At 47.1% G+C, this 122,999-nt stretch overlaps 3 protein-coding genes across 17 annotated transcripts; 1 reads left to right on the plus strand and 2 right to left on the minus strand.

Moving 5' to 3' along the window:
* The first annotated feature begins 4,277 nt into the window (after positions 1-4,277).
* GJC1 (gap junction protein gamma 1) lies at positions 4,278-37,011 on the plus strand. 9 transcript variants are annotated; one of them, XM_044938885.2, is made up of 4 exons: positions 5,264-5,659; positions 5,820-6,578; positions 30,366-30,441; positions 31,362-37,011. In XM_044938885.2, the coding sequence occupies exon 4, from the start codon at positions 31,382-31,384 to the stop codon at positions 32,570-32,572; it is 1,191 nt and encodes a 396-aa protein (XP_044794820.1). In that variant the 5' UTR covers positions 5,264-5,659; positions 5,820-6,578; positions 30,366-30,441; positions 31,362-31,381; the 3' UTR covers positions 32,573-37,011. The 9 variants fall into 9 exon arrangements, with proteins under 9 accessions (XP_006045632.1, XP_006045629.1, XP_044794820.1 ...); XM_006045565.3 differs by lacking the exons at positions 5,264-5,659; positions 5,820-6,578 and adding exons at positions 18,553-18,869; positions 21,706-21,926; XM_006045570.3 differs by lacking the exons at positions 5,264-5,659; positions 5,820-6,578 and adding an exon at positions 4,278-4,557.
* A 16,881-nt stretch (positions 37,012-53,892) lies between these two features.
* ADAM11 (ADAM metallopeptidase domain 11) lies at positions 53,893-74,495 on the minus strand. Of its 3 annotated transcripts, none has more exons than XM_025279959.2 (27): positions 74,352-74,495; positions 73,700-73,875; positions 64,679-64,755; positions 64,422-64,488; positions 63,380-63,465; positions 63,206-63,281; positions 62,732-62,798; positions 62,596-62,663; positions 62,179-62,253; positions 62,022-62,093; positions 61,694-61,860; positions 61,073-61,157; positions 60,861-60,951; positions 60,693-60,744; positions 60,107-60,206; positions 59,945-60,016; positions 59,749-59,841; positions 59,293-59,373; positions 58,757-58,807; positions 58,590-58,653; positions 58,273-58,372; positions 57,951-58,070; positions 57,691-57,859; positions 57,487-57,601; positions 57,309-57,399; positions 56,615-56,632; positions 53,893-56,087 (listed from the first exon to the last, which is right to left on the minus strand). In XM_025279959.2, the coding sequence occupies exons 1-27, from the start codon at positions 74,419-74,421 to the stop codon at positions 56,072-56,074; spliced, it is 2,319 nt and encodes a 772-aa protein (XP_025135744.1). In that variant the 5' UTR covers positions 74,422-74,495; the 3' UTR covers positions 53,893-56,071. The 3 variants fall into 3 exon arrangements, 2 of the variants coding, with proteins under 2 accessions (XP_025135744.1, XP_025135743.1); XR_006549426.1 differs by having other exon boundaries at positions 53,893-54,241; positions 55,282-56,632; XM_025279958.2 differs by having other exon boundaries at positions 53,893-56,632.
* Positions 74,496-79,292: 4,797 nt separating this feature from the next.
* Positions 79,293-112,329, minus strand: DBF4B (DBF4 zinc finger B). Of its 5 annotated transcripts, none has more exons than XR_006549427.2 (14): positions 110,739-112,329; positions 110,297-110,359; positions 100,088-100,242; positions 97,907-98,092; positions 96,909-96,959; positions 96,022-96,109; positions 94,829-94,902; positions 93,099-93,132; positions 91,618-91,663; positions 89,061-89,192; positions 84,037-84,145; positions 83,784-83,908; positions 81,035-82,926; positions 79,293-80,067 (listed from the first exon to the last, which is right to left on the minus strand). XR_006549427.2 is itself a non-coding variant. In XM_044938887.1 (13 exons), exons 2-13 carry the CDS (start codon positions 110,328-110,330, stop codon positions 81,927-81,929), a joined length of 2,034 nt encoding a protein of 677 aa, XP_044794822.1. In that variant the 5' UTR covers positions 110,331-110,359; positions 110,739-112,329; the 3' UTR covers positions 80,886-81,926. The 5 variants fall into 5 exon arrangements, 3 of the variants coding, with proteins under 3 accessions (XP_044794822.1, XP_025135747.1, XP_044794823.1); XR_006549428.2 differs by having other exon boundaries at positions 79,293-80,070; XM_044938887.1 differs by lacking the exon at positions 79,293-80,067 and having other exon boundaries at positions 80,886-82,926.
* Positions 112,330-122,999: the final 10,670 nt, after the last annotated feature.

The raw sequence follows: 122,999 nt of genomic DNA on the forward strand, positions 1-122,999 counted from the left end.
GCTAAAGTTCTGTGTTGGGTGCTTTTGAATACCCAAATTCCCCAAAGCACACTGTGAGAGGGGACTAATGTCTTGAGAGCCTACAAGATTTAGGTACTTCACATATTTAATCTTCACAACAGCCCCGACTGGTAGATATCATTATTCCCACTTTACAGATGAGGAAATCAAGGCTGAGAGAGGTTAAGTAACAATCATATCATACCACAGGTAAATGGCTCCGCTATCCAAGCAACAATGATAATCACTATAGACTACCTTACAATGAAAATTTAACATACGACAATGTGGTTTCCTGTACATTTCATCACATTCTCACACCATCTTAGGCAAAAATCAGGCAGCACAGTGGTAAAGAATCTGCGGGCTAATACAGGAAACACAGGAAATGCAGTTCAGTCCCGGGGTTTGAAAGATACTCTGGCGTAGGAAATGGTACCACTCCAGTACTCCTGTTTGGAAATTCCCATGAGCAGAGGAGCCTCAGGGGCTACAGTCCACGGGGTTGCAAAGAGTCGGACACAACTGAGCACATGAGCACTAAGCACTCACGCCATCTTAGAAATATATGTAAATGAGGGGCTTTCCTGGTAGTCCAGTGGTTAAGACTCTGCTTCCAATGCAAGGCACGCAGGTTGGATACCAGGTCTGAGAATTAAGATCCCACGTGCCAAGTGGCAAAAAAAAGAAAAAAAGAGAGAGAGAAAGGGGATACACATAAATGAATATAAACAGCTGGGCAGGACAGACCTCTGAACCCAGGGCCTCCAGACATTCAAGGACTCTCACCAAGGCAGGGTAGCTCGTGACCCAGCACACTGGGTTCTGGGTGTGTCCAAAAGTCCCTGTCTGGGTGGTACCAGAGGAGATCTCTTCATCTCCCATATCGTTCTCCCTATCCCCAACTCCTGAGCATATTTCACGCATCCAAGCATCCTTCATTTGCAAGTAAATTGACCTTAACTTGAAATCCAGCATTAATACTAAAAAAACTGCTAGCTGGGCTCTGGGAAACACTGGTAAGGAGTCATCTTACTGTTTCTTTTATATTACTTGTATTACCCATTCAAAAAATTCTTTGACAAAAAAAAAAAAATCTGCTTTAAACAAAACCCCTGTGGCAGGAAGGAGTGGTATAATGTATCTCTTGGACAGGATTTAGCAACAGAACAACAACTACAGGTTAACTGAGACTGCTGGGGATTATGGGGGGGTGGGTTGTGATAGTAACATGCCCCCTCCCAATAGCAGAAGAAATCAACAGCTTCTTATTCAGCTGGTCTGTGGCAAGGCAGGGCTTCCTATTGCCAACAGGGAGCTTTCCCAAATCCTACCTCTCTAGGCCTCTGGTCCCATCCCCCAGGACAGAAGAATGGGCTCTGAACCTACCAGCCAAGTGGAGACCCTGGAAAATGTGTAATGGAAATAATGACACACTGCAGCCTTCAAGTTGACCCTACAGTTCCCAAACCACAGAGCCCCAGGGTGACTCTCAAGTTCTCAAAATGGGTTTTGATCCTTTCCTGCCTGAGCCCCATGTGAATAAAAAGTGACGAGGTTCTCACAGCACCCGGCTCCCCTGCTCCCTGCCAGAGGCTGGAAACCAGACCCATTTCCCCATCATTTCCCCGTTTGAAACATGAGGATTTTTTTTTTCCCCTTCCCTCTGGTAGCCTTTTTGTATTAGCCCACAGTGGCGAGCCTTCCTTTACGCATTCACTCTGTATACAATTGCCAAGCACCTACTATGTGTTGGGCTGGGCTCTAGGAGCTGTGATATAGCTTCCCTGCCTCCAGAGAGCTCATATTCTAGCAGTTGCCCTGATTTGCTCGGACCCTGGTCAATGCCTGGACCGCTAGCTTAGGTTTCTGGCCTCAGCTCAGCTATAACTGGATTAAAGGATGTCTCTGCTGCTGCTGCTGCTGCTAAGTCACTTCAGTCGTGTCCGACTCTGTGTGACCCCATAGATGGCAGCCCACCAGGCTCCCCCGATCCTGGGATTCTCCAGGCAAGAACACTAGAGTGGGTTGCCATTTCCTTCTCCAATGCATGAAAGTGAAAAGTGAAAATGAAGTCGCTCAGTCGTGTCTGGCCCTCAGCGACCCCATGGACTGCAGCCTACCAGGCTCCTCTGTCCATGGGATTTTCCAGGCAGGAGAACTGGAGTGGGGTGCCATCGCCTTCTCCGAAGGATGTCTCTAGCATCCTTTAAAGGTGATAAGAGGAGAGGAAGGAGTCCTGACCAGGAGACAGAGTCTGACTACGTTTCTATTTTTTAAACAGTCTGCAAGTAAAACAGCTTAGCTTCCTTGGGTTTCATTTCCATCTTTAAAACGTTGCTTTAGGGAATTCCCTGGCGGTCCAGTGGTTAGAATTCTGAGCTTTCCCTGCTGAGGATGCAGGTTCAATCCCTACTGGGGGAACTGAGATCTTAAAAGCAGCGTGGCAAAAAACAAAAACCAAACAAACAAAAAACTGGTTGCTCTACCTAGATAGAGACAAACTGCATGCTTGAGAGTAAGATAACAAATATAGGAAGTGTTTGGTTCTCAATCTCCATGAAGAACGGGTAATGCTAAAAGATGGAGAGGCTTCCCAGGCATGTCCATCCATGAATTTATAGGAAAATAATACCTAATAAACATTTGAGTATATATATATAATTTACATGTATAATATATAATACATATTTGTTTATATATATACTTACATAACCAAATGTTTTAAAAGGTTATTAATTGGTCTTAACATACCAAAAGTAAACTACCCCTATTGAAAGAGAACAGCTCAAATGTGGCAACTAAACACACCTGTGTATCTTGTATTCGGCATTCAGATCAAGAAGAGAACACCCTCCCTTCTGGTAACTATCCTTTCCCTAGGATAACCACTATCCTTACTTCTAACAGTACAAATTAGTTTTGCCTGTTTTTGAACTTCATATAAATGGAAAGTTTTGGGAAATTAATCTATCTTAAAGCTGCCTGTAAAGATTGTTCATTCTCATTGTTGTATTGTGTGAATGTAACATTTTGTCTATCCTTGCTGTGGTTGATGGACATTTTGGATAGTTTCCAGTTTCTTGGCTGTTCCAAGTAGTGCTGCCATGAATATTCTAGAACAAGTATTTTGTACATATTTCTGTGGAATTTCAGTAGAACTACAGATTCATAGTGCATTCCTAGGTTCAGCTTTAGTAGACATTCATTGCCAAATAGTTTTCCAAAGTGATTTGCACCAATTTATACTTGTACTAGCAATTGTTGGGAGTTTTAATAATGTAGTCAGTTTTACAACGATGTTGTCTCCTGTGTTATCTGTACTTTATTCTTATTTTCACATATTTACAGGGTCTTCACACTTGTCATTTTAATTTTTAAATATTTTTATTTATTTAGCTGCACCGGGTCTTAGTTGCAGCATGTGGGATTGTTACTTGCAACATGCAGGATAATTTTAGTTGTGGCATGCAAATTCTTAGTTGCGGCATGTGGGATCTAGTTCCTTGAGCAGCGATGGAATCTGGGTTCCCTGAATTGGGAGCACAGAGTCTTAGCCACTGGACTACGAGGGAAGTCCCCACACTTGCAATTTTAAATACATTTGTAGAGAAGTAACAATGACAGTGGAGAGGGCATGTGGCTCTCAGGACACGGCAAGTATAGGGGGAAGATAATTTAAATACCGAGGCCAAGCAGCTAATGAAAATGACTCAAGATGCTGAGTGGAGAGGAGCCTGAGCCTGGTAGACAGATGCTACTCAGAAGTAACTGCCAGGGGAAAACAGAGGCTCAAAGTGAGTAAAACTTTTGACTTTTTAGAGAGAAGCCAGAAAGACAGATTTTTAAAATTTGGCAACTAATTGACAATTTTGGAAAACGTCCTACTGGCCAAACAAAACATCTGTCAGTGGGCCAGATGCTCAGCCCTCAAGTTTGTTTTCAACCTCTCGACTGGCCTTAAGGGCATGGCTTTCCGTCGGGGTGGGGGTGGGGGGAGGGATTTGACCTATACCAAGTCATCTCACTGGTTAAGAGTTTAATTTCCTCTGTGAACAAAAGGGTAAAATAAAAACCCATCCTTCAGTATGGTGATGGTCAATAAGATAATTTAGGAGCACTTCACAAAGTAAAGTACTCCCCCATCTCCTGAGTTCGACTTTCATTGTTATGCATGGACCCCTCCACTTCAAGCATTTGAGGAGTTTTCATATTCCTACGGTGCAGTTCAAGGTTCAAGTTACCTATTCATGCAAGTTTTTAAAGGATCCCTTTGAAAATGGGATCCTGCCGGGATGTAGAGGGTTAAGAGGAAATGGCCTATTAGGGTCTTGCTAATTCGAGAAGTCCAGGACCTCAAAAGTATCTAGAACAGTAAAAGCCAAGCCTCGGAAGAATTACGACCATTAACCCAACGAAGGCCAGTAGGATCTTCGAGTAACTGCAGAGCAGAACCTAGAACCGGGAATCAGCGTCCGGTGTTACATCCCCTGGCCTTGGCCGAGCGCAGCACAGAAGACAACTCCGGGGCTCAATGGACCAACCCAGGATACTCAGGTAAGGCGTGTCTTCACGGCGCCGTTAGATGCCCGCTCGAAGTGAGGCACGGCCGGCCGGGGGCGGTTCCTGTCCCGAGAAGTAAGCTTGAGGAATGACCTGCCCCGGAGGTGAAGTCTGCGCCCACCCGGGGTCTAGATTCCTAGCTGGTGGGTCGCTCCTACACGTGCCGCGTCAGGGACCGCTGGGGAGCGCGCAGACCCGACCGCGGAAAGTTGAACACTCGCGCGGCTGCCCGCGCGCTCCGGGCGCCCTCTCCCACCCCAGCCCCACTCGCAGCGCGCCCCCGGCTCCCAGGCCGCGGCGGGACGCCCCCGCCCCCATCGCAGCGCGCAGTGCGCAGGCGCCTCCCCGTGGCTCCGGGCGGCGGGAGCGGCTTCGGCCTCGGCCGGAGACTGAGGCGAAGGCAGCGGCGAAAGAGGTGGAGGAGGAGGGACGACGGTGGCGGCCAAGGCGATGGCGACGCGGGGCACATGAGGCGGCGGCCGGCGGGACGGGCCGAGGCCCGGCGGAGGAGGCGGCTCCGGGGGACCCCGCCGGCCGGTGAGGGGCGGCCGTAGCGCCGGCTGAGAGGCAGCGGGCCAGGGGCGGGGCCCGAGGGAAGGCGGGAGAACTTGTGAGGAGGCTGGAGAGGGGTCTGGGGCCCGGCGGAGAGTGCGGCGGGGGGCGAGGGGAGGGAGAGGACGCCACCGAGGGCTTCCCGCCGAGCCCCGAGGGGGCGTCGCGACCCGCTGTCCGCCGCTGCTCCCGGCGCGCCCTCCCCCCTTTGTCCCCAGACGCGCGGTTCCCAAATTGGGAGGGAAAACGGCTCGGGGGTGGGCCCGGGCCGCGGCGGTCGCGCCGGGTGGGGCGGGGAGCCCGGAGGACCTGGGCGCGCACTTCGGCGGTGCTCGCAACTCCTCGGGCGGTTAGGGGCGCAGGGCCGAGCCGGGGCGCTTCGCGGGCTGGTCTTTGTCTCCGGATGCTCGGCCCCTGACATCTCTCCAGGCGGCGTGCCGTTCGTCTGGCTCTTTCCTCGAACATCCCTGCCGGGACTCCTGTCTCCGTGAATGTTTGAGAGATGTAGTTCGCGGGCTTGGAAGTGAGGGGACCGGGGAATATGGTAATCGCCTCTCGGTTAACACGTTTTTGGTTTTTTTTTTTTTAAACTTAAAATGATTTTTTTTCCCGCTTGGTGAAACTTTGAATGACCAGGATGTTGTGTGTGTGTGTGTGTGTGTGTGTGTGTGTGTGTGTGTGTGTTTTCCCTCTTCTGTCTCCAGATTCAAAATTACGGGAAGGCGCTAACACTGTGATTGTGGCCAGTTGTGTGGTTGGCGGCTGCTGTTGGAGCTTTGAGTTGAAAACATTTACGTGATTGTATGGTTTAAAATTGTTTGTTCTTCTTTTCTTTTCTTTTCTTTTTTTTGCGAGTGTTTCTAAGATTGGGATTACTTTTTCTTTGGGAAATGGGCGGATTTGATTTACCATTTGAAGGAATTTTTTTGTTCATTGAGAACCTGCAGTAGTACAGATTTCATTGTGCTCGAGCTTTACTTTGTTAGCATGAAGACTACTTTGTGGGATCGAATAAAAAAAGTTACAATAAGTTCTGGATAAGCGTTATCTTGTATGCCTGATTAGTCTAAAAATTATCATACGTTCGTGTTGTATATATGTTCCAGTGAATATATGTGAAAGTGTGTAGAAATCAAACTGTATATGTGAAAAGGATTTTAATTGCCTTATCAACGGAGTACATTAACATCTGTAGAAGAAAAAGACAATATATTTAGGAATCAAATCCTTTACTCCAAAAGAGGGCTTTAGGTATCATTCAGAATAAGAATGCAGAAAAAGAAAACTTAATTCCTGAGCTCCTGACTAAAAGTACGTGCCTTGTGATTATGTTTGCCGCGTTTGTGTGTGTGTTTATTTTTTGAATTTTACCATAGTTTTGTGTATTGCAGTTGCTTTGGATTCCCTAAGTGCTGTGTAATGGCAGAATTAAAGAAACATGAACTAAGTCTTCTGGGTGAAAGGTAAAAAGCTCTGGTAAACAAGTCTGTGTCTTAGTTTTCACCAGATCATTGTGAGCAGAGTGTTGTAGGAAAAGGACATTTTGAAGAGAATATATGGTAGTTATATGAAATTCTCCTTTTATTATTTGTCCTGATTTATGAAGAATGGTTTGATACTATTTACTAATAAACTGTTGGGTCCTTTTCCCAAGCATTTCAGACATCCTTTCCAAATATCAATGTTCTTAACTTTTTAGGTTTGTGTGACTTTTGAATTGGTTTTCTTTTTTTATTTATTTAGCTGCACTGGTCTCCCTTGTGGCATGTGGGATCTAGTTCCCTGACCAGGTATCCAACCCAGGCCCCCTTCGTTGGGAGCTCAGAGTCTTAGCCACTGGACCACCAGGAAAGCCCCTTAAATTGGTCTTCTACTTGTGCTAGCAGCCACAATGCTCTTAAAAAGGAGCAAAGGACTGAGTAACTTTCTGTTCAGTCCCTGAAGGTAGAATTGAGTTTCAGCCTTTAATTGAAAAGGTTTAAGAAGTTAACATTTTTAGCATAATAATCTTATTTATAAATGCTGCTGTCCCTTACTAATTTTTATTATTTCATATCTGTATAAATTGGCCAAAGTGAAAGGATTCTGGGTAGGTCTCTAATTAGCTACTCCTTTCCTCACGGCCCCTTCAGGATTCACCTGTCAATTCATTAATTGGGATCCTAGACTACAAAATAGATAATTAAAATTCAGAGCATCTTTTTCTCAATAAATACCTAGTTCCATGATTTTATTCAGTGCAAAGTGATAAGTTCCAAAAAAGCTGGAAGTTTTTTTTTAAGTTCACATTTCAAAGTAAATGAAGTGTTTTCTTTTGTATTTTGTTTTTTAAATATTAATTTGCATAGTTGAGTGCAGCTGGAAGTATCGTTACTTCTGAACTTGTGCTTTTTTTGTGGCATAGAAGTATGTGTGGCTCCTATCCAAAACACCTAGCAAAAATTTAGGCAAAGATAGGATGGAGTTACTTTTTTTTTTCTTTTGGGGACCATTTCTTTGAGAATATATATAAGATAGGTTTTAGCTGATACCATTAACATGAAACTTACACATAGAAAACAGTTTTGAGCTGTTTTAATATCAGCAAAGTGTCAGTAGTTGTGTTTCAAGCATATTACTGCAGCTGATGAATTTAGTTTGTGTGAAAGTAAGGACCTATTAGGTTAAGTCTGAGCATCGCTATTTTCTACAGCTGTCAAGAATGAATGACCAGTCCTTCTGGCTGGCATATGGTAGAGAACACTTGGGTTTATCATTCAGGTCAATAAAGTGTTACCCAATGAGGGTTTTTTTTTTTTCCCCCTAAAGACAAGGATGAGATCTTTATTTCTGTAGAATGAGTGGAACTCTAAGTTAAAGCCTGTTCTGTGAGGCTGTATTGCTGTGACACTAGCAGAATTTGGACAAAAGTGTTCTGGTGCCCGTTTATTCAGTGAAATTCTCTTTTCAGTCGTGTACCTGTGGTAAGCATTGAACTAGATGCTGAAGATTCAAAGATGAATGTTGTGTGGATTTTGCTCTCAAAATGCTTAGAGTTTAACATGCCAAAAAGGTTTAGCAATCTGGAAATTATATAAAATCTTTAAACAAAAAATGTATAGGATTTCAGAGGTTTTGTTTTTCTCTATAGAGATGGAATCAACTTCACATCCTATTTTCATCTAAATTGTAGTTAAGTCTCAGTCATAAAAATTTTCAGCTACATCTTTGAGGGATTTATCAGGTTTGATGGAATTTATTGTTACTTAACCAAGTTACAGCATTCCTTTTGGGAATGTTCAGAGTGAAGTGGGTCTGGACTCTTGTCTATTTTTAGGGAATTCCCCTTTACTCATTCTTGGACCTTAGATACCTAATTGCCCATCTAGAGTAGGTGTTTATTTGGATTCAAAAATTTCCTTCCTGAAATAGTTTCTTCTCTTAGTTCTCTAATTTTCCTTCCCTGTTCTCTGGCTATTCCTGCAGGTCTCCTCCACCCCCACCCAGATCTTTAATTGATGGTCTCTTTCAAGTCTGGGTCCTTAGTCTGCCTCCCTTCTCTAATCTTAACCATTCTGTGCCTTCAGTTACCGCATATTTTTTTTAATAGTTATTTATTTTTCTTTATTTGGCTGTGCCAAGTCTTAGTTGTGGCACACAGAATCTTTTAGCTGCGGCATGGGAAACTCTCAGTTATGGCATGTGGGGTCTCGTTCCCTGACCAGGGATCAAACCTGGGCCCCCTGCATGGGGAGTGTGGAGTCTTAGCCACTGGACCACCAGGGAAGTCCCACCATATATTTTTAATACAACCAATTCTTTATCTATAGTTCAGACCCCTTTTCTGATCCCAGCTGTCTGCTCAGTCAGCATCTCCACTTAGATACTCAGGTAGTTTGAATTGAGTTGCCCAGAGTGAACTCTTGATCTTGGTTCCAAACCTACAGCTTCTTCACTGTACCCTGTTTCATTAAGTGGCTCTGTCAACAACTTACTGAAGCCAGATTCTTGCAGTTTTCTTTCCACCTCTAGTTTCCCCATCCTAGTCTTGACCATCTCTTCCTAAGACAATTATTATAGTCAATTTTAAATGGTCTTTCCTTGTTTTTTCAATCCTGTTTAAAAAAGTAAAAAATACAGTATTATCAGTATAGTTGAAGTCTGTTTCCTTACCTGATTGCACCTCCTCTCCCCTGACAACCACTGTTGTAGGCCTTCTAACCAGAGGTAATCACCAACCTGAATTTATTATTCTCTTGTGTTTCTTCATACTTGTACTATGTATGTATATACTCCTAAGCAGTAGACTCTAATCTACTCCTCTCATATCAGCTAAAGTTGTCTTTAAAAAGCAAATTTAATCGAGTCACTTATCTGAAAACTGTTGTTCTCCCTTTAAAGCCTTCAGTCTTCATTTTTAACAGGGTGTGATCTGGCCTTGCTACTTCTCCAGCATTATTTATTTTTACTTGCTTTCTTATTGTATATGGTCTAGCTATACTGATCTTTTTTCCCCCCATTCACTGAAGGTTCAGAGCTCACCCAACAGCCTTTCTACATGCTGTAGCTAATCTCTCTGTCTGGAAGGCAGCTCTTCATTCTTCAGAACTTGCTTAAATATCACTTCTGCAGAAAAGCTTTCACTGTGTGCTGTGCTGTGCTTAGTCGCTCAGTCATGTCCGACTCTCTGCGGCCCCATGGACACTAGCCCTCAGGGCTCCTCTGTCCATGGGGATTCTCCAGACAAGAATACTGGAATGGATTGCCATGACCTTCTCCAGGGGATCTTCCCAACCCAGGGATCGAACCCAGGTCTCCCGCATTGGAGGTGGATTCTTTACTGTCTGAGCCACCAGGGAAGCCCATATTAGATTAGGACTGTCTTATAGCACCTTGCACTTCCTTTGTGTAGGATAGATCACAATTTTAATTAGTTTAATTATTTGTATAGTACCTATTTCATCATTAGACTATACTTTTTTTGTCACACCTCCTGGCTTGAGGGATTTTAGTTCCTTGACCAGGAATTGAACTCAGGCCCCAGCAGTAAAAGTTCAGAGTCCTAATCACTGGACTGCCAGGGGGTTTATATGCCCCCTGTACTTTATATGCCATAGACTATACTTTATATGCCATAAAGTCAAGAGAAATGTCTGTCTTGGATGGCCGATATCCCTAACAGCTAGCTCATAGTTCATTTATGTATTCAACAGTTATTTGGATGTTTACTAATTTCTTTTTTGTTTGTAGTTACCAGTGGTAATTAAGTAACTTCTGTCAGAGTTTTTGTTTTCACTAGAAGTCTTATTATTGTATTATTTTTTTTGCATTTTTGGTCTTATTTGCCAATACAGTGCTAGGTTTTTAGTAAATACTTACTGATGTAAACTTACTTGTATCCATGGCCTGATCAGTCTTAAGCGGTTTTACTAAACCAAAATACTATGATCACCTATGATGTAATATGCATAGTGAAGACTCTTGCCTCCCAGGAAGATAATCACAGGCTTAGCCAGGTTGTCAGGTGGAATAAAGAAATTGAAAATTAGTTTTTTCTTTTTTTTAAACATATTTTATTTATTTATTAGACTGTACCAGGTCTTAGTTGCAGCGTGCAAGATCTTTATAGTTGCAGCACATGAGATCTAGTTCCCTCACCAGGGATGTAACCTGGCGCTTTATATTGGTAACTTGAAGTCCCAGCCACGAGGACCACCAAGGAAGTCCTGAAGATTAGTTGTTTTTTTTTGTTTGTTTGTTTGTTTGTTTTTACATATTTTGCCTAGTTCTGATTTTAATTTCTTCCTGTTTGCTGGACCAAGAGTAGGTATAAATAATGTCCTAAGAAACTTGGACATATTATGCAACTATACATTAAGGCTAGCATTGATAGTTTTGTACTTGGAGTATTTCATTTCACTGAATTCAAAAAATTTTTTTTAAATAGGTAATTACATAGTACAAAATCAAAGGTGTGAGAGGATTTACAGTGAAAAACAAGCCTTCCTCTGTTCTCTTCTCATTTACTCAGATTTCTTCTTTCTGCTAAAGCAATTACTGTTTGCTTTTTTTGTGTGTAAATTCTTTCAGAGATATCCATACACTCAGTATCCCCCCAAATAGCATACTCTACACACTATTCTATATCCTGCATTTTTCACTCATATATCTTAGTTTGTTTCTTATTATTACCGATACAGCTGACTGTTTTTGTTTTTTTCATTACTGCTGCTGCTGCTACTGCTAAGTCGCTTCAGTCGTGTCTGACTCTGTGCGACCCCATAGACGGCAGCTCACCAGGCTCCTCTGTCCCTGGGATTCTCCAGGCAAGAACAATTACTAGATGTGCTGTAATTTGTTTACGGAGTCTCTTACTGATAGCCTTTACATTGTTTCCAGCCTGTTACCAACAGTAGTGCAGTGAATATTCTTGTGCAATATTTTATATATCTGAACATTTCATTAGATAAATGTTGAGCACTGGAATTGCTTGCTGGATCAGAAAGTATGTGCATTTTCAATTTTGATGGATATTCTATCTCGTCTTTTATGGAAGCTTACCATTTTACCCCACTTCTAGTAAAGCACAAAGAATGCCTATTTATGGGCTTCTCTGGTGGCTCATTGGTAAAGAATCTGCCTACAATTCGGGACACCTGGGTTCGATCCCTGGGTTGGGAAGAACCCCTGGAGGAGGGCATGGCAACCCACTCCAGTGTTCTTGCCTGGAGAATCCCCATGGACAGAGGAGCCTGGCGAGCTACAGTCCATGGGGTCACAAAGAGTCAGACACAACTGAGCGACTAAGCACGCACACACCTTATCAGTGATCTGTTATCAATTTAAAATTTTTTTCCAATTGGACAAGTGAAAAGTAGTATATTGGTACAGTTTTAATTGTAAATCCTAATTACAAGTGATATTGAATATCTTTTCATGCCATATTATTAAAAGCCATTTACATTTCTTTGAGAATTGTCTCTTCATTGCAGGTTTTTTTTTTTTAAATTGAAGTGTAGTTGATTTACAATGTTGTGTTAGTTTCTAGTGTACAACAGAGTGATTCAGGTATATATATTTATGTGTGTTCTTTTTCAGATACTTTTCCATTATGGTTTATCATAGGATATTGAATACAGTTCCTTGTGCTGTACAGTAGGACCTTGCTGTTTATCTGTTGTATATATAGTAGTTAGCATCTGCTAATCCGAAACTCCTAATTTGTCTCCTCTCGCTTTTCCCCTTCAGTAGCATAAATTTGTTTTCTGTATCTGCATTGCATATTTCTATTGAGGTTGGTTTTTTGTTTGTTTGTTTTAAGTATCTGTTGGAGCTCTTTATGTGTCGGAGAACTTAGGCTTTTCTTTTAAGAACTACAAATAATTTTAAGCATTTAGTATATCTTTTGAATTCTGTATAGTATTTTCTACCGTTCTAGAATTTATATTTAATATAATTAAATTTGTCAATTCTTTCATTTGACGTCTAAGTAGTTTCATTTTAGAAAAGTCTTCACTACTTAGCTTATTACAAAAAAAATGTTCATTTCATCTAGCATATTGCTTTGCTTTTAATTTGAAATCTTTGATCTATTTGGAACCTAAAGATCAAACTTTTATGTTTAATTTTTTCTAGATAGCTACCCGTAGTAGTTCAATATCATTTATTGAATGTCCCATCTTTTTCCTGTTAGTTTGAAATGCCACGTGTATCATACATTTTCTCAGATGTCTTTAGGTCTTCTGAGCTTTATTCTGTTCCAGTCTTCTAATCATTTTGCCAATTCCACCTTTTAAAGTTATTATAACTTCATAATATATATCTAGAGAAGCTTGTGTGCCCTTTGTTTCTCTTTTTGAAATTTCCCAACCATTCTTACGATTTAATTTTACACATTAAATTTAGAATTAGTCTGGTTCCAGAGAAATTCTACTGGTATTTTTAGAAATCAAGATTGAATTACATTTAGATTAATTTAAGAACTAATATTTTTATGATTGCTTTTGTATCCAAGAACACGTAATGCTTTAAGTCTTTAAAGTATTTTGAGCATTTAAGTCTTTTTTGTTACTTGGTGGTATTCCTTGGTAGTATGTTTCTTGTGAAGCTCATTCCTCAGTATTTCATGTATCTGTTGCTATTTTAAATGGAATCTTTAGTTATATAACTTGTATATCACTGTCAGTTTTTTCAGTGACCTTCTGTTTGGTCTTAAAACTAAATACTCAATTCACATAGTATAGGAAAAAGATCATTAGGTCTTGAGTTGTGTTTTAGGCTTTACAGCTAATTTGTTTGGGTGATCTTAAGCAAGTCATTATGATCTTTAGTATTCTCTTTAGTAAAATATGGGTATTAATCTCATACTGTGGCTCTGGTGCCAGTGCAGAAGACATAAGAGTTGCGGGTTCGATTCCTGAGTGGAAAGATCCCCTGGAGGAGGGCATGGCAACCCACTCCAGTACTCTTGTTTGGAGAATCCCATGGACAGAGGAGCCTGGCAGGCTGAAGTCCATGGGATCGCAGAGAGTGGGAAGCAACTTAGCACACATGCACATTCTCATTATTCAGAGTGAAAGCTTTTTATTTATTATAGGTTGAGCAATTCAAGCAGATGTGCACTTCTCAGATTTACTTGGAAAGGAAAGCTTTTATTTTTGAGTTTGGAAAAATTAGTAGAAATTGGTGGAATGTCTCAGTTCTTACTGAATTGTGTGTCTGAAGCCATTGTCACCTATCATACTTGAGGGTGGGAAAGGAAAGTATGTTTATGATTTGAGGTATATCCTGGGAGGAAAATTATGTATATGTAGCTTGCATAGATTTATTTTGGTTGCCAGTTAATTATGGTTATTAATTCAGGGAGAAATTTAAAATGACCTTAGTATTTTGAGCCCCAGGTAAAATGCTCTTAGTAGTTAGAAGCTTTAGTTTCTACTGCTTTTTATTTATTTTGCCTCAGAAACTTTTTTGCCGTTTGGTTCAAACTTACATACATGTCAGTGCAGTTTCTTTCTTTTTTTTTTTTTTTTAAGCTATGATAACTCTTCTGAGATATATTCTCCTAATTAATTTGACTGTACTGGGTCTTTGTCAGGGACTGCTCTTGGCTGCTGTGCCAGGGCTTCTCATTGTGGTGACTCTTGTTGCGGGGCACCGGCTCTAGATGTGCAGGCATCAGTAGTTGTGGAGCATGGGCTTCGTTTCCCTGAGGCATGTGGAATCTTTCCAAACCAGGGATGGAATCCGTGTCCCCCGCATTGGCAGGCTGATTCTATTTATCCACCGTACCACCAGGGAAGTACCAGTGTAGTGTTTTTTTTTTTAAGGCGCACAGGCTTCGTTGCTCTGTGGCATGTGGGATCCTCCTGGATCAGGGGTTGAACCCATGTCTCCTGCATTGGCAGGCGGATTCTTCACCAGTGAGCCACCAGGGAAGTCCCCCCAGTGTAGTTTCTTCAGATAGGAAAATGGAGATGAGATCCGTGCTCAGAATAGTTCCCTTAGCAAAGCCTTAAAGTAACAGGTTATTTTGGTTTTAAAAACTCCATTTAAGGCAGTATATTAACATTCAGTGCCTTCTCTCAGGAGATAAATCTTTTGGGTTTGCACTGAGTCTCATGGGCACATTCTTATCCCAACAGAAGAATCCTTGATATGAAGTGAAGTGATTAGGACAGGAAGTATGAGTTTTGTAACGTTTTCACATGCCAGGCAAACATTTAATAGAATTCATAATGGACACTGGAACGTTTTTGATGGCTGTTTTAATAATCATTTTCTCAAATAGACATAGCTCCATTTATTCAGTGTCAGACACTCATAACCAGCAGGTAGCAATGGCACAGTGCCAACAACCATGCGTTTCAAGGAAGTATTGAGGATGTTAATCTTCTGTGTTGCTTCTGGACCACTTTAGAGTGTGTTTCTAAAGAAATGAGAAGAGCAGCATTATGATACTAACTGCTATATAAGATATGTCAGAGAACTAATAACTTTTGATATATCCTTACAAATTAAGAATTACCCTGTTGTCTCATCATCCTGTATTTTGCTCTAGGGTGAAATTTTATATAAGTTCTTTCCTGGATCCCTTTATGCAGGCGCAGTGTAGTAATTGTATCAAAGATTCTATGAGATAGTTAACTTTTTTGTGATATATTCATTATTTAATTAGGTCCTTATGAATGTAAAATATGTATATATGCAAATATTATGAAATTTGTACCCTGACCTATTTTTTAAATTTCTCTTGGGGCTTTTGTTGCATATGAAAGCTTTGCCAGCTTCATTATTAAATGTTTATTGTAGAATATACTGAAAAGCAAATAATACAGAAATCATCAAATATCCATCCATATTTCCATTCAGCTATATTGTTGTGAATTTTTTTTGTTTGATTTTTTTGTTTCTCTACTACATATGAGCATTTTCCCACACAATGAAACATTTTTAAAAAACAGATTGCAAATAGGCAGGCTTTATTCAGCTAATAAGGTGTCTGGCTCAGTATTACTTAAATATTTATTTTTCTTATTAGTTGCCAACATGAAAAAAGGAAAAAAAGAGACAGGTAGAAGTGCAAATTGATAAATCCCCTTAAGAAAGGAACTAATCTACTTAGGCTGACATATGTGGACCACACAACTAGCAATTTTGGGTCTAGGCATTCAACAAAAACATACATATATTCACTGGAATACACATTTGGTATGTTCACAGTAGCATTATGCATAATAGCTTCAAACCGGAAGCTACTCAAATGCCCATCAGCAGTAGAATGGATAGAGTGTGATATATACACACAATGGCGAAATAATAAAGCAAAGAAAATGAGTAGACTAGAGCTAAATGCAACAAGATTGGTGACTCTCAGCAGATGTTGAATCAGACACAAAAGTGTGTTCTTTATGGTTCTGATATAAGAGAATTCATTCTGTGAGTCCATTTATGTAAAGGTCAAGGACAGGTTAAACCAGTGAGTCTCTGTGTGGTATAATATTGTTTCCCAAGGGGCATTTGGCAATGTCTGGAGACATCTTTGGTTGTCACAGCTGGAAGAGGCCAGGGATACTGCGATCCATTCTGCAATGCATAGGACCATCTCCCACAACAAAATATTACCCAGTCTGTCAGTAATGATGATTTCTCGTATGTAGGAAGGGGGCATAATTATGGCTGGTAATGCTTTGTTTTTTATTTCAGTGCTGGTTACATGGTTATGTGAAAATTCATTGATCTGCACATTTCTGTTTGTGTACCTTTCTGTGCTTCCCTGATAGCTCAGCTGATAAAGAATCTGCCTGCAATGTGGGGGAGACCCCGGTTCGATTCCTGGGTTGGGAAGGTCCACTGGAGAAGGGATAGGCTACCCACTCCAGTATCCTGGCCTGGAGAATTCCATGGACTGTGTAGTCCTTGGAGTTGCAAAGAGTCAACACTACTGAGCGACTTTCACTTTCACCTTTCTGTAGGTATTTTATACTTCAATCAAAAAATTATCCCCAAATTGGGCTTCACATAAAAATCCAGGTTAAAGACTTATTTTGAAAGCTGTGGCAATCTGATGACTCCAAAGGCTGAAGCTGATAAGCAGTAGCCCCTGTAGTTGGTCCTTGTGTTGTCCAGGCCCCACTGTTGTTTCAGTTACTTGTATCACTTACTGGTATCTGGATGTATAGAAAATGTCTTAAACGGCTTTTCTGAGGTATAATTCACACACTGTACAGTTCACCTGTTTAAAATGTACTTCAGTATTTTTAGTAGACTCACTGGGTTGTGTAGCCTTCACCACAGTTTAACTTTAGAATATTTTCATTCTCTTCAAAAGAAACCCTGTACCTGTTACCAGTTACTCTCTACTCCTCCCCATCCTTCTCTGTCCTAGGCAACCATGAATCTACTTTTTGACCTGTATAGTTGTATGAATTTTGTAATCTCTGTCCTAAAACAAGATTTTTGGAAGGACTGATGTTGAAGCTGAAACTCCAATACTTTGGCCACCTGATGCGAAGAGCTGACTCATTGGAAAAGACCCTGATGCTGGGAAAGATTGAAGGCAGGAGGAGAAGGGGACGACAGAGGATGAAATGGTTGGATGGCATCACCTACTCAATGGTCATGAGTTTGGGTAAACTCTGGGAGTTGGTGATGGACAGGGAGGCCTGGTATGCTGCAGTCCATGGGGTCACAAAGAGTCAGACACGATTGAGCAACTGAACTGAACTAAAAGCAAGATTTATAATGGTTGTGCAATATTTCCTCATAGAGATTATATCATAAATTACATAAAATTCTTTTATTGGGCATCTATTTAAGGTAAAGTACTAGATGTGGTGTTACTGATTAAAGGACATAAAACATTTTAAAATTTCTGGTGAATATTACCATAATACCTTCCAAAAAGGTGGTACCAGTCCAGCCTCACCATCACTGTATGATAATGTTTTTTGCAAATTTTGTATTGTGACCCAAGTCATATCAGAAATATTAAATGTTTATTTTTGTTTTTCTCTAGACATGTCATTTTCCTAGACTGTTTGTTGTTCATTTGATTTGACCTAAGCTTTAAGCTGTTTTGGACTAGTGTACCAATACTGTCCTTTTTTACATGAAGATAGTACCACTTATGATGCACTGTGAATGAACACATTATTCCAGGTTCCCCATACTTCTCCAGCTGGTTCCTGAAGGTTCTTACATTCAAATAGAATGGCTTTTTGCCAGCACAAATTGACACTTCAACCCACAATGGTGTATTTTGTTTCCTTGTTAGTTAATAGGGCCAAGATACTTTCTCTCCTTTATTTTATAATTCAACTTACAACAAATTTTAAATATTTGTTTTTCAAATATGGTTCATAGCCAAGAGCTCTTTTGAAAAACACATTGTTTTCCTGTTTGTAATACATAGATTACTGTTTGTAATACATAGATTAAAGCTACCATAATGTTTTTGCTGAGAAATTGTCACTAGCTAGTTATTAAATATCTATTATCACTCATGCAGAATTAACTTCCATTTAAAACGTTCCAGTTAAACAAAACTTCATTGTAAACCCTTTAATTGATTCCTTGTGTCTGCACATAAAGCAGTCTCATTCAGGAGTGTGAATCACTAGCACAATTCTTAGTGGATCAGCTCGTAATCTGGGAGGCCCAGATAGTTAATACTTGTGAATCATGATGAGTCAATATGGAAATTTTTCAGTTTAGTCCAACCGCAGATTTTCTGAGATGATTGTTTGGAAAATGCTTTTTGAAAATTTGATGTCTTAATATTGTTCAGTTTTGGCACCCCACTCCAGTACTCTTGCCTGGAAAATCCCATGGATGGAGGAGCCTGGTGGGCTGTAGTCCATGGGGTCACTAAGAGTCAGACACGACTGAGCGACTTCACTTTCACTTTTCACTTTCATGCATTGGAGCAGGAAATGGCAACCCACTCCAGTATTCTTGCCTGGAGAATCCCAGGGACGGGGGAGCCTGTTAGGCTGCCATCTGTGGGGTCGCACAGAGTCGGACACGACTGAAGTGACTTAGCAGTTAGCAGCAGTTCACTGCTTGTTACTTTGCTTCTTTCCTGTCCCTGGAATTCTGAATTCCACATAATTTATTGGTGGTTTTGTGAAAAATGCTCTGCCCGAGTTGATTTTCATCACCTGTTAAGGACCTTAGTAATGATCTGATGTGATATTTTTCAGTTAATTCACAAATGAAAAAGTGGAAAGAAATATTTGTTCCTGAAGTGCCTGTTAGAATCTCTTGGCTCTCAGGTCAGTGCTTACTCTCCGTTTCATAAAAGTCAAGGTTAGAATCACTTTACTTCCCTGGTGGCTCAGACGGTAAAGCGTCTGCCTACAATGTGGGAGACCTGGGTTCAATCCCTGTGTCAGGAAGATCCCCTGGAGAAGGAAATGGCAACCCACTCCAGTACTCTTGCTATTAGTTCATCCTGGATTTTTGTTTAGAAAAAGAATTAAGATTTTTAAGTGAAAATGAAAGTGTTAGTCGCTCAGTCATGTCCGAGTCTGTGATCCCATGGTCTGTAGCCCACCAGGCTCTTCTGTCTATGGGATTCTCCAGGCAAGAATACTGGGGTGAGTAGCCATTCCCTTCTCCAGGGGATCTTCCCAACCCAGGGATCGAACCCAGGTCTCCTGCATTGCAGGCAGATTCTTTGGAGCCACCAGAGAAGCCCAAGTTTTTTTTTTAATTAGAAGGAGATTAGGACTTTCCTGGTGATCCAGTGGCTAAGACTCTGCACTCCCAACATGGGGGGCTCCAGGTTCGATCCCTGGTCAGGGAACTAGATCCCAGATGCTTCAGTTAAGACCCAGATTAGTTAAATAAATATTTTTTTAAAAAGGATTAAAACTTGGCTCTGACCCAACTTGATTATGCAAGACATTTAAAATAGCACTACTTATTTTATTTTTTTAAATTTCCTAGTTATTTCAGTTTACTGAGCATTTAAAAATTGACAAGGGAAAAGTTATATACTTTTTTAGTTCATCTGAATCCCTTGGGAGCTTTTTTTTTTTTTTCCCCTCTACATGAGTCTATGAGAAACTTTTTCAAAGAAATATATAAAATTGATATTTTTGGATTAATGGTGTTTTTGTGGCCAACATTATAGAAAAGAGATTGTGATGGAAAAAATGAGTCAGATAAACTGGAAAGTAAAGCATTTCCCTGTAGAGTCACTGTTCTATAAAAATGTTTAAACTTTAACAGATGATTCCAGTTATTTCTTCTAGTCTTTTGTTGTATAGCATATATAACACTGAATACCTCTTTATATATATATATATATATATATAATATATATTTTATTTATTTGGCTGCACCAAGTCTTAGTTGTGGCATACTGTCTTCAGTTGTGGCATATGGAATCTACTCCCCTGGAAAGGGATTGAACCTGGGCCCCCTGCATTGGGAGCTTGGAGTCTTAGCCACTGGACCACCAGGGATGTTTGTAAATACCTCATGAATACAACTGTAGTTTTATTAAATGTTTGTAATTTCTTATAAACTAGTAATACTTTATTGCAAGCTTCTTGATGGTAGTAAATACTAATTGCATGAGTGAATTTTAATGTGTTTTTTTTTTTTTTTTTTTTTTTTTTTTTACTTTTTCATTGTGGTAAAATATCTATGACATGAAATTTACCATAGGTCTGTAGCAGTAAGTACATTTACATTGTTGTGCAGCAGTCATCTACATCTGTCTCCAGAACTTTTATCTTCCCAACTGAAACTCACTTCCCATTAAATGCTAACTCCTCATTCCTCCCAGCCCCTGGCAATCACCAGTCTACTTTCTCTCTGAATTTGACTATTCCAGGGCCCTTTTGTGAGGAGAAACGTGTAATATTTGTCCTCATGTGACTGACTTCTTTCGCTTTGCCAGCTGTCTCCAAGGTTCATCAGCACTGCAGCATGTGTCAGAATTTCCTTCCTTTTAAGGCTCAATAACATTGTATGTATATACCATATTTTGCTTATGTTGGTGGATACTGTGTTGCTTCCGCCTTTTGGCTGTTGTGGATACTACACTGTGAACATGGGTGTACAGATACCTGTTTGCATCCCTGCTTTCATTTCTTTTAGGTAGACATCCAGAAGTAGAATTTCTGGATCATATGATACTTCTGTATATAATACATTGAGAAAATCATAACATTTTCTGCAGCAGCTGCACCATTTTACATTGTCAGCAGTGCACAACAGTGACTCCAGTTTCTCCATAACCTTTTCAGCCCTTGTTTCATTTCTTTTAATAGTACCCATCTTTTTGGGTATGAAATGGTACCTCACTATGCCTTTTTTGTCTCATTTGCATTTCCCTAATGATTAATGACAGTTTAAAACTTCTTACAATTTAAACACAGATTAACCCAAGCCTTGTTTGTTTAAAAATGCATTAGAATCATTGGTAAGGGAGTGAGGAAAACAGCATTCTCATATCCTTGACAGTGGAAATATTAACAGGTACTGGCTTTTTTGAGGGGCCATTTGGTAATACATATTAAAAATTTTTGGAGAGATAGTGCATTTAAAAAAACTGACTTTTTCTTAGTAACACACAATTGTTTTTCACAATTTGTACAACTTTGTACAAATTTCTTTTATACAAAGAAATTCTTTTATAAATTTATCCTAAATCTGTAATTGGAAATGTGCTTCCCTTTAGCTCAGATGGTAAAGAATCTGGCTGGCATGCAGGAGTCCTAGTTCAGTCCCTAGGTCAGGAAGATTCCCTGGAGAAGGAAATGGCAACCCACTCCAGACTTCTTCCCTGGAGAATTCCATGGACAGAGGAGCCTGACGGGCTATAGTCCATGGGTTCACAAAGAGTTGGACACGACAAAGCGATTAACACACACACACACAGTCTTAAGTATTATCATAAATCATTGTAAACAACTTAAATGTTTAACCATAAATGTGTTAAATTCAGATTCAGTATGCCTGGGAGTGGAAATTGGGTAAGTAGGACCTGGGAATCGGCATTTTCAGTGAGCACGCTGGATAATTCTGATGAAGGTGGTCTGTGGATCACATTTGAGGAACATTTACTCATCATTACTTAACATGCTTTACTTTCAGGTTTCATGGTGTGCTAAGCCCCTCTGCAGACTGGTCTTTGACCTCCCTGTTCAACCTTCTCCGCAGCTACTTCTCAAATATCCTCCGTCGTGTTCCAGTCTAAGAGCTGTGTGCCACTTTTTACTCACATCATGTTCTCCATCTGCCTTGCCCCTACCTCCCACCCCAGCTCTGCCTGATGAAACCATACCCATTCTTCAGAGACCCACTTGTCTTCTGCAGTAAGCTTAAACTTTTTTTCCGGCTTTATTGCAGTATAATTGACAGTTTATACTTTTTAATCTATAAAAATTAGTCTCTTTTCCTTCTCTGAGTATTTTCACATTTTGTACTTCTATTCCATTCATTGTATCTTGCTCTGAAATGATTGTGTTCATGGACAGTGGACATATTTTATATTTTCTGCCTCCTATAAATCGATTTAGATCTTCTGTTGAATGTAACACACATATAATGAGTTATATATGAGGGCTCAGAGAATTTTTAGAAGCATGGACTTTCCTCTCAAGAAACTAATATTCCAGCAGAAGAAACTGATACCACTAACTTCAGTTTACTAGATTAAGTCCTGATATTGGTGGAATAAAAATTTATTATGGACTTTCTGAGGAGGAGATTAAATGAGGAGGTATAGAAAACTTGAAGTGACCTTTAGGCTAGATCCTAAAGGATAAAAAATTTTCTCAAGTAGGAAATTGTGGAAAGACCATATAAAGTAGAGGAAAATCAATGAGCCAGAGACTCAAATTTATTAAATCACTCAGTTAATAGTTTTTCTAAGTGCCAGGGTTATAAGAACAAAGTCTTTATTTAATTTGATTGAGGTGACAGATAATGAACAAGTTAACAAATAAGTGTTTGAGGTAGTGTTGAGTGCTCTGAAGAAAAGAAGGCAGGGCAAGGGTGTAGAGAGGATGAAGGATTTTATTTAAGTTTTTTTAACTTTAAAAAGTTTACAAAAGATTTATTTTCAAATCTCAAGCAGACTTTATTCTCTAGGACATGGAATGTTTTGGGGGGTGTTTTCTTCAAAAAGACAATATATTCCTTTGGTTCAAAAAATAAGACTATAAAAAGATATGTAATAAAAGTCTTAATTCTATCCCATCCCTCTTTGTCTCCTCCTCCACTTTTATTCATTAAAAAGAAAGATATCCTTGTGTTTCCTTATAGAAATCTAAGCAAAAAACACAGATTGATATTTTTTCTCTTTATAGAAAAGATGTATACATATATACACATATACTTTGCTGTTTTCACTATTTGAATGTCTTGACTATCTCTGTACAATTCAAGACATTTTGAATATCTTTTCTCATGTTTTACAGCCACGCGGTATTCTGTTGTGTAAATAGGCCATGGTGCATTTAACCATTGCCTTGACAGTGGACATTGAGTTACATAGAAACAGTGTTCAACTTTGATCATTCCCAAAAGTGAGGTTACTGGGTCAAAGGATACAGATTCACATATAATTTTGTAGGTATTAGTAAATTGCCCTCCCACCAGCAGTATTTGAAAACATCTATTTTCCATAACCTCTCCCACTTCAGGATTTTTGCCAGTGTGATAGGAGAATTGTATCTCAGAGTAGTTTATTATTGAGATATAATTTATATACCCTAAAATTTGCTCTTTTAAAGTATACAATTCAGTGGTTTTAGTATATTCACAAGGTTGTGTAACCACCACTCTTGTCTTAATTCCAAACCTTTTCATTATCCCCCAAAGATAGCCTATACTCATTAACGATCACAATCCATTTCCTGTAGGCCCTGAAGTGAAGCTCAGTCGTGTCTGACTCTTTGCGACCCCATGAACTGTTCAGTCCATGGGATACTCTAGGCCAGAATACTGGAGTGGGTAGCCTTTCCCTTCTCCAGGGGATCTTCCCAACCCAGGGATCAAACCCAGGTCTCCCACATTGCAGGTGGATTCTTTACCAGCTGAGCCAGAAGGGAAGCACATAGGCCCTAACAACCACTAACTAACCTGTCTCTGTTGATTTGCTTATTCTGGACAGTTCATATAAGTGGAATCATACAATTGGTGGCTTTTGTGTCAGACTTCTGTCACTTAGCATTACGTTTTCATCCATGTTGCACATTTTTAAGGGGAATTTGTGTTTTTCTTTCTGTGGAATGTCTGTTTTGAACTCTTTAAATATACTAGAGATTAGCTCTTTGCATATAAAAGAATTACTGAAACCTCTTTCCCCAGTTCATTGTTTTCCAGTATTGTTTAAATTGTTTTTTCTTTTATCCGTGGAGACACTTTTTATTTTTTTGTACTCAGAGTCATCTTTTCTTCCCATGTCCAGAGTTAACAGATATCAACTACGTTTTATTCGAATACTTTAAAAAATCCATCTTGGCCCCACTGATTTGAGGGGCCACTTTCATTAGTGGCTTTTCAGCAAAAGAGTAACACATCCATTTTAGAGAGAGAATTCTAGTGGAGATACAGGAAAAAGGCTAAAGAAAGGAGAAGGTAGAGTGAGTATTCATTTATATCCTTTCAAGCTTTTTTAATTTCTTCTTCTAGGGTTTTGTAATGCATAAATTTTGTTTGTTTTCACAGTATTGGGATAATATTGTTCTGAGTCCTGTATTTCCAGTTAATACATCAGGGACATTTTTATTGAACAGATATTTATTGCGAGGGACTTTCCCGGTGGCGCAGTGGTAAAGAATCTGCCTACCAATGCAGGAGACTTAAGAGACATGAATTCAATCCCTGGGTAACCCTGGGTCAGGAAGATCCCCTGGAGTAGGAAATGGCAACCCACTCCAGTATTCTTATCTGGAAAATTCCATGGATAGAGGAGCCTGGCGGGCTACAGTCCATGGGGTCACAGAGTCGGACATGACTTAGCAAACACAACTTAGTGACTAAGCACAATTTATTGAAAACCTACTACCTTTTTGTCAGGCTGTGGGGTTTTAGGTATTGGGGATAAAAGAACAAAAGCCTGCCTTCAAGGAGTTTACCTTCTATAAACAAATTGTAAAATAGAAATTATGTGAGGGGTAAGTGCTATAAAAAAAAATTAAAGGGCTGGAGAATGAGAGATGTTATTTTAGAGGAAAGTGGCCTGAGGAAAGTCATTAGGGAGATGACTTTTGGGCTGACTTGAATGAAGTGAGAGTGTGTTCTGCTAATATCTATGAAATTAAATATTTCAAAGCAGTGAAAATAACACGTACAGTAATCTTGAGGCAAAAGTATGGCACGACTGGTATGAACAGGGGATTGCGAGGATGTAGGTATTCCCTATTCAGAGTGAGTCAGAGCGAGAGCAGAGGGTGAAGAGACCAGAAGTGTCCTAACAGCTTTGTGATAAGGGATTCTCCAGGCAAACACACTGGAGTGGGTTGCCATTTCCTTCTGCAGTGCGTGAAAGTGAAGTTGCTCAGTCCTGTCTGACTCTTCACGACCCCATGGACTGTAGCCTATCAGGCTCCTCCATCCATGGGATTTCCCAGGCAAGAGTACTGGAGTGAGGTGCCGTTGCCTTCTCCGAAGAGGATAAGCTAGGGGACCAATTAGAAGACTCCTGCTTTTATAGTAATCTTGGCTAGAGATGAAGGTGACTTGGATCAGTATGATAGTGGTAGAGATTGAAAGAAGTGGTTGGACTGTGGATATATATTTTGAAGATACAACTGACAAGATTTGCTGATAGCTTGGCTATGGAGTGAGAAAAAAGAGTGAGGTTGTCTTGAAAATTTTGGCCTTAAAAACGTCATGAATGACAGAACTACTTACTGAGTTTGGGAAAACTGCAGACAGAATAAGAGTAACTCTTTGGAGGAGAGGAGGATTGGTTTGGGGTATGTTAAATTTCAGGTGCCTATTAGACATCCAAGAGAGGATGTAGAGCAGCAGTTGAATTTAAAGTCTGAAATTCCAGGGTGATGTTGGGGCAAGTGGGACATCGTTTACAGCTTGAGTTCTGGTGAAGGAAACAACAAAGAGTGCTGAAAAGGATGGGCTAAGATAGAACAAAAATCAGGATATGTATTTAGAAGTTTGGAAAGGAGAAGTGAGACAGAAATAGAAACTGAAAAATAATAGCCAGGAGAGTTTGATTATCAGGCTGGCCAGTGCCTCCCTGCACCCCACTATAGGCAACTGCTGATGTGCTTTATGTCATTGTAGATTAGTTTGCGTTTTCTAGGATTTTTATAAATGGAATCATACAGTGTGTTCTTTTTTTTTGCCTGACTTTGAGATTCATCCATGTTACACATATCAGTAGTTTATTGCTGAGTAGTATTCCATTGTATGAATATACCACAATTAGTTTATTCATCAACCTGATGATGGACATTTGTGTTGTTTCCAGTTTTTGACTATTACAGATAAAATTGTTGTGAACATTTATGTTCAAGTCCTTTTATAGACATGGGGTTTTACTTCTTGCCTAGGATCAGACTGGCTGGATCATATAGTTGATATATGTTTGCATGTGTATGCTAAGTCGATTCAGTCATGTCCGACTCTTTGCAACCCTATGGACTACAGCCCACCAGGCTCCTCTGTCCATGGATTTTTCCAGGCAAGAATACTGGAGTGGGTTGCCATGCCCTCCTCCAGGGGATCTTCCCCACCCAGGGACTGAACCTGTGTCTCTTATGTCTCTTGAATTGACAGGCAGTTCTTTATAGCAAGCTCCACTGCCAGACTGTTTTGCAAAGTGACCAGTGTTTAGAGTACCAGCTTCTCCACATCCTCACCAGCACTAGGTAGTCATTCCTACCCAGTGAATGTCTTTTTTTTTTTTTTTCTTTTTTCTTTTCAGAATCTCAGGGATCTCCTCCCATAGTCATTCTTTTTAATTTTAGCCATTGTGTTCTGTTTGTCCACTCTATTTATGTGTTTTCTTTTTTCCATTTTCCTATAGTTACTTGAACGTTCTTTAGAATTCTGGTTTGATTTATTTGCAGTATTTTTGAGCACATCTGAGTACATGTATATCTCCCCTTTAACAACTCTAATCACTCCTGGACCGAATTACCAACTTCTCTAGCCCCTATTCTCAATGTCCAAAGAAGTTATCTTTCTTAGTGAAATCATTATTTTTCTTTTCCAACTGCCAAGAAACCTTGAAGTTCTTTTGGGGCTTTTTATTTTATTGTTTTTGGGGGGGTCGTTTTGTTTTTTTAATTTGCAGTTCATTCTGTGTATAAGATCTTAAACTCTGAAATTTCCCCCTTGATCTTTCTGAGTTTACTTTATTATTTAGTCTAATTCTGATCCCGATGATTGAGATAAGGTGCCCTCGTCCATGTTCACATGGGACCTGTACTTTGTTCCAACTCACCTGTAATGTAATTCTTAACTAGTGGTTAAAAGCCCAGAATCTGAAGTAAGACTGACTTCAGATTCTAGCTTCACCTCTTAATAACTGGGTGATCTTGGGGAAATTTTAAAACCTTTCTGGGCCTCATTTCTTCATTGTTAAATAGACCTGATCATATAATCTACCTCCAGAGATAATCCAAATAATGAGCTTTTACATTTGGTCTCCAAAGAGGCTTTTAGTTTACAGAAAAAGGCAGTAAACTTTGACTTGATCCTGTTTAGGATATAGCTGATAGGAAACTCTTCAAATATAAATAATTTGGGAGGGGATTACATAATTTATTACCATGTTGATACCAAGTAATTTTTAAAATTCTCTTTTCTAGTGTAAGACAATGTAGATTTGAAAGTTTATTTGGAAAACAGACTAAAAATAGCACGTTTGATTTCTGTCCAGTACATTTTATGTAAGCAAACATAATTTTCTTCAGTATGTGTTGTGTTGTGGGGTGGGGATAGAATCAAGAATACTTTTGAATTATGGGCTACCAAGAATTTTTCAGATTATTTAAAAAGCTATCCTAGAAAGAATATTTATTTAACAGATTGACTATATAAAGTAGTAAATTTTGGAGGAAAACAAATATATTTATACTAAATGTCAAATGCAGAATACATTCTGCAGATAAATGGGCAAAAGGATAGGAATAGTTCATGAAGAAGGAGGACTATAGGGGGAATGTATCCTGCTGTATTAAAAACATACAAATTGAGATATTTTTGAAATTCCATTTTGCATCTGGCAGAGTAGCATAACAGACAGTGCTGATGGGGTTGAGGTAAAATTGTACTTCATTGCCAGGCGTTGTAAATTGCTAGAACCTTTTTAGAAACTCAAATGACTGTACAGGGCAAGAACCATGCAGGTGTACATTTCTTATGTCCTAATTCTACTACTTTCTAGTTTTGTCTATAGATAAATTCAGCCAAAGCATAAAGGATATATTCAAGAAGATATTAAGTGTCAAAATACATATAAATCTGTTGGCTTTCCTAGTTGGCAAAAAGCATTTAGTTGTTCAGCATCCCTCCCCCCATCCCCACCACCACTCATCACACATTCCCATGTCACTTTCCATTCATAGATAGAATATGGAAATGATTTTTATTTTTTCATGAAAGCCATTCACAGTTAATTGCACACTCTGACTTCTTACTCTTTAACCAAGTTTGTATGCTGAAGCAGGGATGCCAAAGAAGACCGTGTTCTGCCTGTTGTTGTTGTTGTTCAGTTGCTAAGCTGTGTCCTGCTCTTTGCGACCCCATGGACTGTAGCCCTGCTGGGCTCCTCTGTCCAAGGCATTTCCCAGGCAAGAATATTGGAGTGGGTCACTGTTTCCTTCTCCAGGGGATCTTCCTGGGTCAAGGATCGAATATGCGTCTCCTGCATTGGCAGGCAGATTCTTTACTCCTGAGCCACCAGGGAAACCCTGTTGTTTTGTCTGTTAGAAGAGCAAAAAAGCAGTAATGAGAAAAGGGAGTTTTAGTGGTGCAACAACATAGACCACACTTGGCAGTGACACAGTTTTGCTTAGAAATGTCAATTCCAGAACCCACAATTCTACTAGTTGACTTTTTTCTCCCCTTTCACTCCCTCCCACTTTCCCTTTCTACCCTTCCCCACAAATTTGAGTAGTGTACTCTGATATTTAAGCCTTTCTTTTAATGCTTACAAGGAGAGGAAAGGGATTTGGAAAAGGAAAGGGTATCGAAGGAAAAACCCACTGACAGCTCAGTAGATCCAAAGAGTGGTGATGCTGCCATTTGGTTAGGAAGCCTGTGGTTACGTTAGAAAGAAAACCACCCATCATCCGTTTTATGAGATGCTGAAGTTACAGTACTGTACACTTCATTTATACTCAAGGTTTGGGGATAGGGTGCTGTGGCCCTTATAAAACCTTTGGAAAACCAGGCTTTTAAGCGTTCAGCATTGTATAGGCCTGCAGCTTAACCAGTATGAATGTGTGTTTCTAGTTGTGTTTAAATGACTGCTTTATTATACAGGCTTTGAAGGATTTGCCATTGATCCCCTCCCCCCAAAAAAGTTAAGATTATTGTATGAGATACTGAACTGTTGAGAAATTATTTCATATCAATAATTGTTAAAAAGATACCCATTTGTTTTTGGTACAGATGGAAGTGTAGAGAATGAGTTTTCTAACTAACCAATGATTGTACCTTCATGATTTGGCTTATTGGAACAAATAAAATTTCAGGCTCTAAGGGAAATGCTTTAGATATGGCATTTTGGAAAAATGTGAGTCTAGACCTGTGGATGTGATTCATTATGGAAACCTGGCTTACATCACCATTTAAAGATTGCTTATTATTTACTTTTGTTTTGGTTTTATAACTTGGGTATAGAGTGAGAGGAGAACTGTTGAGCTCAGTTGGACATCAGTGCTGGAAACGAGAGTTGTACTTGAAGTCCTGTGGTGAAATACTTGTGTGACTGGATTCTTCTGTATGTAAATCTTGATACTTTCACGTTATGTCGATGCCTCTGAACTTTTTTCTTCTTCATTGACCTTTTGGGAATTGTTTTGGGATTTTTTCATATATCTTACCAAAATATTTTTTATTATTTTGAACATATAATAACTTTGAACATTCAGGGTTTGTTTTACATTTTATTTATTAAATGATAGCAAATGAGGATGATTCATGACCATAGCTCTCCCAGAGTGGGCAGAACTTGACAATGAGAAGTAATTTGTCCTGTGTATATACACTAGTAATCACAGTACAGGTGCAGATGTTTTCTTTCTCTGAGCAGTCAAGCCTGTGAATCACCTCCTGTGGATATGGGTGTCCCAGGCACAGGGAGCCAGCTGTTGGGTGTTGTAAATAAACAGCTTGCTCCTAGTTGGCTGCTCCAGAGAAGAGGGCAGGAATAGAGCACGCGGGATGAAGATTTTCTCAATGCCTATAATGACCCAGCTTAAATTCATTGAGATTTTCTGCTGTGGCTTTTTCTTATAGATGCCAGAGTTCATCTGTTTCAGATTTTCACAAATGATTCATCTTCCTGTCATATTTTCTTAGACTACAGTGAGTAAAGCATCTTCAAGTCACTTTTAGGTATTTTCTCCTACCATGATGTATTGGAGAAGAGAACAGTGATATTCAAGCTCAGTCCTGTTTCCATCTCATGCTGATTGATGCCTGTGGTACATGGAATTGATTGATTCCTGTGGTACTGTACCACTGTTTCTCCCTGAAAATGGCATTCTGGTGATTTACTGTTTTCTGTGGGAGAAAACTTATGGCCTTCTCTTCTGTTTCTCTTCCAGAGAAAATCTGGAAAAGTTGTAAACAAAGCATCATTTCTCTAAGAAAATTTTGGATAGCAGAAATTCTGGATAACAGGTAAAAAGAGTATTTAAATTTCTTTGATGATGCTGATAATCAACTGTAATCTGCAGAAGTAAACCAAGAGAGGAAAGAGGAGAAGAGCTAGGTGTGCTTTGTGTCAGGGGTTGAATTAGGGACTTTACATATATTATCTTGTTTAGATGGTTTTTACCAAGATTTTGAACATAGATCTAAGAATCTCAGAATAAAACTATTGTTTGAAATGCTGTTTTAAGTCAATTAACCTATTGATTGGATTTTCTGTCTGCAGGCATTTTTTAACATCAACCATAAATTAAATACAGAATCTGCTATGTGATGCACCCTAGCTAAGGCTTCTGAGTTTCTGTCTTTTATTCTAGTTCTTGATCTTTGCCGGTTATTAATATTTGCAGTGATACCATCTCCTTAATTCTTTTTAATACTTTGTTACCAGATCCAGTATTTAAGTTTGCTAATAAGGTACCTCTTCACAGTGGAGTCCAGCCCAGGCGTCCCCATCGTGTTCTCAGTGGCAGTCTTACTGTGGCTGAACAGGTGTACCTTTGTCCTCTTCCCTCTATCTCACAAAATTCAGAAAGTCTAAGAAATAACACTATATGTAAAACATCCAGTATAAGTATATTAATTCTTAAATATACATTTAAGAATTGTATCTCAAATGACAGCTACAATTTTACCTTTTAAACTAGAGAAGACATGAAAAGAAATCAGACTTCCCTAAGACCCTGTCAGCATAAACCAGTGCTCACAGACTGAGGTGAACGGCTTTTCCTGATGGTGGTGTGGTGCGTGAGGCGCTGTTTATTCTGTCATCTAGTATGAGCCTTGAAGTTAGATTTCACGTATGTAGAAAAGTAGTTTCTAAAGATCAATAAAAAAGGTAAGATTTTAATATTTGCTGATCTTCCTTTGGTCTTTTTCATTTTTGTCAGGGCGGACCAGTTTAGTCACCATGAGTTGGAGCTTCCTCACTCGCCTACTAGAGGAGATCCACAACCACTCCACATTTGTAGGGAAGATCTGGCTCACGGTATTGATTGTCTTCCGGATCGTCCTTACAGCCGTAGGAGGAGAATCCATCTATTACGACGAGCAAAGCAAATTTGTGTGCAACACAGAGCAGCCAGGCTGCGAGAACGTCTGCTATGACGCCTTTGCACCCCTGTCTCATGTGCGCTTCTGGGTGTTCCAGATCATCCTGGTGGCCACCCCCTCGGTCATGTACCTGGGCTATGCCATTCATAAGATTGCCAAGATGGAGCATGGCGACGCAGACAAGAAGGCCGCTCGCAGCAAGCCCTACGCGATGCGCTGGAAACAGCACCGGGCTCTGGAAGAAACGGAAGAGGACCATGAAGAGGATCCCATGATGTATCCAGAAATGGAATTAGAAAGTGAGAAAGAAAATAAAGATCAGAACCAATCTAAACCTAAGCATGATGGCCGGCGGCGGATCCGGGAGGATGGGCTCATGAAGATCTATGTGCTGCAGCTGCTGGCAAGGACCGTGTTCGAGGTGGGTTTCTTGGTTGGGCAGTATTTCCTGTACGGCTTCCAAGTCCACCCATTTTATGTGTGCAGCAGACTCCCTTGCCCTCATAAGATAGACTGCTTTATTTCTAGACCCACTGAAAAGACCATCTTTCTTCTGATAATGTATGGTGTTACAGGCCTTTGCCTATTGCTTAACATTTGGGAGATGCTTCATTTAGGATTTGGGACAATTCGAGACTCACTAAACAGTAAAAGGAGGGAACTGGAAGATCCGGGTGCTTATAATTATCCTTTCACTTGGAATACGCCATCTGCTCCCCCTGGCTATAACATTGCCGTCAAACCAGATCAAATCCAGTACACCGAACTGTCCAACGCTAAGATTGCCTACAAGCAAAACAAGGCCAACATCGCCCAGGAACAGCAGTACGGCAGCCATGAGGACAACCTCCCACCCGACCTGGAGACTCTGCAGAGGGAAATCAGAATGGCTCAGGAACGCCTGGATCTGGCCATCCAGGCCTACAATCACCAAAACAACCCCCACAGTTCCCGGGAAAAAAAAGCCAAAGTGGGGTCCAAAGCTGGGTCCAACAAAAGCAGTGCTAGTAGCAAATCAGGGGATGGGAAGACCTCCGTCTGGATTTAATCTTGGCTGGGCTTAAAGCTTGCGCTTTCATAGTTCATGGTAAGCAGCGGCTCACTGAATAATGACTTCCGTTGAGTAAACATTTGGCTCTGCTTATCTTCAGGGATGCTGTTGGCTCATGATCCAAGCTCAGGGGACTCTGAAGGTGGGGCTGGGACAAGGGGGAGAGAACAGGAAACACAGCGTTCCTGGATATGAGTTCCGGCAATAATACAGTTGCAGAACTTTACATTTGTGTCTTCCAGATCTGGAAAAGAACAGATATATTTAAATCATTCTTGTTGAACGGTTTTTGTATGTACAGTATTATGGTACTTTTTTTTTTTTAGTATGAGAACTTTTTTTTGTATTTGTACATTGGACCACTGTAGTTATACTTTTATATTAAAGGGGGAAAAAATCCTTAAGGTAATGCCTATTAGGCTAGTGTTATTACTTTGTTCAGCAAACTCTACCCGGGGTTTAAAGTTTTAATAGATGCTATACACCTAATAAAAAGTGCCTCTCATGTTACAGGGATGATTTCAGATATGTGAGGAGCTGAAGGGGGATGAGTCAGTTCTTAGCCTCAGAGAGGAAGTCCATGGTAGAAGGAGATCTCTCTCTGACTTGAGAAATCTTTGAATCTTATTCATATGCCCAGAGTTGTATCTAGTCTTTGAAAAGCTATTTTTGTTTCAAGTGATTCACTGCAGGAGTCCTTTAAATACCAAGCCTTGCTTTGATGGTGTGTATGTAACGTCAGTTGTTTCGAAAGTCTGATGCACAAAGGTGTCCTCAACCAGTAGCAGCGTGGAGACGGTGGCTAGAACTGTTCTGAGATTCCTCTATCACCAAGCAAAGCCATGCCTAGAAAATAAGCCCTGATGTTTAGTTGTGGGCCTGTCTGATTTGCCTTAAATCTGAATCAAAAAACCTGCCTCTCTCTGGTTTCTTAAGATGCCAGTGATGAATATTTTCTTTATATGTTAACAATAAAAATACGAAAATTCCCTTCTAGGCTAAAAATTAATCAAAGCCATTTATACTACATGTGGCAGAAGGCCTAAATTCAACTTCCTTCTTATCATTTACCATGGAATTTTTATAATTTACCTACTTCTGCCAAAGTAGGTTTCTGCCCGGAAGACCAGTTCAGACCTGGGAGTCTATCTGTAAATAGTCTGAAAGAGAATTTCAGTATTTATTCACTATAGGCATATCTGTTTGTCAGTGACAAGCATTCATGTTCACATAACACTCATAATTTGCAGTAGTATTTAACTGCCATTTTCAACCTTCCGTTGGATAACTTTGTTCTCTCTGTCATGTTCACGTCATTTGTCTTACAGTTTAAGAGCTTCTGAGTAAGAGCTTGGTAAAGATTTAAAGGAAGGAGAGTTTGCTTCACTAGGGAGCATTTCATTTTGGACTTCTCACTCTTCTCTAACACAAAGTTAATTGCAAGCCACCTGTAACTTTGAAATTCCAAGAGTGGGTTTTGTTTTTTTGCTTTTAATTTTTAAGTGTCAGTTCTTTGTTATTTAGGAGGGTCTTAGAACAGCATCCTGTGTGTAGTTCTTTTTTCTTTGTTCTCCATTTCTCCCCTTCCCCAAAAAAAAATTCAGTTGAAAATTTAAGCTTATCTTCTAGCCATGCATTTACATTTATTTTGCTTTTTTTAATCTGTAAATTTTACCCAAGAGAAGCTCCTCAGGATCTCTAAACACTTGAGCAAAAGGTCAACTCCAGTGAGACTGAAGGGAAAATTTCAGAAAATGACTTATATGTGTATATATCCTGGATAATTACCAGATCTGCACAGTTTCCTTCAAACAAAGTGTTACTAAAGAATTTGAAGTAATTATTCAAAAACAGGCAAGATTTTAAATTCTTCAGGCTGGCTAAGATAAAGAACTACCAATAATTCTTATGTCAGTAGAACTTCATGCAGACTTCTGAACTGAAGGACAGAAAAAAATACACGTAGGTTCATGTTCATCTATTCAGAGCCTGAGGGAGAATAGAGTGGCTTTGCCATTGGGAGGGTTGGGAATTTGAATGATAGGAGAGGGACGGAGTCAAGCAGAAATGCCAGGCAGACATTCGGCGCCAGAGGCATCCACTTAGTTTCTACAGGCAGGGCCTCCGGTGTTTCATCTTGGCTTGTTCTGATGAGAATGTTATCTTTTGTGTCTGGATAATTCTTCAACTTCCTCAAGTACATAGAAAGATATTCTGGGTCACCTTCACATGTGTTCAAATCTATTTTTATTCTCTCACTAAAGTTCTAATTATGACATAGATTTCCCAACTCTGACTGCTTCCTTAGTCCATTTCTTTTAGCCTTTGAACATACAGATTTGCCAAAACCATTCTCACCTAATAACATGTCAATGGACCTACATTAAGAAAATGGCCCTTTCAATGTCTGGCTTAACCCACTGAGTGAATAAAAATATTGTTCCAGTTACTATTCTGGAACTTGCAAGTGTTTGTATAAACAGCATTTTTTTTTCCTATCAAAATCACATTCCTTTGAATTGCTATATAAGACATACTATGTCTTATGACATGCTTCTCCAAATAGTAGTTGAGTGCTTAGTCCTTCACATACTATAATCAGGATATGGTCAACAACATGTTTATATTCCTTAATATACCATCAGATTTATTCAGATGTGTGTCCTTTATAAAGCAAACAGGCTTTTTTTCCTTAGTTCAAATTTGAGGGATGAATTAGCATTTTTCTCTAAAGAAATGTTAATGTTCATTTTGTGGCTTCCTTTTGCTTTCTGCCTTAGTTTTGCTAGCTTCTATATTTGTTCATTTAAAACCACAGGCGTGTTATTTCATTAGAAGTCAGTTTTTCTGGGGGTTCTCCTTGACTAACATCTATAGAATTACTTTTGATAAAGATGAACTTTGTCATCTAAAATGGTTCTCACAGGTTAGAACTCCCACATATCTGTCTTTAAAAGGACACGTATGTCTTTGAAAAGAAAAATGTCATCATTAGGTACCTTAACTGTCATTTCTTTGTGGTATGAAACTAAGCAATTCCCTTTACTTTTCCAAGTTCCAGTAGCCACCTACCTCTCAGAAGTGTTATGGAGTAGTTAGAGAAAGCCTCTGGTGAAAAATATTAAAAGACCAACTGTTGGTCATTGTCTGAGCTTGAAGCTTCAAAAAAATCATTGAAAGAACTATATGATATAGTAAGAAGTCCTTCGGTGCTCTTTATCACAGGAATCAGTTGTTGAAAACGCTGAACTTGCTCTAGCAGCTTATTCCGAGAATGGACTTAAATGTTATTCCTATTAGTCATACCTATGGTTTACCCGTTAAGCTTATAAACGTCCAGGCTTTGTGTTTTCCATCTCATTTATGGGACTGTACACTTCTAAAAATAATACCTATAGTTGAGGATAAATTTTTGGCCAGGCAGTGTTTGGTAAAAGGCAAGTATGTTATACTTGAATCTACTTCAAGAAATGCCTTTTTATGAAGCAAAGGTCTTTCCTGACTGTGAAGTAAAGTACCTGAAGTCAGAGATACACAGTTGCTGGTCATTTTGCTTGGAAGGTTCCAGATATTGATTTTATCTTCATAAAATCATGTAATTTCATGAAGAGTCTTACCACCTAAAAATAATAAAGCTCCTGCACTTATACAGTGCTGAGTTTGGAAATAAAATTTCAACTCACCTATGTATCATAAATCTGTAATAATTCACAGTCACCATCAAATGTTAGAATCATTAGGTGGACTTGCATACTTGTCACTCATTCTGGCCATATATCATGGAGAGTTTAAAAGATTTTATTTGTTGTCTCTAATGCAGTTGTGTTGTTTTTAATAATGGTGTTGAGTTTGGTTCATGCACATTCCATGTTAAGAATCATACTTTTAAAAGAAGCAATCCGTGTATTCCAAAATGCAGGAGTCCAAACAGAAGAAAGCCCTACCCGTGTACAAAGTCTCTACAGAAATGAAAGAAGTAAGAGTTCTGCATTTCAGGCTTGGCTTGTTGAACCAGCAAAGACATTTGGCTATAATATGCTTCCAAGACCGGAAGTGTTTTTCTTCATTATACTCTCAATTGTGTTCTCTTCAGTAAATCTCTTACAGAAGTCTCTACCTCAGGCACTGTTAGATACGATTAGCGTATTGATACTGAAAAACTTAGCTAGGACTTCAAACTTTTAAAGGTAATTTAAATGTAAAATTCAACTGTTAACTAGCAATTTAACGTCATGTAATGTTCAGTTTGGATATTGTATGAACAACTAAGGAGTTACCCATTCTAGTGCCAAAGATTACTGGTTACTAATTTCATTCTGTACAGTTAATGTAAAACTTTACACAGTGGGGACAGACTCCTCTCAGGGCCTTGTCTCTAGGAAGATTTTTGTCGGTTCTGAATGTTTGTCATTTCCAAATACAGTTTAGAAGATTCATATGTGGTCTGTGCATCTTTTTCGAAACTTGAAAACTCACCTGCCAGGACGTGTCATTTTGAGGATTTTTACCCCACCTTTTGTATAACATAGTGCCTGAGAGCTTAATGGTTTACACAGGAAACCTGATATGGAAATCTCTTCCAGTACATTCACCTGTAAGTTGATCTCAGTGGGAATGCAGGAGCAGGAAATTTTCAAAGTAGAGGCCACCTCCTGATTTTTCATAGCTGTGTCGGAATTCCTCTGGGATTGCTGTGGCTGAAAGGGTTTGGCATGTTTGTGGCATCTCCATCTGGGGAGGGCAGATGACCTTGAGAGGGTGGGGGCAAGGGGGAACACGCACCTGGGAACAAATCCCATCTCTGGCTCCCCTTGGTTCTGGACTCCTGGAGAAGAGTGCCTTCTGAGAGGGATGCCTCTCACAGATGTAGACCACTCTTGGTGTGACTCATCCACTCGTTGAGAAGAGAGTGGTGTTGGGGAGGGTTGAGGAGAGGGTAGCCTTTACTGCAACAGTGCCCTCTGTTCCCCCAGACACAGAATCGCTGACAGACGGACAGAACGGGTCATGCATTGAGCGCACCCTCAGCAGCACAGATTGTAAACTGGTCAGCCAACCATATTTGGTCATAAACGTGTGAGCCATTTGAAAGCTGTTAGAGCTGCTAGTTTGGAAAGAGGTTTCTTCAGCAGATTTGCCATCAGAACAGAGACTAGTACCTGGAAACGGTGTTGCATCCAAGTTAAAATTGGTTTTCTTTGCCATGTAGAGTTTAAAATAGTTTTTCTAAGGTTTTGAGGGCTTATACCAGTCTTAACATGTAAGACTGTTTTAGGGTTGGAAGCATATTACCCAGGAGCTCAGAGCATACAGAGGTTGAGGCAGAACCGAGAACAGACCTGGGTCTGCACACTGATTGCCCAGTGGCTCCATCCAGCATCCTTTGGTCTTTTCCTGGAGAAGTGCAGAAGCCGCTGTTGGTGGGGCTGTCATGGTGGCTGGGGGTGGACCCTGCTTGGTGGACCTCGCTGTCTTCACAGCATTTTTTCCTAAATGTGACCCTTGGACCACCTATGAAGAAGTAACAGGGAATCCCTGTTCAGATGTTGGTTCCTTGGACCCATCTCAGGCTCAAATAGTCAGAATTTAAAATTTTTCCAGGTGACTTTTTTTAAGAATCTTTTATTAAGGTATAATTTACACAATGTAAAATTCATCCCTTGAGCATGTAGTTACAGATGCGTGCATTGAGTAAGCTACTACTGGAAGATACAGAAGTTACATTTTCCAAAATTCTTTATAGGTGATTCTTACGTATATTAAGGTGTGAGAACCACTTATCTTAGGAAAACAATATAAACATGAAGTGTGTGCCAGAATAAAAGGGAGAAGGGGATTGATTTGAGTGATCACTGTTCAAAGAGGTTTAAACCAGACAGACTACATGAATGTCATCTTGTGTCAGCTCAGAATGATGGCTGTCTGGAGTGGAGGACTGGAGATGACTCAGAGACTGGAATCAGCTGAATAATCCATAAGTGATTTGGGAGAGGGGCAGGGGCTACCAGGAAGAATGCTATCTCCAGCTAGATGTTTAAGCATGTTTTCTCAATTTTTATTGGAGTGTAGTTGACTTACAATGTTTTGTTTCTGCTGTAGAGCAAAGTGAATCAGTTATATGTGTGTGTGTGTGTGTGTGTGTGTGTGTGTGTGTGTGTACTTTTTTTTTTTTTAAGATTCTTTTCCCATATAGGTCATTATAGAGAACTGAGAGGGCTTCTCAGGTGGCTGAGTGGTAAAGAATCCACTTGCCAGTTCAGGTGACATGAGTTTGATTCCTAAGTCAGGAAGATCCCCTGCAGAAGGAAACAGCAACCCACTTCAGTATTCTTGGCTGGGAAATCCCATAGACAGAGGAGCCGGATGGGCTACATTTCATGTGGTTGCCAAAGAGTCGGACATGACTTAGCAACTAAAACAAGAGTATTGAGAAGAGTTTTCTGTGCTGTACAGTAGGTCCTTGTTAGTTATCTATCTATATAGTGTAGTGTGTATATATCAATCCTAATCTCCCAGTTTAAACCCCTGGCAATGGCACCCCACTCCAGTACTCTTGCCTGGAAAATCCCATGGACGGAGGAGCCCGCTAGGCTGCAGTCCATGGGGTTGCTAGGAGTCGGACACGACTGAGCGACTTCCCTTTCACTTTCCACTTTTATGCATTGGAGAAGGAAATGGCAACCCACTCCAGTGTTCTTGCCTGGAGAATCCCAGGGACGGAGGAGCCTGGTGGGCTGCCGTCTATGGGGTCACAAAGAGTCGGACACGACTTACGTGACTTAGCAGCAGCAGCCACCTCCACAAAGCATAAGTTTTCAAAACATCTTCCGGTAGGCATTCCGGACTTGCACTTTATCACTATGACTAGACCCAGAGCCGTCCCACCTTGTATGTGAACAAGTTGGTACCACTGCTTCAGAGTTTCTCCACCCTACATTTTATGACTTCTTTGAGGAAAGTAGAAACAGGAAGTGACTCAGGTTGGAAAACAAGAGAGAAAAGAGATGATGGTGACAGGCATCTGCTGTCAGTTGGTTTTCTCTCCTGCCTTCTCAATTGCAAGGAAGTGCACAGCATTTCCTTGCTATGCCCTTGACATGCTGTGCCTACTTTCACTGAGATTTGGGGATTGTGAAAAAAGCCCATGGAAGCCCACTGCTAGAGCCTCGAGGAAAAGCTGACCGGATTTGCTCTTTACCCTTGGCCGAAGCTTCCACAAGTAGCCTTGTCTGCTCTGCGGGGCCATCACGCAGGGTATGGCTGGCTGACAGCCTTAAACTCCAGGCAAGGAAGAGCCAAGCAACTGTTCATAACCGATTTCAGTGCATAGCCAGTGACCTGAATGGGACCTGACCATGGGGAAAAATGATACAGAACTAGATTGCTTTTTTCAATTTTATTTTTAGTTTGTGTAGTCAGTCTGGTGAAAGTGAAATTTTATCTTTGCTCTGGAAACACTGAAAAACACTGACGGGGAGTTCCTTCGGCCTGGCCCATTTTCCGGAAAGCGTGTTGCAGCTGTGGCTTCTGCCCAGTGGGCAGGTTTGATCCTGGACGCAGGTGCTGCTGAGAGCGAGGACAGGCCTCCGCCTCGGACTGCAGAACCCTCTGCACAAGGATTGGGACTCCTTAAGACACTTTTAATGCCAAAAGCCATGGAAACAGGGTGAATGTGAATTGTCAAAGAATTGTACTCCACATTCAGATGGGAAAATAATCACAGACAAGGGAGCTATAGCCTTTGAACCAGCTGTAATTACAGACCAACTTGTGTTGAGTTCCAGTGATCTGCTTTGGGGTCTCGTTGACCCAGAAGAGACAGAGTGTGGAGTGGGGGCTGCTTTTCCTTTATGTTAATTGACCCTAGGCAGTGAGCAGCCGCTCAAGCCAGCTCTTTGAGTTTTCAGCTATGATCCCAGGAAATAGCTGCAGGAAAGAAGGGTAGAGCATTTAGCATAGACCCAAGCTAAGGGCATGGAGGGGTGGGGGAGCAGGGCAGGGGGAGGGCCGGTTGTGTGGTAAGGAGAATGCCCGCCATAGCACAGCTGGGTACTCCCAGAGAAGGTCGGTGTAGATTGACCTGGAATAGATGTCCTGGAGCCCATCAACCTTGATTTAGGATTGCCAGATAAAACACAGATGCCTGATTCCATTTGAATTTCAGGTCAATAGTATATTTTACATGGGACATGCTGATATTTTAAAAATTGTTGTTTATCTGAAATTCAAATGTAACTGAATGTTCTGTATTTTTATTTGCTAAAACTGGCAAACCTACCTTGATGCAACTCAGACATGATGACAGAGGATGGAGAGGTTTCCCTGGTGGTCCAGTAGCTAAGAGTCCGAGCTCCCAAGGCAGGGAGCCCAGGTTCAACCTCTGGTCAGGGAACTAGATCCCACATGCTGCAGCTAAAGACACTGTGTGCCAAAACTAAGACTCGGTGCAGCCAAATAAACATGGGAAAAAAATAGAGGATGGAAAAGACTTTAGTCAACTCTTAGAAAAACTGAGCAAAAGCCATATGCTAAGTCTGAGCCACTTCATATGGAGAGTAAGAAACAACCGATGAGGAGTGCTTTTTGGTCTTCCATCTTTATAGCAGTTCTCTTGATACAAACCATTTGGGGGATTTATGATTTTATTAGTAACAATTTAATAACCATGTCAACCCAAGCTCAGGCCATCAACCATCCACCTTTAAACACACACGCACACACTATTAATCTATCAATCCCACGTGTGAGTATATACCCAAGAATTGAAAGCAGAATCGAAGAGATGTTTACACACCAGTGTAACTTGCAACATTTTTCACAATAGTCAGGAAATGAAAACAATTCAAATGTCCATCAACAGGTAAGTGGATAAAGAAAATATGGTACATATATATCATGGACTAGTTCAGCCTTGAAAAAGGAAAAGATCCTGTCACACGGTTGAGCCTTGAGGACAACATGCTAAATGAAATAAGCCTGTCACAAAATGACAAATACTGTATGAGTCCACTTACATGAGCGATTTACAGTACTCAACATCAGGGAAACAAAGTAGAATAGTGATTGCCAGGGGGCTGGGAAATGTTGAGAATCCGAGATAAAAAAGTTGCACAGACGTGTCACATGATGTGAATGTAGCCATCACCACTGAACTGTACACTTCAAAATCACTGAAGGTAAATTTTACATGATATGTTTTGCAACTACCACAATTAAAAAAGGATAAACCTACTGAATAAAATCATAAAAGAATTTTGACCAATATACTAAAGGATCTAAAAAAGTAAAATGTGGAGACTTCCCTGGTGATCCAGTGGCTAAGACTTCACGTTCCCAATGCAGGGAGCCTGGATTCGATCTCCAGTCAAGGAACTAAATCCCGCGTGCTGCAATGAAGACCTGGTGCAGCCAAGTAAATATATATATATATATATTTTAAGTAAAATGCTCCCTCATATCCTATTCACATTCCTCAGAGATAATCACTGTTTAGCATTTCCTTCCAGAAATGTTTTTGCACATACAGGCATATACATATGCCTATTCTTTGTTTCAGTTCAGTTCAGTCTTAGCAAACCATTTATTCAACAGAATTACAATTGTCTTTATTAATAGACTACCGGACCTCAAATCTAAAATTGGTGGCACCAAAATTAGAGAACTTAAATTTAATTAATTGTCTGGAAAGGGAACACTTTGAAATTTAACAGGAACATCTGCTAGTGTACATGAATTAATCTTCCATGAAGATGATAACTTATGTACTATAATACAGACTTTGAAATGAAAGAGCTCTAAAGATTTTTTAAGCTCTTAAAATTAACTTTATGGAGCATAATTAACAGACAATAAATGTGCCTGTTTTCAATGACTTGTGTCTTTTTTTTTTTAACACAAACACCATTGCCTGGTGTTTTTTGGTTATTCTGGGTTTTTAAAAAATATGTGTTTATTTATTTGTCTGCACTGGGTCTTAGTTGTGGCATGTGAGATCTAGTTCCCCAGCCAGGGATCAAACCTGGGCCCCCAGCATTGGGAGTGTGGAGTCAGCCACTGGACCACCAGGGAAGTCCATGGTTACTCTGTTTTAATGACATTTTTCCCGATTATAAAAGTGTATTTACACATTCCTTATAAAAAACTTGGAAAATTAGAAATAGAGAAAATGAAAAACATTGATTGTTGCCTGTCCCTAAAAAACCATTATCATTGTCTTTCTTCAAAAGTACGCAGGCACTTATTCATCTTGAAACACAGAAAAGTATGAACAGTCTATAGCTTCCACACTTAGATTTTCCTTGCTGGTATTTAAAAACGGATATACATGCTTGTGGGCTTTCCTGGTAGCTCAGTTGGTAAAGAATCCACCTGCAATGCAGGAGACCCTGGTTCAATTCCTGAGTTGGGAAGATCCCCTGGAGAAGGGATAGGCTGCCCACTCCAGTATTTTGGGGCTTCCCTGGTGGCTTAGTCAGTAAAGAATCCGCCTGCAATGTGGGAGACCTGGGTTTGATCCCTGGGTTGGGAAGATCCCCTGGATATCCACTCCAGTATCCTTGCCTGAAGAATCCCCATGAACAGAGGAGCCTGGTGGGCTGCAGTCCATGGGGTCGTAAAGAGTCAGACATGACTGAGTGACTAAGCACAACATACATGCATGTGTCTTAAAAAGTCAAAGTACTAAAACATGTTAAGTGGATGAAGAGTAAATATCCCTTTCTCAAGTTTTTCTTCCTGGGTGTAACAGCTGGCCCTTTTTTGTGAAACTACCACTGGTTCTCCTGTGCATATGTCAGCTTACATATGAGGTGTCACCCTACAGACAACCTCCACGTCTTATTTTTTCACTTCCTACATCTTGGAGCACTTTGCACATCATTTGTAGACCTGCTTTGGTGTTCTAATGACCACTCTACTCGGCACAACCATGGATGGATGCCTTCAGCTTCCTACTTTCTGCTCCTGGCAACCCTCAGCACTGTGTTCTCTCCACAGGAGAGATCACTTCCCAGAAGTGAATTTGTAGTGCTTACCAAAACAGAGGACCATGCAGGTGCTTGATGGGGAGGGCGGAGTGTCTTCAGCTGTCTCTCCAAGTGTAATGCCTTAACGTCTTTGTGTAATACATTCTCTGAACAAGGACTGACATGTGGGTTTGGCCCCTTCCTAAAAACTAAAAGCTGTATTAAATTTAGCCCACGTCACTTTATCAGATTTAATGTCTACAGATTTGATTTGGCAGGATGAAGGCCAGTAAACATTCCTAGCGTGGTCTGCTCAGAGCACAGTTACTGCTTCTGTAGATGTGAGGTTTCCTCATCAAGGATGGGAATGGGCCCACTGCTTCCGCTCTCCCGGTCATGACACGCTAGAGTATTCTGTTCCTAGGCAACATGCTTTAGGAGGAACATGGGTAGGCTGAAGGGTGTCCAGAGGAGAGTAACAGGACAGGGCAGGAGCTGGGTCCCCATCCCTTCAAAGGACATTTCACGAATCCAAAAGGATCTTTAGCCTGAGGGAGAGAAGACTTACACTGGGGAAATAGCAGTGGTCTTCACAGTTAAAAGACTGTCCTGGGAATTCCCTGGCGCTCCAGTGGTTAGGACTCTGCACTTCTACTGCAGGGGGCACAGTTTCGATCCCTGGTCAGGGAACTAAGATCCCACAGATCTCATGGCAAAAAAAAAAAAAAAAAAAAAAAAAAAGACTGTCCTAGGAAGAGGACACTAGTCGGGAGAAACCAGAGAGAGGCTGAATGTGGTTTCAGTTTTTCTGGTAAATTTTCTCTAGGGTTTTGAGGTGGTATGTTTCCCATCGTTGTAGGAATTCACACAAAGGCTAAATTGGGGGTTGTACAGGAGGAATTGAGCAGGAATTTGGACAGATACTTTCTCAGGTCCCTCTCATCTCCACATTCTACAATTCTGTCTGAATAAACAGGATTTTAGTCTCCATCCCCTTTTCAACAACATTGATTGTTAGGGTTTGTTTCTTTTTTCCTCTGAAGCTCCTAGAAAGGCTGGAAAGTATTTTAGTAAGTAAACACTATAAATCTTTTGAAGTTTATGAATTGTTCAGAAAAGGGAAGAACCCACAGAAGTCCTTTGAAGCAAGTGGCTGGCTCTTGAAGCAGCAGGCCTGTCCTGGGCCTCAGGAATGACACAGGGTTATTGTGTTAGAGTCATGTGTTAAAGAGTCCTCACCTCCAAGGATGTGAGGTGGCCCCATATAAAAACTGTGGAAGATGCAAAAAGAGGGAAAATGAGACTCCCTGGGTGCCATCACAGAACTGTAGAAAACAGGACCTTTACATCAAAGTTAACAGGGACTTACTTCCCTGATGATCCAGTGGCTAAGACTTTCTGCTGGTAATGCAGGGGGACGGGGTTCGATCCTTGCCTGGGAGCTAGATCCCACATGCCACAACTAATGATGCAGCCAAATAAATAAAAATTTAAAAACCAAAAACAGTGACAAATGAATGTTACAGGCAACATAGTGAGTGAAAGTCATTCAGTCGTGTCCGACTCTTTGTGACCCCATAGACTATACAGTCCGTGGAATTCTCTAGGCCAGAATACTGGAGTGGGCAGCCTTTCCCTTTTCCAGGGGGATCTTCCCAACCCAGGGATTGAACCTACGTTTCCCTCATTGTGGGCAGATTCTTTACCAGCTGAGCTGCAAGGGAAGCCCAAGAATACTGGAGTGGGTAGCCTGTTCCTTCTCCAGCAGCTTTTCCCCACCCAGGAATCGAACTGGGGTCTCCTGCATTGCAGGCGGATTCTTTACCAACTGAGCTATCAAGGAAGCCCAACATACTGAAGGCATATCAGGGAAGGCAACATAGTGGGTTCAAGCGGATGTGTCCTCTAAGCCTGGGTTTCCATGTCTATCAGCGGGGGCTAAAATAGCCCTGCTGCATTTGGTGAGTGTGCATACCTGCTGAGATGCCACTCTGGTGCCTGGTCTACAGTAAACACCAACTAGGGGCTGTGAGCTCTCAGGCTTCATACGTGAGGGTGCTTGATGGGAAGATTGGTGTTTCCACCAATAAATCTGGAAAGGCTCAGAGGAAACCTGGTTGAGGGAGAGGCTGTGACATTGGGAATATAGTCCCAGTTCCTTCTTTACAGTAGCAAGTCAGTTATTCTTTGTGTTGTATGTTGGAAAAGAAATTTCCAGAATGAGCACATCCTGTGGGTTATGTCTCAAATGAAACCATTTTGCTTCCACACCCCAAAGATCACTCAAATTCCAGATTAAACTTCAGTTAAACAGGATAGTTGTGAGCTAATCTTAGCTTCCCTGGTGGCTCAGATGGTAAAGAACCTGCAATGCAGGAGACCTGGGTTTGATCCCTGGGTAGGGAAGATCTTTGGAGAAGGGAATGGGTACCCACTGCAGTATTCTTGATTGGAGAATTCCATGAACAGAGGGATCAGGTGGGCTTCAGTCCATGGACTTGAAAAGAGTCAGACACAACTGATCGACTAACAAACAGGACAGTTGTGAGCCAGTCTGGATTTTCAGGCCCAATTTTATGTTTCCCTATTTTCTATTTTTTGCCCCCTACCCAACACTCAACCATCCAATCCAGCCTTTTTTTTCACTTGACAAACAGTAAATACCATGAATGTTGCAGGTACTAGATTACATGCTGGGAAAGTGACATTGTAAAAGGCAGGTTCCACCTACCCATCAGGGAGCTGATGCTGTCTAGGGGAGCAGGACAAGTTTCATGATGGCGTGTGTTGTATGCTCTGACCTAGGAAAGGAGAACTTTAAAATACTTCACAAACATGTTGGGAAGACACCCAACCCAGGCTGGCTTTCTGCATACTTTGAGACCTCAAGGATAAATAGGCATTAGCTGGATAAAATGAGGGTCAAGACAACAGAGAAGTTCCCAGGATAAAAAACTTCAAGGAACTGAAAGAGATTCCCAAGGTTGGAGTCTGGGGGAAGGTGGACCCAAAATGAGCTGGAGAGGCAGGTAAGGGGTGAACAGGGGAGCCAGAACTCTGGGTTGAGGAGGGATTGGAGAGGGGATGGCTGGAGGAGTGGAGCTGGCCATCACCAGGATCCAGATGATGGGATGGAGAAGGAGATGCATTTATAGTTGACAACCTCTAGTGTTTGCTCCAAGGACTGAATGATTGATGAGGAAGCGTGACTGGGATCAGCCAATTCTCCTTGGTGGTCGAGTGGTTAAGAGTCTGCACTCCCACTGCAGGGGACACGGGTTCGATCACTGGTCAGGAAACTAAGATTTTGCATCCTGCAAGATGTGGGGAGGGCTGGGGAGGGTGGTGGAGGGTAGAAAAGAAGTGTGGCTGTGAAGATACAGGGCTGGTGGCCAGGGATCTTCTGGTGGTGGTGGTTTTGTTTTCAAAGATAGAAAGGTCTTGAGTTTGGGAAGAACTAGAAGATATCAGGGGAGAGGTTAGGAAGTGGCAGAACAATGTCCTGAGAAGATAGGATGGATTGGTGTTCAAAGCAAAGAGGGATTAACCCTTGCGGGGAGGACCCAAGAGCACTGGTAAGAATGCAGGTGAGACTCTGGCAGGGTCTTAAGAGAGGATTTCAGACTGAGTGTAAAGTAGGAGGGGAGCAGAGGCAGGATGGGGTGAGTTTTGTAGGGAGCAAAGGAGGTGGGATTAAATAATGGGGAGTGGGAAGAGCACTGACCAGCTAAATGCAGGTGTGTTTGTGCTGTTTTCTTGAGTGCCCAGCTGAGGTTAGAGACCACAGGTCGTTTTTATGTTTTATTTTGGTTTTCATTTATTAATTTATTTTTAAATTGAAGTATAGTTGATTTATAATGTGTTAATTTATGCTGTACAGCAAAGTGATTTAATCATACGTATATGTACATTCTTTTTTTAAAATTACAGTTTATCATGGGACACTGAATATGGTTCTCTGTGCTATATGGTAGGACTTTGTTGCTTCTCTATTCCATTTATAAAAACTTACATCTGCTAACTGTATCCGGTCTCATCACTTCATAGCAAATAGATGCTGAAACAGTGACAGACTATTTTTGGGGGCTCCAAAATCACTGCAGATGGTGACTGCAGCCATGAAATTAAAAGCCGCTTGCTCTTTGGAAGAAAAGCCATGACCAACCTAGACAGCATATTAAAAAGCAGAGACATCACTCTGCAGACAAAGGTCCGTCTAGTTGATGTGATGGTTTTTTCAGTAGTCATGTATGGATGTGAGAGTTGGACCGTAAAGAAAGCTGAGCACTGAAGAACTGATGCTTTAAGACTGTGGTGTTGGAGAAGATTCTTGAGCATCCCTTGGACTGCAAGGAGATCAAAACAGTCAATCCTAAAGGGAATCAGTCCCAAATATTCATTGGAAGGACTAATGCTGAAGGTGAAACTCCAATACTTTGGCCACCTGATGCGAAGAACTGACTCATTTGAAAAGACCCTGATGCTGGGAAGGATTGAAGGCAGGAAGAGAAGGGGACAACAGAGGATGAGATGGTTGGATGGTATCACCGACTTGATGGACATGAGTTTGAGTAAGCTCCAGGAGTGGGTGATGGACAGGGAAGCCTGGCGTGTTGCAGTCCGTGGGGTCGCAAACTGAGTGACTAAACCGAACTGACATCTGCTAACCCCAGCCTCGTACCCTGTCTCTTCCCCAAACCCCTCCGCTTTGGCAACCAGCAGTCTGTTGTCTGTGTCCATTTCTGTTTTGTAGATGGGTCATATTTTAGATTCCACATATAAGTGATGTCATATGGCATTTGTCTTTCCCTTTCTGACTTACTTCACTTAGTATGATGATCTCTAGTTGCATCCATGCTGCTGTAAATGGCATTTTTTATGGCTGAGTAGTATTTCATTGTATATACGCACCACATCTTCTTTATCCATTCATCTGTTGATGGACATTTAGGTTGTTTCGAGACTATGGATTTGTAATGAGGTCAACTTAGACAAGTCTGGGAGTCTCTCTCCCCCTAAGATCAGCCGTCTCTCCCACCACCCTACACATGTACCCTCAACCACACCTCAACCTGGGAATGACCCCCAGAGAAGTGACAATCATCTCATGAAGAAACAGGAGTTTTCTGGGGTCAATTTCTTACAGTCTGTCCTCAGTGAAGATGCCAGAAAAACACTTTCCTAATGTGGCCTCTGGGATGATGGTGGCCTTTACTCTCAGCAGCAGCCAGGATCGGCAGCTCAACCTGGAGGAAGTTGCAGGGGTCAGGCTGAAGAAAGGCAGAGCGGGAGTTTATTTTTAAACCCAAGTGGGCACTCCAGCTGCCAGGGAGGAGCAGACAGCTCTTGGGGAGAATAGAGACTGGCAGCTGGTCAGACACTTGTCAGGAGCGCTGCAGGCTGCCAAGTGGGCAGGGGTTCAGGTGGCTGAAGGCCAGGACTCTGCCTGAAGGGTCACCCGGTGGGAGGGGTGAGGGGAGCAGCAGTTAACTTTGGAGCCCAGGAAGGCAGTGGGGACTCAAGGGCCGAGCCCAGGGACCCTGGGGCTGCCCTGGGGCCATCAATGTACTGAACACTCCCGGTGTCCCTCCGGGTTGGGGTGGAGGGGTCACCGGGGAAATCTTGATTCACGGTCAGATGGATCATGTGAATATCTTTTCGCAAGAGCAAAGGGCAGTCAAGCATCAGGGCTGTTCTGCCGGCATTCGGGGGGACCGAGTGTGCCTTGTGCCCTTACAGCTCATCTGGAATGCAGAGGTGGCCAGGGCTTTGCAGCCTCATCAACCTCAGGAGGCAGGGAGAAGCTTCTGCCAAGTTCAAGTGACAGTGAGCCCTCTGGACGACTCCCGCCCCGAGGGCTGCCAGCGCACGTTTCCGGAGCTGTCACCAGGGGAATGGCGTAATATAAAAAAAGGACAATGACAGCTTGAGTCACAGTGCTGACCGACATTTATTTCCCACCTTGCTTTCGATATCAGGAGGTCTGTAGAGCCCCCATGAATGTAGAGCTAAGGTCAGGTTTCAGAGGGTCTCTGGACTGGGTGGGAACTCCTGGGGGCCTGAGCAGACCTCAGTCCCTTAAATGTATCTGTGGCACCTCAAGAAATGAGACTTCCCTGGTGGTCCGGTGGCTAAAACTCCACACTCCCAATGCAGGGGGCCCAGGTTCAATCCCTAGTCAGGGAACTGGATCCCACATACAACAACTAAGACCCAGGGTAGTCAAAGAAATAAATATATACTTTTTAAAGAAATGAGACTAAATCTTCATCTTCAAAAGGCCAAATGCTGAAGCTGAAGCTGTTACTGACAGCCTATGAACTCCTTTCGGCAAGAAGAGGTGTCCTTGACACCAAGCCGTAGGCCCAGGGTTGCCTCTCTCCTGCTGACCTTCTGAAAATGTTGATAGAAGTTGGACTCTCTATTTACAGAAAGTTCCTGGGGGCCAGAGCCGCGCTCAGAGGCCAGGACACATCCAGAACTCTCCGTCTAGGTGAAGTTAAAATTCCCCAATCCTATCAAAGTCCTCCTAGCCCTTCTTTTGCCTTCTAGAAAGGTACACCCAAGATCCCTCTGACCTTCTGTGAGGTCTTGCCCCTGGCAGCTGGTTCAAATCTTTCTTGGTGTACTTTGTTTCATCTTTCAGGTCCTTGCCTGATTTCCAAGTTGCCTGGGTTTGATATTGCAACTTAGTAGCATTAGTTATTGTCTAAACCTAAGCCATTCATTCTGGTGGCTACTGGCCACACCTGGCGATTGAGCGCTTGAAACATGGCTCACCGGAAACTGAGATGTGCTTTAAGTGAAAATACATTCCTGATTTCAAAGACAGAGTGCAGAAAACAAATAAACCCCAAAAAACAAACCAAAGAGACCAATGTAACATCTCAATGATTATGTTGATCGTGCTAAGTCACTTCAGTCGTGTCCGACTGTTTTTGACCCCATGGACTGTATCCTGCCAGGCTCCTCTGTCCATAGTATTTCCCAGGCAAGAGTCCTGTAGTGGGTTGCCGCTTCCTAATCCAGGTGATCTTCTGGACCCAGGGTACATCTGCATTGGGCAGAAGGGTTCTTTACCACTAGCGCCACCTGGAAAGCCCATATTGGATTTAGTAAAAATGTATTAACTTTACCTACTAGAAATTTTTATTCTTTAATTTTATTGAATTTTTTTCTCTGTGCTGTTTTCGTTGCTGTACTTGGGTTTTCTCTAGTTGCGGCAGGCGGGGCCACTCGTCACTGTGGTGCGTGAGCGTCTCACTGCAGTGGCTTCTCTTGTTGCAGAGCCCCGGCTCTGGGATACAAAGGCGGCAGTAGTTGCAGTTCCCAGGCTCTAGAGCCCAGAGCCCAGGTTCAATAGCTGAGGCAGAGGGGCGTAGTTGCTCCACAGCATGTGAGATCTTCCCAGACCAGGGATCGAACCTGTGTCCCCTACACTGGCAGGTGGATTTTTATCCACTGTGCTACCAGTGAAGTCCAGAAAAATTGTAAATGCATACATAGCTTGTATGTGTAGGCTGCATTCAATTCTGTTGGTCTAGACACTGGGATGAGCCAGAATGAATTTGCAACCCTTCCTTCAACTCCACGAGTAGACTCTAAGGTGCCAATGTCCCCAGCTTTGAATCTTGGTCACCTCCAACTCATGAGGACACCAAGGGGACCCACACATTAGCCCAAACAAATAGAACCGGGAATTGAGATCTGCACCCATAATCCACCCAGAAATCCTCAACAGGGACTTCCCTGGGGGTTCAGTGGTCAGGGCTCCCTGCTTCCACTGCAGGGGGCATGGGTTTCATCCCTGGCAGGGGAACTAAGCTCCTACATGCCAAGTGGTGTAGCCAAAATCAATCAATCAATCAATCAATCCTCAGCAAGCAGGTCCTGGTTTAGAGAGGGAGACTCAGACACACACTGGGAGTCATTTTATCTACTTTTTTGTTTCTACTTTTGAAAAACCAGATACTCAGGAATTCCTTCAACAGGTGGTCTTCAGAGCAAGTTTAATTTCTGGTTCCACATCACACTTTTTAGGCACCACTCTGTCAGAACTGCCTGACATGTTCTAAGCCAAAGTAAGTACAGGCTTCCCTGCTGTCCAAATTAGAGCACTCCTAGGAGAACTTTCATAAACCAAAATGGTGTAAAGCAAAGAAGCAATTACCTTAGGAAACATCTTGCTAACACATGCACAAAATAAATTGAGATAAAGTGCAGATGTTCACAGTTCAAAGCTATGGTGGTTTAAAAAAAGAAAAAGGGCTTCCCTGGCGGTCCAGTGCTTAGGACGCTGCACTTCCACTGCAGGTGGCATGGGTTTGATCTCTTGTCAGGGGAATTACGATTCCTCCGGCCATGCATCATGGCCAAAAAAAGAAAAACCCAAATGAACAGAAAAAGCTATGGCTGTTTGATGCTGAGTGTGGTTCCTTCTGGTGTCACTCTCACTCCTTGGGGTGCTCGAGGCCTCTGTAAGAGCTACTGCAAACAGGTGCTGAGTGCTATTTCATTAAATCAAAAATCCTCTGCAAATTTCTTTCAGTTAGGAAAACAGGTACTAATACAGGTCTCTTGTAAAAGCAAAAGGGCATAAAGTGAACTTTCACTAAACGAGGGATGCCTGTAGTTTTCCAGTTATCTGTCTGGGCCAGGTCTGATTGTTCCATGCCAGCCTACAGAGTCTGACACCTGGGCAGATGGGGGAGTGCTGGCATCAGAGGTGCTACCTCCCTGGCATTCCCACTGCACCCCCTTGCACCTGCTCCCCTCTGCAGCCTCCTGCATCACTGGGCACCCATGTAAGTAACAGGGAGCTCTGGGGGCTCCTGAGGTTGAGAGGCAGGTGTGAGTGGCGGAGCACTGACCTGCAAGAGCCAAGTGCCAAGCCTCCCCTGAGTCCCCCACCACTGTCTGCCAACAGCCACACTTTATTTAGTTTTAATTTATTTTTGGCTGCACTGGGTCTCCATTGCTGTGTGCAGGCTTTCTCTAGTTGCAGTGAATGGGGGCTACTCTCTGTGGTGAGCAGGCTTCTCATTGTGGCAGCTTCTCTTGTTGCGGAACATGGGCTCTAGAGCATGCACTCAGTAGTCATGGCACACAGGCTTAGTTGCCCCTCAGTATGTGGGATCTTCCCAGACCAAGGATCAAACCTGTGTCCCTCGCATTGGCAGGTGGATTCCCAACCAGGGGACCACCAGGGAAGTCTGACAGCCACACTTTTTACTATCTGAAGTGTCAGCTGTATACACATCAGACCAAGTTTGAAGGTCACCATGGATCGGGAATTGATAAGGGGTATGGACAGGGATGGAAGAGTTGAGAGGCAGAAGCGATGACACTGTAAGTAGGGTTTGCAGCCCAGAAGAGAGAAGACAGGGCGAGCCTAGACTTCAGGTCATGACTGAGGTTGGAGATGGATTCTTGTCGGGCTGCCTCGCCTGTGAACGCACTGGGGGAAAAGCTGACCTTCTGCAGTGGGGGAGTCTGGGGGCAGAGGTTCCAGATGTGCTGGGGGACTGAGATGCCGGAACAGGGTGGGAACCAGGAATCCAGGCCAGCACTGCCCGGGTCGAGTCCTGCTCTCTCTGCACGTGACCGGAGGGGTCCTGGGGCCTCCTGTCCTGGTGAGCAGCTTCTAGCTGCTCACTCTCCCAGGTCCCTACTGCTGCTATTTCTTGCTCCCGTTATCTCCTCTCTCCCATTCCCTTCCTTCCTCCTCACCCCAACCTCTCTCATCTTATCTTTCCCCTGAACAAGCAGGACTTTCAGAGCCAGATATCTCCAGGCCCAAAGCATCCGGAGGCCAGGATGGGAAGACTAGGTTCTTGGCTCAAACTTGGCCCCCAGTGTGGGGAGGGCTCTTGGCCTTGGCTGTGCTCAGCCCCTTCCTGCCCCAGGTACAGTGAGGCAAGAGTCAATTCTCTGAAGGCCTGAAATGAAAGCACAGCACCCTTGGGACCAGAGAGCAGTTTGATCCAGCTTTCTGGACTCTCCTGGGAGGTGAGGAGAGTCTGGCTTCAACCATAAAAGGGAAGTTGAGTCTTCTGCCTCTTGCTAAGATGCTTTCCTCCTCAACTCCCATCTACTTTGCTGAAACTGGAAAGGACAGTTCTTTGTTGGGAGAGTGAGGAAGCGGAAGGGCCAGGCCCTCCACCCAGTCGGTGCCTATTTCCTGGCTGGGAATGGAAAACTATGCTCCTTCTTCCCAGTCTCCCAGTGCCCAGTCCTGGGTGCTCCCTTCTCGCTTTTGGTGTCCAGTCATCACACTCCCTCCAGGGCCACGGAGCACAGGGGAGGGTCCTGGCCACAGTGTGGTCATTCACAGAAAGGAGACACAGGCTGGTGTGAGTTCCGTGGAAGCCCTGGGACGTGATCTTTAATGGACGTTCCTGTCCCTGCCTCCCCACCCCGAGCCCCAGATGACGTATTTACAGGATGCTGTTTGGAGCCAGTTCCAGGCCCGCGTCAGTGTACCTCCACCCCTCCCTGGGCGCTGCAGGGTGGGGGCTGCCAGGGTGGGGCAGGAGGATGCAGACAGCTGGGAGCCAGGTGGACTGGTCACAGGAAGTCTTGGGTTCTCCACACCCCACCCCCACCCCATGTGCATGCACACACAGATGTGCCCGTGTGTGCAGAGGTATTCACGCTTGTGCGGAGATGTGGATCCAAATGCTTGTGCCAGATGCATCGCCACCTGTGTGCACGTGAGTACCACAAGAGGCTGCCTTAAGGTACCGCCGCAATAGTGCAAAACCCAGCCCTTAGCTTCCCGACCCCGCCTCAGCTTGTGTGGCTGGCTGGGGGTGCAGAACTGGCCAGAGGGGTACCCCACCTACTCCCTTGCTTGGGCAGTGCCAGCTGGAGCTCAGTATCGAGGACCGCACTGCAGCTGCATCCAGCCGCCTTAAAGGGTGTCAGTGGGCCTCAGTCCCCAGTTTGCCCTGAGGGGTGGTACAGATAAACTGGGAGCCATTTCTTCCATGATTCCTCCTCACAGATGCCCCAGAGGAACTAAGACAGGCAGCTCAAAGACCCTAGGGGTGTTCAGAAACCCCTGGGGAGGCTTGGGGGTATCCCTGGGCAGAGGAGCTCCATTCATTTGTGGCTTTCATCCAGAAGGTAGTTTGATCCCCAGCTTGCCCCTGCCGGCTGGTTTTTAGCAGTCAAGGAGCCAGAGCTCCTATGTCCCAAGTGAAGGTCATGAGGAAAGGCCATGGGCAGGACCGTGTTTGTGGGGGGACTGAGGAATTCTGCCCAGCCTCGGCCTCAGGTTTGGCTGCAGTGGGGATCAGATTAGAGGACTAATGGGGAAAATGACTGTAAACTTACTACTTGGCCCTGGAATGGGGTTAAGGAGCAGAATGGGCTTGACAGGGCCTTAAGGACGTTTCTGGAAGCTGAGGATCAAACGTTAAGACTTGCCTTTTCCTACTTCCTCTCGCACATCACAGGCAGAGCCCCTAACCCTCCAGGCACTGGGCCACCCCTGGCCTTCCCTCCTTGGGAGAGTGCTCCCCCAGCAGATGGCCTGGGACCTCCAGACCATGCCAAGGGGCACTTAAACCCTGAGTCAGCCCCAGCATCACCCTTCTCGAAAGGGTGAAGGTGCCATGTTATTTCAGGGACTACATATTCTAGGACCCTACCGTCCTCCCCAATTCATGCGTCCTGGCAGGGACAGCAGGACGACTGTTTGGGAATTGAAGATAATCTGGGATGTGTGGTTCGCCGTACCCATAACCTAGGCCTCAGGCACGGAACAGGCAGCTTTGGTTTGATTCAGCACTCGAACTTGTCTCCAAGCTCAGCAGGGCTGGGCGGAGGGGGTGCGCAGGGTTGCCGGGCCCCTGCCTGGCTTGGGGACTTCCACGTTCAGTGAGAAGATGCCAGGTGTGACCACCCCTGTGGGGACGGCCAGAGTCACACCCCTTCGGGGAGGGCCAGAGGGATGGCCAGGCCTCAGCTCCTTCAGTCCCTCCTGAAAATGTCGAAATATCCCCACAGCTGCCTGGCCCAAGCACCCCCAAAGTTACATTCATCAGTTGAGATTCAGTTAAAAAAAAAAAAAGGAAAAATAAATAAATAAATAAAAGGTTGATGTCAGCTCCCTCCCGCTAGGTTCCAGAGAGGTTAGACCCTCCCTGGTCCCAATTGCCTGGTTTTGAGGCGGGGCCATCCCAGGCCACGCCCATCGCTGGCTGCGTGCCCTCCCGCCGCCCAACTTGAGCTGTGGCAATCTGTGATGATGGAGGCTACATTCACAGGAGAAGAGTTGGTGTGCAAGGCCAAAGCCGCATGAGGTGGGGTGGGGGACCATGAGGAAAATGCCCTCCAGGCCTAGTCCACCCTGGTGGTGTGAGGGCAGGGCCACGACCCCGCCCCAAGCCCCTGTGGGGCCAGGAGTTGAAGGGCTGGGCCCGGAAGATATTTGCATGGTGCCTCCCTCCGTGGCTGGGCGGGGGCAGCCTCCTGGTTCTGGGCGGAGATGGTGGGCGCCAGACTCGGAGGGAGGGTGGGGTGGCACTTAGGCCCCTCCGGACCTGGAACGGAGAGGGGGCATCAGGGGAGGATATGAGGCAGAGCCCAGAGGGAGAGCACCCCCACCTCAGCCGGCCCCGGGAGGTCAGTGCTGGGCCCTGGAGGCAGCGAGTCACAGGCTGGCCAGGGAGGGGGTCTGGCAGGAGGTCAGACAGTGGCGACATGAAAGACAAAACTGATGGGACGCAGAGGTAGGCTCCCTTCCCTGGGGAGGAGTGGTGGTGGTGGGGCGCGCACAGCTCCAGGTCCACGGGGCCAGAGATGGGTTGACCATTGGAAGGGCAGGAGTTAAAGTACCAAGGCCTGAGGGGTGAGTGGGCTGGAGAAGGGGGCACGGGGCACGTTGAGGACTCTCTTCCTGGAGCGGGGTTCTCCCACCCCGGGAGTGACAGCCGTGACCGCAAGGGTGGGGGAACCGGCCCCAGCTCCCCATCAACAGAATGCGAGGTGACGAATGAGATGGAGACAAGGACAGCGGGAGGGAGAACGTGGCCGGCGTCACACTGCCCCCTGCTGGGTCGGGTCGTACCTTCCTCGGCGGATGTTTCTTCAGGAGCCAAAGCGAGGCGAGGCAGAGAAAGGAAAAGAAGCCTTCCGTGACCCTCCCCTTCTCCCAGGGAGGGGCCTCCGGCTCCCGGGAGACACCTTGCCCCAGAGATGCTAGACATTCCTTTGTCCCTAGACGCTAATGACAAGTCCAGGGATGTTTATCCCAGTTTCAGAGGAAACAAAAGAAGGGCAGGTCCAGGAAAACCTACTGAAGTGGAGTCCTGCATTTGAGTCCTGACTGCAACTAACTCACCGCCTGACCCTGGGCCTCGGGTCCGTCCTCTGTACAGTGAGGGGTTACACCAGCTTGAGGGCCTCCAATATGGGTGCCCACAGAACAGCCATTAGGGCCTGGGGACTGGGGATTCAGGCAGCCCCTGCTCAGCTCCACTCTGTAGCCAAGCTGGGAGGCACTGAAGAACAGGGGGACCCAATCTTCTCATTTTTCAAGAGAAGCTGGAAATCTGGATTCTTAACATAAAATCCCTGGGTTTTAACAGTCTGAGTAACTGATTTTTTAAATATAAAAACAAGACCCTGTGGGCTGGCTTGGCTTGCGATGTGTGAGCTCTGGTTTAGCTAACCTCTCAGGGAGATCCCCTCAGCTCCAACAGCCTGGGGTTCTGATAACCCTGGGGGATGCAGGGGGTGTAGGGGGCGTATTTGTGTCTTACTTAAATCCCCAGCCCGTGCCACCCAGGACGATGGCTGCAACCAGAACAGCCCCGGCGATGGAGCCGATGATGATGTTGGTGCCGCTGGGACCTGGGGAGGAGAGCAGGGTGGGGTTGGCCGGGGCAGGCATGGAGAATGAGAAAGACAGAGCCCCACCCCGGCCAGTTCCAGCCTCACCCTTATATCTCTCTGTCTCCCCCGTGGGCGGAGACGTGGGCAGGGGGTTGTGGATACTGCAGTCTTTGCCCGTCCAGTCTGGCTGACAGATGCACTTCCCTTCGTTGCTGCAGACCTAGAGGTGGGGTGGGGCCAGTGCAGGTAAGCAGGGCCCAGTCCCCTCTTATAACCCCCTCCCGCAATCCCTGGCCTCCAGACACCCACCCCGTGGTGGGAGCAGATCCGGCGCTCGCCACTGCCTGGGCAGGTGCTGAAGTTGAAGGCAGAGGCTGGCAGGCAGCGATGGTCCAGGCACAACATGTTGGGCCCGCAGGCTGTGCCGTCCTCCACGTAGCTCAGGTCTGAGCCATCAGCCAGCTGCACATGACCGCCCCTGGGGAGATGGCACAGCCAACCTCTGCCCTTGCTCTCCACCCCCCACACAGCTGCAACCTCCCCTTCCCCAGCCATGGTCCCAGCCACACCTGCAGTCCAGCTCCTTGCCCTGGTGGTAGAAAGTGACGCTGCTGATGTCTCCCCCTAGATCCCCCAGCCGAGGAGCTCCAGAGATATTGACACAGAGGAGGAAGCCACACAGCACATCCCTGTTCGTGTAGAGACAGTGAGACCCAAGTCTTACCTCAGACCCAATTACAGACCTCATGTCTGCCCTCTCCCCATCCCCCAATTTTTCAGAGTCTCCCATTAGGACTCAACATCCTGCCCCATCTCTGAAAAAACCCTACCAAGCCCCAGAGCCCCAGCCCCCAAACTGGGATGGCCCAACCAGAAACTTTGACAACTCACTGTTTATTGCACTGGACCCAGCCTGACCCCTTGCGCCCACAGTTGCCACGTTCTGTCCCCTCCACATTCAGCTTCTCATAGCAGAAGCGATCAGCAGCCGCTGTAGGGAGAAGAGGCCAGCGTCACCCTACCCACTCCAGAACCCACCTGAGACCTCAGACCTGCTTCTCCAACAGTGGCCTGACTCCAAGTCCAGCTGAGTCACTGAGATCCTGGGGAGCTGCATATCTTTTGGAGGGGTTTTCAGCCAGAGCCTGCCCGCCTCCAGCCTCTCAATTCCAGTATCCAGATACCTTTTCCCATCTCCAAAGACTCACCATGGCCCCAAAGGGCCTGGCACTGCCGGTCCCGGGTTTTGCAGCGACCTCCGTAGCAGCGGCCCTAAGGGACAATCAGGAGACAAGGGACAGAGACACTGAGAACAAGACAGGACACTGGACTGAGCCAGAGACCCAGACAGGGCAGAGCTTCCATCCCTTCATACCTGTTCGTGATCACAGTAGTAACCGTCCAGCTTGTGCAGGTTAGGTGGACACTGTGGAGAGAGGCACTGGACTGAATAGAGCTGCCCTAGGACTGGGAGCTAAGTTCGGCTCCAGGGAAGAATAAAGGCCTGCCAGGTAGGGGCTCTGGCCCCAGGGTCCCTCCATGTCAAAGACAAGAGCAGAGAACTCAGATCACATGGCTTAGCAGGTCCCAAAGCCTCTCCAGTCTCCATCAGTTTTCTGCACCTACTTCACAGGCCTGGGAGCACTCGATGACTGGCATGTAATAAGGATTTAGACATTAAATAATATTATTGTCCACTGATATCCCTAGTACACACCAGGCATCTAGCCAGACTATAAATACTGGTCGAATGATTGGAAGAGCAAAGCCAGGAGGCATGAAAAACTCATATCTCAGATGAGAAACAGCCTGATCAGCGGTGGCGACGCCAGCAGCCGAGAGAGGAGGGGTGGGGAGAGAGATAGTGGCCGCCTCGCTCGGGGGTCCGCAGGGCAGCCGGGACGGGCGGACCTGGCTCGAGTCCCCGGTGCAGGTCTCCGCGATGTCGCACTCGTTCACAGCCTCTCGACAGGATACACCCCGCGGCTCGTACTAGAGAAAGCATGCATTGCGGGGTTCAAACAAGAACCACGCACTTCCTCGTCTTCCCGCCTCCTCGGCCCCACCCTCTCCTCGGCTCCGCCCCGGACCTCTCCCTACCCACTCGCGCCGTCCGCAGGTCCGCTCACGGTTCCGCCCACCCCACCACTTATCATCAGGTGCTCCGCCCCACTCCCGGTAGCCCCGCCCTCAATATATCGTAGGGTGCCGCACACTCCGCCCCTCTCCTCTCCCATTGGCGCTTTCTTCGCGTTAAACCCCGCCGCCCCTACGGCCCCACCTCCCTAAGTCACACCCTCTACATGTACTCTGCCCAGTACCTCCCAGTCCTGCCGCCTTTCCGCCCCTGAGGCGGGTACCGCTCACCTTGCAGCGGCGACAGCAGAGACCGTCGCTACACATGGCGTCGTGAGTCAGAGTGCATTTCTTGCAACAGTTCCCTCCCGCGCGGCTGCACTCCTGAGGGACACAGAAGGCGAGGCCTGACCCTCCCCACCCAGACCCTCCCTCGCCCACCCCCGCGTCCCCCGCCTCCCACCTGGCGCCCGCACCCGTCTCGCACCTGCACCGAGCCGCAGTCGCACTCCTCCCCCGCCTCCACGAAGCCGTTCCCGCACTCAGGCGGGTCCAGGAGCTGCGGGGATGGGGTGTCGTATCGCGAGTCTGGCCGGGACCCTGCCCAAGCCCCGCTCCCACGTTCCTCGCCCTGCGGCTGGTATTATACCTTGAGGGGCTTGTTGAAAAGGCAGCTCCCGCCGCCCTCCTGAAGAAACTGGTTGTACTCGTCGATGCTGCAGCGCGAGAACTTGCGGGGCAGGTAGAACCTGGGCAGGGGTGAGGGGACCGTGCTGCCGAGTGCCCGCCGGCGCACCCTCTCGCCCCTTCTCAAGATTGGGATGGGGTGCACCGGAGGACTCGGTCACTGTCTCGAGGAGGCTGAAGATCTATGTGCTTGGACACTGCACGAAAATCCTCCCGCCTGCCCATCAAAGGGCAGTGGGGAGGGGATGCCGCTCCAGTTGACTCCCCGAAACCTCAGGACTCCGAGAGAGTCCGAGGGAGGTTTGTGAGCCGAGGAGGGGAGGGGCCTCCAAATGAGGCTTTGGCGGCGCCCAGTGGGCGACTGTGAGTATTGCAGCCTGGACAATTCTGGCGTCCGGCTAGGGAATGTATGTCTCCCTGTACAGTGTCCACAGACAACTGCGTTTCTTGGAATTCTGAGTGGTCCTGAGAGCAGGGTCTCTTGAGGCAGCCAGGTCCAGAATGTCACCCAATGCTCACCCTGCGGCTCCCTTTGCCCAAGAACTCACCCAGTGTCCTCCATGATGCAACCCAGCCAGTTGTCCGGACATTTGCAGTCCCCTGCAAGTTGAGCCAGGTGAATGTAAGGGAGGGTAAAAGAAGGTCCCCCTTGTGTGGACACCCTCTTCACTTCTAGAATGTGGGTCTGGGCCGGGGGTGGGGGTCTTCATCGATACCTGCCGAGCTCCGGTGTTTATTCCACATCATGCCCAGGTTCTGCCCCAGCGTCTGGGCCAAGGTCACCGCCATGGCCCCCATGTTGTCATACTTGGGGTGAAGAAGATGGAACCCAAAGATGTCTACATCCCTCCAAAAGGCACAATGTTCATGCCTTCCGCAGCCCCCTCCCTCCAACACCCCACCCCAGCCACGCCCCCACCCAGCTTACCTCGTTCACACCCCCTCCCCTAGACAGCGAGCAGATGCCCCCCACGTAGGCAGCTCCACTGCTGGTGCTCTGGAAAGTTCTGCCCCTGGAAAAGAGAGGGTTGCCAGGAGAACTGGCTAGCCTGTTCTCCCTGGTGGCTAGCTTGGGCTGTGAGGGGAGACAGGTGAGCCCCCATACCAGAGCCCCTCCATAGGGAGGTGATGAACAGTGTCCTCCATGTCAGCCTGTGTGACTCAGGCAAGCCCTTTCCTCTTTTGGGTTTATTTGCCCATAAGCCAAATGAAGGATTTCTAATAGGTCATCTCTAATTGCAAGGACCTTTTATCAGATTTTTCTCCCATACCAGGGCATTGGGTCCCTGAGAAAGGGATGCTGGGACCATTTGAAAGGAGGAGCAGGGTGAAGGGGAGGTAATGGGCAGAGGAAGGTCACAAGGGTAGGGAAAAGGGGCCTCAGCCTAAGAGGCAGGGGAAGATGACCAGCCACTGTTGCAAGGGCAGGTACAAGGGGATCCCAGTCCCCTCGCCCTGCAAGAGCACCTGGCCCAGGGCCATGTTCAGTAACTCTGTGATCTGCAATGATCAACAGAAGCTGGCAGGGTCCATGGAGTGGGGGACTCACGAGAAGAGGTGGGTGGCATCACTGGCCTCAGGCAGGCCCTCCCGCCTGTAGACCATGAGCCTGGCCAGGGTCTCCAGGAGGTCGTCCTGCACCTGGATCTTGTCCCCATCTGCCCACGTTTCCATGGCAACCAGCACGATGCGGGTATTGAGCTGCTCCTTGTACATCTGTGCCAGGAAGGGAGATGATGAGGAGGGGGTTGGAGGTCAATCTGTCCGTGCAGGAAGTTGGGGTCACAGGCTGCCTATGCCGTCGAGCGCTCAGCCCAAGGACATGTGCATTAGTGTGGGGCGTGGGAGGAGAGGGGAGGGTAGGGAGGACTGCTCACCACATCTGCCAGGTTCACCACGGACTTGGCAAAGTTGCTGGTGAGGACCACCGACTGCCGCATCTGCCCGAACTGGGAGAGAAGAGGGTGGGCAGAGGGCTAGGCTGCTTCCAGTCCCTCCTCCCAAAGTCACCACCCCCTCTGCCTGGGAACGTACCAGCTGGTGGTCATTGATCACAATCAGCTCCACGTACTTGGTCTCACTGTGCACTGTAGGGTGGCCCCGGCGGACCTAGGGGGAGGGTGGGCACTTGGAATCAGTTCCCTCCACGTCTGGTCAAGCTGCAGACAGACTTGAGAGGGGCTGGGCTCCAGCCAGGAACAGTACCAGCTCCCCACTGGCGGGGGCCCCATCCAGCCTTGGTATGGGACAGGCAGCCTCGGTTTGCCCAGGATGGGGATGTGTGTAGACACTAGCCTTGGGGAGTGGGGTGGGGGTTTCCTCCCAGGGGTGTTCTCTGACCTCCAACTACATCAGTCAGAGCCCTCCTTTGCCCCAGCTACAGACGGGGATATCCTGTCTGGACCACTGCCCGAGGTCTCTGCAGTGGGAGGTCTGTGCGGGCCCCCGTACCTGCCTTTTCCTTCTCAGCCTCGGCCTATTCTGAGGAGCAGGATGGTCCGGGGCAGCAAACAGGCAGCCTGGGGGGAGGGTGCCGGTGAGGGGGGCACAGCCGGCCCCCTCCCTAGCCCCGCTTTCCCTCCCTTACCTGGCTCCCTGCATCCGAGGGGGGCTGGGAGAAGAGGGGTCCGGTAAATGAGGTGGGGAAGGGGTCCCTGCAATGAGGGGAAATGAGTTCTTGGGGGGGGCTGGCCAGGTCTGCTCTGAGCCCCATTGAGGGGGGACATCTCCAGCTCTTCCCCCCACCCCACCCCAGGGTGACCCAGCACTGGCCGGAGCTCCTATGTCGGATCTGGTCTCCCAGATGCTCAGATTCCAGGGTCAAGACCTGGGGGTGCCCTGAGAGATAGGGGCAAAGGACACTGGAGCCTGGTGGGAGGTTACTTGGAGGACAGAGGGGACATTGGAGCTGGGGGGGCATAGGAGGAGGGAACCAGAGCTGGGGTCGCTGCAAAGGGCAGTGAGGCTGAGGTTACCAAGGCAGAGGAGGGTGGTGGGGGAAGGAGGCAGCCGCAGCCATTGAGATGACAGCCACTGGGACGACGAGTGGGGAGGGACTCACCTGGGCGTTTTCCCGAGGCCCGGCCATCTCTCGGGGCTCCACGATGTAGGTGAAGTTCCCATCAGAGAAGACCCCACTGCAGTGAGAGAAACGCAGCTCCCCATCGTCCCCACCGTCCCCACCGTCCCCAGGCCTGGAGGCTCCTCCCACCACCCAGCCCCTCCCCACACTCACTGCAGCCCCTGGCAGGTGGAGAGGGCAGCAAAGGAGTGGGGGTTCCCTCGGAGCTTCCCCTGGTAGTAGCAGTGGTCTCCAGCACCCTAGGGGAGCAGAGAGCGTGATGGACGTGCCCCCTTCCCAGCATGAAGGCAGGAGGATGTGTGAGGGCTACCGAAGCTGCCCGTGTGGTGTGCAGGTGGCTGGAAATCTGGGGACCTGGAGCCTGGCTCTGCTCTGGCTGTGCTCCTAGTTGGCTGTTTCATCCTGGACAAGTTCCTAGCCCTCTCTGGGCCTCCCTTACCTCATCTACAACATGAGGACCCTGGAGCACATCAGTGCCTCTTAACCATGAACTGGGGCTGGTACAGGGGTCACAGACTTCTTTGAGAAGACTAAATGACATTCACATAGCACCTACTGTGTGCCAGGCAGTGTTCTAAGCGCTTACCATGGATCAGCTTGCTTAATCAGATGAAAGCTATGGGCTCACCCCCGACACACACACACCATTTCATGCATAGTGTGTTCACAGATGCCACAGCCTCCATGGATCACCCTGGTCACGTGGTCTGCGGCTGAGGGACTGAGCAGCGTGTCCTCCCTGCTCGGCTCGCAGGTCAGAGGGGACTGACACCCCCTCGCCTCTGCTTCCTGCAGAATTACTTGTGCTCCAGTTACTGAATAAGCTGGAGGGGGAGGGCCGAGGCTATTTATAGACACTCATTTATCTTTGCTCACACCCCTGGGCCTTCGGGCCTGGGACCCTGGGGTCCCAGGGAGCCAGGAATTCCTGGAGCCTTGGTGCTGAGCAAGATTCCAGCCATAGAGCACTAGGGGGTCCTGAAATGTCTCCAGGCTGGCAGACAGGCTGGCTGGGGCTCTGTCCCTTGAAGTTGGGCAAGGGGAGCTCAGAGCTCCACACCATTTGACAGGCTGTCTGGACTCCGATCCTGGAGAAGCCAGGCCAATCCTCAGTGCAGAGTATACCCCCAAGCCCACCTCCACGGATCACCTTCCCCGTCATTCCACCTCCCTGGCCCCTTTCAAAGGCACTCACAGTGCTGTGCTGGGTCGGCCCCTCCCGGCTGAAGTGGCGCTCCACGTATTGTGAAGAGAGAAGGTGACTGGAACAGACAGAGTGGGCAGGAGGAAGAAGGGGGTCAAGGTGGGGCTGGGTCCTGCTTGGGACCCAGCCCCGCTCAGATCCAGGCCCCCTGCCCCAGCTCAGCCCCCAGCCCCCACAGCCAGACAAGCCCAGGCCATGCCTTGCCCACCCATGGAGTGCTCAGCCCCTGGACTCCAGGCCACACTCACTGGTTCAACTCCAGATCCAGAGTGAAGTTGGAGTTGAAGGCTGGGATGACGAAGCTCACCTGGGCCAGATGGACAGGCTAGGAGAAAGGAGGGAAGGCAGAAGGGGAGTCGACGTGGGGAGGCCTGGAGGTGGGAACTGGGGGGCCAGGGAAACCCGGGTACAGGAAGCAGCCCTGGGGAGGGGATGGCCCAGCCCCGGCAGCTGTGGGGACCACTGATTTGGAGGGAAGATGCTTTCCTCCAAGCTCATCTTCCTCCAAGCCCCTATTCCTTTCCTGAGGTGGAGGGGCAGGCGTGGGCATCCTTAGGCACTGACCTCCCTGTTCTCTGGGTGCCAGCCCACACTCTCTGGTGTAGGTGCCTCCCTGGGGCCAGTCTATAGGAGCAGCAGGGAAGGACCAAGGCAGCTCAGCCTGCCCACTGCCTCACACCAGACCCTCCCTGCTGCTGGCAGGGCCACCCCCACTCCCAGGTAGACTAAAGGGAGACCCCTAGAAGTACCATGGGAAAGAGGCAAACAGGAGATGGGCTGCAGTGTGACCCCCGGGCCCCGCTGAAGCAGGTCCCTCACTTCCTCCCTATGTCCCCCTCCCTACATTGGCCCCAGCCTCCATTTATGGAGGAGGCTTTGTACGCTCCAGACAGGGTTAGAATTGATCGAAGGGCCACTGGAAGCTGGGGTGATGGGCAAATACCAGTCTGTCTGGAGGAAAGAACTTGGCTCCTCTACCCTCAAGTCCATTGCGCTCTGCCTCGCCCAAAGCAGTTCATCTTTAATATTTCAATCCCATGGTTAATTTTTAAACACGGAAGTTTTCCCGATAAATTTTTCAGAGGGGCCTTTGCCGTGGGGCTGGGAGGCTCCAGGTTGTCATGGCAACGTACCAGGCCTGAGCAAGATGGCTGCCCTCCCAGGCCTGGACGCCCAGCTACTGTGGGGGGGGTGGGGGCTCCAGAGCTGAAGCTAGTGAGCCTGGAAGGAAAGTGACCCTGAGATAAGAAGGGGCAGGAAAATCTGGGCTGAGTGGGAGTCGGCCTTCTCAGCTCCCATGCCCACCGCAAGCCTTAGGTCTTACAAGAGATCTGGAAGCAGGAGAAGGGCCTAAGCAAGGCTGGAGCCTTCTTCTCATGCCCGTCCATTCAAGAAGGGTAAAATCCAGATCCCCAGATGAGGGGCCCACCACCAAGCTGTACAGATGTGAGGAAGTTTGTTGGCTGTCTTTTTTGTGGGGGGAGTAGGTTACAAGAAGGAGGGGAGCCCCAATGTCACAAAACCCTGTAGCCTGGAGCGAGGTGGCTTCCTGGTCAACTGCCTAGACTTCTACTCTTCATGAGCCCTTGGTATGTGCCAGGCACTGTTCTAAATACTTTACGTGTGTGCGTGCTCAGTCGTTAAGTCATGTCCAACTCTTCGCAGCCCCATAGACTGTAGCCCGCCAGTCTCCTGTTCATGGAATCTTCCAGGCAAGAACACTGGAGTGGGTTGTCATTTCCTCCTCCAAGGGATCTCCCCAACCCAGGGATCAAACCTGCACCCCCTGCATCTCCTGGATTGGCAGATGGATTCTTTACCCCTTCACCACCTGGGAAGCCTAAACTACTTTAAGAATCATCATATTCGATCTTCTCAACAAACAACCCAATGGAATAGATGCTACTGTTATCCTCATCTGACATATGGGGAAACTGAGGCACAGAGAGGCTAACTAACTTGCCCATGGTCATAAGACTAAGAAGTGGTAGAGCTGGGACTCAAGCCTCAGGAATCAGCTTCTGGGGCCTTTTTACCTGGAAGGTGAGGTAAGGTAGAAGTGGCCCAGTGTCCATGAGAGGCCCTGGGAATCAGGGTGAGAGTGCAGAAGGGCCAGAGCCTGGGTCAGGAGCCCTCTGAGCCCCAAGGACACGGACTCACCCCATCCCAGGTTGACTGAAGCTCCAAGCCTCATCCTGAGCCCCTAGAGCATCGATTAGACTTGAAATAGAAAGTCAAGGACAAGGAGTCACTGCTTCTCCCTCCCCACCTTGGCCTGGATCATCTCTGCTTTCCCCTGTCCCTGGGCCCCGACCAGCTCTGTCCCCAGTACCCTACCTCCTTGGTCTGGCTCATCCCTGCCCTCCCTCTCCCCTTGGGGGACTTAGACTCTCTCTGCCTTCCCCACCCATTCCTGTCTGGACCACCTTTTTTCTCTCCTGCCCTTAGGTCTGTTTCTACTCGTTCATTCTGGCCCAGGGACAAGCCTCTGTCCCTGCCCCTATGCTGGCCACCCAGGCGAGCAACCTGTCCAGGCCCCTTGCCTTGATTCCACTCTCGGAAGCTGGTGGCCTCAAGGATAATCCAGCAAATTCTCTGAGTTCAGACTTTTCCCCCTGAAAATGGTAAGAGGAGCCTAGATGCAAGCCTGTGAGGTTGGCTTGTGTGGCAGAGGCTGTCTGGGCTCAGAGGATTCTGGAAGGGGCGACCCTGGTGCTTGCAGAATCTCCCCCCTTAGGAAGTCGGTGAGCTAACCCACCAGGCTCCCCACCCGCTCTGGAGAAAGCCAGATCACTGGGGGAGCAGACTCCAGGTCCTCTCTGTCCTCAGCCCATCTTCAGCCTGCCAAGGCCTTGGCTCCCTCCCCACCTGGCAGGGCCTAACTGGGAGCTGGGCACCTCCCTAGCAGCTTGTGTCTTGTGTCCCAGCAGGACACAGGGCTCAGGCCAGGAGGGGACCTGGGGCAGTTCAGGGCTACTGTGGGGGCTGGGAGGCAGGCCCAGGAGAAAGGGGAGGGAAAGTGCATAGCTGTACAGGTCTGCCTGACCTGGCCCGATGTGGGGGACACGATGGGGACACCCTTTGTTTGCAGGAAGGGAAAGATCAGGCAAACCCACCTCAGTCCCCAGGACCTCTGTACTCCAGGTGGCTGGAAGGGGGCTTTTGCTGGCACCAGAGTCCTAACCCCCCGACCCCACCCTCAGTTAAGATTTCAGCTCATGTTCTATTAACCCAATTGCTCCTAGCATGGCTGGGCTCCTGCCCCAGCCTGGCCGGTCCCCGACCTCTCCTGTGATCCCTCAGTCCCTCCCTTGGGAGCCCCTAGTGTCCCTGACTGCCATTCTCCCCTGCACCCAGCTGCTGGTGACAGCCGACCAGGCCTCCACCCCGTGCCCTGAACTTGCCTCTTGCTCCCCAGCCACTGGCTCCCACGTGCTCAGGCTCATTTGATCTCAACCTGCCTGGGCCGTCTTGTGCTCATTTTATAAGTGCCAGGGAGGGATACTTGGAGGTGACTGGCCCAGGGCCACACTGGGGAGGTGCTGGGTCAAGGCTCACCCTCAGGCTGGTGTTCCTGTTGCTCACGGCCTCTGTGACCACCTGGCTGCGGTGACCTTGCCCACCCCAAGGTTTCCCTGTCACCAGTTGGTCCACTCTCCAGGAATCTGCTTGCCCACCACCAGATAGAATGCAGAGGTCAGGAGGTAAAGACCCTGCTGAAGTTCTAGAATGACAATACAGGTGCCAGGGCTCCTCTCTACACCTATGGGGAGGTGTAGAGTCTTGGGGAGGAGTCTTGGAGAGTCTTGGAGAGGAGGAGGTTAAAGGCCTTTCTGGTTCCCAAATGCCCCAAAATTTGAACATCCAGGCGCTACTCCTCACACAGCAACCTGAACCCCTCCCTCTGAACCTCCATCTCTTCCAGGACCTTCTCTTCCTCACCCTCATCTGTGACCACAAGCCTCCACCCACCCATCTGACAGGGCTCTGAAGTGAAGTGAAAGTGGCTCAGTCGTGTCTGACTCTTTCTGACCCCATGGACTATACAGTCCATGGAATTCTCCAGGCCAGAATACTGGAGTGGGTAGCCTTTCCCTTATCCAGGGTATCTTCCCAACCCCGGGATTGAACCCAGGTCTCCCACATTGCAGGTGATTTCTTTACCAGGTGAGCCACAAGGGAAGCCCAAGAATACTGGAGTGGGTAGCCTATCTCTTCCCTAGCAGATCTTCTGACAGGGCTCTGGCTCCCCTCTATTCCTGGACCCTTGGGCACACTGATTTCTTTGGTCACTGATTCAACTTTTCACAGGGGTGGCATGTAGGCCCCTGGGGCTGCAGCTGCACCCGCCCTTTTTCCTGCCCAGGAGCCCCTACACTAATGTTGTAGGAAAGGCATCAGAAAGAATGAGTGAGCTGCTTACCCTCTCTGAGCCTCAGTCTCCCCACTGGTAAAATGATGTTGTCATGAGGACTAAAGGAAAGCCCTCTTTAACATGTTCTTCTCACAAAGGTTGTGCTTAGTCGCTCAGTCATGTCCGACTCTTTGCGACTCCATGGACTGCAGCCCTCCAGGCTCCTCTGTCCATGTGGTTCTCCAGGCAAGAATACTGGAGTAGGTAGCTATTCCCTTCTCCAGAGGATCTTCCCAATCCAGGGATAGAACCCAGGTCTCCCGCATTGCAGGTGGATTCTTTACCATCTGAGCCACCTCACAAAGGTTAGTAATAATAAATGAAGAAAGAAGTGTCAGTGTTCCAGTGGAACTGAGCTTTGAGGAATTGGATAAACCATGTGGGCTGGTGGTGGCAGATGGGGAGGAGCCAGAGAGGCAGGAGCCCCGACCTGGGAGAAATCCCCCCTGCCGTTCCCTGCCCTGGTCACTCAAGATGCAATGAGGCTCCACTTTTCAGCAGGACCATGGGAGTCCTGGGGAGTGAGCACAGTTGGGCCAATTTCTGATAATGGAATTTGACCTAAATGCTTGAAGACAGAGTCACTTCCTTACAGGGTCATTAGTCTCTCTGGGGACAGAGTCTGGGCAGCTGGGTCCCTCTAGACAATCAGGAGGGTGCTTAGGTGAGGCCAAGTCCACAGGCTAGTCTGGCTGGGGAGGACTCAAGACGCCTGCCATGTTGCCCCCCTACCCCGCAAACCTGCTTGGAGTCTGACAGGTAACACTAAACACCCTAGCTCCTGTTTCTGGCACCCAGCGCTCCTGCCACACCTGGCCCGGGAGGGAGGGCAGGCCTGACAGATGTTGAACATCTGCTCTTGCCGGGTCCCAGGACACCTGACATCCATCATCTCCTCTAATCCTCCCAGCAGTCTGGCAAAGCAGGGACCACTGTTAGTGGGGAAGGTAGGGTTCAGAAGGCTTGCCCAGGTCACTCAGTCAGAAGCAGGGGAGCCAGGACCCACGGAAGCTGTCCTGCCTCAAGCCACAGGCGTAGCCTTTCAAAGGGAAACTGAGCTTCCTGAATGAATTCTCTCTGCCCAACCTCAAGGCAGGGCTGGTTCATGGCCCTCCCTGGAGCAAGCTGGACTCAGTGCAGATCCCAGCCCTGGCTTCCAGTCACCAGCCTCCTCCAGGAACCCCCTCCTGCCTCTGACCCCAGGGCAGAGCTGTGACCTTGGCCACAGAAACCACAGCACAGCCTTGGCCCAGGGTGGGTGCTAGGGCTCCAGGCACAGCCTGTGGCTCCCTGCCCATGACTGCCATCTTGCAAGGGCAGGGGAACTAAGGCTTGCCTAATTGTCCCCCAACCCTCTGCAGCAAGACAGCATGAATACCACAGCACACACCCTTGGTCAAGGGCTTCCAGGTGGGAACTGATGGTCGGGACAGCCCTCACAGGAGCGCAACCCAGTGACTGAGGTCCCCTCCTCCAGCTGACTCACGGCCCTGGGACCCTTCACTCCTCTGTTCACTAACTCACATCCTGCCCTCTGTTTTGTTCTGAAGGAGGCTGGGTTTTTCCAGGGGGAGGCACAGCCCACATAGCAGCTTGATCCCTTCAGAACACATATAGCCTCCAATTCATTCAGCCCACTGACCCAGGTACCCCTGTGCAGTGAACAACCAGCTTGACTGTACACTGTAGCCCAGCTCACTCTTCCACCTCACTCCCAGCTGCAGCCTCCCGCTGATCACAAGTTTCGGCACTTCCAGAAGCTCCCCCGCCTCTTGGCCCTAGGCCCAGCCTGCTTGCAAACTGGACAGAAGTAAGGTGTTGAAGAGAGCTGTGGCAAAGAGGGCAGAGGCCCCTGGCCCCCTCTTTGCTGTACCCCTGAGTGAGAGGCCAGCACGCACTGGCTAAGAGGGCTGCCCTGAAAATCAATCTGGCCATGCTACTTAAGTGCTGTGTGACCTGGAGTACTTCACCTCTCTGTGCCTGTTTCCTCATCTGTGAAATGGGAATAATAGTATCCTCACCTCCTGGAACTGGGTTGAGGATGTAATAAATTAATAAGACACAAAGGCAGAACAGTGTCTGTCCCACCAAGGGCCCAGTAAATTTAAGCTTTAATTTCTCTAGCTTCTAATTCCTTCCTGGCCAGCTTCCCTCTCCCTGGTCAGCTTCCCTCTCCCTGGTCCCCACTCACAAAAGTCAGGAGTCTTTCCCTACCACCATCTCCTGGAAGTGGGTGGGTCTGAGATGAATGTTCTCATCATCTTGATTTGAGGGATCCAGAAGCTAGGCCTCAGAAAGGTGCGGTGGCCAGCGCAAGGCTGGAGCAGGTGAGCACCCCGGATCCCCCATCCCACCCTGCCAGCCAGCATGTGTCCCCCAACTCGCCATGTGACCCATAGCAGATGGAGATCTTGCTGCTGCCCCAACAACTTGCTTGGCTTGAGGTCCCAGATGGGTGCAAGAACTTTGGACAAAACCACACAGTGGCAGGGGTTGGGGGGCACTTCCTTTGGGACACAGGGCTCAGGGCTGCGCAGGCTCCACCAAGAGCCCCTGAGGTTCTGAGGCCAAAAGTGCTCCAGGGAGAAATGCCCAGCGGGAGCGGGAGGCATTCCGGTGAGGAGGGAATATTCCAGACATCTCATCTTGTCTCCCTTGGTCCTCCTCCACCTTGTGCTGGGTGGGGTTGGAAAGTGCCGCCTGTGCCTAAATCCAGAGAGTGCAGAACGGCACCATGGGAAGAGCCCTGGTTTTGGAGAAAATCACTCCACTGATAAAGGTCTCATTGACTGGGACTTCCCTGGTGTCCAGTGGCCAAGACTCTGTGCTCCTAAAGCTCTGGGTTCAATCCCTGGTCAGGGAACTAGATCCCACATGCCAGCTCTAAGATTTCTCATGCTGCAGCTAAGACCTGGTGTAGCCAGATTTATATATCGATATATAGATATATCAATATATAGATATATTTAAAGATCTCATTGACTTTGGGCAAGTTACTTAACATCTCTGAGCCACAGTTTGCGTATCTGCAACACGGGTAGACAAAAGTTACCCGCCTTACAGAGTTGTGAGAGGTCCACCTCAGGGGAAACAAGTACCCACAAGGGCAATGAGTCAGTCTCCTGGGGAGGCTGAGGTGAGCTCCAAGGGAAGGGAGGGAGATCCCCACTGGAGGTGACTGTGACCACTGCCCCACAGATCCACAGAACCCTCCACTCCTGCTCTCCAGACACCCTGTTTGGCTTATTCAGACTTGGTCAGGCACACATGCCAGCCACTCACCCAGCAGAGCAACACCCAAAGAGATTCCCCCATCCTCTGTGTATCCCGCACAGTCTAGTTGCACCCGTCCTGACCTCCCCTCCGTCACAGGCACCACCATACCTCAGAATCCTGCCTGTGACTCTCTCTTCAGGAAGGACTAAGCTGAAGGAGCACCCGCTTTTCATTCCTCCCTGGCCCCCAGCTTTCCCTCATCCCTGTCCTCTGATCCCACTGTGGCAATAGCCCCTCCTACAATCTGGACATCCCCTAGAATACCAATCAGGAGACCCAGAAGCCTGCAACAGAAGGCAGCTCCCAGCCATGGTTCACAAGCAGGGGGGTACCAGGGGAGAAAGTCAGACTGAGGACCAAACCCAGCTAGGATGACCCCATCCCTGGCCCTGGGACCATCCCTACTGCCCATCTACTACCTGCCAGGGAGCCTGGGCAGCCTCCATCCCCTTACCCTCCCTTCTAGCCCACCTTCTTCTCCCCCTCCCCTCTGCCCCTCTCCCAGGCCTCCCTGCTTAGGACCATTAAACACCCCCTCCCCTGCTCTCTCAGGCACTGCCCTGAGTGATGGTCCATCTATTATGCATGCTGCCTTCCTGCTCCATTCCATTTCCCGACTAGCTCCCCCTGCACCCCCACGGCCCCCTCCACCCACCCTAAGGGCTTTTAACCAAGTACATTAGGCAGGGCCAGATGCCAGTCTGACAGATGTCCATAATGCTAGCCTCCGTTTCCCTCCTTCCTCTCTCTGCCCAGCTCGATTCACCTCCCACCACTCCCAGCTGCCAAAACTTCCCAGACCTTGGTGGTACCCTTCCTCTGAGTCTCTCTACTCCTCCTGTTTCTGCCAGGCCTCGCCATCCCGCCCTCGCCGCCCCCGTTGGCCTGGCTAACTTTCAGCTTCGAGCTCCTGGAGAGCCGAGGCGTGCTGAATGAATATTCCATCTGGGTGATTATTATTCACATGATATTAATTAATTATTAATTGCAATTAATCTCCTTCATTTCTAACCTTCCTCAGGGAGGCAGGAGGGGCCTGGCAGCTGAATGGGACAGGGGGTGAGAGGAGTTGGCATTTGTGAGTGAGCCTGGGGCCTCGAACCTTTTCCCAAGGCCCCACCCACAGTAAGAAAGGGGAGGAGAACAGCGGTTCTATCAGTGCACAGGGGGAAACTGAGGCAGAAGTAAGCACTAAGTTGGTCCCTCCAAAAGCCCATTGACATGGCTGTGGCAGAAACCCAGGAGCCCTAACCGCTGACTTCCTCCTGCCTCTCACTGCCCTCCCCAAGCTCCATGTGGTGTAGGATCGCTTCTTTGGACAGGAGAGGGGGCTGGTGGAAGGCTGACCAAGGCTGGACTGAGCCCGGGGCCTTCTGGGTCCTCTGAAGGCAGGGAATCCCCACCCTGATGGGAGGGGGCCTGGAGAGGGGCAGGCAGGTGCTCCCACTAGTGGGTTCCAGCACCCTCTGGGTAGCCCATTGCACGGAAGGGGAGGCGCCCAAGCCCAGGCTGCCCCGTGGTCGCCCCTGGGCTCTAAGGCCTGCTTCAGCCCCCTGGCCTCACCGCCCGCCCCACTCACCGGGCCACCCGGAGGCTCCTGGCGGACCCTGGTATCCAACTGCTGCTTTCGGACCTCTCCCCCGGAGCTCTCCCCCACCAGACGGCTGGGCTCAGTGACCTCCGGGGCTTCCGGGCCCCCGAAGTGTGGAGAGACCCTCCAGCGCAGAGCTCCAGCAGGACCCCAGGTCCCCACACCTGGGGAGAGAAGGCCATGGCTGCAGACGGATGCCCACCAGTGGGGCAAGAGACCAGGGCACGGGGTGGGTACGGCACGCCCCTCCCCCACTCTGCTGTGGCCCTTGGATCCCGGGGATGCGGGGGTTCTGGGTGGGAGCGCCCTGCTGCCCTGCAGAAGGGGAGAGGGGCCAGGAGCTGCTGCACTCCAGCCCGGCCGTCACGACTGCCCCCCCCCCCCCCGCCCCATCTCCCCGCGAAGCCGCAGAGACCTGCAGACTCCACGGCCGGCGACAGGGGGCTGGCCGCGGTGGGGGCCAGATGGGGACAGGTGGGTGTCTGCACCCTCCCTCCTCCCCCGCCCCCCGCCCCCCGCTCTCTGGACCGGCTGTCACCCCGAGCACTGCAGAAAAGGTGGCTGCAGCAGAAACTGCCGCAAAACCCGGGGCGGGGGCAGGGAGGGGGCGCCGGGGCCGGGCCTGGCGGGGGTCACTCACCCGGCGAGGGGAGCAGCGGCAGCAGCAGCAGCAGCAGCGCCGCGAACGCCCAGCGCCGCAGCCGCCTCATGGCTCGCTCATAATCCTCAGGGTCCGGGGGCTGCGGCGGCGCGCGGCGCGGGCGGGCGGGAGGAGCGGAGGGCGGGGAGGCGCGAGCTGCGGGCGGCGCGGGCGGGGGCGCGGGGCCGCCGGGCGGGGGGCGCGGGCCGGCGGGAGGCGGTGGGGAGGGCGCCCGGCTCAGCGCGCTCCGGCCGCGGCCATCCCGGCGGGGCGGCGGGCCGGGTTAAGAGCCGAGCGGCGAGCACGTGAGCCGAGGGCCCGCCCCCGCCCCCCGCTGGCCCCCCCACCCGTGCAGGGCCGGGGCCGCCGCGGCGCGAGGACAAAAGAGGCGCCGCCCGCCCGGGACCGGCCTTCCCGCCCCTCCTCGGGCCCCTCGGCAGGTGCAGGGCGGGGCGCGCCGGTGTCCACCTCGCGGTACCCGCCTCAGCCTCCCTTGCTTGGAGAGCTGCGAGGACCCGTCGGTTTTTAGGGGGCGGGAGGCGGGGTACAGAGGGACCCCCGGGCTCTGAGCCGGAGATGGCCCCTCTGGGGCAGATCCATGGCTGCCCTGCCTCGGTGCTCCCAGCTCCGGCTTCAAACCCAGGAGGGGGCTTCCTTGGAACCAGCCCCAAGCGCCCTGCTCCACCGAAGGCTGGGGAGCCAGGGACAGGAGTGAAGGGCAGGGGCTCTTGTGGCCCACAGCTGGCTCCGGCCTTTGGGATCTCCCGTGGCCGAGCAGGGCATTGGGGGTCCTCTCAAACCAGACCCCTTTCTATCCAGCAGTTTCCTTCTCTGGATGGATGATACCGCAGGGTCTTCTGGCTTTGCTGCCAACCTCCGAGGAGGTTGGCTTCCCCTCTCTGGGCTGAGTGCCTCACACAGGGTGCCCTGATATTTTCCCCTTCCCCCAAATACATAAACTAGCCAGGTAATTTACATGAGGGTAGCGTGTCCCATTTCTGTCCCTCCATTTTGGCAGTCCACATCTTTGAGGAGCAGAAGATACCTCTGGAGCCCACAGCCTCCCCTCTCTGCCAGACTAGGTTGCCCTGGCTACAGACCATCTGGCCTCTGTGCCTACCTCCCTAGCTGGGCCCCCAGCTTAGCTCCCAGACTCCCAAGCAAGATGGGTTCCCACCGGGGCTCGGGATGTCTGACCCCTGCTACAGGGTCCCACTGGTGAGGACTCGCCTTGACTTTGTGCCCCAGACCAGAGCATCCTTGCACCCACAATGGGCAACCACAGGTCACTGAGGAAGGAACAGGAGTGGACATAGGGAGCCCCTTGCTGGGTCCTCTGCTTCCCTGAGGACCCAGGGACTCTGTCAGGGAGGGTGCTGCCTTTAGCTTGTGACAGCACCCCCTGCCCTCCCCCCCCCCCCCAGCTCTATTTTAGGCCCAGGAGAAGTGAGAAGGCGATTTCCCAGGAGGCTCTGACATCAGTGCTGGGAACATGGCGACTCCCCTTCCCCCCATCCAACCACCTGCCATTCCAGACCCAGATGCTCAGCAAGCCTGAGTTGATTGTTCCTTCATCCTGGAGACATCTTGGAAACCTCCTCCAGGATGTATGGGCTCTGGGGAATTAGAACCTACTGTGTGATATTCCCTGGAAACCTACAATTATCCAGGATGGGGAGACCATGCTTCTCACTTTACAGGTGGGGAAACTAAGGCTGCAAGAGGCTGCAAGAGTTTCCCAAACAGCTGGGTGGTGAGAGGCATATCCCATTCTTCAAGGTCCCCTTCCTCCCCGTATCCTCACCTCTGCCTTCTGTCTGGGACTTAGAAGGGACTGGCCCATCTATTCCATCTAGCCCACCCTTCACCCCAACTCACCAGGGTGAGCCTGTAGTACCCTACCCTCACCATGCTACAGGGCCTCCCAGGAGAGGTGGGGTTGTCATTTCATAGTCTGGATCCCCCTCCCCAACATGCCCAAGACCACACAGAGACCCCAGTCTGTGGCCCTGACCCCCCAGGCTGAGGCACATTCCTGACTCTGTGGCCGTGTTTCCTGGGCTGCTTGTTGGGGAGAACTTGCTGACCCTGAGTGACACGTCTCGGGTAGCTTTCTGGACCAGCTCCACTGGTGCTCAAGTGTATGGACTGTTGGCCTCCAATAGCCCCTTATCTCCTTGGGTTCCCAGCTCTGAACAAGCCCAGCTGGACATCTTGACCTTCCCTTGACCATATCCCACTCCCTGCCCTGAGGCCCCTCCCTGAATCTTGTCCTCGGGGTTAGCTCTGATGCCAGCTGCACACCTTGCCCAATCAGAAGGCTTGTTTCAGATCCCTCACCCAACTTCCCTGCTGAGATCAGGGGCTGCAGGCAGCCTTTCCTCAGACTGGGAAAGGAGAGGTGGGGTGGGGATTGTCGCCAAGGATGGGTTCTCTCCTTAAATTGGGGGCCCTGAGGGCAGGGCCTGTGCCTCCCCCTCAAAGAGAGGTTAGTTTTCCTGGGGGAGTGCCCCCACCCCCCAACAACCTCACAGCTGTGGGGGCTCCTTTGGACCCTCGGCCCATCGCTTGTTTCTCCCACTCGGAAGAAACCAGAGGTTGGTGGCCATTGTCATCCTGACATCACCCTTGGGCCACCCTCTGGGGGAGCTGTTAGGCTCTGGTCCCCCCCAGAGCCCTCCCTCAGGAGCCCCTGACTGTCAGGAGGCTGGGGCCTCCTTCTCCTGTGCAGTTCTTCCTGCCCTTCAGCCAATTTTCCCTTCAAATTTTTCTGCACAGGGGCCAAGCTGAGCTGATGCGGGGCGAAGACCTAGTCCCACCCAGCAGCAGCTGCAGGTTAGGGAGGGGAGTCTGCTGCCCTGGACCTGGGGTGGCTCAGTGGGCAGGGATCCTGCTGACAGAGGCCCCCAGACCCCCACCTAGTCTGAGAGGCCTGCAGCAGAGGCCATGCCAGGCAAGGAGGCAGGGTGAGAGGTGGGAAAGGGCTCCAGGAAACCCACTGGGGTCCCAATCCTGGTTAACAGCTGTGTGACCTGGAGCAAGTCCTCCAATCTCTCTGAGCCTCCGTTTCTTCACCTGGGAAATGGGGCTTCAAAAGTGCTCCCCAACAGTGATGCAGAGGGATAACTGTGTGGACGAGCCTCTGGAGCTCAGAAGAGCGCCTGGTGACAAGGGTTCACTCACCCTGAGCTCGCAGCGTTCATGTCGCCCTAACACTCCCGAGGAAGAAACTAGCTCCTGGCCGTTGTCCAAAACCCAAGGGACTCCTTTATGGCTTGGGGGCCTCGGTGTCCCTTCTACCCAGCACGTGGGGAGGCTGATGACATGATACTGAGGGGTCGGGGAGTAGGGAAATGCCCGCAGCACTAGAACAAGGAGTTCCTTCTGCCGCCTCCCAAGTCTCATCACCGTCCTTTTCAACCAGGAGAGGACTGCTATTGTCATTTGAGTATCTCTTGGAGGGAAGCCTTGGTCTCCTCCCTCCTGGCTGTCTGGATGGCCTCCTCTTTTTTGTTTACTTGTTTATTTATTTACGGCTGCTCTGAGTCTTGGGTTGCCGCGTGGGCTTTTCTTGTGTTTTCTCTGTGAGTGGGAGCTACTCTCTAGTCGTGGTGCTTGGACTTCTCATTGTGGTGGCTTCTCTTGTGAAGCACAGGCCCTCGGGTACTCGGGTTTCAGTAGTTGCAGCTCCTGGGCTCTAGAGCACAGGCTCAATAGTTGTGGTCCATGGACTTAGCTGCTCTGAGGCGTGTGGAATCTTCCTGGACCGGGGATTAAACCGGTGTCTCTTGCATTGGAGTCATGCGTTGCGATCGTGCCCCCAAAGGCCCAAGAGCACAGTGCTCCACTGCCACTTCTGCCCGATGCAAGCGATCCTCCTGGAGTTGTGGAGAACCAGCTGCTGGCAAGCCGGGGAGCTCAGGGATGGAGTGTCTCATACAATCCTTTAGTGGCTTCATCCACAGATTTACACTGGAGATGGGGCTTTGGGTCAGCAAGCCATGAACGAGGGAGATGAGTGAAAATCAGCTCCATTGAAATTTCTAGAACAGAGGACTCACAGGTGTGTGTTTGTTGGTGGGGGTTGAAATATGTTTGTTGAGTGTGTACAATGTGCCATGCACCTCGCCAATGTATTTAATTCTTTTAAAATATATTTTTATTTACTAATACTGATTTCTGACTGTGCTTGGGTCTCTGTTGCTGCGTGGGCTTTCTCTAGTCGCCGCGAGCGGGGGCTGCTCTCTGGTTGTGGCGTGCAGTCTTTTTGTTGTGGTGGCTTCTCCTGTTGCAGCACAGACTATAGGGCACGCGGGTTTCAGTAGTTGTGACACATGGGCTTAGTGGTTGCAGCTCCCGGGCGATAGAGCGTGTGCTCAACAGTTGTGGCCCAGGGGCTTAGTTGCTCCGAGGAATGTGGGGTCTTCCCATGTCTCCTGTCCTGGCAGGTGGAGTCTTTACCTCTGAGCCACTAGGGGAAGACCAAGCTTTCATTCTGACTCCCTAGTAAGGTGGCAACGACTCTTACTTCTTTAGATTTAGAAAGCTGACTTTCAGGAGTTTGCCCAGAGTCACAGAGTGGCAGGACCTGGATTTGAACTCAGGCCTGCGTGACTTGAAGTCTACAGGATTCATGGAGAATATGGAGGGTGTGCCTTGAAGAGCATTCTGGCTGTTGTCAAGGGTCAGGTCAGGGCCTAAAAGTGGGCACACAGGGGCTGGATGGCCCAGGGTGGTCTGGCAGGAGGTGGCGGAGAGGGCAGGGAGGCAGGGTGGGTTAAGGGGAGGAGGGTCAACAGGGAGAGGGAATAGGAAGGCCTGGGGCTGCCAGAGAAAGGGGAAGAGATGTAAGACGGGGCGGGCAGGGGAGTGGTTCTCGCACAGGGACTGAGTTCTGGGCGAGTCCCTCTGAGGCAAGTAGAACAGGAGGCATACAAGGGATTCACAGGAGGTTGTGGTTTTTTTTATTATTGGAGGAAGGACCCTTGAAATCATCTCACATGAGCCCCTCACTTAAAGATGAGGAAACCAAGACCCAGGGTAGTAAAGGGTCTTGTGTTGAGTGTGGCTAAATCTCCTGCCTTCTCACCCAGCATGGGTGAAGACTGGAACTCAGAAGGGAGTCAGGGGTGGAGCTACCAATTCGCTGAAAGAACCAGAGTTGGGAGGTGAGAACAAGGGCCCAGACTCACATCTGGAGAGGCAGTGAGGGCTGGGGGCTGTGGGCTGGGGCTGCTGAGGGAACCAGTGCCCGTGGTAGAGAGGGCAGAGGCTGGGGGAGGGAGGGGAACCTGAGGTCAGCGGGAGCAGGGGAGCCAGGTTCCAACAAGGTGGAAAAAAGGAAAAGGATGCCAATTTTGGTCATTATCAGGTTCTCCGAGGTGACCTTGGAAGGGACGATCCTAGTGGAGTGCTTTGGGTAGAGCCACCGCGGAGGTTTGGACGGGGCAGGAGGTTCGGGCACGGAGGCAGTGGCTGTAGACCGCAAGATGTAGCCAGAGAACAGAAGGGAGCTCTCTTTAAGCTGCTGAATCAATGCAAGTGTTCTCCAGGCTGGAGTTTTCGGTCAGAAGGAAGGAGAGGTGACGAGCCGGAGGAGGACACTGCCAAGGCTGGCGGGGTGGGCTGGAGAGCAGACGGCGGCACGCTGCATCCTCTGAGAGTCAGACTGAAGGGGGCATGGCAGGCTGAGGCTGTCCTGCTGGGTCAAAGTCATCTGCTGAGACGAAGGGAGGGGAAGGAGGTGTGAACAGTGCCCGTCTGGAGGAGCCACCAAGGGGCTTGTGTCAAGCAGCACCTCGCTGTCCTGGCTCTGGGCTCAGGTAGCCTGGGTTCCTCTCTCAACTGACATCCTAGAAGCCGGAACAGAGACCTGGAGGCAGGGAGATGTAACGTTGGGGCTTGACCTGGCAGCGATGTGATGTCCAGATGTCACATCAAGTTGCTGAAATGGGAGGGGAAGGCCATATAGTTGGATGCGAGGTCCTGGGCAGACGGTGACAAGGGCATCAGGACCTGGTGTGTCAGTCTTTGAGTGAATAGCACGTGAGGCTCTCAGAGGTCTGAGAAAGGGGCGGGGGAGCTCCCCACTCAAGAGGCAGTGTCGCGGGAAAGGCAGTGGGGGACGAGGCATGTCCCTGAATTGTAGAAGAGATGCACCCATGAGGCCTGGAAAGAAGCTACTGTCTGGACTCCAGGCGGAGAGGAGGACCTGGAGCCCTGGTTCATTGGAGCAAAGGGGTTTTCCTTGGGAGTGGGTGGCATGTATGCCCGCTTCAGGCAACTGTGAGGTGGGCAGCAGGGCCAGTGAGTGACTTAAGCAGACTGGACAGGCATACCCCCACCTCCCCTGAGCCCTCTGGGGCCAGGCCTGCGGAGGGTGGGGGCACCTACTCACGCTCTCCCACTTGCAGGTGGCACCAGCTTGCTACCTCATTGTTCTGTCTGTATCTGCTGGGCTGTCAGCCTGCATGGGTCCCTGGAGGGCAGATCAAGGCCCTGAAGGGCAGATCACACACCAGCCCCATCTCTTTACTATTTGTTATTAATAAATTTATTTTACATCTCCTGAACCAAGATTAATTGTGAAATTTAGCGGGATGGCATGAAAAGGCCAAACCTGATTTCTGTGAGCATTGTACACATAGCTGTTCTATTTCCAAACTAACAACTCAGGTCCTCACCTGCATCTAGGCGCCCCCTCTGCCCAAGTTTCTTCCTCCAAAATGAGATACAGAATAGCAGCAGGCTTCTGGAAGCTTCAACGTTTAAAGAGACAAACACAGAGGCAGAGAAGGGTGAGAAGAACCACAGTACAAGATGTAATAATAATAAAAAAAAAAGTGGTCAAAGAATCGATAGCAAACTCATCTCTGTCTCCAGATTAATGGCTCAGCTGAAAGAAATGGGGGGAGGTCCTCGGGGAAGGAGGGGGATGCAGAAGTTGGCAGGTGAGCTACTGACCCTGGAACAGAACTCTGGGTGGGCAGCCGGAGCTGAGGCGGCAGGGAAGAGCTGAGAGGGGTCCCCAGAGGGGTTCAGGCCACATCCTGGGCTCAGGGGAGGGTCAGTGCTGGGCCCCCAGTAAGTGTGGCGGGGAGGGAGCTTTGGAAATGGCGCAGCCGAGCCCCTCCTCTGCTTCATATGTTCCTGAGGATCTGTGTGCACCAGCGTGGGGGGCTGGGGGAGGGGACAACACACAAGCATCTCGGAAAGCAGGAGAGCCACACGCTTGTGGGAAAGGAGGCTGGGGTGGGGGTGGGGAACACTGACAACTAACCCTCTTGGCTGAGCAAGTGCCTGCAGAGGGACAGGAAGCCAGGCCAGGACTCCTGCTGCTCTGGCTTCTCTGTGGGCCCTCCCTATGCCAACCTTGCCCCTGCCTCCTGGTCTGAGCAGCTGGCCGTGCCTGCACGATCCATGGCTGGAGAGGGCAGCCCCCAGCCCCAAAGACCTGGTGGCTGGGAGGACTGGCTCCATCTAATGCACCTAGAGCTCGGCAATGGTCGTCCAGGGCCAGGCTCTGGGCCGGCTCCTCCTTGTGTGTCAGGTCAGCCTGGGCTGGGTGTGCAGCCCTCAGCTGACGTATAACTTGCCCTCAAGTTGGGAGCTGTCTGGCCCCAGAGCTGCATGCCCAGGGGTGGGCGGGGACTCATAGAAGTAGTTCTCTGTTGGCGGTGGGCTGGGGTTGGGAGTCAGGGGCCTGGAAGAGGCTGGGAGGTCCAGAACCATGGGGAGCAGCTGGTCCGCCCGCCGGCTGGCAGAGGGTGGCGGGGAGAGGCAGCCAGGCTCTCTGCAGGTCCTCCTGGGGGCTCCGTGCCTGCAGCTGAGGGCAGGTGGGCTGGCAGCTGGCCCAGAGCTGCTCAGCCTGCTGGGAGACAGGGCCAGGGGTGGCACTCTCAGAACACTTAGGTCCTGGGGGCCTTCCTCCCCCAGGCCAGGGGGCCTGTGTGGCCCAGCACTCTGCCAACCTACTGGGGGGCTGCCTGGGAGGGAGAGGCAGGTCTCTTCCTGTGGGTGGCGCACAGGCTGGAGGGAGGCCAGAGACCTGGGCACATGGCCTGGAAGGGGAAGGTGCTTGCTGCTGGTTGTCCTGATGCCACAGGAGCTGGGGGTGCCACAGGGGCTGGGGGCTCTCGGGACAAGGAGTGAGGCTTGTGGCCAGGATGCGCCCGGCCTCTTTTCGGCACTGCCACTGGGGAACTGAACCTTCCGCTTGTGGCCAAAATGAGGCAGCTCTGGGCCAGAGGAGAGTTCAGCAAGTCCTGAGCTGGTTAGGAGGTCCTGGTAAGCAGAGCTCCCAGACCCTGGGGTTTCTGGGGGGTCCACAAAGCTGTCAGCTGACCCCTTCAGCTCCCGGCAGCTTGCTATCGGTCCAGGAGTCTTGCCAGCCTCCACAGGTTCTGCCGCTGCCTTCATGCCACTCATAGTCCCACCATGCTCGGTGGCACCTGGGGCCGGCTGATGACCGTCTTTCTTCCTCCAGGGAGACGCTGCCCTGAGAGGGGAGGGCCAGTGGGGAGGCGGAAGCTCAGGACACAGAGGGTCACAGTCGGAAGCCAAGGAGCCTGGCTGCCTGTGGGGACAGAAACACCCAGTGGGTCACAGAGTTCAACTCCAGAGCAAGCAGGGGTCCTCCCGGGCTGGGGGCACAGTGGAGGCCCGTATGGTGCTACCCTTATGGGGTTTGGTGTTCAGAAAAGAGCTGCCATTCTGGGTCCCAGGTGAAAGGCCTATTCTTGGCTCTGCGGTCTGTGGTTGGGGCTGGCCAGAGGAACAGGTTAGAGGCTGCTCTGTTTAATAAGGCAGTCATGGAGGAGGCTGCCCTTTGGTGGCTAGAGAAAGCAGCACAGATCCTGGCTGTCCACCCTGAGCCCAGGGAGGCTGCCTGAGGTGGAGACTTGGGGGTGCAGGGGATGAAGCCACAGCTCCTTGGTGGGCAGCAGAGGGGAGTGCTGCTCAGAGGGCCCTGGGATTCTGCCAAATCCTCTGCCATCCTTTCTGGGGTAAAATTCTAGAGAAGCAGGAAACCCTCCTTTTCACCTACACAGGAAAGATCCAGGAATCCCCCACCCTACTTCTAGAAGGCCAGACAGGCACATGACCAGACACATGCCAGGAGCAGCAGCGACAGCTGAATTGCTCCCCCTGCGTCCCCAATTGTGGCGTTAGGAAGGGAGCTCTGGTTGGGGTCCGTCCTGATCTGATGGGCTGAAGCCCCAAATGGAGGCCTTCCCTTGACCACCCCCAGAAGAACAGAACAGAAGATGGCAGGAAAAGAAAGGGAAGGAAGGAGTAAGAAAGGTGAGGGACCACAGCCAGGCCTCTGCTGTCGCCAACCCAAGGGTTCCTCTCCACCTCAGGGCAGCAGCAGGAGAGCTGAGAAGGCGGTCGTGCCCGCCACCCACGGCAGGGTGGCATGGCGGTGCTTACCCGGGGAGGCTGGCCTGGAAGGGGACGTCTGCAAAGCTGTGGCTCAGCTGGGCAATGATCCGATCGACTTCAGCGTACAGGTGGGCTTCCAGGGCAAAGCCCTGGTGCCTGGGGCTCTGGAGATGCTGCCCGGGGTGAGAGGAGGCAGGGGGGCATGTTAGACTAGGCTGGGGCAGGACACAAGCAGACCACCCAACCTCACCAGGGTGGAGAGACCGTCTGGGAGCAGCTGCGTGGTGGGGAAGGAGCTCACCCCATGCAGCTCCTCGAAGGCTTCTTGGCAGCACTCACAGTACCCTTTCCTCCTCCTGGGCACAGTGCAGGCAGCCGATCGCCGGCTTGGCTCCTGGTCCTTGGCTTCTCTGGGGAGAATACAGGGTGGGGCAAAGTGGTCACTGCTGGAGCCCTTAGAGTGAACTGCGGCCCTGTGGCCTGGAGTCCAGGCCAGTGGGGGAGGAGGGACCAAAATGGCCAGAGTAGGGCAGGCACAGACTGGCCTGCCTACAGTTGGCACCACTCGTACAAGGTGGGCAGGAGAGGCAGCAAGGAATGAGGCCTCTCTGTGAGTACCCCATCTTAGCTCCATCTTGATCCCACCCACACACCTCAAACCACAGGCAAGAATCCCTGATGATGTTCCAGCTCCATGCTCATACCCAAACCCAGGGTCATTTGACCCACACAGCTGTACCTTCCCTGAGGACTTTCACATCTTTCTCAAGCCTGACTTTGAATTTCAGTCCTGCATTTGAGTTTTGATTTGTTAACTGAAGTATAGTTGATTTGCAATGTTGTGTTAGTTTCTGGTATGCAGCAGTGATTTAGTTCTTTTTTCTTTCTCATATTCTTTTCCATTATGGTTTATTACAGGATAGTCAATATGCTCAGCTGTGCTATCCAGTAGGACCTTCTTGTTTATTTTATATGCAGTACTTTGTATCTGTTAATCCCAACCTGTTAACCCTGATTTATCCTTCCTCCATCTGATATATCCATCTGATATAGCAAGGAAAAGTAAGAAAGCCTTCCTAAATGATCAATGCAAAGAAATAGAGGAAAACAATAGAATGGGAAAGACTAGAGATCCCTACAAAAAGATTAGGTACCATGGAAACACTTCATGCAAAAATGGGCACAATAAAGGACAGAAACGGTATGGACCTAAAAGAAGCAAAAGATATTAAGAAGAGGTGGCAAGAATACACAGAAGAACTATACAGAAAAGATCTTAATGACCCGGATAACCACGATGGTGTGATCACTCAGCTAGAGCCAGACATCCTCAAGTGTGAAGTCAAGTGGGCCTTAGGAAGCATCACTACGAAAAAACCTAGTGGAGGTGATGGAATTCCAGCTAAGCTATTTCAAATCCTAAAAGATGATGCTATGAAAGTGCTGCAGTCAATATGCCAGCAAATTTGGAAAACTCAGCAGTGGCCACAGGACTGGAAAAGGTCAGTTTTCATTCCAATCCCAAAGAAAGGTAATGGCAAAGAATGTTCAAACTACCGCATAATTGCACTCACCTCACACGCTATCAAAATAATGCTCAAAATTCTCCAAGCTAGGCTTCAACAGTACATGAACTGAGAACTTCCAGATGTTCAAGCTGGATTTAGAAAAGGCAGAGGAACCAGAGATCAAATTGCCAACATCTGTTGGATCATAGAAAAAGTAAGAGAAGTCCAGAAAAACATCTGCTTCATTGACTATGCCAAAGTCTTTGACTATGTGGATCACAACCAACTGTGGAAAATTCTTAAAAGAGATAGGAATACCAGACCACCCGATCTGCCTCCTGAGAAACCTGTATGCAGGTCAAGAAGCAACAGTTAGAACTGGACATGGAACAACGGACTGGTACCAAACTGGGAAAGGAGTATATCAAGGGTGTATATTGTCACCCTGTTTATTTAACTTATATGCAGAGTACATCATGAGAAATGCTGGGCTGAATGAAGCACAAGCTGGAATCAAGATTCTGGGAGAAATATCAATAACCTCACATACACAGATGATACCACCCTTATGGCATAAAGTGAAGAGGAACTAAAGAGCCTCTTGATGGAAGTGAAAGAGGAGAGTGAAAAAGCTGGCTTAAAACTCAACATTCAGAAAACTAAGATCATGGCATCTGGTCCCATCACTTCGTGGCAAATAGATGGGGAAACAGTGACAGACTTTATTTTCTTGGGCTCCAAAATCACTGCAGATGGTGACTGCAGCCATGAAATTAAATGCTTGCTCCTTGGAAGATAAGCTATGACTAACCTGGACAGCATAGTAAAAAGCAGAGACATTACTTTGCTGACAAGGATTTGTCTAGTCAAAGCTATGGTTTTTCCAGTAGTCATGTATGGATGTGAGAGTTGGACCATAAAGAAAGCTGAGTGCTGAAGAATTGATGCTTTTGAACTGGGGTGTTGGAGAAGACTCTTGAGAGTCCCTTGGACTGCAAGGAGATCAAACCAGTCAATCCTGAAAGAAATCAGTCCTGAATATTCATTGGAAAGACTTGTGCTGAAGTTGAAGCTCCAATACTTTGGCCACCTGATATGAAGAACTGACTCATTGGAAAAGACCCTGTTGCTGGGAAAGATTGAACGCAGGAGAAGGGGACGACAGAGAATGTGATGGTTGGATGGTACCACCGACTTGATGGACATGAGTTTGAGCAAACTCTGGGAGTGGGTGATGGACAGGGAAGCCTGGCGTGCTGCAGTCCATGGGGTCGCAAAGAGTCAGACAAGACTGAGCGACTGAACTGAACTGAACTGATCCCTCCTCCATCTGCTTTCCCCTTTGGTAACCATAAATTTGTTTTCCATGTCTGTGAGTCTATTTTGTAAATAAATTCATTTGTATTATTTTTTAGATTCCACATATAAGTGATATGATACCTCTCTTTCTCTGATTTGCTTCACTCATAATCTCTATTAAATCCACCCATGTTGCTACAAATGGCATTGTTTCAGTCTTGCTTATGGTTGAGCAGAGCAGTATTTCACTGTGTGTGTGTATACATATATATATGTACATATATATATATACACCACATCTTCTTTATCCATTTATGGACATTTAGGTTGGTTTTGTGTCTTGGCTATCGTAAATATTCCTGCTATGAAATTGGGGTGCAAGTATCTTTTTGAATTAGCATTTTCTCCAGATATATGCCTATGAGTGGGACTGCTGGGTCATATGGCAACTCTATTTTTAATTTTTTAAGGGAACTCCATACTGTTTTCCACAGTGGCTACACCAATTTACATCCCCACCAACAGTGTAGAAGGGTTTCCTTTCCTCCACATCCTCTCCAGCATTTATTACTTGTAGTCAGTCCTGCATTTTTAAACGGCCTGTAAGGTACTGGTATTTGAGCAAATTCAGTGGGTCCAAACTATTCCCCTAAGGACTTTCTAAGTATGACACAAAACCCAGGAAACAGTAAAAAAGCTCAACGACAAACAATTAAATATATATATATGCATGGTAGAAAATATAAACAAACTCAAAAAAACACACCAGGAACTGAGGAGGACATTTATAACTAATAGCATAGCCAAGGGCTCCTTACAAATCAATAAGTGATCAATAACTGAATAGAAAAACTGGCAAAGGCTATGAAAAAGGTTCACACAAAAAGAGATTTAAAAAAAGAGAGATTCAAACGATCCAACATAGGAAAACATACTTAAGCGCATTCATAAAGAGAAAAATGAAAACTGCATTACACTGAGATATGGGTTTTGATCTACCAGACTGGCTGAAGTCACAAGTCTGACAGCTCACCATCTGAGCCTCGGGGACGGGAAATGGGCTCTGGTCCACTGCGAGTGAAAGTGTGCCCTGGCATTACCTCCACGAAGAGCAATTTGGCTGCACTTCTCAAAATTATAAATGTAGGCACCCTTTGACCTGGCATTTCCACTTTTAGGAATTTGTCCTGCAAATATACTTGAACAATCATAAATTTACTCTGAACAAGACTATTCACCGCAAAAGACTGGAAATCATCCACGCGTATGTTAAATAAAATACGGTAAATCCATACCATGGAATACCCTGCAGTGATTAAAGGGAATGAAGAAGCTCTTCAGGTACTAATAGGAAATTAAGAAATATTCAGTGGAAAAAAAAGCAAGATCCAGCACAGTGAATATTTTGCTACTCTTTGTGAGAAGAGAGAACAAAGGGTACACGATGTACTGTCCATAAACTCTCTCTGGAGAGACTCATGGTCTAGAGATTGGAGGATAGGCAAAGAATACAGACGCTTCACTGTAAACCCTTCATCTTCCCTTTATCAGCTCCTGTGCCATCCCCAGGCCTTCCCAGGCCAAGCACCCCCCGCAGCCCCAGCCCAGGCAGCCGCTGGGCTGCCCCTCTTGTGTCCCTTGTATCTTCTGGGAAAGGGATGAAGGGCCCTTAGACTTCACCCTGGCTTGTTCTCGCCTTCCTCCGCTCTTTATCTACTGCCACAGTCCCTTTCTGTTTTTCCTCCCATTCGCACTATTTCCTGACCCCTTAGCCCCTGTCTGCTGGTGTAAACCACAGGTCCTCCCTGGCACTGGGGACCCTCGGGCTGGGCATCTGCCCTCTAGTCTCCTGGCCCGTAGGTTAGAAAGGTCTGGGAAAGTGTCCAGATCATCACCTGAACTGCATGCCTTCTGCATGTTGGTCAATGAAGGGTCCAAACTCATCTATCTGCAGAGTAGGGGTACCAAGCAGCCTACAAGTCACTTCAGGCCACACAGTGTGGCAGGTCCCCCAGACCCTCTGCCTGCTATGTTTAGCTTCAAAGGCCTCAAATGTGGACGTGCACTGAAACCACGTGGGGAGCCCGGGAGCATGGAGCTCTGGGGTCTCCATCACCAGAGACTGTGATTCCGCAGGGGGGGAGTCCAGGAACCTGCATTTTTAACAGGCCCCCAAGGAGACTCCCTTAAACTACAGTCCATGGGGTTGCAAAGAGTCAGACATGACTGAACGACTTCACTTTCACAAGGAGACTCTAAGAAAGGAGGTTTATACTCCGAGGTTCAGAAACCAGCCTCATGCCCTTTGGACACAAGTCAAGTTCTTCAGTACGGATGGAGAACACCAGATAAAACGGATGAACACTCCCGGTGTCCCTCTTCTCTGGGCTAAGTTCCCAGAATAGACTTTGCCTAAGGAGCTAACACATGGCCATTCCCCAGGCTGACCAGCAAGCCCCCAGCGGGGAGGACTTTGACCTGGAACCAGCCCTTGTACTCAGGAACCAGAAAGACCCACCTGGTATGGTGCGAGCTGCTTGGAGTCATCGGGGCCTCAAAAGGACTGGCGGCTTTGGGTCCCAGAAAAGAAATTTCAGGAAAGGATTTAAACTGAAGGTGGAAAGGACGAAACTTCCTGAAACACACAAAACTTCCATTTTGACTCCAGTGGGGAAGGGAAAAGGCGAGGAAGAGGGGCCAGCCCAAATGCTGAGAATTCCCATCTTAATAAAGCAGACTCTCACCTGCCCATCTTTTTTGGGCCATGTCACACAGCATGTGGGATCTTAGTTCCCTGACCAGGGATCAAACTCATGCCCCCTGTATTAGAAGCTCAGAATCTCAACCACTGGACCACCAGGGAAATCCCTCACTTGCCCAGCTTTTAAATACTAGAACAACATTCTTATCTGCCTTACTGGGTTAGATTAATATTTTAAATGAACACTCTTCCTGTCTACTTTCCAAGCCTGTTTACAATCACTGCCTCCCCCATATCCTGCAACCTCTGAGCTGAGCAGAATAACGGTGTTTTCATGTTTTATATCACGAAGAGGAAACGAAGCCCTAAAGGTTCTGTGGCTTGCCCAAGGGCTCATGACCTATAAGCAGCCAAGTCCAGATGGGAAGCTACGTCTCCCAACTTCTGATCTAGTTCCTCCCACCTTTCCATTTTGTTTCTCGACCCTCAAGTGACCTCTGAGAACTCTAGCCTGGCAGAATCTAAACGCAAGGATATTAAGACCAGATCAGTGATCTTCCTGTTCCATGAAGAGGAATATCTTTGCTATGGGCTGGGCCTTTGTACTATCTGAGGGGTGATGCTCTGAATGGAAAAGAGAGGTGCAGTGAAGGTTCTGGGCAGTCAGACATACACTGAGTCGTTTGCCTTAAGTAGCTCACATTCAGGAGACTTTCGGAGCCAGACGTGGTGATCTGTGGGTACTCGGCAGCCCCTGACCACACCATGTTGCGGTACAGTGGACGGTGCTCCAGGGGAAAGCAGGCCCTGGGTTCCAGGGACATATTGAAACCCTGCAGCCTCAGGAGGAAATTAACCAATGAGTCTTCTTGGGGATTTATCTGGCAGTCCAGTGGCTAGGACTCCGAGCTTCCACCGCAGGGGGCCCAAGTTTGATTCCTGGTTGGGGAACCAAGATCCCGTAGAGTGCACAGCACAGCCAAAATAAAATGTCTTCTTGGATCCTGAAGGAGAAGAAGGCGCCCTTCACAGCCCTGGTACCCGCCTTTCGCTCTCCTCTGTGTTATTTTGTTTCTGTTGAGGAGGTTGAAAAGTTGAGGCTGGTGTGGCTATGTTGGGTTTTGAAGAGCGCCTGCTTTAGAACAGCATGCAAAGAAGGATAGAGAGAAGGCTCAGCTCCATGTGCAGAGATACTAAGGCCCTAGTGGTGTCTCAGCCACAACGGTCCAGTCATGACTACTTGTACCCGGCTGGTTGTGAAGGGTGGACTGCGCAGGACATGCCCCTCCCCCACCTGCCCGGAAGGGGAGATGAGAGGGCCTCCTTCCAGCCCTGGATTCCTTCTACTGGCTTTTGAGCCGCCAGCGCCAACTCTGTCCAGTGTGCCACTGTCAGGTGAGGCATGGGCAGGCCTGCCGGGCTCCTGGGGCTGGGTCTCTTGGTGGCCAGCCCAAAGCTAAGGGACACAGAGCATTCTGACCCAGGAGTCTCTTCTGGGGACGCCTGGGCTTTAAAAAAACTTCTGGGGTTAATTCTAGATTTTCACAGACTTTTAATCTGGTATTTACCGAAGAGTCAGTGACAACCCAGGTGGCTAACAGCTCATCAGATTATCATTGATGTGACCCTCCTGCTAGGTAAGAAAGGGCCCTCACGGGGACAGACAGGGCAGAGGGGAGAGGGCCCCAGGCTGGATGTGGACTCTAGCCTCAGACTGAGACTTACTAGCAAAGTGGCTGTGTTCGTGGCCCTTAATGTCTCTGACCTCAGTTTCCCCACTGGGAAGAGGATGGACTCTTCTCATGGCAGTTTTACCCATGGCTATGAGGAGATAACACATACCAGGAAAGGGTTTTACACAGCAAATGGAAAGGCTTGGTCAAGTGTTGATACAAGGTGGTCTGACAAGGGAACCCCAATAGCACTGCAGAGATCCTCACTTTAGCAGAGACGACCAGCACTAACACCAGCAATGATTTCGTATTGAGTGTCAGTGTACACATGGGGGAAATGGGGAGTCAAACAGCCTGGATGCAACATCACAGACTCAAAAAAGCAGAGCTTTGAAAGGAAGGAATTCAGGGACTTCCTTGGTGGTCCAGTGGCCAAGACTCTGAGCTCCCAGTGCAGGGAGCCCAGGTTCGATCCCTGGTCAGGGGACTGGATCCCACGTGCTGCAACTAAGACCTGGCACAGCCAAATAAATAAATATTTAAAAAATAAGGAAGGAATTCACCTATAGGATTATTAACCTCTGACTCATGATCAAGAGGAGTGCCAGCTGGGCATGGCTCCTGTGATCTATGAGACCTCCCCATGGCAGCCTGGGGCCCCTGAGTACCTCTTCTCCATGTAGGTCTGGCGGTCCACTCACCTGCTTTCATCTTCGACTTTGAGGAACGGTGCCTTCAGTCTGGCCACTGGAAGGAAGAGTGCGCCCGTCAGCCATCTGTCTGCCCTGGTGCAGAGCCTAAGCTCTGCCCACAGGAAATGCTCAGAGAGACGAGGCTCTGCCAAAGCCCAAGAGGCTCTCAGAGCCAGAGACCTCATGGCCCCAAGGAGTGCCCTTCCCTTGGCTGAGTGAGGCCCCTGCTGCCATCTCCCCCAGCCTCTACCACCCTTGGGGGGAGAGGCTACACAGTGCCCCAGGGTCCTAAATGTGCCCACCCTCAGCCTCCTGCATGTGGGTGCTGAAGGCTGTCAACCTTGAGAGTCAGGAACCTGGCTGGGTAAGAGAAACCCAGTCCTTGCTGGTTTCTGCTAAGAGCCTCAGCTCCTTCCCAGACCTTAACTCCTGGTGTCTCAGAATCCCAAGGGGGCCTGAGGATGGTTCTCAGACAGAATTCTCCATGAGGAGTCTGGGGTTCTGGAGGGCAGGAACAGCAAGGAGGAGAACTGAAGAGTGTTTCGAGGTCTTGGCAGAAGGACAGTTAAAAAAAAAAAAGTGAAATCTGGTTCTTGAAAAAAATAGGGCAAAGGGGTGCTGGGAAAACAGATTTGGAGTCAGTTAATCAAGAGATTTGTCCCCTACTAGCTGGCTATTTGCACAGTTTACAGATTCTCTGAGGCATTATAAACCCCTTCTGCCCTTCCACGATGCCCAAGTCCTGTCAAAGGGGCAGTTGAGGCACCGAAAGGCTGGGCACAGCTAGCTGCCACCAAATCCCCAAGAGGCTGGTGCTTCTCAGCTCCCAGTGCCCGAGCAGAAGCAGCCTTTCTTCCTTAATTACTTTTTTGGGGCGACTCCTCGTCTTTCTAATTAACTGACACAGTGATTAAAATCAATTCTCCCACAGACTTCCTTGATTTACAAGCGTAAGAGGTGCCAAGTGACTTTCCTTATTAGTTCCCACTTGTGCACGAATAAATGCCACCGACAGAGCATCTTTGGGAGAAATATCCAGGGGGAGAAACTTTCCTGCTGTCCAAGAGGAGCCGGGAGCTGGGCCCGTCAATCTGCCTATTTGTCAATTTCAGGGAGTTTGGCATTTCTGAAAGTAGTAGGCAGCTGTCAAACTGCCCACCCCAAACTGCTCCTGAATCAGAAAGAAAAGGATGCTGAACTTCCATCGATGCCTGGGAACAGCCAGAGGCTGCAGGAGCCAGAGCAACCACAGGAGGTCTTGGCTCTACACAAAAGGCCCGGCCCAGCAGCCCTGGACTTGCTCACAGACGTCCCTCTCCCGCTGCCCTCCTCTCTGAAGCTCGGGCCCTGGCAACAGGACGAGGCTGTACACAACCTGGACTTGCTTCCTGCCGCAGAAAAGTGAGCAGATGCTGCCACAGAGGGAGTCGTGGGGAAGCGTTTAGGGAGGGAGGGATGGCAATTAAATGAGGAAGAGCTCCTGCACTGACCTTTCCGTGTTCTTGACTCTGCTGGACATGTTCCCTGAATGGAAAGGAAAAATAGGTTAAGGATGTGAGGGAGCTAGGGGGGTCGAGGAACTGGGCCCGGTGAGCCGAGCTGCTGCTCGTCTGCCCCACTTTAGCTTTCTGCCCACGGCTGGACCCTGAGCTGGAGCAGACCTGAGCACCATGCTCTTTGCATGGTGAGCTCTGAGCGTGAATCTCAAGGGCCCTGACTTTGTGCAAGGAATGCAGGGCAGAGCAAAGAGCAAGCAAGGGCTGAGGAGCAAACCCCACCACCGTGGGAATGGGGCCCGTGCCGCCCATGATGTTCGGGGTTCCCACCTAACACCCCGGATGTGGCACAGATGAAACTGCAGCAGGTGACACACCTGGCGCCGAGGAGGGGCTCACTGGCAGCAGCCCGTGTACTCTGGGCGCGGCTGGCATGCCAGGGCAGCCGACAGGATGAGGGTGAAGACAATGCCTTTTGGTTTTCAGCACCCTATCTTACACACCCTGACTGTGTTTGTCAAAACTGGCTTTCAGGCCAAGGTCAAACAAAGCTAATGTTACAAGCCAAATGAAACAAAATTAAAAAAAAATCAGCTAAAGAGTTGGGAGGGTGTGGATAGAATAAGAGATCCAGCGGCTATATAACTGTCTGGGCCTCTGGGCCCAAGGGGATTCCAGATTCTCTTCCAGGGCACACCACCAGGGCCAACACAGCCCAAAGAAGCCTTCAATAGGCCCTCCCCCATCAGCAGACTGCACCCAAAACTTGCCCCAAAAGAGTCCCAAGTAGCTACAAAAGAGATTATTAAGCGAACAAAGCAAAGTAATAATACTACACATTTGCGTAAAAGGGGGGAATTTCGATGTATTTGCTTGTAGATACTTGGGAGTCCTGGAAGGACGTTTGCACAACTGTTCACACTATTGACCTCAGGGAGGGAGCTTGGTGGTTGGGGAGCAGAAGTCGGAGGGGAAAGAGACTTTCAGTGTATGCGACCCCATGGACTGTAGCCAGCCGGGCTCCTTTGTCTATGGAATTTTCCAGGCAAGGATACTGCAGAGGGTTGCCATTTCCTCCTCCAGGGGGTATCATCCCAACCCAGGGATCAAATTCTGGTCTCTTGCATTGCAGGCTGATTCTTTAATGCTTGTGCCATCAGGGAAGGCCTGTATACATTACAGCAAAACCTTAAAGATGCCCAGACCAGAGGGGGTGGGGTGAGGGCTGGTGAGGCTGAGCGTTCCACCTGGTTTAGATGTGGTCCCTCTCCTGGGTGCCAGGCCCTGGACAGACTTGTAGAGCCTGATTCTTCCTTGAATTCAGGGCTGGGTGAAGACCCTGCAGCTTTAAATCAGCCTGGGCTCTCTTGAGGTAGTACACAGTTCTAACCCCAGAAAAAGAAGGAAAAGCCAAACAAGAATTTGGAATATGGCAGCTATTTCAAATGCCACTACCCCCCTGCCATCACCCATGCAATCTGCAGGCTCGTTTCCAGACCAAGAACTATCCCCAGAATGGCAGCCTGGCCAGCAGGCCATGAGGACTTAGCTGCAGGCAGTCCTTGGCCCCACACAGGGCTGCGGGCACCAGGGCTGAGCTGAGAGGCTGTGTTCCTCCCACTTCCCCAGCAAGGCCGGGAGGAGGCGGCTGCGGCAGGTCATGGATTTGCCAATGCTGTCACAGCCTTTCCCATTTCCCTTTGGTTTGGGAGGGGATGACTTACCTCTGGCTTCTTCAGCCCTTGTTTCTTCACACGTGGAGCATCAAGAGACAGTTGCTGCACCCGTATCAGCATTTCTGGGGAGGAAACAGAGGGCTGTGGCCAAAGGCTTCCTCTTCTTGTTTCCCCAGCACAGCCCTGTCCTGGGGCCGGGGGACTGAAGGTCCCACCTGGCCTGGCTCACTGGATCACGCCAGCCTTGCCTGCCACCTTCTGGCTACGTGTCATCTCTGCACCTGCTGATAATAAAAGAGAGCGCAGGGTGCTCTATCCCTGGAAAAGTACCTGTGCTGGATGCATGCTCCTTTGGAGCACTGAATACAAGTCTTGAACAGGAGGTGCCTGATGACCCATAAAGGGCTTTAAGGTGCTACTGAAGAGCAGTTTTGTGGGGGAGATCAAGCCATGGCATTTACTCAGTTATATCCTTGGTGGGAGACCCAGCAGGAGCTATACATGCTGGAGCTTCTCTAATACACAGAAAAGCAGGAAATTAGATCAAGTCAGAAATGGCTGGTTTTCCAGAGACGATGGAACCTCCCACCATCCCAGACCAGGACCTGCCTGGCACAGCTCCCTGCCCCTCCGACAGATCTCAGGCTGGATCTAGACCTGCCCCCTTTAATGGGTCAGAGAAAATGCCAGACTCAAAGTGGAGCTGGGTAGGAGGGCTGGCCACTGCCAGCAGATTCAAGACAGCTGCTCTCATGTAAATGTATTACAGCCTGCACACAGGTGGTTATAATGTGTGGCAAACCCTAGAGGAAAGAAAGAACAGGAAATGTAGTTGAGCCAAACTAGGAGGGAATGTGGGCCTGGTAAGACTATGAGTAATTTACTCAATCTATTCTCTGAGGCTCAACTTCCTCATCTGTACAATGGGCAGGGACTGTGGTGAGGATTAAATGAGGTGTTTCCTAGTTCAGAGTAAATGCCTGATAAGGGGTAATGGATATTAGGATTGGTTCTTATTCAATCCTGCTGAGGAAAGCTGGCACCGGGGTTAAAGGAAGCAGCCCTTCCCAGCACCTGCGCTCTGCTATTGCTGCGGCTGCTCTCCACCTCTGTGGACCAACACAGTAAGTGACTGAATACATCTGGCTTCAGCCAGTACATGACGCGGACCCTTCTCACAGCCCAGGTTCCCAGGCAAAGTTGCCAACCCTCCCCTCTGCGGCCCTGGGCAGGAAGAGTACCATCCACGTGGAGAATCTGCACCCCCCAGGAGCGGGCGTTGCTCAGGAGGCTGCTGCCGTGTCCACTGCCGCCTCCACTGCTGCTGCCCTGGAAAGACAAGTGGAGTGAGGCAGGAGGACGAGACCCCCGCCTGAGGCTCAACCACCTGGGGACAGGCTGGCCTGGCTTCTGGGAGCTCCAGGTCATCCATGTGCGGAGCTGTTGCGAGAAGGTGGGCAGGGGAGCAAGCACAGAGCCTGGAAAGTCGACTTCAAACCCTGGGAGGACCCTGTCCTTCGCAGGGGGCTGGCCACCTTGGGAGGGACGGGTGGCTGATCTGGCTGGTGGCTCTGCTCCAGCCACCTCGGGACCAGGAAGGGACATGTGTGTTCATGTGAGCGGCTTGTCGGGAGAGCTTCTGTGAGGAACGCTCTGAGCCCACAGGAGGGACACAATAAACACCACCCTCATCGTACAGGAAGCTACACTGGCCACACCACCCTCCTGCGTCACAGACCATGGCCGGGGCACCCGCCTGATGGCACTTGAACCAGTCCTCTGCAAGATCACATTAACTCTTCCTGCTGCCACTCAACTGTAATGGCCCTGGGTCCTCACAGAAGAGATACATAGCTACGTGCGAAAGACACCCCACCGCATTTCTCCCAGGTTCTTAAGATCATGGAGTCAAAACCTGGCTCTTCCACCTCCAGCCTGGGTGACTCTGGACAGATGACTGAACTCCTCTGAGCCCCACTTCCTCGTCAGAAGGGAGGAAATCATGACAGTGCTACAAGCCTGGCCGGGCATGCCTTTTGTGTCAGTGCTTCAGAAGAACCTTCGGAGGCGGGGTTATTCTCTCCCTGCGCCAGACACACCGGCCTCCAGCCCGGCCCCCTCTGCTCACCTGGTTTCTGATGGCCTTCTGCAGGAGCTCCTTCCCTCTGCTCAGAGGCACCTGGTGGAAGAAAGGAGCGATGGGGGAGCTGTGGAGACCACCTGCGCACAAACACACGTTTCCACAGGGGCTGGCCAGGATGTCTGGGAGTCATGTCCCTTGGAAAGCTGGGAGCAGGGACAGCTGAGCAGCGGCAGAAGTGAAAGCTGGGAGAACCTTCCAGAGGTAAAGGTAAAGCCATCCTCAGGTTCGGGTCACTCACAGGGAGCTGCAGCCTGGGTGGCCTGAAGCCTGGGGAGGGGCATTTTGAATTCACCCAAGGTCAAGTGTTACAAAGGTCCCGAGACCTCTCTTCTTCTTCTTTGTTATTTTTTTAGACCTCTCTTTAAAAGCTCACACTCCCCAGCAGACAAGTGTCAGTCAATCCTAACAAGCCCTCTCTGGTTTATTCCCCTACTGTTTCTTTCTTTTTCTTATTTTTTAAAAAAATGTTTATTTATTTTTGGCTGTGCTGGTCTTCAGTGCTGCACGTGGACTTTTTCTAGTTGTGGTAAGCAGGGGCTACTCGAGCTGTGGTGTGTGGGCTTCTCTTGTTGCAGAGCGCAAGTTCAAGAGCAAACAGATTCAGTAGCTGAGGTGCACGGGCTTAGCTGCCCCATGGTATGTGGGATCTTCCTGGACCAGGGATCAACCCCATGGACCCTGCAGTGGCAGGTGGATTCTTAACCACTGAACCACCAGGAAAGTCCTCCCCTACTGTTTCTGAATCTCAGACTCTGAAGTCCCAGGAAAAGTGAATATTTATCACAGAAGGGAGGGCATAGGGATGGCATGTCACTGAGGTGTGTGGATCCAGAGCTGTGATAAGATAGTTTCAGCCCCTGAATTCAAATGAGAGATTAAAATAAACCAGATGAAACTAAAACCAGAAACTGTTGAAGTGGGCTCACAAAGGCCTACTTCCTTCGTTTACTAGACACACACTTCCCGCCCCACGAGGTTCTTACTGGGTCCATGGCTTTCTGTGCGGGCCTAGCACGGCTGCCTTTTGGGTTGGCCACGGGCGGTGTGTCCACTGTGACCTCGCTGGGGCTGGGGCAGCCTCTGTGACTTGTCCTGCTGCTCTCGGCCTTCGCCTCCCTGCGGCTGGACACGATGTAACTTACTTCTTTGCTCAGAAAACCCTCAATTACCTGAAACCAGATCACAGAGGTGGCTGAAACCCAAAAGGCAGAAGTAGAATCATCAATATTGACAGGTCGAGGAAGGAAATCAGGTTGGCTCACAGAAGCTGCAGAATTAATGTCCTTAAATAGACCAGATGCAATCCTGTGCTGGGCCCCTGAGAAGACATCATCCCAAAATATAATAAGGTTTATGTACAGGACACAGGTTCTTGACTCCAGAACTGTAGTCCTCCCAGCAGAGCCTTGTGGGCTCTGAATATCTGACTGGTGAGGGTTTGCCCAGAGAGAGAGCACGCTGATGGGACTGGAGGATCAGGAGCTTGGCTAAGCCATGGTTTTGCTGTGAAGATACACTGGGCCATCCAGATGCTGCATCTGTCATCTTTACCACACTACGAAGAGGAGCCTGAAATAAAATTGGGTTCTGGATATTACTCAGCTGCGTAAGTGTCCGCTCATCTTACCTGCAAGCCCTTTATGACACTGAGAGGGTCTGACTCATCCTAAGAAACCCAAAACAGTGCTGGAAACACAATGACACAACTCATGTCTGGTGGAAGAAGAAAAGATGGAAATAAGCAGTAGTGAGCTGGCAAATGCTTAATGCCGGACTCTTGGGGGGAAAGGGGGAAAAAAAAAGCCCTGCTTTGTAGCGTTTGCTGGTTTCTGTGGGGTAAAATACTACTGGGGCTGATTTCAAGGTAGCCATATGACATCCCTTAATGTGGGAGTGGAAAGAGATGTTAACAACTGGTTCTCATGAGCCAGGACCAGCCGGCCCCAGCACCCTGTGAAAGGAAGGATGGATGATCTCTCTGACGAGAGAAACCTGGCACTTAGGTTTAAAAAAGAAGTTGCGGTCCCTCAAAAGCTAAACATGGATTACCACACGACCCAGCAACTCCTCTCCGAGGTATACGTCCAACAGAATTGAAAATAGGGACTCAAATGGACACTTGTCTACCCATGTTCACAGCAGCATTATTCATAATAGCTAAAATGCAGAAACAAACCGAGTGTCCATTAACGTATGAATGGATAAGCAAAATGTGGTCTGTCCATACAGTGGAGCACTATTCAGTCATGAGAGAGAAAGGAAACTCTGATCTACTCTACAGCATGGGTGAGCCTTGAAAGCTTTATGTTAAAGTGTAACAAACCAGAAACAAAAGGACCAACATCAGTGATCCCGCTGATACCACATATCTAGAATGGGCAAATTCAGAAACATAATGTAGATGTGAATGCTGGGGAGGTAGGGGGAGGTGAAAAGGGAAGTTCTTGCTTAAAGGTTACAGAGCTTCTGTTTGGGGTGATAAAAGTTTGGGAAACAGAGAGTGATGGTTACACAACAGGGTGAATGTAATTAATGTCCATGAATTTTAAAATAATTAATTTACAGGGACTTCTCTGGTAGTCCAGTGATTAAGAATCCACCTTCCAATGCAGGGGACATGGGTTCCATCTCTGGTTGGGGAACTAAGTCCACATGCTGCAGTTACTGAGCCTGTGTGCCACAATAAAGACCCATGGCAGCCAAAATTAAAAAAAAAAAAAAAAAAAAACTTTTTTTAAATTAAGAAGAATGAACCTATAAACAATTACAAAGGCATATTTTATGTCATATAAATTTTATCACAATTTAAAAAAATCTTTAAAGTGATAGGTTGAAGGAGTATGTCTGTCTACCTTCTGTAATATGGCAAAAAGATAAATGATTTCATGGCCACACATTTCTCCTATCCCAACAAGTCCACTCCTTAGCAGTGCCACTCTGCTGTTTCAGTTCTCCAGATTTCTAGAATGAACAGAAATTACTTTTCTAATTAGGAAAAAAAAAATTATCTTTACTTTTAAAAAATGGTTTACATTTAAGCTGCTTTGGAAAATGCAGTGATACCCCTGAAAATACCTGGAAGTCACAGGCAGAACCCTTCTCCAGCTCCTGCCCTTGAATCCATGAAGGCACATGGCACCACAGGGGAGAAGCAGGTTACCTACCCCACCCAGCTGCTGAATGGCCCCCGTCAAAAACTGGAGGTTCTTGCCGGCAGGCAGATCCAAGTAGAAGGATTTTCCAGAAAAGGGCTGCCTCCTGGCATCTGGTGAGCTCTTCTGGCATTTTCCCAGACAACTGGAAACTGTGAGCTGAGCTCCTAGAAGACAACAATAAAGGGGAAGACAGTGAAAAGCTTGAGGTAAGAGAGACCCCTGGGGGTCAAGGAGCCTTTGCGGCCGACAGCCCCTGTGTGGTGCCTGGCCAGGCCCTGGCCACCAAGGTGGACACGAGACTCCTGCTCCTGCCCTTGGGAAGCCCAGGTGCAGAGAAACACAATCCACATACATGGATGTTGGAATGTAAAATGGTGCAGCCACTTTAGACAACAGTGCCGCTGTTTCTTGAAAGGTCAAGTATAGAGTTAACATAAGACTCAGCAATCCAATTCCTAGGCATACTCCCAGGAGAAATGAAAACATACATCCAGATCAAGTTCATAGCAGCATTACTCACTGTAGCCCCAAAGTGGCAACAATTCAAATGTGAATAAAACAGCAAAATGCAGCACATTCATATGATGGAATACTACTTGGCAATAAAAACCAATGAACTATCAGGACTTCCCTGGTAGTCCAGTAATTAAGAGTCTGCCTGCCAATGCAAGGGACACCAGTTCAATCCCTGGTTGGGGAACTAAGATCCTACATGCCATAGGGATCCAGTGGCAGCCAAATTAATTAATTAATTAATTTAAAAAGTGAAAGTGAAAGTCACTCAGTTGTGTCCGACTCTTTGCAACCCCAGTTGTCCAGGCCAGAATACTGGAGTGGGTAGCCTATCCCTTCTCCAGCGGATCTTCCCAACCCAAGAATCAAACCAGGGTCTCCTGCATTGCAGGCAGATTCTTTACCAACTGAGCTATCAGGGAAGCCCTGATAGCTGCACTCAATATGCCAGTAAATTCGGAAAACTCAGCAGTGGCCACAGGACTGGAAAAGGTCAGTTTTCATCCCAAAGAAAGGCAATGCCAAAGAATGTTCAAACTATCGCACAATTGCACTCATCTCACACACTAACAAAGTAATGCTCAAAATTCTCCAAGCCAGGCTTCAACAGTATGTGAACTGAGAACTTCCAGATGTTCAAGCTGGATTTAGAAAAGGCAGAGGAATCAGAGATTAAATTGCCAACATCCATTGGATCATAGAAAAAGCAAGAGAATTCCAGAAAAACATCTACTGCTCCTTCACTGACTGTGTGGATCACAACAAACTGTGGAAAATCCTTAAAGAGATGGGAATATCAGACCACCTGACCTGCCTCCTGAGAAATCTGTATGCAGGTCAAGAAGCAACAGTTAAGACCAGACATGGAACAATGGACTGGTTCCAAATTGGGAAAGGAGTAAGTCAAGGCTGTATATTGTCACCTTGCTTATTTAACTTATATGCAGAGTACATCATGAGAAATGCTGGGCTGGATGAAGCACAAGCTGGAATCAAGATGGCAGGGAGAAATATCAATAACCTCAGGTATGCAGATGATACCACCCTTATGGCAGAAAACGAAGAAGAACTAGAGAGACTCTTGATGAGAGTGAAAGAGGAGAATGAAAAAGCTGGCTTAAAACTCAACATTCAAAAAACTAAGGTCATAGAATCTGGTCCCATCATTTCTCGGCAAATAGATGGGGAAACAATGGAAACAGTCACAGACTTTATTTTCTTGGGCTCCAAAATCACTGCAGATGGTGACTGCAGCCATGAAATTAAATGCTTGTTCCTTGGAAGAAAAGCTATGACTAACCTGGATAGCATATTAAAAAGCAGAGACATTACTTTGCTGACAAGGATTTGTCTAGTCAAAGCTATGGTTTTTCCAGTGGTCATGTATGGATGTGAGAGTTGGACCATAAAGAAAGCTGAGTGCCGAAGAATTGATGCTTTTGAACTGGGGTGTTGGAGAAGACTCTTGAGAGTCCCTTGGACTGCAAGGAGATCAAACCAGTCAATCCTGAAAGAAATCAGTCCTGAATATTCATTGGAAAGACTTGTGCTGAAGTTGAAGCTCCAATACTTTGGCCACCTGATACAAAGAACTGACTCATTGGAAAAGACCCTGTTGCTGGGAAAGATTGAACGCAGGAGGAGAAGGGGACGACAGAGGATGAGATGGTTGGACGGCATCACCGACTTGATGGACATGAGTTTGAGCAAGCTCCAGGAGTGGGTGATGGACAGGGAAGCCTGGCGTGCTGCAGTCCAGCTGCTAAGTCGCTTCAGTCATGTCCGACTCTGTGCGACCCCATAGATGGCAGCCCACCAGGCTCCCCGTCCCTGGGATTCTCTAGGCAACAACACTGGAGTGGGTTGCCATTTCCTTCTCCAATGAAGTCAGAGGTGGACCCAAAGGAGAGAGTAAACAGACATATGAGCCTGACAAAACTAAGAGGACAGACACTATCTGCGGTGGCTTCTCGTGCTGTGGAGCACGGGCTCTAGGGCATGTGGACTTCAACAGTTGCAGCACATGGGCTCAATGGTTGCAGATCCCGGGCTCCAGAGCACAGGCTCAATAGTTGTGTGGCACGGACTTAGTTGCTCTGAGGCGTGTGAGATCTTCCCAGATCAGGGATCGAACTTGTGTCTCCTGCATTGGCAGGTGGATTCTTTACCACTGAGCCACCAGGGAAGCCCCTGGACCTGATATTTTTAAAAGTTTTCTACAAAACTTTGATTCTATAAATTCCTGCAACTCGCCTACCTACCATCCAGTCAGGCTTTTAATTGGATCTCCTCAGTTAAACCCTGCTTGCCCTGATGAGATACTATTTTTCTTTTTCTGAGTTACAAATTACTTATTATCTGTACTTCTAGTATTTTTGGCTTCATATTCTTGTTTACTCACTCCATTAGACCAAAAACTACTTGGGGAAGAGATTTTTTTTTTTTTAATTTGGCTGCACTGGGTCTTAGTTTCGTCAGGTGGGATCTTTAGCTGTGGCATGTGGGATCTAGTTCCCTGACCACTGATTGAACCCAGGCCCCCTGCATTGGGAGCTTGGAGTATTAGCCACGGCACCACCAAGGAAGTCCTTGGGAAGAGATGTTTGACTTACATGTGATCAGATCAGATCAGTCACTCAGTCGTGTCCGACTCTTTGCGACCCCATGAATCGCAGCACGCCAGGCCTCCCTGTCCCTCACCAACTCCCGGAGTTCACTCAGACTCACGTCCATCAAGTCAGTGATGCCATCCAGCCATCTCATCCTCTGTCGTCCCCTTCTCCTCCTGCCCCCAATCCATCCCAGCATCAGAGTCTTTTCCAATGAGTCAACTCTTCGCATGAGGTTGCCAAAGTACTGGAGTTTCAGCTTTAGCATCATTCCTTCCAAAGAAATCCCAGGGCTGATCTCCTTCAGAATGGACTGGTTGGATCTCCTTGCAGTCCAAGGGACTCTCAAGAGTCTTCTCCAACACCACAGTTGAAAAGCATCAATTCTTCGGCGCTCAGCCTTCTTCACGGTCCAACTTTCACATCCATACATGACCACAAGAAAAACCATAGCCTTGACTAGACGAACCTTTGCTGGCAAAGTAATGTCTCTGCTTTTGAATATGCTATCTAGGTTGGTCATAACTTTCCTTCCAAGGAGTAAGCATCTTTTAATTTCATGGCTGCAGTCCCATCTGTACATTTCCATAATGCTTAAACTAGATCCTGCTTTCCCATCCTCAGCTAGCATCTGACCTTCAAGCATTCACCCTCTGTTCCTGTAAACCTCCCTTTTCCTGAGAGTCCTAGGTATTTAGAGACCGAAAACTGGAAAGTCAGCTTGGCATTTAACAGAAAAGGCCTTTGTTCTGAGTCCTGCTTCCATCTCTTACTAGCTGTGTAACCCTAAGTCTTACTTAGGATGTAATCTTAAGTAAATAATCTTACTTACAGTAATCTTACTTAGGATGTCTCAGTCTCTATTTCCTCACTTCTGAAATAGTGGTAATAATAAACACCCACTCTCATGGGCAGTCCATATGGGATACGTAAAATATCATAAATGGTGTCAGGTAATGGTATTTAGGAGTTATTCAAATACTTAATAAGCACTCAGGATGGAGACTGGCCAGAAACATCTGATCCAGCCATACCAGGAATACCAGCTGGATGTCAGGCCAGGGCATTATTCTAACTGTAGCCATTCTGGGTCCCTCCCTAAGGCCATCTTCTCCAGAAGGTGAGCCATGTGGGGTCATAGCTCCCCAACCAGGGACTGAACCGGCAACCCCTGCACTGGGAGGTGAAGTCTAAACCCCTGAACTGCCAGGGAAGGTCCTCTTTTTCCTTTTATTGAGCAGTCTAACTGACATACAACATTATATTAGTTCCAGGGGATACAACATAATGATTCAATATTTGTATAGAAGGCTTTCTCAGAGTAAGCCCTTTTGACATTCACACAGGCCTACAACTTTCTCCACAGGACCTAATCCTAGGGAAATCTCTGAAGAAAGAAGGAATTAGATGAGATGAATGGCAGAGTCAGACACTGGCGTGCGGGTGAGGGCGGTGCTGCGCTGGGTGAACAGCAAGCCTAAAGCGGAAGAGTGCCAGGACTCGCAGGAAGGTGAGACCGGAGAATGGCTTCTAGTTGTGCTCAGTGGGCCCCTGCCCGCCTGTAGCCAGTGCCAGGTAAGCAGTCCAGCACCGACCAGAGACAGTAGGGTAACATCAAGGCAGTGTGAGTGTATGTGAGTATGAGTGTGTGAGTGTGAAGCAGTTAACAAAAGGTCAGGGTCAAGGGGAGTTGTGAAGTCAAGGAGGTCAGTGAGCTGGCTGGCACAAATGAGCTTCCCTCCCTCCTCACTATTCATTTGGTGAATCAGGAAATTACAACTTAAGGAAAACAGCAGCTCTTGCAAATGAGCAGTACAAGGCAACACATGTATTAGAGGGGGGTGGTGACTGAGCCCACACTGGAACCAGGGGCTTCCCACCTTAGGGTGGTTTTCCTCTTCTAACCAAACCCCAATCCCTGAACTCAAAGGAGGAGCATAACACAGAACCTAAGCTTTTGCATCTTCCTTCCAGGCGCACATTATCAGTTAGAGTGGCTAGCAGTCTCAAGGGAACATTAGCTTCTAAGAAAATATGAGGCAACTGAAGAAGGCAAGTACTATAAAAGAAGCTTTCTCTGGCATAGGTGCCCTTCTGTTATAAGTAATGGACCAGACAGAAAGAAGAATTTTAAAGCATAATAAATATCTCAAGAAGGCAAGGAGCTTACTAGAAACATAAAAGAAGAACAGCAGGTAAATAAAATAATTAATTGAAGATAAGGGATATAAAAAAATACAATAGTTAAAAAACACTTCAAATAGTAAAAAAAAAAAATCATTTAAAAATGAGCAACAGATAGACATTTCTCCAAAGGTATACCAATGACCAATAAGCACATGAAAAGATACACAAGGTCATTAGCCTTGTTGCTGCTGCTAAGTCACTGCAGATGTGTCCGACTCTGTGTGATCCCATAGACGGCAGCCCACCAGGCTCCCCTGTCTCTGGGATTCTCCAGGCAAGAACACTGGAGTGGGTTGCCATTTCCTTCTCCAATGCAGAAAAGTGAAAAGTGAAAGTGAAGTCGCTTAGTCGTGTCCGACTCTTAGCGACCCCATGGACTACAGCCTACCAGGCTCCTCCGTCCATGGGATTTTCCAGGCAAGAGTACTGGAGTGGGGTGCCATTGCCTTCTCCGATTAGCCTTGTTGCTGCTGCTGCTGCTGCTAAGTCGCTTCAGTCATGTCCAACTCTGTGCGACCCCAGCGACAGCAGCCCACCAGGCTCCCCTGTCCCTGGGATTCTCCAGGCAACAACACTGGAGTGAGTTGCCATTTCCTTCTCCAATGCATGAAAGTGAAAAGTGAAAGTGAAGTTGCTCAGTCGTGTCCGACTCCTAGCGACCCCATGGACTGCAGCCTACCAGGTTCCTCCGTCCATGGGATTTTCCAGGCAACAGTACTAGAGTGGGGTGCCATTGCCTTCTCCGGATTAGCCTTGTTAGGAAAACGTAAATTGAAAACACAAAGAGATACCACTTCAAACCCACTGTCTGTGTGCTGAGTTCCTCAGTCGTGTCCATCTCTTTGCGACCCCATGGACTTTAGCCGGCCAGGTTCCTCTGTCCATGGGGATTCTCCAGGCAAGAATACTGGAGTGGGTTGCCACGCCCTCCTCCAGGGGATCTTCCCAACCCAGGGATCACACCCAGGTCTCCTGCATTGCAGGCAGATTCTTTACCGTCTCAGCCATGAGGGAAGCCCAATAAGAGAGTTGCTTAGCAGGCCCCAGGGAGATATGAACTCCTGACACCTGGTTTATAAGACCAGCACTCTAAACCCTGAGCTATAGGGTCTCATGCCAAACGCACTAGGATGGCTTTAACAAAAAAGACAGGTAATAACAAGTGTTGGTGAGGACCTGCAGAACTGGAATCCTCATACTTTGTTGGTGGGAAGGTAAATGGTGTAGCCAACAGGGAAAGTCTGCCAGTTTCTCACAAAGTTAAACAGAGACTTACCATCAGTTCACTTCAGTTGATCAGTTGTGTCCGACTCTCCGTGACCCCATGAATCACAGCACACCAGGCCTCCCTGTCCATCACCAACTCCTGGAGTTCATTCAAACTCATGTCTATCGAGTCGGTGATGCCATCCAGCCATCTCATCCTCTGTCGTCCCCTTCTCCTCCTGCCCCCAATCCCTCCCAGCATCAGGGTCTTTTCCAATGAGTCAACTCTTCGCATGAGGTGGCCAAAGTATTGGAGTTTCAGCTTTAGCATCAGTCCTTCCAATGAACACCCAGGATTGCTCTCCTTTAGGATGGACTGGTTGGATCTCCTTGCAGTCCAAGGGACTCTCAAGAGTCTTCTCCAACACCACAGTTCAAAAGCATCAATTCTTCGGTGCTCAGCTTTCTTCACAGTCAAACTTTCACATCCATACATGACCACTGGAAAACCATAGCCTTGACTAAACGGACCTTTGTTGGCAAAGTAATATCTCTGCTTTTTAATATGCTATCTAGGTTGGTCATAACTTTTCTTCCAAGGAGTAAGCGTCTTTTAATTTCATGGCTGCAATCACCATCAGCAGTGATTTTGGAGCCCCCCAAAATAAAGTCTGATGCTGTTTCCACTGTTTCCCCATCCAACTTACCATAGGACCCAGCAATTATACTTCTAGGTATACATTCCAAGAAAAAAATGATAACCTGGAAACAAATGTTTATAACAGTATTGTTCATAATAGCCAGGAAACAGAAAACTCTTATGTCCATCAACTAATGAATGGATAAAATGTGGTAATCCACACAAAGGAAATAAAGAACATGAGCCTCCAGATTGAAAGTTTCCACCAAGTGCTAGCTCCATGAATGAAAAAAGTCCCATGGCACACTATTCATGAAATTTCAGGATGCTGAAGAGAAAGAGAGGATTTTGGCTTCATTTCAGGTAATACTGGAGAGGTTACCTAAAAGCCCTCCTTAACACAAATGTCTAAAAATACCAGCTGAAATAGAAATACCAATCCTATCTAACTGCTAAGTCCACAAAATTAGTAAGAAGACAACAAAAGTGCTCCACATGATGAGAAAGTTGAAAACCACAGTGGTGAAAGCGAATGCTGACTGCCCTGAGGGAGGGAGTCTATGGACTTAAAAGCAAAGAGCTTGAGACTGAAGAGCCACATGAGCCGTGGAGATGAGGTCTTGTGCAAGCCTAAAGTGGGGAGCGAGGATTGGGAACTCCTGCATGAATCTAGGAGAAAAGGGAAGCCAGAAAATAATCCATCCACTAGAAAAGACAAAAAAGGAATACTGCCTACCTTAGCCTGGGCTCCACATGAAAGGAAAATCTTCACTGACAATCCAAAGTACAAGCCTCTCAAGAGACTGGAGTTCAAATTCATTCTAGTCATGTGGATTAAGAACCCACTACCCCCATCACCCAATAGAGATTAACATTAAAAAGTAATCCCAGCTAGGGTTTTCCTGGTGGCTCAGTGGTAAAGAATCCACCTGCCAATGCGGGAGACAGGGGTTTGACCCCTGATCCGGGAAGATCCCACATGCCTTGGAGCAGCTGAGCCTGAGACACAATTATTGAGCCTGTGCTCTAGAGGCCGCCTGCCCTAGAGACCGTGCTCTGCAACAGGACAGGCCACTGCAATGAGAAGCCAGTGCATGGCAACTAGAGTGACCCTCCTGGACAAAACTAGAAAGAGCCTGAGTAGAAAAGAAGACCCAGTGCAGTCAAAAATAAATAAATAAGAATTTTTTAAAAAACAGAGTAATGTGCACAATCATTTGCAGATGAATAGTTGATGTTCAGTTGCTAAGTCGTGTCTGACTCTGCAGCCCCATGAACTGCAGCATGCCCGGCTCCTCTGTCCTCCACTATTTCATGGAGTTTACTCAAATTTATGTCCATTGAGTCAGTGATGCTATCTAACTGTCTCATCCTCTGCTACCCCCTTCTCCTTTTGCCTTCAATCTTTCCCAGCATCAGGGTCTTTTCCAATGAGTCAGCTCTTTGCATCAAGTAGCCAAAATATTGGAGCTTCAGCTTCAGTATCAGTCCTTCCAATGAATATTCAGGGTTAATTTCCTTTAGGATTGCCTGGTTTGATCTCCTTGCAGTCCAAGAGATTATCAAGAGTCTTCTCCAGCACCACACTTTGAAGGCATCAATTCTTTGGTGTTCAGCCATTTTTACAGTCCAACGCACAAATCTTTATATGACTACTGGAAAAACCATAGCTTTGACTATGCAGACCTTTGTCAGCAAAGTAATGTCTCTGTTTTTTAATATGCTCTCTAGGTTTGTCATAGCTTTTCTTCCTAGGAGCAAGCATCTTTTAATTTCATGGCTGTAGTCACTGTCCACAGTGATTTTGGAGCCCAAGAAAATAAAATTTGTCATTGTTTCCACTTTTTCTCCTTCTATTTGGCATGAAGTAAGGGACTAGATGCCATGATCTTAGTATTTTGAATGCTGAGTTGTAAGCCATCTTTTTCACTCTCCTCTTTCACCATCATCAAGAGATTCTTTAGTTCCTCTTCATTTTCTGCCATTAGAGTGTTACCATTTGCATATCTGAGGTTGATATTTCTCCTGGCATTCTTGATTCCAGCTTGTGATTCATCCAGTCTGGCATTTTGCACGATGTTCTCTGTATATACAGCCTTGTCATATTCCTTTCCCAAATTGGAACCAGTCAGTTGTTCCATGTCTGGTTCTAACTGTTGCTTCTTTACCTGCATGTTTTCAATTCTTGTATCTTTATTCTTATGAAAACTAAAACCCTCTAAAATTAACACAGTTATGTTATTGTGAATTTTAAGAACAAATACAAAGAGAATAATCTAAAATCTTCTACAGGGAAAAGCAGGTTATACACTAAGGAACAAGAATCAGATTGACATCAATTCTCAACAGCATCTACTTTTTAGCAAGAAGAGACCACTGTCACTTTTCAATGTGTTGAAGGGAAAAAAACTGACTCAAAAACTTTAATATAAGGGTGAAATAAAGATGTTCTTAGGCATACAAGCCTCAAAAAGTTTATCACATAAAGCCCCCTTTTGAAAATATGCTTGGAGGAAGTTCATCAGCCAAAAGAGAACTAGAGCTAGAAGAAAGCAACACCATATGGGAAGGGAGAGTAAATAATTTAGTGAAATATATCACCGTTTAAAAGGCAACAATGAAATGGCATATCTGTAAAAATCCAGAACTCAAACTAGATGATACTAAGAGGGCAAAGGGGAGCACTGAGGGAAGTGACTAGTGCTGAAATACTTATCTAATTGGGTGGGGCTCTTTAAGTTTATCAATAAATTTAAGAATTTTATGGTAAAAGTAACCATGAATATAGGTTTAATAAGTTACTCCATCCTGACTCTCCATCTGCTCATAATATCAGAGAGAAAACTCTTGTTTGACCTTTATCATGAATTCCTTAACGATCCATGACATGCCTCAACACAAACAACCCCCTCCCAACACACACACACACACACACACACACACACACACAGTAACTAGAAAACCCCAAGAGATAACATTTCTCGGCCTTTTCTTCCCAAGAGACTCTGGGGCAGGAGTACCAACTGGGACCTCGAAACCCTCATTAACTGCCCTGTTACCTACCTGGGTCCGGAGCCCGTAGCTTACTCTCATCCATTGAACTCTCCAGTTGAAGGCGATCGTTGACTGAAAAAGGACAAAACATCAGGTGAACCACCTCCACTAATCTTCGACCCTCCATCATCCCCTCCTCCAACCTCCCAAGTCCTGCACAATTTCCATCGAGGCTCCCGGGAACTCCAAGACTCAACTCCATCCCAACCCACATCCCCTCTCAACTCCCGCGCCTCCTTCCAGACTCTTGTTCCCCCACTCCCTCTGCCCCTTTAGACCTCTGTCTTCTCAATTCCTATGACCCCTCCCCGGTCCCTCTACCCTCCCAGCTCCCGTAACCTATCTGCTTCCCAATTCCTATGCCCACTTCCCAACCCCGAACCCCTCATTAACGCCTTTGACCCTTTCCACCTTCCTTCTTATCCCTCCTTCCCCTTTTCGGCATCCGTACCCTTTCCCGGATCCCTCCTCCAATTCTCTGCTCTTTCCCAGTCTCCGTACTCCTTCAAGGCCGCCGTATCCCAATCGTGAGCTCCATGGGCTCTTTCAAGCTCCCGTGCACCGAATGCTTCTCCGCAACTACAGCATATTCTCTAGGCACCCTCGGCCGCGGGTTCGGTTTAAATTTCCTGTTGGCCCCGCCCCTAAAATTACGTAAGAGCTGTGAGACTGCCATACGGGGGCCCTCGGAGGACAATATTTGCTAGGTCGCCCTCTCTCTTGCCCTTCATTTTTTCACTCTGCTCTTTCTGTCTCTTCATCTGTCCACTTTTCATAGGCTTGAGATCTTTTGAGGTTTAATAGCCAGCGAGCTGGGGACTAGCAGTAGCGTCTTAGTGATTCTTCACATTGAGCTAGTTTGAAATTCCTAGGGGTTCAATAATAAATAACAAACCTAACGCTTATAGATAGAGCGTTTACAGTTTACATAAAGATTTCACATACATAGAATTTCATCTTCACATCTTTGTCTCCCTTCATTTTCTACTTATCCACCCAACCAAAAAAAAAAAAATTCTCAAAAGTGGTGTCTCCATTCCTCACTTCCATGTTTTCTTCAATTCACCTGATTAGAGCTTGATTCTCACCTCTCCATCAAAACCGTACTTAGCCAGCCAACTGTGACTTCCATTTTCCCCTAGCTGACTTATAGAACATTGAAACATACTACTTCCTTCTTCTTGAAACACTTTCTTCCTTTTGCTTCCATTTCTACCCATTTTCACCTTACCTCAATGGGCTCCTTCTCCATCTCTTTTGCTGGATCCAATGCCAGTTCCACTTATAAATGTTGGTGTGCACCAAGGCTTTAGCTTTTAGCCCTCTTCTCTTCCCTAGTAACACTTTCTCCCAAGGGGATCTCTTCCAACTCCATAACTTTAAAATTCAGCTCTGCGTTAATGCCTGAGTTCTGACTTATCCCCAGATCTCCAGACATATGGTCAAGTATCTACTGGACATTTCCATTTAGGTGAAGACTCAGGCTTAACAAGTTCAACATTTGTTCCACTGCCCCCTGCCAAAAAAAACCCTCCTCACCTATCCTTATCCTATCTCATTATCCACTCAGTTCAAACCTATGTTATATTTTTTTAAAATTAAAAAACAAAAACTTTAAGTTATCTTTCAGAACTTTCCCTTATCCCCACCCTGCTCCCAAAACAAATTCTACCAATTCCAAAGTACCTCTTGAATCAGACCCAGCCACCAATTTCTTGCCCAAAGTGCTGCAGTTAATTCCTAACATATTTCTACACTTAAATAGCTTTCTACCTCTTCCCAATATAATCCGTTTTCCATGAGCAACCAGCATTATTCATTAAACCCATGGTAGAAGTGTATATACCACAAACACCTTGTATCCCTTCCAGTGGGGCCTCTCCCTGCAGATTTGAGTTCCTGGGGAACACAAACTTGGCCACGTGACTTGCTTTGGCTGATGGGAAAAAAAGAAAACAAGTGACACATCACTTCCAAGAATAAGTTTAAAAGCCAGGCTGGTTTATCAAGTTCTCTTTTCCCTTATCTAGCAATGTCCAGCCAGAGGGTACCCTGTCAACATGGGTTCCTTGGTGAAGACTTGCAACAAGCATAGGCAAGCCATAACTGACATGTAGCATGAGTGACAGTCGCTCAGTCGTGTCCGACTCTTTGCAACCCCATGAACTGTAGCCTGTCAGGCTCCTCTGTCCATGGAATTCTCCAGGTGAAAATACTGGAGTGGGTTGCCATTTCCTTCTCCAGGTAGCATGAGCAAGAAATAAACCTTTGTTGTTGTAAGCTACTGAGATTTGGGCATCATTTATTACCTGGGGCTTCCCAGGTGGTTCAGTGGTAAAGAATCTGCCTGCCGATGCAGTAGACATGCAGGGTTTGATCCCTGGGTCGGGAAGATCCCCTGCAGGAAATGGCAATCTACTCCTGTTATTTCTTGCCTGAGAAATCCCACAGAGGAGCCTGGCGGGCTACAGTTCATGGGGTCACAAAGAGTCAGACACAACTTAGTGACTAAACCACAACAACCAGAATCTAGCTCAAGTTTCTCAAAGTGTGGTTCAGCCCTTTCATAAGGTTCCATGAGGTCAAAACTGTTTTTACAATGATACTGACATCATTATTCACTTTTGCTCTCATTGTGTCATGAATATTCAGTAGAGTATGCAAAAGCAAAAATGAGAATCTAGCATTTTTTCATTATATCAGATATTTAAAAGATTTGCAGAAATGTAAAATAATGCCACTCTTTTAATTCCATTAAAAATGCATCATTAGGACTTCCCTGGTGGTGCAGTGGATAAGAATCCGCCTGCCAAGGCAGAGGACATGGGTTTGATCCCTGATCCGGGAAGATCCCACGTGCCTCAGAGCAACTAAGTCCTTGCACCACAACTACTGAGCCTGGGCGCCGCAACTGCTGAAACCGTGTGCCTAAAGCCTGTGCTCCACAAGAGGGGCCACCTCAGTGAGAAGTCTGTGCACTTTATCTAGAGAGTAGCCGCCGCTCTCCGCAACTAGAGAAGGCTAACATGCAACAACAAAGATCCAGCACAGCCAAAAATAAATTTAAAAATATCATAGTGTGTACCTGTCAAAAAATTTTTTTTAAGTGCTTAAGAAAATGCATCATTTATCTTAACACACAGTGGGCTTATTTTTAAATGAATAAATGCATTTTAAACTTGTTTTAATTTCTAATATGGTAAATATCAAGTATGATTTTATAAGTATATACTCAAATACATAAAATATATCTATTAGTACAAATTTAAAGATACCCACGTGGTGGTAGTTGGTCTCGAAGATGGCCTGCAATGACTATCCTTGACTCCTGAGAGTCATTGTTTAGTTGCTAAATTTTGTCTGATTCTTTTGCAACCCCATGGAATGTAGCCCACCAGGCTCCTCTGTCCATGGGATCTCCCAGGCAAGAATACTTGAGTGGGTTGCCATTTCCTTCTCCAGGGGATCTTCCTGACCCAGGAATCCAACTCAAGTCTCCTGCATTGGCAGGTGGATTCTTGACCACTGAACCACCAGGGAAGCCCTCCTGATAGTCATACTCACATCCAGTAAGGCTATATACCAATAGAGTATTTTTTAAAATATTTGTTTATTTATGTTCGGCTGTGCTGGGTCTTCATTATTGCACAGGCTTTCTCAAGTTGCGGTGAGTAGAGGCTACTCACTAGTTCCGGCGTGCAGGCTTCTCACTGTGGAGGCTTGTTTATTGTGAAACACAAGCTCTAGAGCACAGGCTCAGTGGTTGTGGCAGTCAGGCCCAGTTGCCCTGTGGCAAGTGGAATCTTTCCAGACCAGGGATCCAGCCCATCCACCCTGCACTGGCACATGGATTCTTAACCACTGGGCCACTGGGGAGCCCCTGTACCAATAGAGTATTGAGGAAATGACAATGTGTGACTCTGGAGGCTAGGTCATAAAAGACATCTCAATATCTTCATTGCTCTTTCTTGGATGCCTGATGTGGGGAAAGCCAGCTGCCATAACATGAGGGCACTCAAGCAAGTATGCCTGTGGAGAGGCTCCTTGTGGAGAGGAACTGAGGCTTCCTGCCAACAGCTGGTCCTGACTTTCCCATCTGTGACCGAGCCATCTGGCAAGTAGATCCTTCAGTATCAGCTTAGCTTTCAGATGACTGCAACCTCACAAGAGACCCCAAGTCAGAAAAATTCCAGTCAAGCTGCTCCTAAGTTGCAGGCCCACAGAAACTGAGAAAATAAATGATAAATGTTGTTTTAAGTCCCTAAATTTTGAGGTGATTTATTACACAGCAATAGATTAACAAATATACACATAAACAAAAAAGCTGTTTGGGAGTCTCCATTTTAAACAATGTAAAAGGGAGGGAATTCCCTGGCCATCCAGAAGTTAGAATTCCGGCCTTCCACTGCCCAGGGCCTGGGTTCAGATCTCAAAAGCTGTGCGGCCAAAAATCAAAAACGAAAAGGGCCTAAAACCAGAACTTACCTTATCCTCATTGACAAAATCAGATCAAATTCCTCTTTTCAAAAACTCCCAGTAGCCAGCGGCTTTCCCAGTTTGCTCCTCAGACCACACTTGTCTGAGTCTTGAACAAACCGAGCTCGTTCCTGCCTTAGGACCTTTGCACTAATGGGTCCATTTCCCAGATCGTCTCTTTCCTTTTAGGCACCAGATCAAATCTCATGTTTTTTCAGATAGGACTTCTGGACTGCTCAACCTAACGGTACTTTACTTGTTTGTGGTCTATATTTCCCCCCTAGAAGGTTAAGTTTATAGAACAAGGACCTTTTCTGTTTTACTCACTGCTATATCCCCGAAGTAAGAATGTAGTAGATTCTTTTTTTTTTTTTTTTTTAAACTTATTTATCTGGCTGTGCCAGGTTTTAATTACAGCACACAAGATCTTCAGGGTCTTTATCTGTGGCATGTGGGAGCTAGTTCCCTGATCAGGGACCGAACTCTGGCCTGCTGCATTGGGAGCATGGGGTCTTAGCAGCAGACGAACAGAGAAGTCCCAAGAAGGTAGTACATTCTTAATGAATGTTGTTAAATGAGTGAAAAAAAATTAATCTCTCTGATCTTCATTTTTTTTTATTTGTAAAGTGAAGATTATATTACTACCAGGCAGTGAGGTTTTAAAGATTAAAGATGTGTTTAGCAAAGTCTGTGAACAGAAAAAGGTAGCTTTTAATATGTGTGTTAGTCACTCAGTTGTGTCCAATTCTTTGTGACCCCATGGACTACAGCCCGCCAGGCTCCTCTGTCCATGGAATTCTCCAGGCAAGAATACTGGAGTGGGTTGCCATTCCCTTCTCCAGAGGATGTTCCCCACCCAGGGATTGAACCTGGGTCTCCTGAATTGCAAGCAGACTCTTTCCCATCAGAGCCACCAGGAAAGAATATTTACTACTTGGCAGAAAATATTTTGAGATAATAATTCAAATTGTTCTTTCTGGTTGTTTTTGATTCCTGAGGGGAAGTGCTTAGAAAAAAAATCAACTCATACCATAGAGCAAGGATTGATTTTTCAATATCTAAAAAACTTGTACAGATAGATTCAGAAAAGATCAACCACCCAATTGAAAAATGGGTATGGGAACAGTCACAGTAAAGGAAATACAAAGAGCATTCAAATATGCTCAGCCTCATTTAAAATAAGATAAATGCAAATGACATCTATATTGAAATACCATTTTTCACTTAACAGACTGGCAAAGATCAGTTTTTCGAGACTGCCAAATTGCCTTACGTAGGGTTTGTACCAGACTCCTGTGTAAGGCAATTTGGCAAGCTCTAGGAAAATTATAAACGCACGTATCTTTCTACCCAACAGTCCTGTGTCTAGGAGTTCTTCTACAGATACACTCATACACTCATATGGGATATAACTTCTGTAATAAAGGTATTTACTGAAGCATTACCATATTTAGCAGCTACATGGTGTTTATTAGACAAATATCTATAAAATAATGACACAGAAAAGGGATGCATATATATCTATTTATTTAATGCTACAAATACATATGAAATGCATACTATAACGTTCAAAGTGCTTTAAAAATAGTAATTAATCTTCATAACAATCCTCTGAGGTAGGTAGTAACTAAACCCATTTCATATTGAGGTTAAAAGTTGGCTTGAGGTCACATACCTAAAAGGTGTTAGTACTGGAATTTGAACCCCAGCAGCCTGACATCAGAATCCATGCTCTTAATGTTGTTCTCTGTTGCTTCTCAATGTAGGGTAAACAGAAATCTGATACAGTGATATTAAAATCTGACAGAATAGATTTTGAGAGATAAAGGATTATTAGGAATACAGATGTCATTTCTGATGATAAACAGTTTACCAGGGACTAAATAACCTAGTCCTTATATGACTCTAACAACATCAAAATAAGCCAGAAAGGGAAGGAAAAACTATAAAATCTGCAATATACAAGGAAATTTTAAGATACTTTTCTTCTAAAAATAGATGATAGATGAAACAAAAATAAAACAAGACTAGTAACATATAAAAGATTCAATGAGGAGAATTCCCTGGTGGTCCAGTGGTAAAGACTTCATCTTCCAATGCAGGGTTTGATCCCTGGATGAGGAACTAAGATCCCATGCGCTGTCCAGGAGGACCCAATAAATAAATAAATAAATAAAAGATTCAATGATATAACTAATACATTTTAATATATAAATATTAGAAAATACTCTCAAGTACATGGAACGCTAAAAAATTGACTTGAACTACGCCACTAAGTATCAACCAATGCCAAAACACCAATATCATACAGAATACATCCTATGACCACAAAACGAAGTTAGAAACCAATAACAAAAAGTTAAGTTTCTTTTAAAGAGTAAAACAAAACACATTACTCTAGAATTTTTAAAACCACATTTCTAAATAATTCATGATAAAACAATGGAAATTGCAGTATATTTAGAACCTCACCAACGAAAAACTTCAGATCAAAAGCTGTTAAATACCTTTTTAAAAGCTGTAAAATTCAGCTAAAGTAACTAGAGAGAACGTATGAACTTAAATGTAGATGCTATATTAGAAAATAAGACAGACTGAAAATGAATTAGCTAAGTGTTCACCTTGAGAGGTCAGAAAATGAAAAGTACACCCAAAGATTATGGAGAGTCAGAAATGATAAAAGAAATTAATGAAATTAAGAAAAATTAATAAGGCCAATGAAAAAATTAAGAAAAAAGGAAAGAAAAAGTAGATTCCTACAAATGAGCATGACAAAGAAAAATAATCTAATAGAAAAACCCACAAGGGATATAAACAGGCAATTCAAAGATGAGGTAATTTTGGACTTCCCTGGTAGTCCGGTGGTTAAGACTCTGAGCTCCCAACACAGGGGACACAGGTTTGATCCATGGTCACTAAGATCCCGAATGCTACCTGGTGCAGCCAACAAACAAACAGATAAACAAAAGAAACACTTAAAAAAAAAATGAGGAAATTTTAATGGCTGATAAGTACATAAAAAGTGCTCGGACTCAATTGTAATTGAATGCAAATTAAGCCCAAGCTAGTAATGCAAATTAAACAATTAGAAGCTCTTTCACACACTTTTCACTGGCAAAAATTAAAGTATATTAAAAGCAAGTTTTAGTAAAAACAGGAAGGCAAGGGAATGTAAACTGAAACAAGCGCTTAGGAGAGCAATATGGTGATAGCCAGCAAGGCTCATGCCCTTCAACCCAGCAATTCTGTTTCTTGATATATCCTGGTCTCTGAAGAGAGGTGCGCACCCCTCAGACACAAGATATTCACAGAAGTGCCAAAAGAAAGCATTAGTATTTAAATATTTATTTACTTTTGGCTGTGCTGGGTCTCGGTTGCTATGCACGGGCTTCTCATTGCAGTGGCCTCTCTCATTGCATAGCACAGGCTAGGCACTCAGGCTTCAGAAGTTTCGGCTCTTGGGCCCTAGGGCATGGACTCAGTAGTTGTGGCTCTCAGGCTTTAGTTGCCTGTGGCAGCTGGGCTTCCCGGCTGGCTCAGTGGTAAAGAATCTGCCTGCAAAGGAGGAGATGCAGGTTCGAGCCCTGGGTTGGGAAGATCCCCTGAAGAAGGAAACTGCTACCCATTCCAGTATTCTTGCCTGGGATATCCCATGGACCGAGGAGCCTGGAGGGCTACTGTCCATGGGGTCACAAGAGTCAGACACGACCTAGCCACTACACAACAAAAATGTGCAATCTACCTGGACCAGAGATCGAAGTTGTGTCCCCTGTGTTGGTAGGAGGAGTCTTATCCACTGTACCACCAGGGAAACCCTAAATATATTTTTTTATTTAAGAGTAAAACAAGTAAGCTTAACAATCTTTAGCAAGCAGGCTAACGCTGGTGTCCTTCCCGTGCTCTTCTCAGAGATCCTGGCTTACATAGTAAAGCAACTGAGCTATCTGGGTAAAGGGTAAGGGAGCTTCCTATCTAGACAGGTTGTCTGTGTTTTCTCTGCAGAGTTCAGCGTGGTTTTACACTGTTCTCCACAATTTACATATCCCCAGATAAATTTACAGATTATGCTATCTGGATTTTCCTAACTCCCAGAAGTGAACAAGAGGCTTAATAAGATTTGTCCAAAGAAGCAAAGTTAAGTTTACAAATAATCTGAATGACACACACAAGTGAACACTCCAGGTACAAACTCTGAGGTTCAGTGAGGAGTCAGCTGGCCAATGATTGAGAAAAATCACTGATGTTCAAGAGGAACTCTTGCCAGTAATGAATCCTTTGCCCTAATCAACTGTACACTTGAAAGTGGTTCAGATGGTAAATTTTATGCTAGGAGCATTTACAATAAAAATTTTTAAATAGTAATAATGTAGGAAAGGAATGAAGCATATTCATCCACATTATTTTCACTAAGTATTTTGGTACTACAAACAAATAAATATTTATAGCATATTCTTTTTTTTTTGCTGCGTGTTCTGTTTAATTATCTCTACTGCTGCTGCTGCTAAGTCGCTTCAGTCATGTCCGACTCTGCGAGACCCCATAGAGGGCAGCCCACCAGGCTCCTCCGTCCCTGGGATTCTCCAGGCAAGAACATTGGAGTGGGTTGCCATTTCCTTCTCCATATTGTTTTTCTTTTGAATCAACCTTTTGTTATTTATTTTTTGGGTGTGCCGTGTGGCATGTGGGATCTTAGTTCCCTGACCAGGGATCTAACCTAGGCCGCCTGCATTGGAAGCGTGGAGTCTTCATCACTGGACTGCTAGGGAAGTCCCTTAACCACCCTTTCTAAGTTACCTTTTTATATATCTTATGATGGACATACACATTTTGTATAGTGGTTTACACTATTATGTGATTCATAAATACATATTAATATGCTAGGTATGCAAAAATATTTTTTCTGCAAAATGTAGCAAAAACGTTTGATGCTCATTGGCCCAGAGAAATTTTTTCACAGGGTGGCGAGGAGATACATATAAGAATGGGACTTGAAGCACTGTTTGAAGAACTGGGAAATAATCTAAATGCCTATCAGCAGAGGAATGAATCAGCTGGGCTATATTCAAGCAATGGAATATTATACAGTGGTTTAAATGAATGGATAAGAGCTACATGTATCAACACAGGAAAATATTTTCAAGATCTTAAATGAAAAAATCATGCTGCAGAAAGAAATGTCCAACATGTAAAACAATGTGATATATTGTTTATGGATTCACACCCATGGATACACACATATTACATATGCATATGCAGTAATAGGTACTACGTTTAAAAACATTCAAGAGGAAGACAGATACAAAGTTCAGGAACAAAAGTTTCCTCTGGGTAGGGAAGGAAGCAAAGGAGATTTAAAACAAAAGACGCAAGGTAAATTAATGTAAGAAATAACATTATTTTTTATATTACTTTATTTTTTATTTATTTTCAGCCACATTGGGCAGCATGTGGGTTCGTAGTTCCCTGACCAGACATAAAACCTGTGTCCCATTGGGAGCATAGAGTCTTAACCACTGAGCCACCAGGGAAATCCCGATAGCTCATACTTTTAGAACAAGTCTCCTTGAGTTCTCCTCAGTGACAACTGTCTTCACATTCCCTTGTGTATCTTTCCAGATATTTTATGCACATACCAGGCCACATATGTATATGTATTTCTCCCCATCCTTTCTCTTTTTAAACACAAATGGTAGCAAAGGTTACATATTATTCTGTGCCTCACTTTTTTTCTTTAACAATGTATCCTGAAGTTTGTTGTCAGTAAGTACATCAAGAGCTTCCCCCACCTTTATGGCTGCACAATCCCTGTTTCTGTGGCTTGAGTCAGTCTTCTGTGGACAGAATGTAAACTATTTCTATTCTTTCACTACAATGCGTCACTGCAACACATATCCTATTATAAATGTCATTCTGCACACATGCATGTATTATAATCAATTCCCAGAAGGAGAAATGTTGGGTCTTTTTCAAACTGCCCTCCAGCAAGACTCTACCAGTTCATCTGCTGCAGCAACATTTCCTAGTGCCTATATCACCCAGTCATAGACCAACACTGTGTATTATCAGGCTTTGAGAAGAAAACATGGTATCTCATTACGGGTTTAATTTGCGTATTTTATTTTTTAAAGGATGTTTACTTGGCTGCACCAGGTCTTAGTGCCAGCATGTGGGATCTTCAATCTTCACTGTGGTGTAAGAGTTCTTTGGTTGCAGCATGTGGGTTCTTTAGTTGCGGCACGCAATTCTCAGCTGTGGCATGTGCGATCTAGTTCCCTGACCAGGGACCGAATCAGGGCCCCCTGTATTGGGAACTCCAAGGCTTAGTCATTGGACCACCAGGGAATATGTTTGCATATTTAAAAAATTATAAATGTGATGCTATTTTTTATAGTGTAAAAACCCATCTTGATTTTTTTCTATAAGTTTTCTGTCATTTGTCCAGTGGTATGAATTGGTTTTTTGAACTACGAGCTAAGTACTTTTGTAATAAAATAGCCAGCGGGGATTCTTCTAATTGCAGAATCTGTAGAGCCTTCCCTCAGTTTTGTGAGAAGCTTGTATGTGTCTTCAAAAAGCCTTTGTTGCATTGTGCTAAAGTGGCTTCCTGACACTAATACTATAGCTATACAAGCAAGATGTTACCATGGAGCAACCTGAGTAAAGGTGTACAGGTCTCTATGTACTACTTATGTAACTCCCTGTGAGTCTGGAATAGTTTCAAATTAAAAAGTTCAGAAAGAACAAAATGTTGTGGTCCTTTTCTGATTGTGGGGGCTCTGACATCAAACTGTGATCCCTGAGTCATGACGGCTCCCAAGTCTGTTACCTAACAAACTCCACCTGCAAGACAGCCACTGGATTAAAATGTACATCTGAGAACCCGAAACTGGGACAAGTCTTTGGGGGTTGACTCTGGCCTCTGACTCCATTATTGTCACATTCTAGCTCAGGGAGCACACAGAAGCCATGAGGCTAACAGACACATATCCTGTATTTCTACTGAGCTTTACAGTGTTCCATGTCCATCCATTTACTTTACCCCAACGATAATAAAGGTAGAGAATTCTCTCAAGAGGCCCTTTGCCAGTTATACCAGATCCTTCCTTTCCTTTTGTTGTCACCCCCTGAATATCTTCTATCCGAACTCTGTGGTTCAAGCCATCCATAATTCTCTGGAGGGCCCCCCACAGCTCCCTGCATCTGGGTCTGCTCCTTTTCTCTTTCAGTCTTTTTGCCTAAAGGACTTTTCTCTTTCAGTCTTTTTGCCTAAAGGACTCTCACTTGGTCTTCAAAAAAGAGAAAGCCTCACCTCCACTAGGAAGCTTTCCTCCATCTCTCATCTCCAGTTTCCAACTTTAATCCAACAGGCAAGGTTAACCTAATCTTCCAGCCATCCTACTGCAATTTCCATTAGACACTGAAACATTTCTTTCACTGTATTGCCATTATTAGTTTAAACATGTCTGTTCAACCCACTGAAGATCCTTTGAAGGGAGAGATTTTGTGACATTAATTTTTGTCTTTTAGTGCCCAGCAGCAATGCCAATAAATATTTACTGACTTGTCAGCCTCCTCTGCAGTTCAGGGAAAGACAACCTGGGTTCTTGGGTAATTCATTTCAGTCCAGAGCCAGGTGTTTTGAGAATCAGCTGAGACTCTTCCTGATGTAAAGGAGCACTTGCTTCTGGTTATGCTCCCTGTAAATGTGTGAGTGTGTTTTTTCCTTATTTTTACTATGTGGACAATAAAAGCATCTCACACGGTTGTTAGGAGGATTATAAGAGCTAATGCCTCAAATGGAGAAGGAAAAGGCAACCCACTCCAATATTCTTGCCTAGAGAATCCCGTGGACAGAGGAGCCTGGTGGGCTGCTGTCTATAGAGTCACACAGAGTCGGACACGACTGAGCGACTTCACTTTCACTTTTCACTTTCATGCATTGGAGAAGGCAATGGCAACCCACTCCAGTATTCTTGCCTGGAGAATCCCAGGGACAGAGGAGCCTGGTGGGCTGCCGTCTATGGGGTCGCAAACAGTCGGAGACGACTGAAGTGACTTAGCAGCAGCAGCAATGCCTCAAAAGCTCTTAGATAACGCTTGGAAATGGGTAAAGAAGGCTCTTCGAAGATATTTCTATGTAAGTGTTGACTGGGTGAATGAAAAACGACTGGAGGTTGCCAGTTCATTTATTGAGCACCCACTATGTGTCCGATACTGCGTTAAGCAAGCATGCTAG

Source organism: Bubalus bubalis, chromosome 3 (assembly GCF_019923935.1).
Source record: "Bubalus bubalis isolate 160015118507 breed Murrah chromosome 3, NDDB_SH_1, whole genome shotgun sequence".
NCBI classification, from domain to species: domain Eukaryota; kingdom Metazoa; phylum Chordata; class Mammalia; order Artiodactyla; family Bovidae; genus Bubalus; species Bubalus bubalis.

Excerpts from the sequence above, each read along its gene's own strand:
- GJC1 (XM_006045570.3), top strand. The coding sequence starts at position 31,382 with ATGAGTTGGAGCTTCCTCACTCGCCTACTAGAGGAGATCCACAACCAC.
- ADAM11 (XM_025279958.2), bottom strand. The coding sequence starts at position 74,421 with ATGAGGCGGCTGCGGCGCTGGGCGTTCGCGGCGCTGCTGCTGCTGCTG. Across the intron at positions 62,254-62,595 it reads GGCTGAGAAGGAAAAGGCAG|GTCCGCCGGGGCCACCCTAC; the intron begins GTACGGGGGCCC and ends CCCTCCCCCTAG. Across the intron at positions 56,633-57,308 it reads GGCACGGGCTGGGGATTTAA|AAACATCCGCCGAGGAAGGT; the intron begins GTAAGACACAAA and ends TGGCTCCTGAAG.
- DBF4B (XM_044938887.1), bottom strand. The coding sequence starts at position 110,330 with ATGGATGAGAGTAAGCTACGGGCTCCGGACCCAG. Across the intron at positions 84,146-89,060 it reads AGCAGCTCGCACCATACCAG|AGAAGCCAAGGACCAGGAGC; the intron begins GTGGGTCTTTCT and ends TATTCTCCCCAG. Across the intron at positions 83,909-84,036 it reads CCTTCGAGGAGCTGCATGGG|CATCTCCAGAGCCCCAGGCA; the intron begins GTGAGCTCCTTC and ends CACCCCGGGCAG.